The following is a 144,179-nucleotide window of genomic DNA, read 5'->3' as shown; positions in this document are numbered from 1 at the left end:
TTAAATTTACAAGCCAAGACCCGGAAGATGAAGACGTAGTACCACCTGCTTATCTTAGGGTCAAACTCACCGTGAGAAGAGAGCATACTATTGATGCTCTGATTGATGAAGGAGCAGATTTTAACATCTTGACCTATGAATCATGGACCCTACTAGGCCAACCAGAGCTCACATCAACTAGTGCAACTCTTAGCCCTTATGGGGGACACCCACAAGCACTCATAGGGAAGTGCAAAATCCTTGCGACAATTGAAACAGAAAGCTTGCCTATCCTATTTCATGTTCCTCCAAATAGTGCTAGCTGCGGGAAAGAAACCCTCCTAGGTAGACCCTTCAGAAAGGCGACCAAGTGTGAGGCAGACTATGTAGCACAGAGGATACACCTGACACTACCGGGTGTGAGGATAGTCACGACCTTTAGCAAGGGTGACCTCATCGAACCTCGAGGGAAAGGCAAGCAAGGTGCTGACATAACAGTCAAACGTGCGGACGAGAGCAAGGACTTGTTGGAAGAGTTAATACAAGCGCAGGTCGAACAACGAGAACCAATGAGTGAGGCCATGCCGAAACAAGAAGGTCATGAGACAATGCCAAGGACGGCCTTTTGACTTACAAATATCATAGAAGACCCCAAAAGAAGCCCAAGCCTTATAGCCACAAGCATCGATGGAGGGTCAGCACAACGCCGTGATGAATATCCAAAGCACTGCTATGTGCTCAAGGGTACTACGCAAGTAACCGATGGATTTGGGTACCAAAATCCCTTGCTAAACCACTACTATCAGTTGAAGGCCAGAGTGCATCTAAAGCAACGAAGCACATGAGGGAATCTAAGAGAAACTCTAGGTCTCGAGGCAAGAAACCAGACATGATTGTTCAAAAGAAAGAGCCTCAGCCTAGCATACTAAATAGACAGATGTCATATGTAGCCATTGAGCACGCACAAAAATCATTAGTACCCCAAGAGCCTTTGATTTCCCAAGGGGAGAACAAGCATCATACGCACAACATTGCTCATGGCAAGGCTGCTCGCTCAACCAAGCAAATGGCACAATCGTCTAAAAGCCTTGAGCAAATCATTTAGCCAGTGCCAAGTCCACCTAAGAGTCCTAGATCTCCTACATCCTCTTTTTCCAAATGCACACAGGAAGCACAACAGCGGTTGTCGAGGGAAACTGCTCAATTCCAATCTCTATCTCCATCTAAGCTTCCAAATGTCCAAGAGGTGGGACATGATGCCATCTGTAGCTCTCGGCCCAAGGATATGCCTGTGCAACCCAATGTGACCAGATCAACTCATGCCCGATCTACATAGACGAATGCTCAAAGGGCAACAGAGGATGCGACCACTTCTGATCATCCTAAGGACCTGACACTGCAATCCACCAAGGGTAGCCAGCCCAATAAACTAGCTGCTACTACTTCCAATCACGGATCACAACAGTCACAGTCCTTGGCCGTGACAATGCCCTATGGGGAACATGTCCTTAGTAGTTTACCTATGGAGGAGGTGTTGCAACCAACTTCCTCGAAAACTCCAGCACTTTCAGAGTGCCTAAAGCCTAGGCTGGAGGAGTTAAACACAAGGGAGTTGGCTGAAGAGCTAGACTCTCCCAAAAGGGAGACAGTTGTACCCTCACAACCTAGCAAGGCTATTCTGCAGGCCACGGCCATGTCCCATAAGAACACACTAGAGAAAGAGAATGCTGAGGCCCAACCAAGCACATCAATGGTTGACCTAGTCCAGGGTCCTGAGTCATTGAGAGATGCACCTTCACTGACCAAGAAAAAGAGGAGAAAACAACGAAGACAACAATGATCACAGGTGGTTGTGGATCTCAAGAACATTGACACGAAGAGCGTTGGAGAGCTGGGGAATAAAGCATCGAGTCCACCCACTAGTGAGCCCACTGATGCCTCTCCTAATAGTGGTGAAACCTCAGACACATCCATGTGTTCTGAAAAATCAAAGCAGCTATTACCATCAATAGTTGCTTGCAACACTCTATCCACTGACAATAGGACTTACATTGATCAATTAAGAGTGGATACAACGTTGTCGCAACAGGGTGACAAGGTCATACCAGTCATATCCGAGAAGAACCATGACAAAATAGTAGCAAAGCCTCAAGAGAAACATGGAAACCCCAAGGGCATGAGCAATCCCAACGTTGAACAATCTTGCTCATCTAGGCCTGAGCCCCCAGCTATGCTAAAGCCCAAGCAAACTCCTAGAACCTTGTATGAGATGGCAACCGAGCAAGCCCTCGCTGAACATAGAAGTGTCGGAGAATGCTTAACTGAGTTGGATGCTAAGCTCAAAGTGTTCGCATGTATCTATGTCCTTGCGGACATGGGCGCATGCCCTAAGGAGCAGCTTGAAGAATACTTGCCATTCCCCTTATCTTGGGAAGAGCAAGGACATCTTGACGAGCACTATAACAAGCTGTTACATGAACGCATGCAACTCATCTCTGACGAGGAGGCTAACAAACTGTGCTTAACCGTCACGTTCAATGAAGTGCTCTGCCGACCGAATCTCATAGACATAGAGCAACTAAAGCGACTAATAGAGGGCCAAAGTCAATTTGAATAGCGTTGGTGTGAACGCCGCGTTGCAATGGCCGAACTAGGGGCTCAGATCATGACAGTCTTTGAGGAGCGATTGGCGGTCTCAAAGAGACCCAACCTATGTGGCACCAACTTCCCTTCGAGTGCTAACTGACATTCGGGGTACGGACTTAGCTGGAACTAGCCTAGAGAGCCCTTTGATTAATAAGGTTCTCACTGAGGAGGAGTTACACGTTGCTAGTAAACTCGAACAAGGTTCCATGCTGCTCGATGTGGCAAAATATCTATTGGTACTAAGTAAGCTTACCACAAGTGCTGGATGCGTGTGCCACGCTCCAGTACAACCCCGAGTTCTACAATTGGTTCTTATCCTCGTGAAGTGACATTATATATATAAATAAATAGTGATTCTTGTGCCACCTTATATAAACAATATCAACACACACAAGTAATGATAGTCAAGCATAGGGAGAATTGTTGGGTTTGATAGGCTAAGCTCCTCAAGTCCTCCTCTCATCACATATTTAAAAGCCGTGTGACCATCCCCACCTCCAAGTGAAGGGTATGCAACCCACATTACCGCCATAGGAAGCCTTGACCAACAACACTGATGGTGTAGACAGGGTGCAGCCCCTTTCTATACACCTTCTTCCCTTTTTGGTCTATCCTTCTGAGGATGTGCCCTATCCCACTCCATGACAACTAGTCCACACAACTTAGCATAAGGGAATATCTGCTAATGACTGGAGGCAAAACGAACATCATCATGGGGGCCATCCCTCTACGACAAACACTGCATGCCTCACCCCTCCCCTTCTTGTCATATGCGCTTGATAAACCACACTAACATCCCTTCCATGCGAATAGTTGTATCCTGTATCAAGGTCTAACCCTTGGATTGCATCTTGCAAGCTTCCAGACAGAACACATGGAGAACCATGGACATCTGGCATGCAAAGACGCTCTTCACAGACGACGGGAGAATGTGGCATGCGCCCCTCCACCGGAGCGCTATGTGCCCACCCTCAAGAGGTATGCCAAGAAGCGAGGCCCTATGCGACACCGTCCCGGACGAAGGCCAAAGAATCCTCGAGTCAAGAAAGTCGAGACTCAAAGAAACGCGCAGCAGGTGGCAACGCCAGTGGCCCCAACGTACGCTCGGGCACCAGATGCTCAAGGGCAGAAAAGGCGGCCCGGGACAGGGAAGAATTTAATGAACTGTTTAAGGACATTTTGGAAACGGTCGCGGCCCGGGACTACACCATTCATGTCCCAGCCGACATGTTCCCTGCCCAGCCTCATGGGAGCCCCGCACTAACACCGCCCCGGTTGCCTAGCCAACCGAACTCACTCCGCCTCGTACCTATCGACTAAATCCCTATGATGTACAAGTAGCTCGACAAGTCAGCATGCCAGAACATTTTGTTTTTTGATGAGTAAAGGGGCAAGATTCCCACTTGTACACATTCCCGTTACCTCTCGTTAATGTATGTGACCTCAACAAGCAATGAAATAGGCATCCCAATATACATCATAGCATTCTAAAAAATTATGTCTTAACATGATTGCATTGGTCCGATTTTTCCATCAACTTAGCCCCTTGCTACACTAACCCATTGCTATACAAGGAACCAGGCCGACAGTCTTCTAACTAAGTAATATCTAAGTATACACAAGCACTCACATAATACCTGCATCGAAGTATATATAGAGTTTGGGTCCTCAAGTATAGGACAATACTCTTAGCTTGCTTAGAGTTTGACCTGTCTCCCAAACTAATCAAATATGTCTTGTGCACAATAGAGAAGACTAGCACTACCCTTAGGGAGAGACCACATGAGAGGTTTTCAATTGCAGGTGTTGAAGACTCTAACGAAAGTGTCATTCGCTCTTCATCAACACCCAACTCTGAATGCTTATCCCTCACCATCTGACAAGCCCGCAAAGAATCGTCATGTGCAAAATCCCCAACAACCCAACACTTGTGCCGGCCATCAATGCAATCCCCAACACATAATAGCCCTACCCTACCACCAACTCCAACAACCTTCCACCAGCCACCTTGGCCACCAACAGGCCCCTAGGACCTTCTTCCACACCACCACCAACACTCCTCCACGGAAACCACATGCATCCTTGTCACCCACGTCTTCGGTGCATGCTATAGCCTGCTACCTACGGTGGTGAGTGCCATGGGAGTGGCACTCGTCTAGGAGGGGGGTAATGTTAACCCCAACACGAAGAAAGCAAAAGGAAATAAAAAAGACGTAGGGCAAAGGCGGAAAAAAGGTAGCCCGACTGAAGAAAGAATAGGAGAAAAGGCCAAAAGCGCAAGGGAAACCTTAAAAGTCCAAGGCAAATACAAAAGGGGAAAGGCTCATTTTAAAATAAAAAGGCGCACCCTGAAATCTTGTAAAAGAGCGTCGGGCTCTCACCCGTGCAATTTGTAAATGTAGACGGGTGGTGGAAAGGAATCTAGGAAGATAGAAGGACAATGGGAAAAAGGGCCTAGGCTACGACCGGCCATGAAAAAAGGGGATGACCGCCCAAAAGGGATTTAGGGTTTTGTATATAAAGTTGAAAAGTGAATGAGAAGCTCATTCTTGTGTGTGGCCAAAAGTAGCTCTCTTCTTCTTCTTCTTCTTCTTCTTCTTTTTCTTGCTTGCTTGAGCTTGTGCTTGAGAGAGGGAGTGTGAGAGTGTGAGTGTGTGAGGGTGAGGGACCAAGGAGGAGAAGCTCTCCATCTTCTCCTCTCCTCTCTTCTTCTCTTCTCTTCTCTTGTCTTGCTCGCGGCGATGGAGCTTGGAGCTTGGAGCGGGAGGATCAAGCTTGCACTTGGATCGTGAGCTACTAGAGTGCGCAGGTGGGTCTTGGCGGTTGAGTGAAAGCTCCCACAAAGATGAATATTATGTGATTGATTTTCATTCAAAAATGGTGTATTCCTTTGTGTTCTTTGTTCAATTGATGGATTCTATGAAGATGTTGAAGAATATGGTTGATTCTATTAAATCCGTGGGAGATATCTACTATGATGGTGCATGAAGATTTGCTGTTTTCTTTGTTTTGATGATCAAAAGAATGAAATAAAAGCTTGTTGATGTTACAAGATAGATTTTCTTGCAAGAGAATTCCCTCTTTCTTGGTGTTCCTCTTGGGGCTCCATGTTTTTGGTGCGCAGCCGGGGAAACTTGCCATCAACAAGCACCAGAGGAGGCTGAAAATGAAGGAAATGGCATTATCAATAAGAGGAGAATTCAATGGATGTTCACAAAGTTCCTTCTTCCATTGAAGAGTTGGAGATTCTCATTATCAAAGCCACTTTTCACAAGAATTTCATCCCACAATGGTGGAAACATATCACCATCACGATGCATGCTCTATGTGGTGGACTGTTTCCTCTTCCTGTTGAAGCAACAGAAACTTGCATCTTGGTGGCAAACTGTTTGGGAACAAATTGAAGAGCAAAAATAGAGAGAATGACTATCCATGGAAGATTTGGCATTCATTGAGAAGTTTCCAGACATCATCAAGTGGGAGATTGTGAAGAAGCTTCATGAGTCGTGGTCTATGGAGGTTCACGAAAACAAGAAGGAAAAGAGTTGAAATTTGTTCGTGGATGCTCAACAACAAGATACATGGGATGCTTGGTGCATTGACAATCTTCTATTTGTCCAATTAGCAACCCACTGAAAGTTGGTAGACAGAGTGTTTTTCACAACATACACTGTTGAAACCCTCAAAAGCTGGCATTATTATAATGACACAACAACGATCCTAAGAAGAATGAGTTTGATACTTTCAGAACAAAATATCTTCCTCTCTGTAGTGGTTTGAAAGCTGAATTCAGAGATGTTGAAAAGAAGGAAGTAGAGGAGATGTTGGCCAGAGAATCCCTCAGAGATTGAAGCCCTCTCGGATACCATCCTGTTGAGTCCAGACCAATTGGTTGGAGCCAACCCCCTAATGAATGATGCAATAAAGAGGCAAGTGTTAGAATGAGTCCAGAGGTACGTGAGAAGAGAGAATGCAAAAATCAAAGTTGAGAACGAGCTTGCAGCAAAAGCCTCCTTTGACGCCCTAAAATCACTCTTTATAGAAGTCCCCATGGCGACTCAAGGTCCCCTTCCTAGTCAGATTCGTCCTCGAAATATTGATGACAGGCCAACAAATGTAGTCCCATTGCCAATTTTTAAGGGAGAGTACAATGAAGACCCTGATCTTCATGTAGCAGAATTTATGGTAGCATGTGTGGCTAACAATGCCAAAACCCCTGAGCATTGGTTAGCAATATTCCCCGCCACTTTCAAGGGTGTAGCATTTCAGTGGTATGAGAGACAAGCAGCAGGAACTTTTGGCACATGGGATGACCTGAAGTTGGCTTTCCTCACTAAATTCAGACGTGAAGGTTTTGAAGAGCAGATGCGAGAGGAGTTCATGAACCTAAGTCAATCCTTTGGAGAAAGAGTAGAAGCTTATGTCTCGCGAATGGAATCCATCCTGAAGAGATGGACTAACTATCATCTAGATGAAGGCATCCAGAAAGGAGTATTCCTTAGAGGTCTATAACCAGAAGTTTGCAAGTTCGTGGAATTGAGAAGACCAGTCAATTTGCAAGCTGCAGTAGAAGGTGCAAGATTGTATGATGAAGTTGAAGCAAGGCTGTCAATGACTCTACGAAGAGGAATCTTACCTCCTCCCATGCCAAGAATGGTATACCCACCAAATGCAGTCCCAGGGATAGTTCCCTATTCCTATCCCCAGATTTAAACAGTGCCACAGTATAAGGCACCTAATCCACTGTGGTTGCCACAAATGACAGTGCCTCAAATGATGGTTCAACCACAACAACAGTGGCCTCAAACAGTTCCTCCAATGGCGACTCAACAACAGTGGAACCCCACCGATACAAGTACTTCAAGAGGTGAAAATCTGAAGGACTGCTTATCCAACTCAGTTGCAAGTATCAAGAAAGAGCTTCTGGATGTGATTACCGAGCAGCTACAGATGTTGAAGGTGAATACCGCCAATATATCCACTCCTATGGGAGCTGGAAGAGATGTGATGCACTCTAATATATGGTGCAGAAAGTGTCATCAAGCAAGACATTTATCCACTGAATGTACTCGAAAACCAACCATTCCTGGGGCCTTTTGTTCCTACTGTTTGCGGAAGAACCATACAGAGGATATTTTCTCTCTGAAAGAGATGCATGAACGAAGATAGAAGGATGAAAATGCAAGATTCAACTTGCAGGAATCCAAAATGACAACACAGGATATTGGACCAAAGCCTAACGAATTTGGTCCAAATTTTGGTCAAAGGAGGTTTCCCTCTCAAAGTTACAGAGGCTGACAGTCTGGCGGTGGTCAGAGATCAGAGGTGGAATGTTATACGTGTGGAGAAAAGGAACATATCTTCCCGAATTGTCCAAACCCTAGACGATGTGTGGACTACAAACCCTTATGCAGTCGATGCAAAGGTGAAGGCCACACTGCAAAGGACTGTCCAAGTCCAGCCCTTGTAAAGGCCAATGCCACTGATAGCCAACAGAAGGTACAAGAGCCTGCCTCCAATTTAGTAGAGTTAGAAGTTGCCACTATTACATGCACCAAGAAGAAGGAACCAGTCGTTTAGAATGAAAATAACTCTCCTGCCAAAACTGTGAAGTTCAACCTGCCAATAGAGGGACAAAGCAGTATAGAATAGAACAACGCAGTACAGAGCATTGTAGTGCCATAGAGAGTTACAGAGACAGTCCCAGATACAGGACCAGAGGTCTAGGAGATAGATGAGATGGAAGCACTTCTAGAAACAGAGGAAGTGCCGATGTTGCAGTTATTAGAAGAAAAAGGAAAGATGAAAATGGGTGTAGCCCTATTCCCCAGTCGGCTAGAGAAGCCTGTGGATCCTATCAAAGATTATGACTTGGTCAAAGACCTAGACACTTTTAAACCAAACCTAATATTTCGACAGTTGCTGATGTTGTCTCCCAGCTGCTGAAAGAAATTCAAAAGCATCTTGACAAGAAGAGTGGACTAAGGATCGCTCTTTCAACAGCGACCAAGACCAATAAGGCCCCGGATCTTGTAAAGGAAGTTGATGTGGCTAATGCCTTCCTAGATCCTGGAACCCCAGAGATTAATGTATGGATAGAAGGATACTTTATTTCAAATGCATTGATTGATGGAGGCTCATCAGTAAACATAATGACATATGTCACATTGAAGGACTTAGGGTTGCAAGGAATTCAACCTACACAGTGGCTTATCAGATTGGCAGACCAAAGCAGAATTAAACCGTTGGGCATTCTCCCATATATAAAAAAAACCCTTGCAGGAAGAGACTATTGGCTGATATATCTGGTGGTCAAACCAAATTCTTATGGGACCTCGTACCCTCTGCTGTTGGGAAGACCTTGGCTTTTTGAAGTAAGAGGTAGGACGGACTGGTTCAAAGGAACCCTAACCCTAGGCAGAGGACCCAACAAAGTGGTGTTAAATCTATATGGATCACAAAAAGGCAATGGATCCACATCCATCGAAGTCATAACTACTTCCTCCAACGAGGTAACAGATGGTACATCAAGAGATGAAGAGGCTGTTAAGCAGATCTTTCCTAAGAAAACAGAGGCACAGTCCCTAACAGTGGACACTATAAGCCAACTGCCAAGGGAAGTAAAATCCTTGTCCATGGGTGAATACCTCTTGCCTCAACTAGAATTAACTTCTAAAATCACCTCTGACAGTGAAATAGAATTATGGATGTACCGTTCTCCCTGTTACATGATAGTCGCAGAGACAGAGCAGAGACAGTACAGTTACAGAGCAGAGACAGTATAGAGACAGAGCAGATACAGAGCAGATACATGACAAAGACAGAGCGGATACAAAGACAGTCACAGAGACAATAACAGACACAGAGCCAGAGCCAGAGCTAGAGCCAGAAGCAGAGTGAGAAGCTGTGACAGAAGCAGAAGCAGATGCAGAGGCAGAAGATCTGTTCTTCTCCTACAGAGCCTCTACAGAAGCAGAGACAGAGCCCCTAGAGGAAGAGGATGAAAATGATGAGAAAGAAATGAAGCAGGTTATGAAAATGCAGATGAAGAATTTCCTCTGATAGCGGATGATCTTGTTGATGTCCCTACAGAGGCCTCAGAGGCCAAAGATCTCGATGTGTTGGATGGAATGACCATGGTTCCATTTGGGTTGACCAATGGACCACCAAGTATGCAGAATTTGTATAAGCAATGGATTAAAAGCATAAAAATTAAGTTCGTCAGTGGCTCCTATTGCCCTAACTGTTTAGTCCAGAGAAAAGATGATGATGATGCCCCCTGTCACAACAGAAGCCAAAGCCCTCAGAACCCCAGTCTCTAGCAGATTCGTGCTATGTGACATTCTTGGACGCATCCTTTGAAGATGAATCCTTAACTCTAGAGGAAATTACCACTCAAACAGAAGTAAACAAAGCTCTGATACCCTTCCAACGACCTCAACATACGAATGAGTCATCTGTTCAGAAGGAGGACACTGGTTCTTGTGGAACATCAGACGAGGATACTACTCTCTTGAAAGAGTCAGACCTCTATTCAGAAGCGATTCGTGGGACATTTATCCGCGAAGTGGAAGGTGAAAGGCAAGTAACGTTCTTGGATACTGAAGGTACTGAACGTCACCTGGAAGTGGCCCTCAATCTTCCAGAAGAGAACTAGTGGTCCTACGAGACCTACTCAAAGAGAACTTAGATGTGTTTGCTTGGTCATATAAAGACCTAAAGGGGATTGATCCCATAGTATGCCAACATCATATTGACCTAGAGCCTGATGCCAAACCTGTAAAGCAAAGACAAAGGCATATGAATCCTAATTACTATGCTCTGGTGAAGGCTGAATTATTGAAACTTCTTGAAGCAGAGTTCATTTATCCTGTGGCTAACAGTGAATGGGTTTCGCCCATTGTGGTAGTACCCAAGAAGAACGGGAAACTTCAAATATGTGTCGACTTTCAGAAGCTCAATTCGAAGATGAAGAAGGATCATTTTCCTATCCCTTTTACAGACCAACTATTGGACACAGTGGCGGGCCATGAGCTGTATTCCCTCTTGGATGGATTCAGCGGATATAACCAAGTCCAAATTGTAGAAGAGTACCAATCTAGAACAACCTTCACCACAGAATGGGAGACCTATGCCTATAGAGTGATGCCATTTGGGATCTGTAATGCTCCTGCCACCTTCCAACGAGCAATGATGGCTACCTTTCAAAATCATCTACATGATTTCATTGAGGTGTATCTTGATGAATTTTGTGTCTATAGCTTGATTCATGAGCATTGGGAACACCTAGAGCAATGTTTTGATAGATGTCGAGAGTATGGGATTTCTCTCAACCCCGACAAATGTGCCTTTGGCGTCTCATCATGAGTTCTTCTAGGCCATATTGTCTCTGCGTAAGGGATTGCAACAGACCCGACAAAGATTGAGAAGATTGCCGCATTAACAGCACCAACAAACCTCAAGCAATTGAGAGGATTTCTTGGCCATGTGGACTACTACAGAAGATTTATTACACATTTTGCAACCAAGGCAGCCCCTCTGGACAAGCTCCTAAGGAAAGAGGTGGATTTTCTTTGGATTGATGACTGTGAAGAAGCCTTTAATACCCTAAAACAGTGCCTAATCCAAGCACCTATTTTACAACCTCCTGATTGGACGAAGGAGTTCCATGTGCATACAGATGCATCAGTTGAAGGGCTAGGTGCTATCCTATGTCAAAAGGCCCCCTCTAAATTAGATCAACCGATATATTATGCAAGCCGAAAGGTCACTGATAGGGAAGGGAACTACACAGTGACAAAGCTTGAATGCTTGGCACTGGAGAAGTTTAGACACTATCTATTGTCAACACATTTCAAATTTTATGTGGATCATGAAGCCTTGTCCTTCCTAGTGAACAAAGCAGATGTTAAAGGAAGACTAATGAGATGGTTACTCCTATTCCAAGAGTTTGATTTTGAAGTGGTCACTAAGACTAGCCGTTCCCATGTCCTAGCTGATCATCTATCACGGATCCCTCAAACAGAAGAAGAAGAATAGGATGATCTAGACCTTCCTGATGCTTCCTTGTTTCTACTCCCTGGTATGCAAACATAGCCAATCTCCTAGCAACTCAACAATATCCTCCTGGCATCTCAAGCCGTGAGAAGAAGAAGCTTTTGTTAGAATCAGCCTCCTACACCTTGCTAGGCAGTGCACTGTACAAGAAAGGCAAAGATGAAGTGCTGCGAAGATGTGTTGCAGGGGATGAAATCGACATAGTATTGAAAGCATGCCATGATGAACCATGTGGTAGACACTTTGTAGGAGAAGCGACAACCAGGAAGGCTCTATTATTAGCAGGATATTGGTGGCCGACCCTCCACAAGGACGTATATGACTACTGCAAAAGATGTGATGCTTGTCCAAATGGGCAAACCCACCAAAACAAGTGCCATGCCACTACAACCCATTCATCCCCTAAAGCCGTTCGAGAAGTGGGGGATTAATTTCGTGGGTCCCGTTGATCCACCTACCAAACGGAAGCAGAACAGATACATCCTAGTGTGCACAGATTATGTCACAAAGTGGTGTGAAGCTAAAGCTCTGAAGCGGGATGATGGTAACAGTGTAGCCCTATTCATGTACGAGAATATTATCACCCGTTTTGGCAATCCCCTTGAGCTGGTAAGTGACAGAGGTACTCATTTCCTTAACAAAATTATGGAGGAGCTGACAGAGCTGTATAAGATCCGCCATCGCAAGTCCACTCCTTATTACCCTAGAGCCAATGGCTAAGTTGAAGTCACCAATCTCATTCTCTGCTTGATTCTGACAAGAACGATTGTCACACATCATCGCGACTGGGGTGATCGACTTACAGAGGCTCTCTGGGCATATAGAACCACTCATAAGGCAGCTACAGAACAGACCCCTTTCCAGGTAGTGTATGGTACAGAAGCCATCTTCCCTATTGATCTGGAATTGCCCTCTTTACGAGTGGCAGTTAAAGAACATTTGGGAGATAATGAGTCACTGCAATGCTGTCTCCTGCATTTGGAATGCTTGGATGAGATACGGCGGATGGCCCTACAGTGCATGGAAACCACTCAAGCGCGATGCAAGGTCTATCATGACAGTTTCATCAAGCACAAGGAGTTCAAAGAAGGTGATCTTGTTCTAGCCTATGATTCGAGATTCGGCAAGTTTCCTGGCAAGCTTCAACAACGGTGGATGGGCCCATACAAGGTACTTGCTATAAATCCTAACGGCTCTATTCAGGTGCAAACCATTGATGCCTCCGATGATCCTTTCCTCATCAATGGCTAACGCTTGAAAAAGTACTTCCCTCCCTGGGGATCTTGTTCTAACATTGATTCAGGACCACAGAATCAATCAATGAGTACTAAGTATTATAAGGGAAAGTAGCCACTTTTGAGGAGTAACAGTGGAACGTGTCATCTATCTGCAACTCCAAATAGTTGACATACAAAACACCTTGCAAAACCACGTCCCCCACATACCAAGCCATATCTACTTCATCTGGAATCAACAGATCTCCCTGTAGATACATGTAAGACATCAACATGGTATTCGTCGTCACAGAATCTTCAAACACCATACGGACCACTTCTGTTAGTAACTCAGGAGACCAAGACCCACTCTAACCATCCTGTGGAAGAGGAAGATCCATCATTGAAAGCTTCATATAAAAGGCCAACTTTTGCAATTGATAGTGGACAAAGAAAGAATGGTCCGGAGGAACATACTCCTAGAAGTGCTCAAATGTGGACCATAACAAATCCATCTTGGACTGCAATCTTTCCACTTTATCTTGGAACAAAGGACACAATGTGGCCTGTCTCTGGAGAATTGCCAAGTCCTGCTTAGAGATAGAAGGAATCAGAGGAACATTGGGGCTTGGAGAAACAGACCGTGACTATGCCAGTTGGTCTTGCAACTGCTTGATTTGGGAAGCTTGTGATGCCACTGTGTCATGAGCAGTCTGTAAGGCTGAGAGTTTTGCATCTAAAAGAGTCTGAAACTCTTGAGCTTCTTTGGACATTCTCTCCTTCTCCTCTGAGACTTTAGTGACCTCTAATTGAGCTTCTATTAATAACTGAATCTTCAAAGAAGATATCTCTTCTCTCTGAGCCTCAATCATTTGGGTTTGCTGCTCCATCTGCTTAAACAGATCTGCAAGTGTGTCTTTAGCAGAGGCTAACTTTGATGTTGCCTTATGCAACTGGTCTTTGGACTGCATCAGTTCTTCATAAAAAGAAGCATACAGTTGTTGAACACAGGCTGTCACTAAAAGTTCAATCGAACTCTGGATGTATTTACAAAGGAATGGAATGGCATCTCCCGACACTAAACTGTTTAGTGAATGGATTGATATGTCTAAGGAACCCTCTCTATGTGCTCTGACCAAATTATTACATGTGAGGTAAGCAGGGAGGTCACTGCTAGAGGTAGCAGGAATCGTGAGTGAAGGAAGAACTGAAGGAGTTTTATTTGCCATACGCTTCAAGCGTTTTCGCTGAATGACTAGTGGAGGAGGAGAATCAAGATCCTCTATATCAATAGGTTCTGACTCTTCTGAAGGTGGTGGAGGAGATACTAGATCATATGGAGGAGGTGGAAGCACATCCTTCTTTAGGCTTGAGTACATCAAGAAAGCATACAGGTAGGAACCATAGGTAACATTTGTGACATTTCCTTTGGTTACTTTGACAAAATGTTGATCCATCTTTGTAAGCAAGTAAGTACTCCAATCAATAGCCACTGTAAAGAGCTCTTTGGACAAGTAAAGGGATGGTGTTTTGGCAGGCATAAACTTGTCTTGGAGAAACTAGCAGACCAACTTCCAAAGAGGATCAGTGATCATGGAAAAAGATACTCTTGAAGTGTTGATCACTTTCTTGACATCCAAAATTTCCTTGGTCTGCTTCTGTAACAGCTTGAAAATCTCATCGTTGGAGAATAATTGTCTAGCTGTAACAAAGGGCTCTCCTTTGTAGGGAAGAGACAAAGCCTTTCCTAACCCTCGGGGTGTCAATATCATGGAAGCACCATGAACCAGTCCCGACTTCTTGCTGTATGATGCAAGGAACTCATCACATAAGGATGGATCATTTGGAATCAAGGGGAATGAGGCAGCCACGAAAGTCGCAAGTCCTACTTTTGCTATAGGCTCAAAAGCCAATAGGGAAGAATAATCCCTACTGACCAGCGGGACATACTGGATAGGAGGAGGAGCGTGAGGCGCCATTCAAATGGAAAACACACGCAGCACAACACAGACAATCACAAAGAATGCCTACAAAACAACCAAAGGGCTATAAAAAAAGAATCAATCCAAATAAGGACGCACATACATAAACGTAGCTAATGCATTTACCACCCCAAACAATACACATCATAGAAAAAATTTGGCATGATCTCTACACATATGCGACCGAAAACTTCATGCGATGCAATAAACAGGGACCCAAAACCTCGTATTAGGCAAGAAAGAAAGAAAAACTACAAACCGTACCCGTAAGCGTAACACATAAATAAACTATAATACCATAAAAATGTAAATCAAGACCTAATCATAACCTTCACCATCAATTTTAACTAAAAGGACTTTACGCGCCCATCCCACGAAGTGTGTTTATTAAAAAGGGAGAAAAAAGTGTAGTGAGGGAAAATTGTTTTAATGAAGGGTTCATTTTAAGAAATTATTAACAATGGGTGACAATTTATTAGGTTATAAACCTTAATAAGAAAACGGCGGTTCCTTCTTAAAATCTTAATTACAATTTATTAGGGTGAAACTGTGCTTTATCGAAACCCGGACTACGATTCCCAGACTGGGTCTCTAAATGCAAATTCATTGATTAAAAATTAATGGTGATGTGGAGCGCTTTTTTGCCAGCGCGTACTTTTTGTGACGGATGGTTCATTTTTATTAACAATTAAGGTGCTTCTTAAGCGCATGTAGCGTATGCAAAGTGAACGATTGGTTGATTTTAAATTATTAAATTGTGTGTTTAGCGCGAATGCGCGTGAAAAAGTGGGTGAACAAAGTTTATTTTAGCAATTAATTGTGGTTAAGGGGGTAATAAAAATAAATAAAGCTTAAAAAAAAAACCCTGGTAGGGGTGTGTTTACAATGGATTGAAGGCGCACGGAGTAGTCCCCCAAATGCAATGAATCTAGTCAAACAAAAACAAAGACCACTGACTGAAAAAAATAAAGCACCTTAGTGTGCTTGTTTGATTTTTATCTCATTTTTATTTTTTATTTAATTTTTTTATTTATGGTTTTTTTTTTCATTTGTATTTTAGGTGTGTTTGTATTTTATGTATTATTTGGTTTGGTTTATTTGTTTTGTTATTTTTTTAATTTTTTAAAATAATAATTAAATCATGATATATAATACATAAATATTTTATGAAGTGTAAGAGTGAATTTTCAGCCATCTTGCAAGTGTCCAAAATGTATTGTAATTCATCCATGATTTTTTGACTTATTTTTAGAATTTAAAATGAATTTTGATAAAGTGAAGTATTAAAATTAGGAAAATTTGGCTTCAAAGAATATTTTTATCTTTTATGGAAACATTTTTAATTGAGAAATTAGTGGAAAAAAGGGTTGGGGATTTGTGAAATTTGTTGGATTTTTTTTTGAAATTTACTAATTTTCAATGAAATTTGCTCATTTTTAATAAAATTTTGAATGAATTTTCAGATTTTTTTTGCAATTTATTTGTTTGAATTTCCACCTTAGAAATATTCCAAGGAATTTCAATAATATTGGTAAATTTTCAAAAAAAAATCTCAAATTATTTTATTTTTAAATGAATTTTTAGAAATTTTATGTGTTTTCTGTTTATTTTTATGTATTTTTATATATTTGCGGGTTGGAAAATAAAATGCGGTACTTGGGCTGCGTCTGAATAATGAAGGATGACTGCGTGTGAATGACAGACTGCAATACTCCACCGCACGAACAAGTTGGAAGCGCGTCCTCGCGCGTGAACGCCCATTAGCACACTTGTACTCAGCGGGAAAAGAACAGAAGAGAAAAGGTAGGAACGGGGGCTAAATGAGTAGATTAAGTGAACTAGATTAGCTTAGTCTGAGAAAGTTGATTAAGTCAATTTAGTTGAGGAAAGCAATTAAGTTAGGTAGGTTAGCCTGGTTAAGTCTGGTTAAGTCAGGTCAGGCTAGTTAACTAGGTTATGTGTGGGTAAGTCTAGTTAGGTTCAGTAAGTCTAGTTAGGTTAGGTTAGTCCAGCTAGGTCTGGTTAGTCTAGTTAGGTCAGTCTAACTAGGGTAACTAGGTTAGGGTGGGGACTAACCAGAGTTAGTTGAGGGGGGTTAGTTAGGCTAACTAAGGTTAGTGGAGCTAGGTTAATGGAACTAACTAGGGTTAGTTGAGGGGGTTAGTTAGGACTAACTAGGGTTAGTGGATCTAGGAAACTAACTAGTGTTAGGTTAACTAGTAACTAGTGTTAGGTGAATTAGTAACTAATGTTAGGTTAGTTAGTAACTCAGGTTAGGTTAATTAGTAACTCAGGTTAGGTTAATACTAACCACAAGGGTGGTGGTGGTGGTGGTGGAGGTGGAGGTGGAGGAGGAGAAGGAGGAGGAGGAGGAGGAGGAGAAGGATGCAGTGGCTGGAGGAGGAGGAGGAGGAGGTGCTGGTGGCAACGTAGGGCGAGGAGGCCGGGGCGGGTAGACGACATCAGGCGGCTGGAGCCGCTGGCAGGGGCGAAGGGAGGCCGAGGGCTGGAGTCAAGGGAGGAGGTGGTTGCTGCAGAGGACGGCGGGAGGGGAGAAGAGAAGGAGGAGGAGGAAGAAGAAAAGGAGGGAGAGGAGGAAAGAAGAGGAAGGAGAAGGGGAGGAGGAAGGAGGGAGGAAGCGGGCGCACAATGGAAAAACATGTAAGTTTTGTTTTTTTTTAATTTTCTTTTAATTTTCTTTTTTTTGTCTTTTTCTTTGTTTCTTCTCTTTCTCTTTTTTTTTCTCTTTCTTTTTTTTTTTGTTTTTTTCTTTTTAGTGTGGTCTTGCTGGATTTTCTTTCTGTTCTTTTGTGGTTTTTTTTTGTTTAAAAAAAATTATATATTGGTATTTAAGTATTATTAGGAGTATGTATTAGGTTGTGTTTTGTTGTTTTTCCTTTTTTCTTCTTTTGCAAGGTGGGTTTTTTTTCTTTTTTTTTGTTTGTCTTCTTTTTCTCTTTTTTTTTTCTTTTGCTGTGGTTGTTTGCTTGTTTTTTTTAATGGAAAATAAATAAATAATAGAAAAATAGAAAATGGAGGGGCTAGAAACACACCCCCGGCTCGTGCGCATGCACGGGCAGGGGTAAAAAAATTTGCAATGACAGGGTCAAATGGGCAGGGATGGTGATGCGCGAGCCACAGGCACCACGGGGGCGTCTCGAGGCGCATAAAACCAAAAACAGAAGCGTTCACACGCGACATGAGAAACATGGTCACAAGGGAAAAAGGAAGAAAATTTAATAAAATCCAAACCGTTCGTCGGATCAAAAATCTGTAAAAAGGAAAAATGTGCCGGGAGACGAGGGAAAAATGATGGAAACATGCAACACCGGGTCCGGGGAAAAATTAGGGTGTTCACATGGGAAAAACACAAAAAAAAAAACCCGAAGACACATACGGGTATTAATATTGGAAAATCCGCACATCGGAATGAAGTGCGGAAAGAAGGAAAATGGTGCAGAATAAGGTTTCCAACAACCTATCATGATAAAACGCAGTTTCGATTGAGATAGGATGCGTTCATAGGGGAAAAACCCAAAAAATGGGCATGAAAATGGACTCGAAAATTAATATGGGAAGAATCATGCGCCGGAATAGAGGACAATAAAAAGAAAAAATACCCAAAAGAAAGGGATTCATAGGACTGGTGCATCAAAACTCAGTTGGAAGGGAATTAGGAGGGGTTCATATAGAAAAAAATACGAAAAATGCATTTGAAAACACTCGAAAAATTTAATAAATAAAAATATGACAGTCAAAAGAGGGAAAGGAAAAAGGAAAAAGGGAGGGAAAGGCTAGCGAGACATGACTATCAAATTAAACTGGAATTTTGGTAAAAATAGGGCAAGTTCACATGGAAAAATGTGAAAAATAGGCACAAAAAAGGCTCGAAAACCTGCAAAAATTAATAACGGATAAACCGTGCATCAGAAGGACACGAAATAAAAAGGAAAAGTGTCAAGAAAAATGGATAGAATAGGGCTCCCACATCAAACGAGGGTTTTGAAGCAATAAAGATGCATTCACATGGAAAACTGTCCAATTTACGGGAATTGCTTAAAAAATTAATAACTTGAGAATCGTCCGTCGGAACAGGGGTTGGTGAAAAGAAAAAATAGGCAGTTCAAAGGGACCAACATGGCTGTAAAGTTGGATTGGGATTCGGGTGAACATAAGATCCGTTCGTGTGAAAGAAGTGCAAAACCAAGAATAAGGGCAAACGGTCAAGAAACAACCTCGGGGATAGGATAAAATAGAACGGAGGAGTGGGGAAGGACCCCATTAGGGTAAAATGAAGTCACGGTATAGATGCATGATCAGAACAGGGTATATGCATGGGGATATGCATCATCGACGCGTAGGGACGCGTCCCCATACTTAAGACCTTAGCAGGAAGGGTAACCCAAACATCAAGGACCTGGTACCTCACATTAGACCAACCACGAATGTCCCCACACTTAAAACATGACCGTCACTGAGAAACAGAAGGAGAAGGGTTATAAAAATTTGGCCCATATTGCAGAGGAGGAATGTCGACTATCGAGGTTACATCTTGTGTCATTGTCGGCTACAGGAGGTAACAAGGTATCTTCACAACACACGTCCTTCATCCTTTGTGGCAGGGACCATGCAGCAGCACCCAGGGAGGTATCTGGTTGAAGGAATCGCAGGAAATTCGTCGATGGCGAGGGATATGGCACTCAACTCACGAGCACTCAAATGGACTGAAAGAGCAGTCACTCGCCCCATGACTAACATCACTCGAGGAAATAATGATGAAAATCTAGAGCTCACACCTGGTTTAGAAATTGACAAAGGAATGGTGCAGAGAGAGTATGCCAGGGTGCACAATTGAATTAGTGTGTCCAACCCCGTCTGGCATAAGTGCAAGTAGAAAGGCCAGGGAGCCTTGTAGTGCAGTGTATAGAATAGAGTGACGTGTCTTGTGCTGATGGCAGAAACCCAGCTCGTGGGTGCATAGGGAAACGGAAACGTACTTGACTCCAATGGTCAAAACGTCCCTCAATCCTCACCTCTCGATAATTGATTAAAGAAACACCAGTCACACTCAGCCCACCCTTTGTCTCGCGCTCCATTGAAAGATATAGAGGGCAACCCATTCCTGAAACCCATTGATGTAATCCTCATTGTCACTTGTGCAGAGGTTGTATGCATTGTGCACATTTAATGGTGCAACTGTGCATCCTGCCCTCTGTACCAGCATACAGTGCAAGAAGGAAGGCCAGGGAGCCTTATGGTGCAGTGCACATGAACAGATCATGCTTTGTGCATTGAGAGGCCCATCCCATGCATGCAACACGTCGTTCACACATCTCACCTCTCATTTGATTGGAAGGGAAAAACTGGTCACTCACCCCACCCTCTGTCTCACTCGCTGATAGATACAGAGGGCAACCTATACTTACGTCACCATCCTGTTAGGATGAAAACTTGCATCACTCAAGGGGTTGGTGATGAAGATCATGTCAGCTGTTGTTGTCAGGAGCTTAAGGACGAGGTGTACCCAGGGAGGCAGCCTAAAAATCTCATACTTCAATAACTTGTAAGTTGAGTCATCTGTTAAGAAGGACAGACAGACTGATATTGCAGAGATAGCGCACCAAGAGAGGTGGCTTCAATTTACTTTCTGAAGAGGTTCTGTTGGTGAGTCAGCTATCCTAAACTGCAGGGCGTTACTACCTTTTCCACAGTCAGCTTCCCGCACAAGGGTGTTTCCACATTTTCTTGGAACGAGGCTTGTTATGACAGGGAATTTCTTCCTTTTCTCCCACAATAGTTTTGTTTATTTTTTTTGTTTTTATTTTTTTCTCTTTTTTTTTCTTTTTCCTTTTCTTTTTTTTCATTAAGAAAGAGAATGGTAGAAATACCATGTGTCAAGACCAACCTCGCCACCATTGTTGGATCAAACGAGAAGAGAACAAGGTCGGGTTGAGATGTTTCTGCGAGGGGTTAGGAGAACGAGACTGCCTAATGAGGAGAATCATAAGGGCTATCAGAAGCACGACGAGAACGATAGTGAGACGCCCAAAAGGGAAAGGGTAGGTCGACTGTGATTGTCAAGATCCCAAGGAGGGAAGTACTTTTTCAGGCGATAGCCATTGATGAGGAAAGAATCATCGGAGGCATCAATGGTCTGCACCTGAACAGAGCCGTTAGGATTGACAACAAGTACCTTGTACGAGCCAATCCACCATTGTTGAAGCTTGCCAGAAAACTTGCCGAATCTCCAACTCTTCAATGGAAGAAGGAACTTTGCGAACATCCATTGATAATGAGAATCTCCAACTCTTCAATGGAAGAAGGAACTTTGCGAACATCCATTGAATTCTCCTCTTCTTGACAATGCCATTTCCTTCATTTTCAGCCTCTTTTGTTGCTTGTTGATGGCAAGTTTTCTCGGCTGCGCACAAAAAACATGGAGCCCCAATAGGAACACCAAGAAAAAGGGAATTCTCATGCAGGAAAATCTATTTTGTAACATCAACAAGCTTTTATTTCATTCTTTTGATCATCAAAACAAAAAAAACAACAAATCTTCACGCAGCAACATAGTAGATATCTCCCACGGATTTAATAGAATCAACCATATTCTTCAACATCTTCATAGAATCTATCAACTGAACAAATAACAAATTCTCTCTCAATCTCTCATATACAATTACACTGTTTTGATAGAATTGGCTATCTCTGGCTCTCTCTTTCTCTCTCTATCAATAATGCATCATATCCTCACTACAATAATCTCATGATAACTCTCAATAATCCTTCTTAGGTCGTGGATGCACCTCACAAGAGGTATGTCTGATATGAAGAGTTACCGGAGCCACTACAGTATCTTTTCACAGCTCACTACTGTCACTGTCACTCAGTCTTTTCTTTAGTCTTCAGCAGAGCTGCTTCTTCCAGTTGTTTTAGTTCTTTTGAACTTAGATTCATCCTTTTCAAAGTTTAGAAAACTTTCCCAAAGTCACACATACATTCTACAGAACACTTACAAAAGGTCTACAGAACAGTTACAGTATAGTACCAGAGCAGCTACAGTACAGTTACAGTACAGCAGTACAGAGACAGAGGAGAGATAGAGGCTCTACAGAAGGTCTACAGAGGGTTACAGAACCTCATAAATCATACTCAAACCATTCCATACTATAAAGAACTATTCAATAGGTTTCCAAAAGATCTCAATCTTCATCAATCATCAATCCATGCTTCATATAGAAGAAAATCAGAACAAAACAGAAGCTATACAGAGGGTATACAGAACCAATCAGAACCTCAACAGAACATCATAGAGCTTCATATCTCCACTGAGAATCATCATGAACTTCCAAAACATAATCAATATCATCCAAAACACTCTCAAACACTTCCATTAACAACCATACATCACTCTAAATCCATCAAAAATCAATCATTCAGTCCTCAAAAACAACAAAAATTAGTCAAAATTTCAGTCTTTTTCCACTCTCAACATTATTCAAGTCACATACTACTCGCAGGAGGGCATGATGACATTTGTGCTGCTTGATTTATATATAGATTGCAATTTTAGTAGAGAGAGACAATCCTCTAGCTTTGACACCCTTGAACCCTTGTACAAAGGTATACTAGCTTCTTATCTCAACACCTCAAGATTGGGGTTATTGGCTTGAAGCGTGATGATGAGTGTTAAAGGCAATGGTAGTCAATGGCATTTAAGCTAGAGTTTTGAGTGGCACATTAAGAAGTTGATGGGTGAAGATGCAGTAAACGCTATCAAACACAATACATTGGCAAAGAGAATATCCGGCTACTTGACATGGCACATGGGAAGAGAGATTGTCCAGTTGCAAGTAGAGGCCTATATAAAGGAGATAGAAAATTATGGTAGTTGGTTGTTGTTTGAGCATACTCATAGCCATAGAGGTTAAGCAATTGAGGGTCCTCTTGCTCCATGCCATATCCTACTTGACTCTTTCTACTAGTCTTATTTACTTGGCATCCTAGGTGCTCTCTAACAATAGAGCTATATTGTACTATCCACAATTGTTGAATTCAACAATATTACTACCCTAGTCATTGTATCATGCAATTGTTCAGTCCCTTGTATTGTGTTGTGACCGTTTGGTCTGAAATTGATGTATTGATTACTTTGGTAATATATTTTGGATTAATTTTGAGTACACTTTGTGTTTGATCTCTGTCTGCTATGATTATGTCTCGCTCTCCAACCCGGGCACTGTATTTTGAAAGTGATGTTAGTGTCTATATGTGTTGGCTCTGAGTACACCCATGGTCATTTGTGCGGTGGTTGTGCTTGGACATTGATTACACATGGTGACCATGATTACTTTTCCTCCATGCGCTAACCTGAATGCATACACATTTGCAAGGTCCTGAGGTAGTTTTAGTGTCACACCATTCATAGCAGTATCGATCTAGATAGTGCCAGAGTTGGTTGGTCTAATCCCTTGCCATCCACCAGGATGGGCCATCTAGTACTTGCCATTGTACTAGTAGTACTTAGTGTTGTGCATGGCCATGTTGCGAATGTCACATCATCTTTGGTTTAGGCCGCATTCAACCTGGACATGTCTAGGATTGTTACATTGTGTGTATGAGAGGGTTTTGACCTCATTCTTCTTGGTGTTTTCTATTGTTTTCTTCCCTTTGTCTTTTTTCTTGCTCTTTTGTTTCTTTCTTTCTTCCTCCTCCTCGAAATCAAACACTATACTATTGGATTCTATTTCTAGTTTAGAATCAGAAGTTGATTCACTGTTGTCATCATTTTGGTGTTTGGTGGCAGATTTGTCAAACTTCTTCCCTTTTCTTGACTTTTCTTTTGATAGTGACTGCTTTAATATAAGAGCTTTCTTATAAAACGGGTTAATGATGTTACCTTATGGATCATCAAAAGTAAAGGATTTTTGAATAGGTTTATTAAAACCTTGGACATATAGGGTATTCAACATTTCATCTTTCGATTTCCATTAGGATCAATGCGATTGTTTAGGATTGTGAATTTGGTAGTGTTGTATGCCTTAACTGATCTGTCACCTTGCTTTAGATAGCGGAGTCTTTCAAGCTTTTTCACATCCATTCAGTCTAGTTGGAACGGGATATAGAAGGCATTTAGGGCTTCATTCCCTAATATTGACTAGCCATGTTTAGCCACTAGCCATGTTAGATCCTTCTTCTACATCATCGAGGATTCAAATACGATGACTTTATGGGCTTCATTGACATAACTAAGATAGTTGATTGTACCAATGGACAAAACCTTTAGGCCAATCTAGTTCCTACCTAACTATGGCATATACTAATTAGGACTATCGACAACCCGAAAATGGCCATGATGGGCATAATAGAGGTGGAAGAGGCTGATATAATTTTTGGCCCTTTTCTAGACATGTCTTCTTTGGCATGCACCACAAACACTTGCAAGTTGATTGTCCAGATGCCCAAGCATATGATACTCAGAAAAGACAAGCACAAGGACTAGCACATATGCTTGGAGCCAATACATTGGAGATCAAGGAATTGTTCGAACTGAAAGTGCATGTGATTACCTGGTCTAGCAAGACCTACACGGATGATGCACTACCACCCACAAGCACTTCGTGGGCTGAGCAGGAGAAAGTTTGCCACCAAGTGGCAGAATGGCATGCAAGGGCATTGATGGTCGTGAAACATTTGGGCCTAAGTTTGAATATAGAGGATAAAATCAGTAGCAACTCCAAGCAACCATAGTCTACTTAGCATATCGCACCCATTCAGGGATTGCAATAGTCTACAAAGACTCAATGCCACTCTACATGGAAAGACCCAAACCCCTGCTTGAGCATCGGTCTAGATCCTGCAAAGTTTAAAGTGCAGTCCAATTTAACACAAAGAACAATAGATCCACCTCAAGAGAAGAGCAAACAAGTCATGTGAGAAAATCTACAACTGTAGGGGAGCTACGGAGCTCTACCCTGAGACCTACGAACCGCTTATTGAACAAGCATTTCAAGCCGAGCGGCCATGGCTACATCTCACATAGTCGATGCGCAATGCCTACCTTGTGGGTGTAGTGAGCTTACCTTGATGCTAGATTGAGTTCCCTCCTCTCTCTCACACTCCGGTAGCTCCACGATCCTTGTGGCAAGTTCAAGTAACCTCAAGCCCTCTCCGTCAAGCTCCATCCTCCATAGCCGCGCGAGACGAGAGAAGAAAAGAAGGGAAGGAAAGATGAAGAGAGAAGATGGGGAGCTTCTTCTCCACGATCCCTCACTCTCACACACTCACTCCCTCACACTCCCTCAATCCCACACTCAAGCACAAGCAAGAAGGTAAGAAGCAAGAGAAGAGGAAGAAGAAGCTTTAGCCACACCCAAGAATGAGCTTCTTATTCACTTTTGAACTTTATATACATGCCCTGCCTTTTGGGTGGTCATCCACACTTTTTACATGACCGGCCATTAGCTTGCCATTAGCCTAGGCTCTCTTTTCCTATTTCCCACCATTCCAACTTATCCCGTTCCCACTAATGCATACAATTTGCACAGGAGTGAGCCCGGCGCTCTTTTTACAAGGATTCGAGAGCGCCTTCATATTTAATGGCGCACATTTACTCTTTTCTTTTCTCGAGGCGACACCGTCATTCAAATCATTCAAATTTTTAGGCTTCCATTTTTTCTGCACTTCTGCTCCATTTTCCGTTTCTCTGTGCTGCGGTAAACATTACCCCCCTTCTAACAGAGTGCTAGTCCCATGGCACTAGGGTGGGGAGGAGCAACAAAGTTGGGATTGGTGCAATTGGAATTGGTGGGCAGATGGCCATGATTAAAAGGGTGGTGCTGTGAAAGAGGCATGATGGGGTGTTGATTCTTGATTATTGGGAGAGGTTCCGGCTTGCTTTGATCTTCATGGGGGTGCTCGGCCTTGGTTACCCAGTTGGAATTTGTTGTTGGCAATGGTTGTCAAACCGGGGCTCCGTAAGCAGTGGAAGAACACATGGTTCCAAGATTTATGCTAATGGCGGGCCCCGACTGAGTTACGAACAGCCTGCAAGAGAAGGATGTGCACTCCCTAAGGGGTGTGTCTGTCTCCCGGTGAGGTGTAAGTGCATGTGCAGTGGAACTGGGAGATGGGTCTAACCTTGGGAAAGCCCTTGGTAATGTCCCACACTTGAGGACCCAGTTCGTGTATTGTTGGAGGTGCAGTGCAGAGCTTAGGGTGATAGGTCTAGAAGTCCTGCCTTTGATGTGCCCTAAGCATGAAGTGGGGGGAGGGGCTAGGGGTGAACCCTAGGTGCGGTGAGCAAAGTGAGGCTTTGTGCTCTTGTCTTGATTGCTTTTCTTTTCATTCTTTCCTCTCTTTTTTTTTTATAGAGACTGTATACATAGAAGGCGTTTGGCTAGTGCTGATCACCGTCAGCCAAAGCGCAGGGTGGTCATAGGCATTGGGATAAAAAGGCACGGCTTTGGAGGTATTCTTTAATAGCAGCTCGAGCCTTCAAAGGTGTGGATGACAAAAAGGGATGGTTACACCTCGTGAAGCGGATGTCATTCATATTTTCTAAGAGTTCTAGGCAAAAAGAAGAAAGTAGCGTTGCCCTCATCATTAATCTAGTCATAGCTCTACTATCAATTCCTAGATTGAGGTAAAAAAAGAGGGGGGGGGGAGGTGGGATTCCTCAGTGGTAGGCTTCTGCATTAATCGGAATTTGATCAACCTAAGATAATTGCAGGTGGTTAGGAAGGCGGAATCCGGGCAGGAGGAGAAGTCCGCGAGGAAGCAGTTGATGGATGGAAGGATATCCTCTACTCTAAAAACTAAGCATTCCTCAGTAGTTTGGGCATTTACATTATATATTCTAGGAAAATCAAAATCCCCATGAATAGTGCATTCATAATCCACTCCATGCCGACAAGGGTAGGGCATGTAGGTGGGGTCATTTCGTTCCTCGGGGAGTGAGCTGTAGAAGGCAGTCCAGGCATCAAAATTGGCATCCCAAATCCTCCTCCACCACTTCGGTTGCGCCTCGTAGCCTTGGACGGATTTGGGAATTTGGTTTACCTTGTCCTGCTAGTAATCTGCGGGCTCTTGTCTCCGCCTGGTTATAATTAGGCTCCTCTCTTCCATCCATATGTTTGCCAGGTCATTGGCCAGGTCCTTGATCTTGGATAGAATGCTTAGAGGCAACACACAGTCCAGCGAGTATGGATAGGAAAATGACAACTCCAATGGTCTTGTCTTGAACTCACGGTCACGCCACATGATTAACTCCTGAGGCCAATCGATAGGGGTGGGGTCCCCTCGTAGTGGTACCGGCTCGTCAAAGAATTGTTTGGGTAGTGATTGTGCTCTGCGTTGTGCGTCCTCTACCAGCTCCTGCCTCCTTCTTCTGGCTGCCACGATGCACTCAGGCATGTGGATATCTTCAGGCTCGTCTGGCGGGAGGTCTGGTTAGAGGGGGACTGGGCATTTTTTGTTGTTCTTCTTCGGCCTCCTGCTCCAAGTCCAGGCCCTCGTCTATATCTTGTTCGGCCACTACTGGGGTCATTTGTGGTGGTGGTGTGGGCTGCTTCTATTCTTCAAACCCCAGTTCTTTGAGCTCAACGATGCAGAGGCTGACACGATGCAGGTAGTGGAATTGCTGCTCCTTGGTGAGTTCCATGCCAGTGGGGAGCTCCCGTTCCTGAAGGCCATATCTTAGTGCCCGGGTAGTCAACTCCAGTTTCCTTCTCACCCTCTCCACTGAATCATCGCCCTATGCTTGGGTGACATGTGGCACGGTGTTGAGAAAAGATTGCCTCTGTGCATTGGGGCATATATCGGTTGCTTCAGCCCTGGATTCGGCAAGCACTCTCTTGCACTCTGCCCACCGCCAAGTGCTCTGTTAATTGTTTGATTCTTTCAAAGTTGTTCGCTTCCCATGTGTTGGCCCTTTCATCCATCTTTCTTCTTCCTTCTTCCAGCTCACTTGCTAGTGTGTTTACCTTCTATTGTTGTTCATTCGTTAAGGCCCAGAGTTGGTGCCACTCCCTGGACTTCCAAGCCAGCTGTTCTTCAGCTATTTCTTTCGCTTGATTTGTGATACTGAATTTCTGTTCTCCTTCAGCGATTAGTTTTTGACCTTTCTTGCGGTAACTGCTCGTGGCTCTGGATCTCTACAAGGAGCAGTCTTCGTTGCATGAAGGCCATGGCCATGAGGGCCTCTGTGTCTTCCTTGGCAACTTCCAACGCACATTGCAGCCATTGTGCCTCCTGTTGTCGTTGTTGTGCTTCTGCTGCGAGGGTTGCCGGCCATTCCCGAGCTAGGAACTCTATCTCTCTCTCTCCATCCTATTTTGTTCCTCGAGTTCATATTGAAGTTTTGCCATGGTATTCTCCTGCCACCCGCTCGGCTCACGCTCTTCAATTGCCAATGGTCCATACCCCTCAAGTCTGGCCATTCTCTGTTCTAGGTCAGCATATTGCTGCACTAGCAACTTTAAGCTCCGCTGCTTAGCCACCAGATTTTGTTCTTTGTCCTCCAGCCTTTGTCTCAAACGGTTTTTGTTATCCTGGGCCTCTTTCTTTTTTGCCTCCAGCTGATCTTGCAGCACCTTAAGCTCCCTTTACCGATTAGCTCCTTGCCTTGAGACTTTGAGCCTCAGGGCTGCCAAAGTTTCCCTTTCCTTTTCCAGCTCCAATAAGGCCACCTTCTTTTCTTCCTTTGCCTTATCCAACTACGCTAAGAGCTTAGCCACATAGGCGTCATAGTCTATACCAGGTGGCATGGGAATAGGAGTTGTGGTGGTTGATGCTTTGAGCTTTTTCTGTTTTGGGTCTTTCCTGGACTCGGCATCTACAGGGGCAGGTCTTTTCACTCCAGGTTCTGGGACAATCTCAGCCACTTTACTGACGAACATCTGCATCATGCTCATCATCTGGGCCATGTCCAGAGAGGGGGTGGGTTGTGGGGCAGTTGGGGTGTCTGTTGGTGTCGGCACGAAGGAGGGAGGTAGGGGTGTAACAGTGACTTCCCCTTGCCTACGATTATCGGGGCTGCCCTCACGCTGCCACTTGCCTCATCCTCATGGTGAGGACTATAGGGGTTGGTTTCTCCTCTTCCATGAGTTTCTTCAACAGACCTGCAAGTGGCCTCTGCCAACTCATCCAGTTCCTTCATCCTCAGCTCGTGGGCTTCCTCCTCCGCCCTTCTTTACCTGCCCTCTTCTGCCTTTTTTGACTCCTCTTAAACTCTTCCGAGTTCTTACTCCTCCTCCTTCTACTATTGTTCTTCCAACCTACTTGACTCTTTTCGACCCCTCTTCACCTCGGTCCACTCCTCTTTGCTTAGTCTCTTTCCCTTCTTTTGGCTCTTGCCATTCTTCATTTGCTTCTGAGGCTCAGCCATTTGAGTGGGTGGTACTTCCGGCTCTCCTTCATCGGTAGCCGTCCTTTTGCTCGAGCCTTCCTCCTCACGATGTGGTAAGCCTTGGTGCTTAACTTGCTCTCTCTCCATGCCGACATCCTTGATAGCCTCGTCAATGATTGCTATGAGGATACCTATGTACCTGATCGTAGAGGCTTTGATGGCATGTTTCTTCCTTGTGGATCGTGCGGTGGAGGCTGGAGATCCCCCACCGGCTGGTGCTGCAGTTGGAGCTGGAAGGGCGGCTGAACTCTTTATAGTCTTTTGGACAAAGCCATTCTAGTCCACCTCCTCCGAAACTCCTGCCGCAATGCTTTCCAGCAGTGGTATGCTGATTCTATGCATGAGTGCGTTGTATCTATGGCTGGAGAAGAGAGAGTGGATCATCTTAGCCTGCATCCTCGTCGCAGGGTCTGGTGTTAACCCTCAAACAAATGAAGTTGGAAAATCCGAAAAAGCTAAAGCAAAAGACAAAGACAAGGGCCAAGGCAAAGAGAAACGGAAGATGCACAAGGAGAAAAGTCCTAAATAAGGGAGAAAGGCGCACAAGGAAAAGCGCAAGTCAAAACTTTTGTAAAAGAGCGCAAGCGCATCATGGTTTAATTCAAGGAGTGCTCGAGCTCTCATCCGTGCAATTTGTAAATGTAGACGGGCGGTGGAAAGAAAGCTAGGAAGATAGAAGGACAATGGGAAAAAGGGCCTAGGCTACGGCCAGCTATGTAAAAAGGGGATGACCGCCCAAAAGGGATTTAGGGTTTTGTATATAAAGTTGAAAAGTGAATGAGAAGCTCATTCTTGTGTGTGGCAAAAAGTGGCTCTCCTCTTCTTCTTCTTCTTCTTCTTCTTGCTTGCTTGAGCTTGTGCTTGAGAGAGGGAATGTGAGAGTATGAGGGAGTGAGTTTGTGAGGGTGAGGGACCGTGGGGTGGAGAAGCTCTCCATCTTCTCCTCTCTTCTTCTCTTCTCTTCTCTTCTCTTGTCTTGCTCGCGGCAATGGAGCTTGGAGCGTGGAGCTTGAGGATGAAGCTTGCTTGAAGCTTGCACTTGGATCGTGGAGCTACCGGAGTGCGCGGGAGAGGAGGTAACTCGAGCGGCACGGAAGTAAGCTCACTACACCCGTAGATATGGATGGTGCGTCGGTTATGTGAGAGGTAGCCATTAGTGCTCGGCTTGGAACGCTTGAAACAATAAGTGGTCCGTGGGTCTTGGTGGTTGAGCGAAAGCTCCCACATTTTGGTTCTGTTGCCGAGACCAACAGATTCAAGCTTGAGCGCTTCGAATCGAGCATCGAAGTAGGGTTTCCCCCGAATCGGTGCTTGAGATAGGTAGGAAGTGAGGGGGTTTGAAGAGGTATTCGATCTCCTTAGCAAGTAGGTTTTTGGTTTTTGGATTTGGAAAAGCATGTTGGAGTAGTGTAGGTATCGCTTTGTGATTTGTGTACATTTAGGATATGAAAAAACAAAGAAAAAGAAACAAACAGTAGGGTTCTCTGTTGCTGTATAACAGGCTAAAATAGGAAAATAGGGGCATAGATCCTTGGAGTGCTGTTTGATTCGAGCACCACAGTGGTTCCAGGCATGTCTGGCATTCCCTTGTAGTGTCTTGCACCTATCTGGAAGGCGCTGGATGATTCAGTGTCGTAGACGTCAGTCTAGAGGTATCGCGTGCAACTTGCGGGCCGTCGGTCACGTAGTTAGACCACGCCTTTCGAGTACTAGAATCGGACCAGTCCATACTCGGACACTCGGACTCAGACCACTCGGATCACTCGGACCAACCTATTCAATCGGACACCTCGTCCGATCGAGGAAATCGGACCCACCCGAGTCTAAATCGGACCAGTCAGAATCGGACCAGCCAGAATCGGACCACCTTGTCCAATCTGATTCCCAGAATTGGACCACTTTTTCGATCCGACTCCCAGAATCGAACATGACCAAAATCGAACCACTGGTCCGATCGAACCAACCCAAAAATCGGATGTTCGATTCTGATAATTGGACTCCTGAAAATTAGACATCTGAGAATCGGACAGAAAACTGTCAAAATCAGACAGGTACCTAGAACACAAATTTTGACACATCTAAACCCCGAGATTGACCCCAAAGGCTATGTAGAGCTAAAGGCACATCATAGATTCGTCTCACTGGGCTAAAATTTAGAGCACGTAGTTCAAAATTTGGCTATAAATGGTCCTCCAAATTGTGCATGGCTTTTACCGTAATGGCCCTGCAAGCCGGGGGGGACTACCCCCCCTGGATCCCCACAGAGGGGGCTCTGCCCCCTCCGCACCTCCCTCGAGTAGGTTGGGGAGAAAATGCGCGCCACGAAGGTCCTCTAAAACAGACCCTAGTGTAGTAATGGCTCTACACGAGCATGGATTCTCACTTGCAAAAGAGCAACCAAAAGCCCGTACCCGAATAGAGACAAACAGAGACCCTAGAACCTCAATGGGCCCATCTAGCCAACAAGGGCAAAAAGGCCACACTACAAAAACACATACGTGTTGTATTCGGACTGCATCTAGTCAAAGCGGAAAGCAAAAAATCAAGCTACAATAGCGAGAATGACTAGATATGACAGTCCTGACGAGAGATGTATCTTGAGCAACACTCCACAGACAACCTAAGACATTGGTGGAGAATCCACGTCTGGTCATGCATGTGGGGACTCAAGGGTATGTGTCAGAAGGCTTAAATTTACAAGCCAAGACTCGGAGGAACAAGGCGTAGTACTACCTGCTTATCTTAGAGTCAAGCTCACCATGAAAAGAGAGCATACTATCGATGCTCTAATTGATGAAGGAGCAGATTTTAATATCTTGACCTATGATTCATGGACCCTACTAGGCCAACCAGAGATCACACCGACTAGTGCAACTCTTAGCCCTTATGGGGGACATCCACAAGCACTCATAGGGAAGTGCAAAATCCTTGCGACAATTGAAACAGAAAGCTTGCCTATCCTATTTCATGTTCCTCCAAAAAGTGCTAGTTGCAGGAAAGAAACCCTCCTAGGAAGACCCTTCAAAAGGATGACCAAGTGTGAGGCTGACTATGTAGCACAAAGGATACACCTGACACTACCGGGTGTGAGGATAGTCACCACCTTTAGCAAGGGTGACCTCATCGAACCTCAAGGGAAAGGCAAGGAAGGTGATGACATAACAGTTAAGCCTACAAACGAGGGCAAGGACTTGTTGGAAGAGTTGATACAAGCACAAGTCAAACAATGAGAACCAGTGAGTGACGCCATGCTTGAAACAAAAAGGTTAGGAGACAAGGCCAAGGATGGAGTTGGGACTTACAGATATCGTAGAAGACCACAAAAGAAGTCCAAGAATTGTAGACGAAGGCGTTGATGGAGAGCCAACACAACGCCACGATGGATATCCAAGGTGTTGCTTCGGGCTCAAGGGTATTATGCAGGCAACCGATGGATTTGGGTACCAAAACCCCCTGCTAAACCACCTCTGACAGAAGCCCAAATTATGTCAAAACCAAAGAGGCATAGGAGGAACCCTAAACGAAAATCCAAGTCTCGAACCAAAAATATTGGAGTGATTGAGCCCCTCACGATTAGAATCAAGAAACCAAACGTGACCTATAAAAAATTAGATCCTCAGCCTAGATGCTTAGCAAGCAGATATCAAAGGTAATTGTCAAGCGTGCACAAGGACCACTAATGCTCAAGGAGCCTTTGACTGCCCAAAAGGATAATGAGAATCATAGGCACAACATTGCTCAAGGCAAGGCTGATTGCTCAACAGAGCAAATGGCACAATCATCTAATAGCCTCGAGCAAATCATTCAGCCAGTGCCAAGTCCACCTAAGAGTCCTAGATCTCCTAGATCCTCTTTTTCCAAATAGACACAAGAAGCACGACAGCGGTTGTCAAGGGAAACTGCTCAATTCCAATCTCTATCTCCATCTAAGCTTCCAAATGTCCAAGAGGTGGGACGTGACGCCATCTGTAGCTCTCGACCCAAGGATATGCATGAGCAACCTAATGTGACTAGATCAACTCATGCTTGATCTACACAGATGAGTGCTCAAAGGGCAACAAAAAACACGGCCACTTCCAATCGCCCTAGGGACTTGGCACCGCAATCCCCCAAGGATAGCCAGCCCACTAAACTAGCTGCTACTACTTCCAATCAGGGATCACAGTAGTCGCAGCCCTTAGCTGTGACAATGCCCCTTGTGGAACGTGTCCCTAGTAGTCTACCTGTGGAGGAGGTGTCGCAACCAAATCCCTCGACAACTCCAGGACTTTCAAAGTGCCTAAAGCCTAGGCTGGAGGAGTTAAATACAAGGGAGTTGGCTGAAGAGCTAGACTCTCCGAAAAGGGAGGTAGTTGTGCTCTCACAACCTAGCGAGGCTATTCAGCAGGCCACAGCCATGTCCCATAAGGACACACTAGAGAAAGAGAATGCTGAGGCCCAACCAAGCATATCAACGGTTGATCTAGTCCAAGGTCCTGAGTCGTTGAGCGATGCACCTTCACTGACCAGGAAAAAGAGGAGAAAACAACGAAGACAACAGCAATCACAGGTGGTTGTGGACCCCAAGAGTATTGAGACCAAGAGTAATGGAGAGCTGGGGAATAAAGCATCAAGTCCATCCACCAATGAACCCATTGATGTCTCTCCTAATAGCAGTGAAACCTCAATCACATCTGTGTGCTCTGAAAAATCAAAGTAGCCGTTGCCATCAACAGTTGCTTTCAATACTCAATCCACCGACAATAGAACTCACATCAATCAATCAAGAGTGGATACAACGTCGTCACAACAGGGTGACAAATCTATACCAGTCACATCTGAGAAGAACCATGAAAAAATAGCAGCAAAATCTCAGGAAAAACGCACAATCCCTGAGAGCATAAGCAATCCTAGCGTTGACCAATATTGCTCATCTAGGCCTGAACCCCCAGCTATGCTAAAGCCTAAACAAATTCCTAGAATCTTGCATGAGATGGCAACCAAGCAAGCCCTCATTGAACATAGAAGTGTCGCAGAATGCTTAGCTGAGTTGGATGCTAAGCTCACAGTGTTCGCACGAGTCTACATCCTTGCAGACGTGGGCACAATCCCCAAGGAGCAGCTTGGAGATTACTTGCCCTTCCCTCTATCTTGGGAGGAGCAAGAACATCTTAACGAGCACTACGATAGGCTTCTGTATGAACGCATGCGACTCATCTCTGATGAGGAAGCCGACGAACTGTGCTTAACTGTCACATTCAATGAGGTGCTCTACTGATGGAATCTCGTAGACATAGAGCGACTAAAGCGACTAACAAAGGGCCGGAGTCAATTTGAGAAGCATTGGTGTGAAAGCCACATTGTAATGGCCGAACTAGGGGCTCAGATCATGACAGTCTCTGAGGAGTGATTGGCCAAATGGCGATCCCAAAGGGACCCAGCTTATGTGACACCAACTTCCCTTCGAGTGCTGACAGCCATTCGGGGTATGCACTTGGCTGAACCTAGCCAAGAAAACTCTATGTTTGATAAGGTTCTCACTGAAGAGAAGTTACATGTTGCTAGCAGACTCGGACAAGGGTCCATGCTGCTCGATGTGGTAAAATATCTATCGGTACTAAGTAAGCTACCACGAGTGCTGGATGCGTGTGCCATGCTCCAGTACAACCCTGAGTTCTATAATTGGTTCTTATCCTCGTGAAGTGACATGGATTCATAAATATGTATATAAATAAACACTGGTTTTTGTGTCAGCATGTATAAACAATATCAACACACACAAGCAATGATAGTCAAGCGCAGGGAGAAGAGTTGGGTCTTACAGGCTAAGCTCCTCAAGTCTTCCTCTCATCACACATTTAAAAGCCGTATGGCCATCCCCACCTCCAAGGGAAGGGCATGCAACCCACATTACCGCCATAGGAAGCCTTGACTAACGACTCTAATGGTGTAGACAGGGTGCAACCCCTTTTTTATACACCTTCTTCCCTTTTCGATCTATCCTTTCAAGGTTGAACCCTGCCTAAATTCATGACCACTAGCCGACGTAACTCGGCATGGGCCAAGATCTGCTAATGGCAGGAGACTAAATATACATCACGAGGGCCATTCCTATGTAACAAGCACTGCATGCCCCACCCCTCCCCTTCTCGTCCTATGCGCTTGATAATCTGCACTATAATCCCTTACATATGAATGGTCTTATCATGTGACAAATCCTAATCCTTGATTCGCATCTTACAAGCTCCCCGCAAGGAAATTATGGAGAACCAAGGGTAGCTAGCTTGCAAGGACACTCTCTGCAGCTGACGGGAACATGCAGTACACGCCCCTCTGCCAGTGCGCTACGTGCCCACTCTTAAAAGGTACACCAAGAAACGCGGCCCCAAGCGACACCGCCCCGGACGAAGGCTGAAGAATCCGCGGGCCAGGGGAGTGAATGCTCAGGGAGTCACACAAAATGTGGCAATGCGAGTTACATAGACCCCCAACACACGCTCGGGCACCAGGTGTTCACGAAGTGACAAGGCAGCTAGGGATAGGGCAGAATTTAATAAATTGTTTAAAGACATTCTGGAAATGGTAGTGGCCCGGGACTACACCATTCATGTCCTAACTGACATGTTCCATGTCTAGCCTCACGGGAGCCCCGCACTAGCACCGCCCCGGTTGCCTAGCCAACCGGACTCACCCTGCCTCGTACCTATCGACTCAACCCCTCTGATGTACAAGTAGCTTGGCAAGTCATCATGCCATAACTTTTTGTTTTTGATGAGTAAAGGGCAAGATCCCCACTTGTACACACTTCCTTCACCTACCGTTAATGTATGTAACCTTAACAAGTAATGGGATAGACATCATATCATTCTGAAAAATTATGTCTTAACATGATTGCATTGGTCTAATGTACTTAACGCAAGCGAGCATATACTCTCACGAAGTGATAAGTGGATGCAGAATGACACATGTCAATGTCTAGAAGCATTTAATATCCAAGTCACCATAAGACCACCAACCCCACAAAGAACCATTATGGAGGAAGTGACAGGAATACCAAGAAACAAAAGCCATGATGGAAACGCCACTGGATGAGAACCCAGGGACACCTCTGCAGAAAAAGCACATATTGCAACTGAGCATGGTCAAAGCATAATCATCGATTGCCTCCTCCTTCTTGGCCAAACTCTATGTTCGGGCAGGAGCCACACTCTCAACAAGGGCGAACGTCTCTTCATCATCCAGGATTCAATTCGCAAGATGCTCTGCCCTTGTCCATGCACAGCTCACTCCAAGTGCTACCTCAATTGTTCGATGTCTCACATGTTACAAAGAGGTTTACAAAATCTCAAGTGTATCTCTTCATCTCAACAATAGTTCCTCTAGCATCAAGGCTGGTGACACAATCATCTCTGTAATATCAACTCTTCATAGCCTTTGAATCCTAACATTTCTCAATCCAAATGAAAGGCTAACAGTCTCAATGTATGGCATTGATTGCATTCACTTTTCCCACAAGAAAAAAAAGAAAAAAAGGAAAAAAGAAAAGAAAAGAAAAGAAAAGAAAGAAAGAAAGAAAGAAAGAAAGAAAGAAAAAGAAAAAGAAAAAGAAAAACGCACACGATCATAGCACCACACCTAGGGGTCCTCAAATTAGGTATGCCCAGTGACCTTGGTCGGTTGGCTTCGTCCCTAATTCCCTAGCCCTTTGTGCATCCCCCACAATTGTTCAGGGCACCTCAAGGGCAGGACATACCTAGGGAGCTCGCCTCGCCTATGGTTAGACCTGTCACTTTGAACCACTTGCCATTTCTTTTGCACTCCATCTCAATGCCATTACAATCAACAGTGCTAAGCAAGGCATGAAAGACAATGGAAAAGTACACCATACTTTTCAAGCACTACAAGTAGTCACTAGCTACCAAGAGCTAGACATCAAGGAGCTCAATTATGCTACATGGCCTTGACAAGACCATAATGATGTCTCAAGCAATCTTCAAGTGTACTCCTTGTCTTCATCGACAAAATTTTCCATCAACTTAGCCCCTTGCTTCACTGACCCATTGCTATACAAGGAACCAGGCCGATAGTCTTCTAACTAAGTAATATCTAAGTATGCACAAGCACTCACATAATACCTGCACCGAAGTATATACACAGTTTGGGTCCTCAAGTGTAGGACAATACTCTCAACTTGCTTAGAGTTCGACCTGTCTCCCAAACTAATTGCACTATGTCTTGTGCACAATAGAGAAGACTAGCACTACCCTTAGGGAGAGTCCACATGAGAGGTTTTCAATTGCAGGTGTTGAAGACTTCAAGGAAAGTGTCGTTCGCTCTTCATCAACACCCAACTCTGAATGCTTATCCCTTACCATCCGACAAGCCCACAAAGAATCGTCATGTGCAGAATCCCCAACAACCAACACTTGTGCTGGCCATCAATGCAATCCCCAACACAAAATAGCCCTACCACCAACTCCAACAATCTTCCACTAGCCACCTTGGCCACCAATAGGCCCCCATGACCTTCTGCCACACCACCACCAACACTCCTCCATAGAAACCACATGCGTCCTTGTCACCCACGTCTTCGGTGCATGCTACAGCTTGCTACCTATGATGGTGAGTGCCATGGGACTGGCACTCGTCTAGGAGGGGGGTAATGTTAACCCTCAAATGAACGAAGTTGGAAAATCCAGAAAAGCTAAAGCAGAAGACAAAGACAAAGGCCAAGGCAAAGAGAAACGAAAGACCCACAAGGAAAAGAGTCCTAAATAAGGGAGAAAGGCGCACAAGGAAAAGCGCAAGTCAAAACTTTTGTAAAAGAGCGCAAGCACGTCATGGTTTAATTCAAGGAGCGCCGAGCTCTCACCCGTGCAATTTGTAAATGTAGACGGGTGGTGGAAAGAAAGCTAGGAAGATAGAAGGACAATGGGAAAAAGGGCCTAGGCTACGGCCGGCCATGTAAAAAGGGGAAAAGGGGATGACCGCCCAAAAGGGATTTAGGGTTTTGTATATAAAGTTGAAAAGTGAATGAGAAGCTCATTCTTGTGTGTGGCAAAAAGTGGCTCTCCTCCTCTTCTTCTTCTTCTTGTTCTTGCTTGCTTGAGCTTGTGCTTGAGAGAGGGAGTGTGAGATTGTGAGGGAGTGAGTGTGTGAGGGTGAGGGACCGTGGGGTGGAGAAGCTCTCCATCTTCTCCTCTCTTCTTCTCTTCTCTTTCCTTCTCTTGTCTTGCTCGCGGCAATGGAGCTTGGAGCGTGGAGCTTGAGAATGGAGCTTTCTTGAAGCTTGCACTTGGATTGTGGAGCTACTGGAGTGTGCAGGAGAGGAGGTAACTCGAACGGCACGCAGGTAAGCTCATTACACCCGTAGATATGAATGGCACATCAATTATGTGAGAGGTAGCCATTAGTGCTCGGCTTGGAACGCTTGAAACAATAAGTAGTCCATGGGTCTTGGAGATTGAGTGAAAGCTCCCACATCTAGAATGTTAGCTAAACTAATTCCATCGACCGTGTGCACATCCTCTTTTTTGACTCCCAACATAGTATACACATCTCTTTTTGGGCGTCTTTCTTTATTGGGCACGAGTCCCAGGGATCTCTCGACAATGACTGCGTTAAACCTGTACCCTTCTTTTCTGATCACCTGCCCTCACCGTGACTGTGCCACAGCTTTGTCCTTCATCGAAATTCCTTAAGAAATTTGAGCATATGCTATAGTCTACTGCCTGCCCGACCTTCCTCTACGTACTTTTGGAGGCTACATTTGTTCACCAGCTCCCTCACGGTCGGCTCCTCCAAGATGGCTTCATCCAGGTTCATGGTATACTTGAATGTGAATTGGCTGAATCCCCGCGTCTTGATGCTGATTCCATATTTCATCAGCTCCGCTTCCGTAAATGGAAGTCTACCCTATCCTGCCATGGTAGGTGCCTGTCAAGTCAATGTTGAGTTACAACTTGATTCATTCCTAGCAAACCTCAAAAAATATGTGTGATAGTTTGCGGGGTGAATTCAAAGGGATGAAACTTTAGAAATAATTCACAACCAACATCTACTTCCTCCTTGCTTTCTTTCCTATTTGAATTTAGTCGAGCACTTTCAACCTTTATATTTCTTGCTACATCACTTGGTTAGTCCCTTGGTTGTCACTTGCTCTTCCCCCCTTTTTCCTAAGTGATACGGGGATCCTTTTCAAGATTTGCGGGGGAAGGGGGAGGGGTCGCATGGGCTGTGTGGGGCGAGCTACTTGGCGAACAGCCAAATATAAAGGTTAGGGTTGTACTCAAACTGGGCATGATGATCAAGTTCGCATGGCTGTAGGGAAGCTTGAGTGATGTAGGTCAAGATGTCATGAAAGATGTCCCCTGAGTTGAGGCAGCTAGCAATATGCAACTCCTCTTTTGTGAGGAACTGGTCAATGTACAGATGGGCAGCACCTAACCATCAAAGTGTAAGTTGCATATCATGGCCAACACTCTGAATTAAAGAGGTGCCATGTACGTAGGATTGCATTCAATTGTTTTGATTGCCCTCCTTTGCTCAGCATTGGTCATGATCCAGCGGCCTTTTTTCTCCCATTGGAGTCGTAAGGCGTACCACAGTTGCAAGAATGAAAAAGCAGAGCTAGCGAGTTGCGTGAGCTCTTCCAGTTCTCGTTCAGGAGTAGAGCGAGCAGGTTTGCGGTACGAGGTGACTAGTCATCTGAGAACAGCTTGTTCCTTCGAGATTTCTCCATTAGCGATTAGCTCAGCTGCAACTTTGGGAAATTTGATGGTCATAAACTCGTAGTCTTCCCAAGTGCATGGCAACGAGCGAACATCAGAAGCAAGGGGTTAGTCAAGAAGTCCTAGGTCAAGCCTGTCATAGCTTCTAGCAAATGTAGTGAAGGTGTCATCCAACTCCTTGATGCATGTCACTACATCATTCCCTGAGGTCTCAACGAGATCCTTGGCCACTGAAAGGAAGGATCGTCTTTCGTACGAAGACTTAAGACCTGCAGGCAGTGATGGCACAGTTGGGCTAGACAGGGGTGACTCCCTTGCGGGCGCCGTTAGTGGGACTTTGCACTCTGGAGCATTTGGAAATGCTATTGCGAGCTCCTGTGTCATAGGAGGTGTGCTGCATTCTATTCGAGCGGGCATGGGGGTGTCTATCTCCTCTGACATGGATGGTGTTGGGACATCCGGTTTGGGACAATGAATGTGTTGGGTGTCCTTAATCATCACCGTTGCTAGTTCGATGTTCTTTGCGACTTGTGCTTTGCTTGTGCCAGCCTGTCCAGCTGGAGTGGGGTCTACTAGGAGGTGACACTTGCCGTTGTGGCACCCATATGCGCATGGGCTCCCTGGCCATGTGAATGGCTTGGGTGGGTTTGCTTCTGGCGGTTGGAGCACGGGGTAAGATATCCATGCCCTTCTCCTTAGGCTTCATCATGGGGGTCTCTATCAGTGGCTCTGCAGTTGTAGAAGGCGCAAGATGGCCCTTGCTAAAAGTAGTTACTATGCACACATTGCCCACGGTCAGATGGATGCAATCTAGCTTGTAGTCCACATTGCAGTTTGTCTACTTTTTGAAAGTGTGCCCTAGTAGTGATTTATCATCGGCCCCTTTAGTGTTTGGTAACACATAAAAGATGACTGGGACACTTTTAGACTCGACGGAGACAGCCACTTGGCATTTTCCTAAGAGAGGGTAAGTGTTGCCCCCAAATGGGCTAAGTTTCGCATTTGTGGGCTATAATTTAGGCTAACCAATGCATGTCTCATGGTCATGTGTCAAGACATTACAGTCGGGGCCTTCGTCGATCAGGGCATCAAAAGAATATGCCCGTTTTGCAGTGACTGTGATTCGGAGATAGGCAGGTGCTACTGCTTCTTCATCTTGATCGGTTAGTTCGGTAATTGTGGCCACGCAGACGTTGACAGGGGCTTTATGCATTGATGGCTCATGCAAGGGATGGGAAGGAGGATAGTACTTTTTCATGCGACTGCCATTGAAGAAGCCTATTCCTTCCCCTTCGAGCATCTCCAACTCGACATTGCCCGTTCTACTAATTGCACGCACCCAAAAAGATCCTAGTCCTCGAAATGTCACTTTCTGTTTGTGTCCTTTCATCGAGTAGAGTAGGACAAGGTCCCCTTGATCAAAGTTGTGCTGGTTAACATGCTTGTCAAACCATAGCTTTCATCGTGCCTTCTCACAGATTAGAGCGTGGGTGGCTAAAAGTCGAGTCTCTGTGAGACACTCTAGCTCCACTAAGCAGTTAGTCCAAGCCTCTCTTCCCTCCCAATGCTCCTGCACTGATATTCTTAAGCTAGGGACAAAGAACTCTACAGGTAGAATGGCCTCCATTCTGTAGGTCAGCCTAAAGGGCATTTGCCCGATAGCCGTCTTATAAGCCGTCCAATAAGCCCACAAGACCGCCATCAATTTATTGTCCCAGTCTCTTTGTGATGTGGATACTACCTTAGTAAGCACGTTGACTAGGATTTTATTTGTTACTCCGCTTGGCCATTTGCTTGAGGGTAATAGGGAGAGGACCTTCTATGAATGATTAGGAAGGTTGAGAGCAGGTGGGATATTACTTCATTAACGAAGTGCATGCCTTGATCACTCACTAGCTCGATTGGACAACCAAACCGTGAAAAGACCTATTCCCACAGGAACTTCCCAGTGGTCCTAACATCGTTCTTTCTAGTGGCTCTTGCCTTTGCCCACTTCGTCAGATAATCCATTGCCACAATGATGTAGCGTGCCAGGGAGCAGGACTGATAGGTTCGATGAAGGCAATGCTCCATTTTTTGAAGGGCTATCGCGCTATTACAGGGGTTAACTCCATCTTATCTTTGTGCATGGGCACCTTAGTCCTTTGGCACTCATCGCAGTGTTTGACGAACTTAGCGACGTCACGGAATAGGGTGGGCCACCAGAGCTGGGATTGTAGTATCTTACGGGCGGTCGTATCCCCACTAAAGTGCCTTCCAACTATCTTGCAATGCGCCTCTCTCAATACATCCTGCATCTCGTGGTCGCACACACATTTACGCAGCAACCCGTCCTGTCCCAACCTATAGAGTTGGCCATTGATCAGTTGGTATGGCTGGATTTTTAAGATAAGTCTCCTTAGCCTGGCTCTCTCAATAGGCCTCTCAGGTAGACAGTTTCTAACACTTGGACAACATCATCGGCCCAATATGGTGTCAAATCTGCCCTAAACAAGTCCCCTTCGCTAGACAAGCCAAAGAGATCCGGTAAGTCGTCAGGTATGCTTTGTCCAGCAGCCTCCCCTGTGGGTATGCGGGACATGTGATCCACCATGTAGTGCTGCTTTCCTTTACGCACAATCACTGAGAAATCAAACTCCAATAGGAGAAGTAACCATCTTGCTATGCGACCTGTGGCACACAGCTTGTTCACAAGATACAACAAGGCTTGATGGTCAACAAAAAAGACGAAGGGTGTGGCCAACAGATAATGCCTAAATTTCTTTACGGCAAACACCATAGCTAGCCCTTCCCTTTCTGTAGTGGAATAGTTTATCTCTGTTTCGATGAGCTGCCTGCTGGCAAAGCTCATAGGGTAATCAAGACTATGTTCACCAGGCTGGCATAGAACGGCTCCGATAGCAAACTTGGAGGCATCTATGTGTACATGGAATGTTACACTCCAGTCGGGGGCTCGCAAAATTGGTGCAATGGTGAGAGCCTTCTTTAACTATTCATACGCACGTTGTCATTCCTCAGTCCACTCGAATACAATCAGCAGCTTGTACAATTGTCTAGCAATCAATGCGTAGTTCAGTACAAAGTGTCGGTAGTATCCTGTGTGTCCTAAGAAACACTGGAAGCCCTTGTAGTTGATGGGTGGGGGGAGGTCAACAATGGCCCTAACTTTTGAGAAGTCAGTGGCAATGCCATTCCTTGACACTACATGCCCTAGGATGCATCCGTGCTTCACCCAAAACTGGCACTTCAAGGGGTTCAGCGAGATTTTGTATAACCGACATCGTTTGAAGATAGCTCTCAACCTCTCTAAGTGTTCGGTCCAACTAGAGTGTATGCACAAGTCATCTATGAACACCTCTAGCTCGCGTCGTAGCATATCCTTGAAGATCGTGCACATTAATCATTGGAAGGTTGCAGGTGCATTCATTAGCCCAAAGGGCATAACAATGTAGGCGACTACACCCCACTTCGTGGCAAAGGCAATCTTGTGCATGTCGTCAGGGTGCACTTGCATTTGATTATAGCCAGAGAAACCATCCAAGAAGCTATAAGCTTCTTTGCCTGCCACTCTCTCCAGCATGTGCTCGGTATATGGCAAGGGGTAGTTATCCCTCTTCGTAGCGGCATTCACCTTCTTGTAATTCACGCACACCTGAATCTTACTGTTCTGTTTCATAACGATCACTATGGGCGATACCCAATCTGTGTGCTCGATACCATATATAAATCCCGCCTTCATGAGCTTATCGATCCCTTCCTTCACCACATGGGCGTGTTTGGGATTCATAGGGTAAGGTCGCTGCTTTGTTGGCACCGCTTCTGGGACCATTGGAATATTATGGGTCACAACCTTAGGATTGACTTCTCTCAGTTCCTCCAAGGACCAGGCAAACACATCGACATACTCTCGCAGGAGAGCAACCAACCTAGCCTCCTCCTCATTGGTCAGGTCGTCGGCAATGAACACAGGTCAAGGTTTCTTGCCTTCTCCTGCCAGGTTGACTTCCTTGACCCTGGCGGGTCCCTCAATTGGTTCACTAGCTTGCCCTTGTCTCTTTGCTCCTAGCAAAACCACCACTCTATCACCCTTCTTAAACTTCATGAAGCGTTTGGGGAGGTCCTGCAGCTTCTTTTGCCTCTCTGCTTCTGAGTCTCTAGTTTGCTTCCTGGCCTCCTCCTTTATCCGTCTGTGCCTTAAGTGGACTGGCAAGTCCCCTTTGGTGCGTCTAACCTTAGAGGGTTGGGGTATTTCGGGATCACTCTCTGTACTGACTTTAGACTCCGAGTTAAACTCACATCCCTTGCTTGAGGAAGGAGTTTCGCCCCGGGGGTCGTAGTTCAGTAGGTGAGTCCATCTTCAGTATTGGGACTACCAGCGATTACGCCACCGCTACCTGCTCATAATCCATGGCTCCCATTTATGCCAGCCAGGTCCTATCGCACTCCATCCACATGACTCCTTTTCCATTCCTACATTCCCTTTCCCTTTTAGGCCTAGAGTCTACCTCGATCTGTTCGATTGCTCTCCCTTCAGTGTCATATTCTATCGTGCTAAACTCCTCTTCGCTCTCGTCCGTCTCAGAGCAACAGTGCTCGTACCCCTCATCATCGGAATCTTGCCCCTCCGATTGCTCATCATCCCCCAGGTTTTCCTCTCCAATCTCCTCTTTGTCGGTGATTAAAGCCCAGTTGTATAATAGGTTAAGACAGTGAATTTTGGTCCATCTCCATTTAGGCCGAACCAAGAGATCACGTAGGGGTTTTAGATTAGCCACCTTGTTGCCTTTCAATTTATTGGTTAGGCACTCTACAATTTCCTGAAGCTCGAGCTTGTTGGTGGGGATGTGGAATGAGACCGGTCCCTCTGGGTCCCTTGAGCTTCGCACCATCATGCAAAGTGCTACAATGGGCTCCTTTGCTGGCATGCTTGGTGATTTTGTAGCTTGCTTATACAGCTCTTCCTCATATGAGAATGGTAGGTCAATGGTTGCCAAGACATGCATCCAATCCCTCTCGTCCTCAAGGCAGAGGATGCACTTGGCCAGTGTCCCATAGGGCTTGCGTGTCTGGGCATCACCTTTTAGCATGGTCGAGATAGCGTCAAGGGCGGATGAGGTAGTCTTCCAGGTGTCCATCTCAACCCTTATTGCTTTCGTCCTATTCCCCAAGAATATGAGGTTGTTTCCCCAATCTTCAACCAGTCGTGCATTCCTCATTCAGGGATGGCCTAGCAGTATGTCGTAGTCCACACCCTTCATGACAATGAAGTTCACAAAAAACTTCACTCTTGCGACCTTCACGGGCCAGTTTTTTAAGACCCCGAATGGTTTGACCTTCATTCCATTGGCCAATGTAACATTAAACCTAGCTGCTTCCACAGGTGGGCTTCCCTAGGCCTGTCGAATTGCGTGGCTCAAGACATTGACCCTAGCGCCGGTGTCTACAATTCCCTTCCGTGTTGTGTTCCCCAAGGCTAAAATAGGTAGGACTGCATGTGTCTCCGTGCCTTCCTAGAAAGCATTGATGTGCAGTGATCTTGGAGCTGAGTGCAGCGTTAGGCTTGGAATTTGAGTGATTGCATCCTGCTCTTGCAAGTCAATGGCAGCATGCTCCCCCTTTCCCTCCACCCAGTGCCTCAATTCTTGCCATAATGGAGGGTGTTGCCGAAGCAAATCTCCCAGGCTCACAGTCACTGGGGTGGTCACTAAGGTGGTGAGGAGGTTGCTGGGTAGTTGGCCTCCTCCTTGGTCACCATTCTTTGGCCACATGTCCTGGTTAGCTTGTTGACAATCTTCTCCCTGGTCTTGCCTTTGTGGCATCTCTTGTGGTGTGGGCACATTCCCCGATTGAGGTCGTGATGGCAAAGCGGATGTGCTTGCACTCGAAAGGTCCTCCATCGAATCCTCCAGTATGGGTTCTACCTATTTAAGGTGTTATTGGGTGTCCTTGACCCACTCCTTAACTTTTGCTATAGCCTCGAGTTGCCGTCTGGGATGAGAGTATTCCAATACCTTGGCACTACCTAGTTCTGTCATCTTGGGAGCTGAGGTCTCTACATCAGTGACCCCCTTTCCTGCCACTAAGATTGTAGCTTCCTCAGTCTTAAGGGTGATCCTTGCGTCTGTTCTCTTTCTCCTTCTCCTCTGGCTTTTCTTTCCCAACGAGGCTGTATCCAGGTTACTTGGCCCAGGTAGCAAGATGCATGTTCGTCTTCTTTGCGCTCGCATCATGACATGCAGTGGGATGGGTGTGTCCTCCCCGCCAAAGGTCTCCACCCCAAAAAGTCCCAAAGGCATGAAGGGCACGTTGGCAGAATTGGCTGATGGTTTCCATCTAGGGTAGTCAGGAAACAGGTGTGTGATCCCACACTCGGCGCATTGAAGGTCAAACTTGTCCTGGTTTACCTGCTCCCTTTCTGGGCAACGTGATGAGATATGGCCTAGATGACCGCAAGTCCAACATGAGATTGGGTGCTGGCTTGGTCCTCCAAAGCCTCTACCTCTTCCTTTGCCCAGTGCCATCACCGGTACCGGTCGATAGTCCATCAGGGCTGGATTGCCTTTCTCATCATAGGAGATGTATGGGTTTACGTAGCTTTCTTCTTCACTAGGTTCCTCCACATAGTGAATAGGAGCGTCACTCGGTGGTTGGGTTACGTAGGGTCCTGGTGGTCTGGGTATGCCTGTTGCGTTCATCTCTAGCCTAGGGATGGCTTGTCTCACGTCATTTGGTGTTGGAAGTGCCAACTAGGCTCCCCTAACAAGGAAGTTAGATGGCTTGTTGCCTAGGTAAGGAGGGTTGTATTGATGTGCATATGGAAACCTCCTCGGAAATCTACAGTGCAACACGTCATGATTGAACCTACCATAGTTCGAACATGGCCTAGATCTAGGATCTTGACACTCGACTAGGAGATGGTTTTCCCCATAGTGTATACACTGCGCGTGAGTTCATGTAGGCTTCCTTATTTGCTCTTGCAGACGTGCAAGCTCCATTCTCACCTCAGCCAGGTCCTGGCCTTGGTCAACTCCCTTTCCCTTATCCCGTGTGCTAGAGTTCTCTCTCTCTCCCGATGTCATTGCCCACTCTGAAGCCCTCTGGCCTGTACTGTCCCGATTGGTATTCCTCATGCTTCGCTCCCTAAGCTGATCGTCCACCCTTATTGCTTCATCAAAAACCCTAGCTAGCACATCTCTGTGTAGGGTGGAGTTACTAGCCAAGGCCTTGTAGAGTTCCTCGCTTTGGATTCCATTTATAAACACTGTAAACACAGCCTTCTCGTTAGGTCGCTCATTGGCCAGGATCCTCTTAAAGAGGCTACGTACATGTGTGACGTAGTCTCTCACGTCCTCCTTTTCCCTCTGACTGACATTCATCAACTGGACGATGAGGTTGTCAAAGTATCCTGCCTCAGAGAACCTCTTGATAAAATGATCTTTAAGATGGGAAAAGTTCATGCGCTCGGCTGCATCTAGACTAGTGTACCAAACCCTCCCCTTATCGCCTAAGCACAACCCAAAATCTTGGGAGTGTTGTGCAGGGTCTGTGAGGCCGTTTGCTTCACAAACTTGTTCGAACTGCTCCACAAAGCTATATGGGTTGTTGCTAGGTTCATACTTGTCGAGTTGTTTTGCCACTACAGGGATCCTAGATTGCCCCTTTGCCCCGCGTGACCCCTAATCCCGAGAGTAATGTTGTGGCTAAGGCTACTGTGCCCTGCTCAGCGGACATGTCATCCATGAGCCGCCTGGCTACAAGTTCACTTAATGATAAGTCAGCCTATGCTGCCCACTCTCTCTCCACATTTGGTCTTGCTTTGGCTGCTCCCGCCAGGGCTATCACGCGTCGAGCCTCGTATATATCCATGTCTTGTTGGAGTTTCCTAGTGCTCGTGGTTATAGGCGATCATGCTCTCTAGCACCCTTCTAGTCGCCTTTCTTTCCTCTTCTAGGGTTGCTACCACTTCCTCTACTGGCCTACCCTGAACTACTATCCTAGCCAACAAGTAACTCCTACACCATGACTGGGAATTCTCCCAAGTCCTCTCCTTGTCCGCCTTGTGATCCTGACATTGCTCCCACTTCTAGCTCCACAAGGTCATCGATCAACTTGAGTAACTCTGGTAGCATCCGATTCTCTATGTTGTTGCCTTTCGGATCTTTGCGTCCTCTTAGGGCCCTACCGATGGGGTTCTCTAGTAGCCAGCTATGCTTTGGGATCTTCTCCTAGTAGTGGGTTCCTTGATGTTATTATGTTTCCCAATGAGCTCCTTGTTATTGGAAACCGTCGTCAATCTTATCCACAACTTGTGCTTCGTGCTTTCTAGTGCTCAGTGTGAAAACGGGCTTTTCCTTTCCTTATAGTGCACCCTAGGTGATGAAATCAAAAGGTGAGGTGAGGATGCACGAAATGCCCAATGCAGACTCTGCCCTATCATATGTTTGTAGCCTGATGTGGCCCTGGGCGCAGGTTCCGGCCAATCTAAAGTCTTATAGAAAGACCTTGTTGCATTCTCTATTCTGCTTTAGGGTTGGTTAGTCGCCGAACGTCACATCCAATTCCAAATTTGGTATGCCCAGTGTCTAGCTATTTGGGGTGAATCTTTGGTCACCCTGTCTGGTCTCTAGCTTCCAAGGTTAAACTGGGTTCCCTGGGAATCTGAGATGTGACCAAGGTGCCTAGGACTGTGGGCCAGGTAAAATACCTTCTATTCAAACTCTGGTGAACTGGTTCAATTCTGGGAATCGGACTTCTAGGAATCAGACGGGATGGTCTGACTCTGGAAATCAGACGGCTAGTCCGAATATGGTGATCGGATGGGTGGGTCCAATCTTACTCAGGCTGACTTTCCTAGTCAGACGGGGGTGGTCTTACTACTATAACAGGTCGAGTGGTTCAAGTTCGAGGTTAGGACACGTGGCCTGACTTTGATGGGCTGGTCTGATTATGAGAATCGGATCGGACCAACGGTCCATTTTTTCGGCTGGTCCGATTATGGGAGTCGGACTGTCCAACTCTGGGACTCGGACGCACTAGTCCGATGGCGTAGACAACGGCCCGCAAGTTGCACGCAGTGTCTCTAGGTCAACATCTACTCTATCGAATCGTGCCATGACTTCCAAATAGATGCGAGCAACACAGGGAAACGTCTGGCATACCTCGAAGCGATGGGGCGCTCGAATCGGTCAGCACTTTGCGATTTCCCGCAGCTCTCTCTCTCTCTCACTCTCTCCCTGGCTCTTAGGCTCACAATCTTCCCAGAAGGCAAGATGTCAAATGTGGCATCCCCTGGTCCCCTGGGCCCCTTATTACCTCATCTCAGTCTGCTGTAGACTCAAAGATCAATCTCACACACTCTTCCAACCAGATGCCTAAATCTGCACCCCAACTTCCCTATCTCTAGTAGCAGCAAAACCCTTCTTTTTCCTATTCTACACTTAACCTAATGCAATAGAAATCAGAAACAAAAATAAAGACAGATGGTCCTACTCTAACATTCAGCAACAAATCAAAATACTTACTTGCTCCAGGGATTAAAACCTTCTAAATCTCCTAACTATCTTGAGCACTGGTTCAGGCTGCAAACCCTACTGCTACGCTCGATTTGATGCGCATGGCACTCAAGGCTTGATTCCGTTGGTCCCGACAACGGAACCAAAATGTAGGGGAGCTATGGAGCTCTACCGCGAGACCTACGGACCGCTTATTGATCAAGTGTTTCAAGCCGAGCGGCCATGGCTATCTCTCACATAGCAGACGCGCAATGCCTACCTTGTGGGTGTAGTGAGCTTACCTTGATGCTCGATTGAGTTCCCTCCTCTCTCTCACACTCCGATAGCTCCATGATCCTTGTGGCAAGTTCAAGCAACCTCAAGCCCTCTTCGTCAAGCTCCATCCTCCATAGCCGCGCGAGACGAGAGAAGAAAAGAAGGGAAGGAAATATGAAGAGAGAAGATGGGAAGCTTCTTCTCCACGATCCCTCACTCTCACACACTCACTCCCTCACTCCCTCACACTCCCTCAATCCCTCACTCAAGCACAAGCAAGAAGGTAATAAGTAAGAGAAGAGGAAGAAGAAGCTTTAGCCACACCCAAGAATGAGCTTCTTATTCACTTTTGAACTTTACATACATGCCCTACCTTTTGGGCGGTCATCCACACTTTTTACATGGCTAGCCATTAGCCTAGGCCCTCTTTTCCTATTTCCCACCATTCCAACTTATCCCGTTCCTAGTAATGCATACAATTTTCACAGGAGTGAGCTCGGTGCTCTTTTTACAAGGATTCAAGAGCGCCTTCATATTTAATGGCGCGCTTTTACTCTTTTCTTTTCTCGAGGTGACACCGTCATTCAAATCATTCAAATTTTCTCGAGGTGACACCGTCATTCAAATCATTCAAATTTTCAGGCTTCCATTTTTTCCGCACTTCTGCTCCATTTTCTGTTCCTCTATGCTGTGGTAAATAACAACCCAATGGAGACAAGCACAAATGCATTAGTTGTGGAAGTCAGAAAGGGAAGCCGCCATAAGCTCATCATGGCAAGTAGAAAAGTCAGATCCTAAATACCCGCTTTGGCAAAGCCAACAAGAAGAGTCTAGAGGATCAACCTAAATAGAACTAAAACAACACCTTGAATGTTAACCCCAGTGGTAGTGGAAGCTAGAAAAGGGAAGTTCATCCAGCAATAGTGGAAGGGAATATGCCAAGCATTTTGGTTGTTTCGGACTCATCCAAAGCATCAACCAGATGGGGTCATATCAATATTACTATTCCACTAGGTGATTTATTCAATCTAGTCCCAATTTTCAAGGACCGTCTCCTAAAAATGATTCAATCCAAGTACCTAGTATTACCATAACTTGAAGTAGCAGCCATGATGGCCCATGCCTTGAAGGAACAATCAACAAGATCTAGTCCAAGCAAGACCTCTGTTTGATTTGATCATTTTTGGTGATTCATGTTTGGTGTAAGGACCAAATCATCTAGAACATCTTGCTTGACATCGGATGATTAGGGGTGAATGTCATCATAGTGGCAACTTGCAAACAACTAGGATTGATGGAATAGGAACCATCCCCCTTCCTAGTGAGGATGGCCAATCAGCAATTGTGATGAGTAGTGCGATCTTTGGGTATTATTAGGTCTATACTCTTCAAAATTTCCACATTGTAGTTTCTAGTATCCTTAATAGTCTTAAATATGAAGCACCTAGTGAAGATTACCACCTACTATTCGAAAGGCCTTGACTATGCCAAAAGTACGAGTCAATCACAACTGGGATAAGGATAAAACAACTATCCAAAGAAATCAACACAAAATAATGGTCCTCTTGACCAATGTTGCCCCACCCTCCCATGCTACAGACCAGTTGTAGTAACTGAAACAATTAACATTGTCAAGGGACTTAGTGACACAATGAAGAAGAGTTCCTAAAGACTAATGCCAAGACTAATGCCAACCTGCAAGCTTGGTGTCTCATCAATGTTCTCCAAATCAGTGGACAGTACATGTAATCTTAGAGTTTGTAGCCTAAATCCCTAGAAGAGCAAAAACATGACCATAGGCCAAACAATTTCCAAACTCGGAGCTCGGATTGCATAGAAGGCAACATCAACACTGATTGGATTGTTGATGCTAACATAAATGAAATATTGAGTCAAGCATAAATTGTGGGTGGTTTGGTCATACCGCATCTACATGTAGAGCCCCTAGGTGGCTTCCCTATGCTACACCTTATGCAAATCATGGACTCCCATATCCAAGATCACAATAGATGGAAAATCAGAGACCTCAAGTCCCTAACCCATCTAGCATCCCATGGCCTTCGGGCCCAATCATAACTCACCCACCTAGTGATGCCCTAGTCTACTATTCGAAGAGCCCTCTGATGATGGTGATTATACTAACCCGTATGTCTCGTATGATGAAGAAGGAAATTTGGTGCTCATGGACTATATACCAGTGTCCTGATCATGATGCTAGGACGTGGTCAAGGGCGTGGCATGTTGCAACCTCTTGAGATCCTTGCCTCCTACACTTGTGGCCAAGCCGATCACATATCCACATGGTGTCCTTGGAAATAATAACAATTGAAGGAGAATGATGCTAACCAAAGGTTTCATAAATGTGGAATTACTCACATGTATCCCAATTGTCTAAAGCGAAAAGATAGCTTCAAGAAAGCTATAGTACCTACTATTTCCTTGAACCTTTTGCAGTTAGAATTATGAAAAACGAGGATGTGATTCCCATTCCAATTAATGCCATTACTTGAGCGCAAGCCAAGCAAGGTGGAGTTAGTATCCCTAGCCCATCTTTGGCAATTGGCTTTGTTATTAGAAAGAAGAATGCAAAGAAGAGAGCTAAGCATACTACTCTCAAGCTCAAGAGTGATGGGGAGATCTTAGTTCCTACACTTGCTTCCAATGCTGAGAAGCTACATCTACTCCACAAATTGAAATGGTTTCATCAAACATAGTAAGTGAATATCTTGACCTTGAGCATCAACTTAAGTTGATTAGCAAGGTGAAGAATTGGGTGAAGCTAAAGTTAGGGTTGAAGAAGCCAAGGATAATTTGCAGTCACATGGCATCAATAGCACACTTCCCACGGCCTCAACAATTGGACCTCACACTTTTGGAAGATCCAATATTGAACTTGGAGCACCATTGCTTGGCCAAGGTCCCTATGGAAGCTGCAGTATCAAGATGTAGACCTTGGGCTTTAAACTACCCTTAGCCTTTATAAGTGTCTCAATACCATTGGGTATGCTCTTGAAGCACAATCCTGCCATTTAGAAAACTTTCAAAACTTGGATTGATGGAAGTAACGAGCTCCAACCTCTTGAGGTGAATCCTTAACCTCCAATGATGCCTAGCTCCCCACCTACCCCCATCCTTGGTGCCCTCCAAGTTGCCACGTTCTAGGAGGGTGTTGAAAAACATGCCATTCTATTGTGAAATCCCTAGACAGGACTCCACGAGAAGGGGCATTATTGATACGTGAGTTGGTGTTAGCATTGTGAATCAAGTAGTGCTTAAGACATGGGGCAACCCTACAATTGAGCATATCTACTTCAATCTCACTATCCCCAATGGTTCTAAGGTATGCCTCCTAAGTGTGTTGAAGGATAGCTGATGAAGATCACTAGTGTCAAGTTCTTTGTCACATTTGTGATCATGAATAGATTTGACTACGACCTATTGCTCGGCCGACCCTGGATGCAATGCATGACTCATTGAAGATTAGGGCAATGGTCTAGTCTTCTTGGGAAATTGTATTGAAGCTATACACATTGAAATGGATAGTTGGAAGACTACATTAATCAACCTGGATGCTATTTCTATCTTATTGCATGGTGACACCATCAGAACTCCCAACACAAAAGCCCTTGAACAAGTATGTTATATACCCAAAAGATGACTAGGACACTGACTTCATATTCTTGCCATCTTGGAGTTTCCATTCATTGAGAAAGGGGAGTATCAAGAAGCCGCCTATCTTATGAGTCAATATAGACTTAAGGAAGCCCTCATAAATAAGCTTGATATTTCAAATGAACTTCCCTCTATGTCGTTGTTGTTGATGCCTGCTCACCCATCATAGACATCTAAGCCAAAAGGCTTTCGTGCGCCCTAATAGACTGAAACTCCATAAACTCCTCTCATTATGGAGACTAGCCTTCAAGAATGTGGGGAAGGCTAACCTACTTATCTTTGAAGAGCTCTTAACATGTCTTATATGGCACAATAACTTTTTTGTCTTCATGTTGCCCCTTGATGAATCCAATATAGAGGGGGACAATGACTTTGAAGATGAACCGACTGAGTATGAAAGTGACACAAATTTTGATGTAGACTATGACTCTTATGGAAGGATAATTTAGCAAATCACATTTGTCAAAAAACCCTTCAAACATCCCACATTGACCATTTACACAACATGTCTTTAAAGATGGTGTACATCAATCATTGAAAGGTGGTGGGTGCATTGGTTAGCCCAAATGGCATGATAATGTAAGCAAAGACACCCCACTCCATGGCAAAAGCAGGTTAGTTAGGTGAACACGAACCTAATTATATCCAAAGAACCCATCAAGGAAGCTATAAGACTCCTTCCCAACCGCCCTCTCAATCATGTAATCTATATGGCAATGGATAGGGATTATGTTTGGTTGCTGCATTGACCTTCTTATAGTTGATGCATACTCAAATCATACTCAAATTTTGCTATTCTTTTTAAGTACCATGACAATCAATGATACCCAATCAATATGCTCAATCTCATAAATGAATCTTTCTTTTTGCAATTTATCCAATTCCTCCTTCACATGCTAAGCATAGTGAGGATTCTTGGGATAAGGCCTCAGCTTGTGATAGGTTTAGCATCTATCCGCATGGGAATTGTGTGGGTAAGTACTTAAGTTGGCACTCCTTTGAGATCTGTGTAATTCCAGGAAAACACATTCCAAAACTCCTTGAGTAATCAGATGAGACTTAAAGTCTTCATTGACAACCTCTATGTCCATATTAGTTGGAAAGAGCACTTAGCTAAGCTTTGCCTTGTCTTTGAAATATGTCTGCAATATTAGTTCTCCTAAATATGGTGAAATGTTAATTTTGGGTAAAGCATGGCATTATTCTAGGACATGTTGTAGCCAAGAATGGCATTGCCACTGATATAGCTAAGATCAAGGTTATTATGGAGCTTCCACATCCCACCAATCCGAAGGGTATTCAATGCTTTCTTGGGCATACTAGCTATTATAACCACTTTGTTCTAAACTATGCTCCTATTGCTAGGTCACTTTATAAGGTTTTGGTTATATGGGAATGGACTATTGAATGCCAAGATATCTGTGAGGCCCTAAAGAAGGCTCTTGTCTCTATAGCCATTTTATGAATCCTAGATTGGACACTCATATTTCATGTTCATATTGATGCATCCAAAATTACCGATGTTTTATGCCAACCTAGTGAATATAACATGGACTTTTTGGTAAGCTTTGGAAGCAAGAAACTCATAGGTGATTGAGATGAATTATTCCACCAGTGAACATGAAATTTTAGCAATGGTTTATACAATTAAGAAGTTTCGGCATTATTTTCTTGCCACTCCCTTCTTTTTTTTTGTAGATCAATCTTGTGAACAAACCATGTGCTATAGATAGAATTGCTAGATGATTGTTGCTTTTGCTTTAGTTTGATTTCTTTGTGGTTGTGCAAAAAGAAAAGCAAACAAACCATGTGCTATAGATAGAATTGCTAGATGATTGTTGCTTTTGCTTTAGTTTGATTTCTTTGTGGTTGTGCAAAAAGAAAAGCAGATCACATGGCTAATCACATGTCTCGCTTGACTAGTGGAGAAAAGGCAATAGGTGCATTGATGATAATTTACCCGATACCCATTTGTTTTGACTTCAATAAGATGACCACACCTCATTGGACTGATTATATTGTTGCTATTTTAGAGAATGGAATTCCTAAACACCCCATTGAGAAGGCTTGCCTCACCCTCTTGTTGATTAATACTTGATCCTACCAAATGATTGTTGGTCAACTTCATTGACTAGGGTAGGACAGTCTCCTTTGATGATACGTGTGTGAACATGATATGGAGCGTTTTCTCCAAGAAGCCCATGGAGGCATTGCTAGTGGACATTTTGATAGTGAGGCTACAACATGTAAAGTTTTATAAGCCCAATTGTGGTGGCCCACCTTGTTCAAGAATACGGCATTTTTTAAGTATTGTGATGAGTGCCAACGCACCAAATTTCTTGTTCTCAAGGACAAGATGGAGCTATCACATGTCATTGCTATAAAATGTTTTGAAAAATGGGAGATTGACCTAATAGGACCTATCACTCTAGCCCACTATTCTCAAGCATGCTACATCATTGTGGTAGCCGACTATATGACTAAATGAGTTGAGGCACATGCCACCCTACAAGAATGACACCCATATAATAGCTAAGTTCTTGTGGGAAAAAGTGATTTCTCGCTTTGGCTACTTGATTGAGTTGATTAGTGATCAAGGGACTTTCTTTTTGAATGAGATCACTGACCATTTTCTCTCTACCTTTTTAATTATCCATTGCAAGTCATCTCCATATTATTATCAAGACAATGCCTAGGCTGAGTCCACCAACAAGATTTTGCTTAATATTTGACCAAGACTATGTCTGCTTCGCATTTTGATTGGAATAACAAACTTATGGCTATCATTTTGGCTTACCACATAACTTTTAAGACTAGAACTAGCTAGATTCCATTTTGACTCACCTATGGTAGTGATGCTATCGAGTTTCTAATCCCCGGTCTATACATTGTAGTATAGGAGCATTGGGAAGGCACTAGCACTTGGACCAACCACCTTGTGGAGTTGGAACGCCTCACTAAAACTCGTCTTTTTTCCACACATGCCCTCCTTGTTGCTGAAAAGGCATGACGTAAGGCTTAGTTTGATAGACATGCAACAATGTTCCTTTGAGAAAGGTGACCTGGTGCTCTTATATTCTCTTAAAGGCCATAAGCAAAAATTGAAACTTCGAGGCCTGGGACCATATCACGTTCATCAAATTAGTAGGAGGGAAAATGTTGAGCTTGAGACCCTAGAGGAAGAAGGCATTGGACACTTCAATGGTAGCCATATTAAGAAGTATCACCCCTTAGGCCATTACTTACATGAATGCCCCATGCCACCTCTTGATGTTTCTATCAGCATGGTCATGGTGGCTAAACAAACATAGTCTAAGCAACTTGAGCAGAAGGTTGAAGCTCATAAGTTAACTTCACCTAGCCCCACACAGAACTACTTTTCATTTTTCAATGTACATGTTATTTCCATCTCTTTAATTGACCCTGAGGATGACATCATCGTTCCTCTCACCTTTCTTTAGATCCAGTTGACTGTTGGCAAGCAGGTCACTACTGGCACTCTCATTGATGAAGGTTCTAACTTCAACATCCTTCCATATAATCTTTGGATGGATTTGGGGCAACCCACTTTGATACCCATTCACACTAAGCTTAAACCCTTTGGTCGTCAACCCTACTCACTATTGGGTAAATGTAAGCTCTTGCTTACCATGGGGCAATTGAGAGCATCTCTCTTATTTTTTATGTTCTTCCAAATCAAGAAAATGTGGGAAATGAACTTGTATTGGGTCGACCTTTTAAGTATCAGCTTCCCTTCACCATCAAAACTATGTTGATCAATGCAACACACTGCAATTTTGAGGTGCCCATGTTATTTCTACTATCAGTATAAAGGGGATCTTTCTAAGGGGCCAATACTAGCTCCTCATCCCACCCCTTCTCAATCCAGTAGCTCCTTATTTCATCAATTGCACTAAGCCCAACATCACCAAGCTACTCCTATTAGTCGTGCCTCAAAACCCACACTTGAGAAGTCTACTAACTTCATGGGGTGACCTCGCCTCCCATTACCTTCACAACCCTTAAAGACATTGCATAGAAAGCTAATGTGATATCCTAAGACTCCTCCAAAGCCAAAAATTCCTTATGTTGGGTGGCAGGTGCTCTCTTGGAGGCTCAAGTCTATTACAAAGGTAATTCCTAAATTTGGATTCCCAAAATGATCTAAATTTTTATTTTCACCTTTCCTTAGTCTTTATCTGCAATTGCTTCAAGCAGATCCAAATGCCAAACTTCCCATCCACATGCTTCTCCTTCATTCCTAGTCATGTTGTCTCATGTAGAGTTAGATTCTATATCCCCTTCTTGTGCGGCCCCACTTGCACAACCACTTCCTAAGGAGTCACTCATATTGTCTCCCCCTAGCTAACTATCTCCATGTTGAACTCAGAATCCACCTATTGATCCTCTCTCCAACCTCTCTCATGCACCTTCGACTCCTCCTCTTCCACTCTCTCTTAGCCAAGTCCACTAGTTGGATCAGGCAACCCAAGCTAAACTCCACGATGAACACAAGGAATTGGTAGTCACTCATCTTTATATTAGTTCTAGCACTCCAAATCCATATTTTGGTCCAAAAAAATTTCTCATCTATCGCTCTCTTAGTAGAATGGCAATAGGCTTGGCCACCATGAAGGACAACCCCTAAAGCAACTAGTTGGTTGCTCCAATTTGATTCTATGTTTACCACCCACTTTTACCAAATTATTTGCTATGATTGATCTTGGACTTGTCGATAATGAGGAACTTGAAATTACTACTTGATGGAATCCCACTTGGGAGGAGAATGAACATCTATTCCACAAGAGTCTCCTTGTACAAGTTGAGTATACTAAGACTATTCTCAAAAACCGTCTCTAGTCCCGTCTCTAGTCCTCCTGCTTCATCTCTTCTTATGTCCCAGTGACCAAAGATGATGATTCTTGAAATTGAAGATTGTGTTGGACGAATCCTTCTTGAAGAATAGTGGATGGATGGATTCGTTTCTGAAATTGACAATGGTGTTCAATGGATCCTTCTCCTCGCCCTCTGAGGTTGCAACAACGTGAACTTAACAAGGCTTTTCCCTATTCCCTTCAAGTTGCCTTATCACTTCACCTATATCCGTGCACATGATACCACTGGCATAGGAGGAAACCTGACATTCTTATCAAATAAATTACATTGCGCCTCATGCTTTCCTTGTGAGAGCCTTCAGAGGTTCTCCCTCATCCTTGAAAGAGTCTTGCTAGAATATTTGGTGCTTTCCTTCATTCTAGAGAGAGCCTTGCTAGAATATTCGATGCTTTCCTTCATCCTTGAGAGCACTTTGCTAGAATCTTTGGTGCTCTTCATCAGTTTTTCGGAGCTTTCCTTTCCCTCCACTTTTCTTGCCTAGGTAGAATGAGCTTCTTCATTGGCTTCCTTGGTCTTCCTTTGCTTTGTTTCGGCTACATGGTAACATGTCGTGCAATAGCGGTTGTGTAAGTCGATGATGATAGGGTTTTGTGGGGATTGGTCTTGGGGGGCCAAGAAGAGTGAATTGAGTGGATGATGGGGCCTCCAAAGAAGTTGGTGGTTGCAACAATTGTATTTACGTGAAAAGAAGAGAAGAAGCACTATCTGGGGGTGTGTCTACCTTACTGTGTGGTGGACTGTGCTCGTGCTAGTGGGACTGGGAGTTGGGTGGATCTTGGGTGTTGTCCCACACTTGAGGACCCAGTTCATGCATCATTGTAGGTGCAATGTGCAGCTTAGGGAGACAAGTCTGGAAGCCCTAAGAAGTAGGCTTACCACAATACTTTTGGGCTGAAGCAATCACTAATGTAGTTCATTTGATCAATAGATCCCCATGCACTACTCTTGGTGGTTGAGTAGTAGAGGATATATGGTTCGGTAAATCTCCATTGTATGCATACTTATGAGTCTTTGGATGTGAGACGTTTTGTCATATTCCCAAAGACAAATGCAAGAAGCTGGATTCAAAGTCCACTAAATGCATATTCCTTAGATATGGTGATGTAGATGAGATAAGCTATCAACTTTGGGATCCGTAGGCTCAAAAGGTTATCTCCAGCCCCCACCAAGATTTCCTTGACAAATGTAAACATGCATTTACTTCAGAAGGCCTTACTTCAGTAGGCCTTACTTCAGCAGATGGATTTAGACTTACACTATATGAAGGTTAAAATGGCTTTCTTACATGGGGATCTACATGAGGATTTAGATGGATTTACTTCAATAGGCCTTACTTCAGTAGATGGATTTAAACTTACACTATATGAAGGTTAAAATGGCTTTCTTACATGGGGATCTACATGAGGATATCTATATGCTCCAACTAAGGGCTTTGAGGAAAAGGAAAAGGAACACCTAGTGTGCAAGTTGAGGATGAGTCTTTATGAACTTAAGTAGGCACCTAGGAATGGGCATCACAAGCTTGGTGCCTTTATGCATTTATAGGGTTATTCTCATAGTAATATGGATCTGTGTCTTTACACAAAAAAGGCATGTGATGGTAGCATTATCATTTTGGTGCTATATATTGACGATATGCTAATTACTAGGAGTGGTCATGATGAGTTGGATGCTTTGAAGACTTAGCTCAAGAAGAGCTTGGAGATTAAGGACATGGTGTGTGCATATTATGTTCAATCACTCTAAGGGACTCTTCTACTTGTCATAGAAGGAGTGCATTCATAAAGTCATTGAGTGGTTCCATATGCAAGGTGATAAGCCTATTGGTTGTTCATTACCTTCTCATGTGAAGATCAGTCAGGCAGATTATTCCCAATCATGAGAAGGCCGAGATGACCAAGATCTTGTATACATCTACAATAAGTTGTTTGATGTATGCCATGTAATAGCCACTAGACTTGACATAGCATTTGTAGTGGGAGCTATGGCTTGCTATATGGCAACACTTGGCAGGCGACCTTGGGATGTTGTGAAGAGTATCATGAGATATCTTAAGGGCACTGCAAATATGTACATTTGGTATGGTGGCTAGGACATTGAGTCATGGGTTGCATAGACTCCGATTATATAGAACATGTAGACAATAGGTAGCCCACCTCTGGTTATGTCTTCATCTTTTCTAGGGGTGTTATTTCTTGGATGTCTAGGATACAGAAATGCATGGCCTTGTCTACTACCAAGGCCGTCTCGTTGTAGACCTTGGTATGACTATGACTCCTACATTGCATTTAGACTCTATGAGGGCTATTCAATTGGCATGTAATTTGGTCCTTCACGTGAAGACCAAGAATATTGATGTTTTTTAACACTTTATCAGAGATGTGGTTGAGGGCAAGCATATAGAACTTGTCAATATCTCAATTAATGAGTCCTACATATCTACTCATTAAAAGTCTCCCAATGGAATGTTATGCCTTTCTTAGAAAGTTGATGGACGGAGGATGAAATTATGTCTATTACTCATCTTATTGTACTTCTATGTACAGTTTGTACTTTATCACTTTTTTTTGTTTCTCCACACTCCCACACACTCACCTTTAAGTGGGAGGTTGTTGGGGGTTAAAGGTTGCATGTGCCTGTGGCTGCCTACATTTACTTTGTATGCACTTCTCGCACACTTGTACATTGCAAGTGGTGGCCACCCTTCATAGTCACTTTATTCTTCCTATGATAATAGAATAAGAGAAGGTAGGTTAGACATTGTGATTGTTGGAGTTTTCACACACCATCTTACTCTCTCTTGCTTGAACCTCCATAGGTCTTGCTTTTCTTTATTCTTCCTATGATAATAGAATAAGAGAAGGTAGGTTAGACATTGTGATTGTTGGAGTTTTCACACACCATCTTACTCTCTCTTGCTTGAACCTCCATAGGTCTTGCTTTTCTCTTGCTTCCACTCCTATATTTGGCAAATAAAACCTATGCTATAAGCCACATTGCTCTCTCGATGGCTTCTACTTTTGTTGGAATTCAAATTTTTGGTATTCATACATAGGAAGAAGCAACATTTTATTGCAAATCACATGTCATGCATCACTAGTGGTGGTGAGGAAGCAATTGGGATTGATAATCATCTCCCCCTGATGCCCATTTGTTCCACATTCCACAAGAAACCCAACTATTTAAGGGACCATTGGATAGATGATATTGTTCACATTCCAAAAAATGTCTTGCCAAAGTTACCTATTGATAATGCATAGCTCATTTGTCTCTTGATCAAGAGCCAATCCTATCAAATGGTTGCTAGTTATTTATATCAACTAGGGCAAGATGGTCTTCTTCAAAGATGCATATATGATCATGAAATTGATGGTGTGCTACACAAAGTACATGAAGGGAATGCAATAGAATATTTTGATGCAAACATCACATATCAGGGAAAGTCTCCTAGTTGTGGTGGCCAACTCTTTTCAAGGATGTGACTCGTTTCATTAAACATTGTGATGAGTGATAGTAAACCAAACATCCGATAAAGAAGAATATGATGAAACTTTCCCTTGTTATTTCCTACCAATCTTTTGAAAAGTGTGGTACACACTTCATGGGATCCATTAGTCCAATTGCCCAATATTCTCAAGTATACTACATAATAGTGGCTAGCTAATTACATGACAACTAAGTGGATAAAGGATAGGGCCACACAAAATAATGATGCTGAAACCATAATAAAATTCCTATGAAAGCAAGTCATCTTAAGATTTGGCTGCCTCATTGAGATTGTCAGCAAGACGACCAATGAATTGATTTTCTATATGAAGTAATTGAACATTTCCTTTCCATGTTCTTGGTCTTACATTGCAAGTCTAGTCCCTTCCTATACTGACCAAGTAGAGGTAACAAATAAAATCCTCATTAGTGTCCTAACCAATATTGTCTCAACTTCTTCATTGGACTAGGATCATAAGCTCATGGCAACACTCTAGGCTTATCGTACAACTTACAAGGTGGCAAGGGGGAAAACACATTTTAGGCTGGCTTATGGGATCAACGTGGTTATGCCAGTTGAGTTCCTTATCCTAATCTTCTCATTATAGTGCAAGAATGTTGGGAGGGTACTAAAACTTGGGTCGAACACTCTACTAGACTAGAATGCCTTATTGAACCTTGACTACTTACAACCTATGTCCTACTTGCTAAAAAAACCCAATGAAAGGTATGGTTTGATAAACATGTTAAGCAATGATCCTTTGACAAAGGTGACCTAGTGTTGTTTTGTTTGATCAAAGGCCATAAAAAAAAGCAAAAACTTTGGGCATCGAATCATACCGTGTTCATATCATCAACAAAATATGTAACATAATGTTAGAAACCTTAGATGGTGAACTCTTCAATGGCAGTCATATCAAACAATACTACCCTATAGTATAATACTTATATGAATCACCCATGAAAGATCTCAAAGTCCCTATTTGCTCCATCATGGTAACCAAACAAACATTTTATGAACAAATGGAGCAATGCATGCAATATGACAATCAATCTTCAACCAACCTTCTCACTTTAATGTTAGGGTAGTGATTTCTAGTAGCCTAGGATCGAAGGATGATCTCATAGTTCCACCCCTTTACCTCCTCATTTGGTTGACCATGACCAAGGCTGTGATAGATGTTGCACTCATTGATGAAGGTGCTTATTTTAATACTCTTCCTTATTGCTATTGGAGAGAATTGGGTCAACTGCTACTACAACCTACTAATGCCAAGTTGCATGCCTATGAAGGCCAACCATATTCATTGGAAGATGCATACTAAAATTGATGGTGGAGACTAAAACCATTTAAAACCTTCTATGTTCTATCGAATAAAGACATACTACTAGGACACCCATTCAAATACCTCATGGACTGCAACCTCCACTATGTAGATGAGTACATCCACCTAAAGTTCACTGGTGCATGGGTTACCTTAGCATGTAGTCACTCACAGGGATCTAACTGTAGGGCCCACGTAGATTGCTAGCCCACCTCGCCACCTCGACAATCCATTTTCCACAATTGAAAGTACTCTTATTACACAACTTCTGATCACTCAAGCTTAGAATCAACAACCTATGAGCGAGCATATGAGTGTCAATATCCCATCACATCAATTGTAATGGAGGCCAAAATCTAGACCTCACAGGGAATCGAGATCTATGTAGACCACTGCCTCTTCTTGACAAAAAGGCCATAAACATAGACACAACCATTGCATGTTGTATACGATACCTCAATAGATAACCAAGGTCCTTTATGTGCATAAGGGTGCTATCAAAGCCATAAATATCTTTAATTCCCTAAGCAAACCACACCCCTACAATCATACTACTAGGAGCCATTGCCTTATCCTACATTGGTCAACATGAATACTCAAAATGGGAAACATAGCAGCATGAACCATGCATTGCTACTTTATCTAAAGAAAAATCACAAGAAGACCATGCGAAGGCCAAGCCTTAGAGAGCATCCCACTAGATGATGTGAAAGTCTTTCACAATTGTTGACCCTAATAAGAAGTCAAAATCCATGATGGTTTATTGACCCAAACATTGCATCAAGAATCATTTAGTTTCTCCTAAGGTTCTCACCACTAAAATATGCATGCTTAGAAGACCAACTAGCATTGCCAACCAATACTCACATCATCACCACCTTTGACTGGTCAATGCTTCAAAAAAACACTCACACTACACCTTAGGCCTTCAGTACTCTACCTAAAGAGTATGGCATTAGTGTGTCTCTCTTTAAGATTAGAGAGAACTACAAGCCACAATCTCTTGGCCATTTTAAAAAAAAGACATTGCTGATCGATTTATGAAATGGCAAAAGAATTGGCCTAGCAAACCAAATGATTTCTAATAGAATGCTTTTTAGAACTAGACTCAACCTTTTGCACATTCACAAAACTCCTTGCCATGATCAATTACACTTGCATCCCAATGGTACCCCACGTGGAAAGAATGAGCATTTGTATCATAAAAGTATTTCTATCTAACAGCAACTTTCATGCAAAATCTTTGAGAAACAATTGCAAAAATGTTGCTTCCTACCTATGCATTCACTATGAGACTTACAAATCTATCCAAGGTTGAAGCACTCAAGTAGCAATGGACCTTCTCCAATTTCTTTGCATGTAGCTGGTATTGATTGCACTATGACATGGATACTAAATGTAGCTGGCTCATCACCTTGGCCAAACAACGTCACACAATCAATTTGCTAGGATGTGACCCTGAATACCACAAGTTTACTTTCTTATTGTCTATCATTGAAACTTGCAAACTAAACACACTAAAAGAGTTGCTTCATCACCCACTTCCGAATAAGACCTCAACTAAAGACTTGCTTAATGACTTTATGTTTCACCTTTGTGTACTTATAGTTCAACCTACAGACTAGACAGCCTTGCTGAGTATACTGAATACAAGAAAACTAGGCAGAGGGAAGAGACTGAGAACCCTAACCCTACTGATGAGCTGGACAATAGAAAAAAGAAAAAAAGAGAAGAAACAGAGTTGAGCTCATCATCAAGAGACTTTGATGAAGGAGAAACAAGAGAGTAGTAAATGATTATTTGCACTACAAAAAAGAGGTTAACGAAATAATGGAAAATGCCGAAAGGCCTAGGATGAAGCAAAAATGGGAAGAGCATGAGTGAGCACTAAGGGCTTCCATTGACAAGGAAATGTGCAAAACGAATCAGTCTATCTCACAGCAACAAGTAGTTGAGATTCTAATAAAGAAGGGAGAATCCTTTAAAGGGAAGAACAAGGTATCACAATCTTCTAAATGAGCAACCCTTTGTGAGCTAATGACATAGATAGGAGCATGAAGGCATAGATCGATGAACTCACCAAGGCAAAAGAAACCATGACTATGAATCAAGAAAATAGACAACACAATGATGAATCATCCAAGAGTACACACGAACTTCCTATAAGGCAGGACACGATAAGTAGAATAGGAGCTCTAGGGCAACTATTTGTAGAGCTCAAGAGGGATAAAGTAGAAGCAACAAAGGCTAAATATGAACTCTAAGAGACATTGGATAAAACCCCATAAGCCTCCAATAAGTTCCTTATGGAGTTTGATGACCAAGTATAGGAACTCTAAACACAACTACAAGAGAGACTCAAAAACTTCAAGAAAATGCCTTTGCACTTAGAAGAAAATATTAAATATTGAAAGCTAGAGAGAAAGAGGCGGACAAGTTGTGCAAACAATTGTCATAGAAAAATCATCAATAGACTGAGGTCACCCTCTAGCTAGCCCATGAGAAGGAAAAATAACCTTGCATGAGAGAGAAAGCAGGGAGAATCACATAGTACATGGCCAACGAAAGGCTGCATACATAGGTCTACAAGAAACAATACCTACTAGCCTAATAGGGTCCATAAGCCTACTGAAAGGTGAAATCCATAGACTATATGAAATGATACTATTGACGCTATCCAATGACCTACAAGACACACTATACATAGAAAGTTAGCATAAGGCCTCACTAGAAGTCTACAAGTATGTCATGGCTAAGCAACAAAAACCTTTTCAAGAAGCTACAATGTTGGCCTTCACCCCACAAATTGAGCTCCTTGTTGATGAGCTCAAGGCTCAACTAGGATTGATATATGACACCTTGGAAAGCATGGAGTAGGCCCAAGAATTCAATCTAATGTCCCTAGAATAGACCAAGGTAGACTTGATCCGTCATATGAGAAATAAAGATTATGAGAATCATGAACTAAATGCATATTGTCTTTTGCAATCAAAAACACCTCATCCAACATCTCCCATTGCTATACAGCCACTAACAGTCATGACTTCCCCTACTGATCTACCAAAACCACCAAAGCTCAATGTAGGTGAATCAAAAGAGTAGACAATAAAAGAAGAGGATCAAGAGCAAAAGAAGGCATATGCTACCATGGTACAAATATTGAGATTACGATACCTAATGTTGTTGCATATGTGTTCTATCTTGTCAAGGTGCAAGACATTCTCGATACCTATGCTTTGTTGCAATATACTCCAAATTCCTATGAATGGTTCATTCCAAAGTAGAGGGAAAATGTATCATCATCCAATTGACTCTTGTATAAACCTAACTCACTTGTGTGCATCATTGTTTTATGTATTAATTAGCTCAAAGCTTGTATGAGCATGTACAAGTTAACTTGAAACCCCTCAATTTTTGGAACAATGCTAGATCTTACGCGAGGGTACAATACAAGCTAAGAGCTCTAACTTTTTGTTCTAGCTATGATGACAAATCACAACAAAGTTATCATAAACTCTCTGTATCTTTTCACATTGACTCCATGGTACTCTCAAAGTTTCACCATGAAAAATGCAAAATAATAGGTGGCAATAGATGAAAAAGAAGAGCAATGCCAAACTCAAGACCACAACATGACATCAACAAGGGAAGCTTTTTGTGAAGATTTACACTAGGGAAACAACAAGATCATAGGATCATCCTCGAGTCTTGAGAGCTTGACAAAGACATAAGAGAACCATCCACAATGAGGTCTCAATTTCTTCAACCATGATATTGTTGACTACAACGTTCAATGGTCATCCACTCCCTATGGAGGAGTTGCAAATGTTCTTCATCAATAATCTAAATCTTCATTAATTAAAGATCCTTCTTCAACAACCACTTCACCAATAGTAAGGCATTGCACTTTTAATATCCAGGCTCACTATGCAATCTTCATTGTGCACAACTCCATGCGAGCCATGTTTATTATTTGCAATCAGTCTTCAAATCTCTCCTACTTCCACTTCAACTTTGTAAGACTACAATACAAGCTCTATGATATTATTGTTATAGGAAGAGTGAAAAGAGAGAAGGAAAAACAATAATTAAAAATGTGAGAAAAAGAAATAAACACTCACAAATACTACATCACATGTGGGGGTCCTTAAGTTAGATGCATTTGGTGATCTTGGTCAACAACCTTTGTCTCTAATACCCTAGCCTTTTTCCCATTTTTCCTCACATTTTTTGAGGGCACATCAAGGTCCGGATATACCTAGGGAGTCTCAGCTCACCTCAAGGTTAGGATATACCTAGCGAGTCTCATCTCACCTCAAGTAGACTTGTCTTCTTGAGTCACTATCACATTTTCCCTTTCCACTTCATTCATTTCAATGCTAGCAAATCAACTTTGAATCTAGATTGAAAAGCTACGTTAATCGAAGAGGATAGCAATTCCATCAACTAGCACAATTGATTGATTCAGTATAGAGAACCATTTTCTTCAAGAGCTACTGGGATTGGACTCTTGCTTTTGTCCATCCCATATCCATCCCATTTTAGGTGTTCTCCATGTCCTTATACAAAAATAGCATTTTCGCTCATTACCACAATTCTTTCCATCTTCATCACCCCAGGATTCCTTGCTTCATTAGCCATCATCAACAACATAAAAATTGATGATTTACTCTTCCAACTAAATAATAGCCTATGTAACCATGCACATACACAAAGTATTTACACCATAACCTATACATTTTTTTTGTTCCTCAAGTGTGGGACAAAAACTTTAAGCTTGTCTAGAGTTTAACACATCTTCCAAACCAATATTCTTTTGTCCACAAAATATCTTGTAAACTATTAGTCTATTCTTTTTGTTTCAAAGTCATTTTTTCAAAACAAACAAAAATAAATAAGATTTGGTTGATGTGATAATGATATTCACTACTACTTCAAACGCACCAAGCATGCAATGCATGTTGTTATCAACGATAGGCAAAAAAACCACGATATGCATTTACATGTATTGGCTAGTTATTTGTCAGTATAGGTTTAGCCTGTAGAAGGGTCATTGCTCAATAGATAAAAGTTAACTCAATGGATGCGAGGTTTTACTTCGCAAGTATTGTACATTGGTGCTCAATGCCTTTTTCAATTGTAAATATAGGAAACTCCTCATGCATATTGTCTCCCCTATTCTTTTTAGAATTACCAAGAATACATCATGTCTCATTCTTTGCAATAAAGTACAAACTTCCTCAAAACATTGCAATGCCTTTAACATTGGTTTCATAGGGTCAACCACCTGTTGGATTCATTGATGAATGTCACAAAATACAAATACCCACTAATCAAAGCCATCCTCACAAGACCACAAACATTTACATACAATGTATACTACTTGGTTTCCCTCACTAAACTACGCTTTGGAAAATGCAACCCATTAGATTTTTCCAAGTAGGTGCCCCTCACACACATATTTTCAAAAACCTACAAATGTGGAAAATTAGATGTTATATCATGTGTACTAATCAAACACATAAAGAAACCCTATCTTAGATGTCCAACACATGGTTACCATAACTTAGCATCATCTCCATCGAAAAACTTCTAGTAACAACATGTTCATCATGTGCATCTCTCTTGCATTTATCTTGTAAAGTCCAAGACATAAGATCCCTAAGGAAATGATAATGCCACTACTATGTTAGGAACACAAACAGAGCTACAAAGCTGAGGTTTGGAGTTGCAAAATTTGATTAAAAACTCTTCTTTATGGCTGATAGACAAAGAGATAATGAAAGAGTGGGTATACCACCATTTGCTAACATAAGTTACACTTGCATACATCTCAAATAGGATTGAAGTGCTTCTAGCACACTAAATAAAAATTTTTTACAAAGGCATTTCCAAATAGAAACACAACTCCCTGCTAGATAGAATATGCTTACTAGCACCAACTTTAACATAACAAACATCCAAACCAAAACTATGCCATACATAAGCTATGTATGGAACCATCCTACTTGTGGTGAACATTGAATCATGCAAAAAATTTAATAAGAGTACGATAAAGCTAAGGTGTCATTTGAAGCAATTTCCACAACAACAAATCACTATTTGGTATCTTTAATTTTAATACATAAATGTATTGACTCACTCCCATTCACATGCTAAGATTCAACTTGTTTATGCAAGTAAGCTACCTATGTCTCATAACATACCTAATGAATACTAGAAAGTGCAACCCAAGCCTTCTCGTAGTTTGACATGAGTGGATGTGAGATATGATTGCTCTTTTTGTAGATAGACTAGTAATAAATGCCCATGTGCATTCTTTTGATCCCATTTAGATTCTTTCTTGAGTGTACAATACAATAGGCACGTTTGCAACTATAGCTTCACAACTACTTAGGACTTGCCTCGTCCTCTACTATATTGTCAAAGCCAACAGTTGCATGCTTGCATGCACACATACAACCTAGAACTAAATGGAAATAGTGTACGCGTGCACAAGGGAAAAAACTTCATATGGAGGGAAAAAGCCAAGCAATCCTAAGCATTTTCACACATCAATAGTGCCAATACTTGTCATGAAGCATTTTTTACCCTTGTATTAGGCATGTCAATTATACTAAACCATTGTCATGAAGCATCTTTAACCCTTGTATTATGCATATCAATACCACCATAGTAGATGCTATAGTATGCTTAAGTTATAGAACTTTTATGAGATTATCTTGTATAGCTGGATAGGCTTGTAATACAGGAACTTTCATGAGGTCCAATTTATGCTTCATTGTATACCTACCTTATAATCTACTAAAGAACAATTATGAGGGATGAGCAATCCTAGAGACAACTTCCAATAAGGCACCACAACTCACACTAGCTTGAAGGCCCAATTAGATACACACTTGGAGCAAATATTTATCCATCAAAATCATGATCAATATAAAGAAAGCTTTCATCAACAAGAGTTCTCACGATCCTTGGCAAGATTTCTCATGACCTTTCTTGGTGGATTAGGAAATATTATTCACCTGACCTATGGATTCAAAGCAAGTCTAAATCCTCATGTAGGGAGCCCTAAAAATACTTTCCATTAAAGGCTAGGGCATTTAATTTGTTGAGACTAATAAGACCATAACCAACTACTTCCAAACCTCAAGGTAAAACTTAGTCCCTTTAAATAAGAAAATGGAAGATCCATTTTACCTCCAATTAGCTAGTGGAAAAAATCATTTAAAAAATCTCAACAAACAAATGCTAGCCAACACTGATGATACATAAACCTTTTCACTCCTTGCTTATGCACCCTTTGCTCCAAAAATGGGATAGATTCCTTAGTGCTCCAAACAAGATTAGAGAAACCAAGCTTAAGATGAATAGGCTTCTAGTACACCAAAATAAGATGGAAAGCCTATTTGGGAAGGCAAAGAAAAGAAAACATTCCTTGACTAGGATTAACTACTTCCATGCAAAATAGCTCCATGACTTTTAACCTTGTCCAATATCCATTTGACTTGCTACAAGAAGATAGCATTATTTACCACTTGATAACATCATTCTCTAGAGACGCATCCCCCAAGAATAACTTCCATTTTCCAATCCAAACATTGGTCCTAGTTACACACCACTATAGAGTACTTAAAGTGGATGTTTTATTGACACATTCGAGTGGTGGATGGCCATCATGGCCAATAGCCTTTATACACAAGGATAATGAGCAACCTTTTGATATTAGAACAATAGCCAAGTGTATATCCACTAGTAATTATACACCAACTACTACCACAATCATATTCTAAAAAGGAATAGCTTCCATTTTCCAATCCAAACAATTATCCTAATTACACGCCACTATGGGCACTCAAGTGGGTGCTGTTTTATTGACACATTTGGGTGATGGATGGCCATCTTGGCCAATAGCATTTATACACAAGGGTAGTAAACAACCTTTCGATGTTAGACCAATAGCCAAATGTATATCCCCTGGTCAATACACACTACCTACTACCAAAACATATTCTAACAAGGAATAAATTCCATTTTCCAATCCAAACATTGATCCCAATTGCACACCTCTATGGGTAGTTAAGTGTTATTAACACATTTGGGTGGTGAATGGCTAACTTGGCCAAAAAACTTTATACAAGGGTAGTGAACGACCTTTTGATGTTAGACCAATAGGCAAGGATATATCCCCTAGTAATTACCCACCACCTACTACCAAAGCATATAATAACTCTTCTGGTCAGTGAATTCATCCAAGGGCCCTACTAAAAAGTGTGTATAACTTATGGATACAAAGACTCCAAACTTAGTGCATGTAAAACACATAATCCAATCTAATACCCATTTAGCTGAGTATGGCACATAAGACCTTTGAAGAGAGATTTGGTGCAATGTTATTGCATGGTTTAAGTGAATTGCTTGACTTTGAGCCTTGCCAAGAGGGCGCATTGGGGTTGGGGGTGGGTGTGTGGTTGTTGGGTTTGGGTCGTCTTCAACACAATAGCATACAACTCCTACACTATATGAAGCCACCCTACATATCTTTCTTACATGCTAGCAACACAATATTTCCCAATTACTTGGGATCTATGATGCTATTAAGAATCTAGCATTGCTTTAACTAACTTGATTCGCTTTGCTTTGAAAATTTTAAAAAAAGTTATCATAAATACATACCCTCAAATATTTGACTTTGCATAATTAAGTCCAACAATATCATCACGAGCAAGCAACTCCTAATTCCAATACATTTACACAAGCCAGGAGGATCACAAGCACAACATATCTAAGAGATGTTGGAATGGAAGTCAGAACCAGTCTATCAAATGTATGACACTTTTAAAGAAGAAATGGAGCAAAAGTAGATTCTCCCTTCATGCAACTTATGCACCAATGAAAAGTAGAATTTGTACAACCTTGATCTTGTCAAAGTGGCTAGCCCCGACTTTGGTGGTGATGTGATGTTCTTTGTACTGCTTTAGTTAGTCTGACTAGACTTATCTTTAGTTAGTCAGAAATGAAACAGGATGCAGAAATAGAAATCCCCTCTCAGCTCATTGCTTTGCTGACTCGTTTACATCTTGCTTGCAACAATTAGACATTTTTATGCCTGAAGAATCCAACCTTGCAAAAACTATTCATCAAGACAAACATGTTGAACGTATAGTAGCCATGCTTGTAAAAATAGACTTTCCTTCAAACATCTACAAGAGCCTAGATGTATGCATGTCAATAACCAGTAAACATCTTACATGGATTGCCATGCTCTCTTGTACAGCAGATGCTTCCCCTCTCTAACATCAATTGATCCCGTCCCTCCTTACAAGACAAACTCATGTGAAAGAATAAAACAAAATATTTGCTGTGGCACAGGGGTATTCCCAGGTCATGGCATCCTTTTGGGTTCTTAATACACTGGATGGATAAACTTTGGCACAATTTGCTAATTTTGTAGCTGCGAATGCTGACCTGATGGAAGAGCTCAGCCAATTTCCCAATTCTTCTCACTCACAACCACTTAACAAGAGAAAGTGGCATAATACAGAACATGGCAAATGCACCAAAAATAGATACAAATACGTTGCACTACCCCAGTGCCACATGGATTCCACCCAGTTCCATAGCATAGCAGTGCTCAATTCTGGTTTCTTGTCAAAAATACCTCTTGAAAGCACAAATAGAATCGGAAGAGAACTTACAAAAGTAAAAGCAAGGCCAACCACAGCAGCAAGCCAACTTTGCATGCTCCTTTCCTTGCTCAAACGTTTTACAGGGTATACACTCACGGACATTGGAACCAGTAACACAGCACCTGTGAGAGCTGCAGCGAAATTGATTGATGACATGATTCCAATACCTATGGTTGCTGCACCAAGTGTGGCAGCTTTGATAGCTGCCCATTGGCCTCTAACTTTAAAGCAAGGAGTAAAATCTTGGAGTAGACCCATAGATTTCCCTATACAGGGCAAAGAAAGAATCAAGAGTGATAAACTGATAGCAGAGAAGGCAACCCATAGAAGAAATTTACTATCCGAGGTTGCTGCAATGTGATATAGAAGTGGAGGGCAGATTGCTACCAGGAAAGCCCACAACTCAACAAGGCATACAGTTAATACTGCAAAAGTCCATCTGGCAAAGCTCAAACTACTACCCAAAGGGAACCAAGTTACGTCCACCAGATCTGCTGTGCATTTTTCAACCTTTTCCTTGTCATCCAAGCCCTTGGACAAGCTTTTCAAGTTCGAATCACTTGCTTCAGAGCACAGGGCTGCAGCTTTCAGTGGGAGAGTGATAAGCAGAAGCAATAGAGGGACTATGTATATGCCCACCGATACAAATCTGTTTGGACCAGTTAGGAAGTAAAGAAAAAAGGACTGATGGAATTTCTCTAGAAGATTGTTTACTGACCGAACAGTCCCTTCAAGAAGCCTGAAATTTGAAGTAACACAGTTATACATTTAGAATCAACGCTTCGGAAACTGGATGCTTACTATCCTTCTGCCTATACATTATTGCATACCTGCCAAATTTTCTTAACGATCCGGTATGCCCACCTTGGGGCTGAGAAGCAATAGACATCATTATTGTCACTGCATCTATTTGGTAGTCTCGAAATGCACCATGAGCACCTGTTGGGACTCCTTGTGCCTGCATTACAGAAACCCAAGGATTTACGCACACACCAAAATTGATGTAATAGTAAAGACAAAGTTTCAGAAAATGTTGAAGTCTTTCTGGGGCAGACAGCATGCCATTAACCTGAAGAAAAAGAGAACGTGCTAGTGTTGCAGATCCTTGAACGTATTCAAAGGCAGGTAGACCAAACTTCCATCCCGAATTTAGGAAGCCAGCAATTTGTCCCAACTTCTCAAAAAAATGACCAACAGAATGGAGCCATGCCCAGTCCAGCATTATAGCAGCAGTGTCTAGCTGCACATGCAACCCTTCTCTATAGACTGCAAGATTGTTCACTACATTAATGAGATCTAAATTTGGCATTTGACCATTTGGTCCCTCCGTGTATACAGTTAGAGAATCACTCAGCACTCTACCCTGTGTCTGCTGTAAACTGAACACTATGCCTGCTGCAATAACACCGGCTCGCTTAAAATCACCAATGTTTAGATAATCAGAAAGCAAAGATGCATAATCGTTTTCAAAGAAATCATGAAGCTTCTTAGTATTATACAACACAGGTTCATGGTATTCCTTTAACCATGCTGCAACGCCAAAATGAGGACCATAATGCGAATCTGCTGCAAGCCAAATAATATCCTTTGCCAACCATGCTGCTTTGCTGAGAAGATGGAACAATGATAAACCAAGTCCAAGGGCTAAAGTATCAGCATCTGTTAGATTCTCAGCATCAAAGGGAGTCACCAAAACAATTGCTTCATTCCCTTCTCCACGAGGTGCACGAAGTATGCCAGCTATACTCATGCCGAATCTGTCAGATCTGTCTGCCTCATTACTTTCTTTCAATCTCATTGATTCTAACTGTTGAGAGGTGAAAAAGTGCACAGATGAAAAAGGAGGCCTTGGTGGTCGGAAAGGGTGCAGGTAAATGTCAGCATCCATGGCGATTAGATACTTTTGAAGAGAACTCCGTACAGCACTGTCAAAACAAAGCAAGGTACATGTGATCTAATGGAAAAATAAATCCATTAAGTAGGCTATTGAATTTGCAAATGTTCAAATAATTTTCTTAGTTTTATGCTTAACCCAAATTGGAGTAGGTAACACTCATGGAAGAATTTGCAACTCTTTATTTAACTTCAGTTGAAGGAACAAACTTGGCTGGGAACTGCTGCTGCAAACAGGCTCATAAAACTTATTACATTGCACACTACATGGAAAATAAGATGGCTTGTGGAACTATACATGCAGAATTAAGGTAACTTCAAATGATTTTCTTAGTTTTATGCTTAACCCAAAATGGAGTAGGTAACACTCATGGAAGAATTTGCAACTCTTTATTTAACTTCAGTTGAAGGAACAAACTTGGCTGGGAACTGCTGCTGCAAACAGGCTCATAAAACTTATTACATTGCACACTACATGGAAAATAAGATGGCTTGTGGAACTATACATGCAGAATTAAGGTAACTTCTTTCACAAGTTTTCTTTCCACAAGCTTTTAGGGTTGTCAAAACAAACCCTATATTGACTTGGAAGATTTTGGGTGTTGAATACTGATTATCCATCACATTTTAAAATGGGACACTCACTATTTAGAAACCTGAAAGAAGCACTTTCAAGAGCTGTGCATATCCTGAAACAGCACCAAAATACACAATCCAGCACTTACAAGATATGTAAAAGTTATTAGAATCCTCCTTCAAAATATTCTAGTGACTTCAAATGTTTTCTTTGTGATTCTTACTACAAAGGATCAAACACATTCTTGATAGTCCATGTCACACTGATAAATTCTCTCTAATCCATATTACACTTGGTTATTATCTACCTTTGTGTGTAAACACACATTATTGTGTGTAAAAGTGCATGTTTAGGTGTGAACACCTTTTACGCCACTAAGCATTAAATAAGAATTAGTTGTACACCTTAGCCTATATATTCAAGCCCTATCAGTTGTACTTTCATCTCACTTATCAATCAATCTCTCCATTCAGTTTGCATGTATATAAAAGCTTTGTTGGCCTAGGTGTGGAGCAATTGTGCAATTAATTTAATGGAAAATGAATGAGAACGAAAGAATTAATCAATGCATCACGAATGAGTAGTAGTGTATTGATGAGTGAGAGAGAGAGTACAACACTCAAGGCGATCACACTAAATAATGCCACACTTATGTGCTAATGAGGCACAAAGTGTCCATTAATAATAAAATGAAACCCTAATGGCTTAACTGCCATAGGAAACCCAAAAATAAACCCTAAACCTAGTGTCGCTTAGTGCCTATGATACTAGAGGCAACAATTGCATTTAATGACACTTAACATGCCTAGGGAGCCCAGATCATAGATCAAAGGGCATCAATGTGTAGCTTGTGAGATGGCCTACAAACTCCCCTCCATGAAATGGTACTCTAGAATGAGTAGCCTCCCCCATCAAAACGCAGGACAAACAAGTCAGAGTTCCAAAAGTCCTCATCTACTCAAACTGAGGCTCATAAGCAAGAGATGACAAGACATGACAAACATGACTGCTAACGACCCGATCATCATTAACCACACATGGAGGGCCATCAAAGAGGACACGAAAGCCCAAAGTAGCAATGGCTGAGATGGAAAGAAGGTTCTTAATCCCTCGCACATAGAGGACATTTGGTAACGTCATAGAACTACCAAAAAAAGCATTAACTTGAACAATACCAATGCTTTCAATTGTATAAGAGGCATTGTTTGCACACATGACTATGCCCCCCTTAGGTATATGAAAAATGGATGAGCAAGAAGTGATGTGCTTAGAAGCACCACTGTCGAAATACCAAGTAGAAACTGCATCAATGATAAGAGAACAAGTATCATGTATGGAAGTATTATATTGACATTCACTGAAGAAAGTATATTCCTTGTGCTTGGCGAGATTGGCCATCTCATTTGTGACAACGAGACCGGACTCCTTTTTCTTCTCCGATGCAATGTGCTTATGACATTCAGTGATGTCGTGCCCCATCTTTCAATAGTAATTGCACTTCTTTGGTTTGTTAGACGTACCTTTGGAGGGATGGAAAGAGAATGGACCAACAGCATGGGAAGATGTATTGGAGGAATTAATTGATGAAGAAGATGAATGAGCGGCATGGTTATTTGCTGGTTTTTAACCAGCGTGCTTGTACTTCACATGGTTTTGACCTTTTCCACAATGGTGGGTAGAAAAGGCTTGCTTGGTCACCATGGTAGCATTGCAATTGAGACAACTTTGTTTTTCCTACAATAAAAGAGATATAAGCAAGTCGAAACTATAGGTAATTTGGTTGCCCATAGTTACCAACTGCAAGGTGGCAGCAAAACCTTGATACGACTCCAATAGACCATTAAGAGTGATGGAAACAAGTTGATTATTTGGGACTTCATCATTATTTAATAATTGTTCAATTAGATCCTTGATGCTAGTGAGATAGGCATCTATATTACCTCCTCCTTCTAGGGGAACATATTCGAGTTGCTTATGTAGGTACGCAAAGTGCGCTTCATAATTCATTGCACACTTGATATAATGATGCAAGCTTTTGCCACGTATCCTTGGCTGTCTTGCATGATTTGATGTGTGAAATGATATTTCTCTTCACCAATAAAGCAATTAAGGCATGCACTTGGGTGTCACAACCATCCCATTGAATTTGATCTTGAGTAGCAGGCGTTGTGGAAGAGAAAGATGATTTGGCATCATTAGAGCCACCTCGCAATGCAAAGGCGAGAGGTGCTAACGGTGTAGGAGAAACCGGCCTTTGATTGGTGACATTCACAATATGCCATAGATTCTTTGTGACAAAAAAATGTCACATCATGTAAGCTCACATTGAGTAATTGGTGCCGTCAAGCTCGTCGTCAGTGCCAAGCATGCCCAACAAATCATTATAATTTATTGTTGGCCATGAGTGGAAATAAGTAATAAAATAATATTTTCCAAGTGAAAAGAGAGAAAATAGATGCCTAAATAATAATAAGATGTTGACAAAAGAGATGTTGTCCACCTCAATGAAGTCGAATAATATGAGGAATAATAATTTTTTCTTGCTGAGGAGAGAGAAAAATGCTGAAAGTAATTATTTTCAGAAATAAAATGTTACCTAATTGAGGCGGTGATCAGCAATATACTGAAATCAGAAATTAGTGGCAGAGATGCTCTAATAATGCAGCCAACATAATTAACTTGAATAGATTCACTCTATAACTGCACAAAAATAAGATAATTTGTCTTCAATCTTGATGGTGATGGGCACAAACCGTCCCATAAAGGATGTCTTCAATATGCAGTAGCCAAAGAGGATGGTTTGAAGCAAAAGCCCCAAATTTTGGCAGCCCAATGATGAAAAACTGCAAAGATAATGCCAAGAGGGGTAGTTCGTATGCCACAGAAGAAAATTGGACAAAAGCCCCAAAAATTAACTGAAAATTGAAGAGAAACTAAAGAAATTGGATAAAATTATTACCCAATAACTATAGGATGCCGCGCCTCAAGGTGAATTGAGCCTCGATTTCAATAAAATTTCATGAATTTCAAAAATGTCCCAAAATCTTCCAAAGAAATTGGGGTGAAATTGAGCTCAAATGTCAAAAAGCCCCAAATTTTGTCAGGAAATTGAAGAGAAATCTGACAATTTTTGTGAAAGTTTTACCTAAAAGATGCCCGATGTTGTGCCTGGTGATAAATTGTGCCTCAATGCCAATGAAGAATGCCAAAATTTTAAAAGCCCTTAAAATTTTTGGTGAAATTTGGGAATTTAGTGAAAAGCCCCAACTTTGTCGATGATGGATTATAAATTTCTTCAATCTAGTGAAATTTTTGGGAAATTTGATAGAAAGTCCCAAATTTTTGTACATATTGGGCACAAATTGAGTGATTTTTTAGAAAAGTCCCAAACTTTTGCTTAGGAGGGGCAATGTGTGTGAACAAGGGCTTTGTTGGCATATTAGGATTAAAAGCTAATAAGCTTTTGATGAATAGAGCTTTTGAAAAAGGCAAAAAAAAAGTTGTATTTTAAAAGAAGACCAGGTAGCCAATTTGGCGCATTGATGTGGCACAAAAGACGGGTGAATGGTCAACAAGGACACGGTAGGTTACAGTTGTCCAATGTTGGTTCGTCTCACATAGCGTGTGTTGGAAATGTGGTAGTGGGATGCGTTGGCAGAATTGGCGTGTGGACTATCGGCGATTGGGGCCACAACCAAGGGGCGATGTGGCGGATGGCAAGCGTCGAGTACTCAGCATGGCGAAAGCTTTAGCGGCAACATGGGAGCCGGTCGGCGGCTAATCAACAGAAAGCAGGCGACGCACTCGGCGGACAATCGACTACGTGGTGGTCTTGGTCAGCAAGCACGTAGCCCACGGAGAACTAATTGGGGGGACAGGTGGCAAATCAAGCACTACATGTTTGAAGGTGTAGGTGGCTGCAAATGACGATGAGGCAATCTGAAGAAAGATGTCGTAATGATACGAGGGTTGTAGGTCCAAGGCAATGATTAGATTGGCAAGATACCAGACCAATGTGGTGAAGTGTTGAAGATAAGACCAAGTAGTGGCACCAAAGGTTGAAATGGTCGCGTCCAACTGTCGCCCACCACTCGTTAGGGCGACAAAAGCTGGCACGATGGCAATGGCTTTTGGGCGGTAGCCGGCCAAGGTGTGGTGCTCAATGGCAATGGCAGCCAGCCAGGGCGTGTGAGATGGTCTACAAGCTCTCTCTCTCTCTCTCTCTCTCTCTCTCTCTCTCTCTCTCGATAACACTTCAAAGGATGCATAGGGATGCGTGACACATGGAATTGTGTCCTTGTGAAGGTGGTGTTTTGGAATTGTAGAGGGTTTCCATGGCATAAAGGTGAAAGCATTAATGCTATGGTTGGTGATGCTGACATTGTGTTCCTCGCTGAGACATACGAGCGGGAGACGTAGAATTCCGGATATCCCAAGGTACAAAATTCATAGCGCATATCAGCCACATGTAGGAAAAAGAGGGCAAGGAGGAGTTGCATGCATATACAAATGTCATTTGAAAGGAATGATTGATGTATGTAAAGTAGACCGACATAAGCGGTACATATGGATTATGCTCAAGCACATTACACCGATGTACATTGCGGAATGTTACATTCTACATAAGGAGTCCCTCTTCCATACACGACATGAAGTGGATTCGCAATAACCTTTTGAAGATTTGAGTATGGATGCATGTACATATATGCAACAAGGACATGTGATGGTCTTAGGTGACTTAAATGCGCGTATTGGACGTACGCAATTTCAGCTCATAGCCCGTGATGAGCTAGACAAGGAAGAGGTTGTGGAAGTAGATGCACGTTGGTGTAGACAATCTGAGGATACTGACATTAAAGCTCACGGACGTACTTTGATGGATATGGTTAATGCACATGCTGATATTGAATGGTATGAATTGTTTCAGTAGTGTGAAGATAGCGGAGGTAAATGTTGTCACTCATGAGAATGGTAGTGACGTTGATGTACTTCTTGCTTCTTCTTTGAATGCACACGCACTAATTGCAAATTCTGAGGATGACATGCACACTTGGATACTTGATTCAAGTGTGTCTTTTCGTGTTACACCACATTATGAGTAGTTTTCTAACTACAATAGTGGTACCCATGGTGTTGTCCACTTGGGGAATAACTATGCATGTAAAATTGTAGGCATTGGCAATGTGAAATTGGAATTTCAGCATGGCTCCGTGTTTGTTTTGCAAAATGTGAGGCATGTTATCTCAACTCAAAAAGAGATTGATAAGCATAGGGGAGCTAGATGACGAAGGCTATCACACTACCTTTGGGGATAGCAAATGGAAATTTCGTAAGGGCTCTCGCATTGTTGCCAAGGGCTCCAAAAGTGATACTTTGTATCCTTTGCATATATCTAAAGTGTGTGACCATGTAGTTGTCATAACTGAGTAGCTAAGTGTTTCTTTGTGGCATAGCCGGTTGGGACACACGAGTCAAATTGGAATGAAAGTGCTTCTCATTTGGGTTATTTGTTGTCTTTGAGGTATGCTGATTTTAAAGAATGTGATCATTGTATGTATGGTAAGCATGCTCAAAAGTCACATAAAAAATTACACTCTAAAGTCTTCACCTTTAGAGTTGGTACACTCAGATGTATGTCAGATGCCAGCATTATCTCTAGGAGGAAAGAAGTAATTCAATTTCACATTGCCAATGCCTACAATTTTACATGCATAGTTATCACTCTAAAGGTGAAAATTTCAGACACTTGCTAAAAATCAAACTAGCAAGTCATTAAAGTGTCTTTGCTCTAACAATGGTGGGGAATATGTGTCCAAAGCCTTTCAGGACTTTTGTGATAGCAAAGGGATTAAAAGGGAGCTCACTGCCCATCACAATCCACCCCAAAATGGCGTTGCAAAGCGTATGAATAAGACCATTCAAGGCAGGGTTTGTACCACGCTATCATATGTTGCTTTACCTCATGGATTTTGGGTAGAGGTTGTTATAACAATTGTACACCTGATTAATCAGCCAAAGTCCTGTAAATGTATTTTCCTAGGATATGGTAACGAGGGTGAAATGGAGTATCGACTATGGAATCCCAAGATAAGGAAAGTCGTACACAGCAATGATGTTATCTTTCGGAACGATCATATACACAAATAGCCCGAAAAGACAGGGGAGATCAAAAGGGTTGTATTCTGAGAGGATGTACTAATAGGACAGTAAAGAATACTCGCTAGACAATAGCAAAAACCTATTGTAAATGTCCTTGAAAATGTAGAGAATAATGCTGAAAATTATCAACAAGATATTGCTCATAATGTACCACACATTCAATAAGAAGGGATGTCTTTGGAACAACCAGAACCAGCTGTATAGCATGCTGAACCTGCAGAACAGAAAGATGTTAATGCACATTTGCAAGCTGAACCACCAGCAAATCTTGATCAATGGATTCGTAGGTCAACTAGAGCGCAAAGACAGCCAAATAGGTATGTTCTTGGTGACAATTATATGGTTGATTATGTCATGTTAACAGATTGTGGTGAGTTATCATGCTTCCAGGAAGCAATGGATAGAACAAACAAGAAGAATTGCATAAAGCTATGCTGTTAGAGATGGAATCTCTCATGAAAAATGGCACTTGGGATTTGGTGCATTTTCCTAAACAGCATAAAGTACTAAAATCAGCAGCTGATAATTGAAGATTATCAAGGGATTTCAGGAGCCAGCCCATCCCGAATTGATTTGGGGCAGCATTTGGCCAGCCAAGGATCAAATTGGAGAAAAAGTCCTGGGTGAAACAAGGGGCAAATGACCCAAAAGGCTTGCTGGACATTTATGACAGCAAGAGCAATTGGTTAGCAGGAGGAGATTGAAGAATCTCAAGTTGTACTCCTTCCAATTGAATGAAAGCTAAAGAAATACCGCAAGGGGCGCCAATTTTGGGGCCAACAGGGTGTCTACTGTCCAAGAATGTTATGGTAAAGTGTGTATTTCATTTTATGTGCATTTATTTATTGCTGTAATTAACTCTTAAATCAGGTTATCACCACCCATTCCAAGAAGGAAGGCTGGTTTCAGCACCACATTATCCACCAAACACCACACAGGGGGTTCGGTACATTTAGGCATGGCCTTTAGGACCTCTACATACCCGTTTCCGGGTGGTGTACCTATGACAGAGGCTTGACCTCCCACATACATACTTTCGAGTTATCCCTCTAGGATTGCATCTCAAACACGCTCGAGTGTGGATCGTTTAGTATCACAATTTACCTCTATGGCATTACCCAGTGGGCCATTCGATCATTTTCTTGTGTCCCAGCCAACATTTGGACAAGGCTATCATGTCCCACTCCTCCACCTACACCTACGGTATCGTACGAACCCATCACATTGGATATCAACCCATCACATTGGATATCATGTGCCTTGAGATAGAACCCATCACATTAATTTGAATCATGAGCCTAAAAACTTTCAAATCAAAGAAAATGATGACTTGAAAGTCAAGCTGGCTAAGTATCAACATCTCCTCACCAAGTTCTCAACCACTGGGACTCCTAAGTCCTCTAACTATCAAGTTACCCTCTTTCTTAACAAGCTACCAAGAAAAATTCCATTCTGTGCAACAGGTGATTTCACTGCCTCAAATGCCTACATTTTATGAGTTTGAGTGTCAACTGTTGCATTACGTATGGTTGTTTGATCAATTTCATAACATGTCCTTGATAGAGGAAGCTCTCATTGCCTCTTCTCAAAGGGGGCCATAGCGCAAGGACAAACAAAATTCAAATCAAAATCACACTCAAAACAGGGCTAGTGAATCCCAAGGAACTACTCAATCTACTGTTAAACGTGGATGGCAAAATGTATCTAAGAAAAATAGGTATTCTCAACATTGTCAAAAGGTTGGCCATTATGATGATGAGTGTCGATCTAAGCTAAGAAGCTCACAACCAAAATCCAAAAATCAGACCACCGCATCTAATCAGATAATCCCTAACAAGGAAAGTAAGGTCGTGTGGCAACCCCCAGGAAGAGCAATAGCAAGGCCAGACCCACACTGCCACCAATCCGTCATCACAGTTGGCAAACTACTCAACTCCACAGGATTTGTCTAACTGGTCCGCAAAGACCCACATAGTCTCCTTAGAGACATCAAATGCAAGTTTCGTTTACATCTGCGAGTTGCCTCCTAATGAGATGCTTGTAGAGACCCACACATCACAACCGAGCACATCAGCACCTATTTGGCTTGTCAATAGCACAGCTACACATCACATGACTCCTAGAGCGGACATTTTCATTTCTGAAGCCCCTGCAACCGGGAGTATTCGTGTAGGAAACAACTCCTTGATCAAGATTCAAACCCAAGGTCGCATGAGTTTTTTTACTGGCCTGGGCCAAGATCTCACTTCGTTGGATAATGTCTATCATGCCCCCCAACTTGGGGTGAACTTGTTGTCCATTCAGTAACTTTGCCAGTTGGGGCGAGCAGTTTTCTTCACCGCGACCATAGTCAAGATCCTAGACTCTCAAACTAGTTCAGTGATTGCTCAAGGCAAGGCACAACCTAATAGCCTTTAGCACATGACACACTTTCTTACCAAGCTAATTGCCAATGATTCAAAGTTCCATCGCTTTCAGGCTTTGGCTACAACACGAGAGTCCACAAACTCTGAGCATCTTTGGCATTTTCGCTTAGAACATCTTGGCTACGACTCTCTTTATGAGCTGTCGCATCAAGGGATGGTTGAGGGCCTTCTACGCCTAAAACTATCTCAAGAGGTCTGTAAAGCATGTTGGCTAGGTAAACAGCATCATACACCCTTTCCTCAGCAATCTATCACTTGTGTTCCTAAATCCCTTAGGTTCATTCATGTCGATCTTTGTGGTCCCACATCTGTCAGAAGTGGAGCAACGGTGGAAGCATAAACATGTGCTGAAATAAACTGCTGAAACACAAGACAAAAAGAGAAAAGAAAAGAACACGATACAGATGAGAACTCAGATGTATGCACGGGAAATGGAATCCATATATCTGAACACGAGACAGTCACATACAACAGTGAGTCACTGGCTGTGTGGGCACTGGCACTGGCTCCTCTCTCCACAGAGTCTGCAGATGGTGAAGATGATGATGACGATAATGACTGAGGAGGAGCACTGAATATAAATAGGCTGAAAAAGTGGGGAGCAATAAATGCTGGTCGGACAGCATTAATGCTGGCCGACTGGTGCATAAAAATGCCACACCAGAAAAAAACCTAAAATACCTAATAAAAATGCCCAGCCCAGATCAAGCTCAGACTCACACATGAGCTGACAAATACTCTGCTAACACCCTCTCTCAGATCATGGGTGATCTGATACAATACAATAGTACAATGAAAAGGGATCAGAAACTATACAACATAGAACCACCAAGTAGAACCATGAATACCCAAGCAGTGGGTGATCAAGCCACCACCAAGGTGCCTCGGAGAGAACTTGATGTCGATGTCGATCGTACCAAACACCGGAAAATAGGGAAGATCATAGAATGTCTATGTGTCCATCACCAAGATCTCGCAGTAGCATACAAGACCAGCCTGTCAAAAATGCCCCTGAACATAGGTGACCATGGATTCCCCGCCTTTGGTCAGACCGCCAAAGTGTCTCCTTGTGTGAGCTCCAGACGAAAGCCTCCCGCTCTCTGTCAGATAACCAGCTCATCATGAACCTGGATGTCAAGCCCAGCTCCAGGATTTGATTCCGCCAGACTGAAGTCAATGCGTCAGGGACATCTCTCTCCGGAACCTGTGCACCTGTATAAAAGTATAGATGAGGCGCGGCTGCCCCATCTGAACACCCGCTCACACTCCCTCTCTGGCACAAGAGAGTCGTGAGGGATGACCTCATCACCACCACTAGAAAGCAGCCGAGGAAGGGGCCACCAAGTCCTTCCCGCGATCCGAAGAAGAGGATCCCTTCCGCGCCTTGGACTTCACCTTGGTCGGAGGATTGGAGTCGGAGTCTGATGAAGGAGAGGACTCATCGGTAGAGTCAACATCCCGCTTTGTCTTCTGCTGCTCCTTCCTGGAAGCCGCTAACTTCTTGCAGTCCTTCCGCGAATGTCCCTTCTTGCCACAGTGGTAACACTGGGCCTTCGACTTCTTCTTCCCGTCACCCCTCTCTGAAGCTCCATAAGCCTCGCCTCCATAATGTGCCGGAAGCCGCCCCTGTAATCTCAAGGATGTCTCATGCTCAAGAAGCATCGAGGTCATGTGTGTAAAACTGACAGGAGTCGATGATGTCTATGCCCGCAAAGCATTGGCCACTCCATCAAACTCTGGGGGGAGCTTGTAGAGGACCGTCCCGAGGAGATGCGCCTCGAGAAGAGCAGATTGCATGTGCCGAAGCTGGTCCTGTACCTGCGTAACACGAAGAAGAAAAGACTGAATAGTATCTTTCGGCTCAAACTTCATCTGCTGGAGCTGGCCATAAAGTGTGATTGCCCGCATGGTGGAAGGTGCCTCGTACATCTGCTGCAACTTCTGCCATACTTCAGGAGATGTCCTACAGGAGGTAACCGCCGGTAAGACCACTTTAGAAATACACCAAAGCAACGCCGAGTAAGCACGGGCATCGTCCAAGTCCCATGTGAGCACCGCTTCCTCATGGCTGTTGTGGTAATGTCACAGCTATCCTCATCAAAGTCTTCAGGAAGAGAAAAAGGACGGAGAGGTCGAGCAATAGCTCCACAGACGATGTACCATAACCGCTTCTGCACAAACCAAGCTTTCATAACAGCACTCCATGTGAGATAATCAGGTCCATGTAACTTATCATCAGTGGAAGTGCACGGAGGAGCCATATGGAGAGGATAAGAAGAGAAGTAGAGAAGAGATGGAATTTAGAGAGGAAACACAGCCAAAACACAAGCACAGACTGCAGAAAATGAGAGTTCACACGCAATAGAACCCAAAATCTGATCAATAGAAGACAAAATCTGCTGCAGAAAGTCAAAAAATCAGTCAAAAACTGCCAAAAACAGCAAAAACGGCCTGAAGTAACAGTGACCCAGCCATGAGAGACGCTGAATCAGCAAAATGCAGGCTGTAAACTGGAGAAAAATAGGTAGAAAACTGTCGCCAGCAGCTGCAGATGAAAAACGCAGGCAGTAGAGGGTGCGTAGGCAACAGGCGATGGTAAGACTGCAGAAAACGCAGGTGAAACAGGTCACCTATAGGGAGCAGCAGCTGCCTGAGAAGAAATGGGGAAAACAGTCTTGAAATTAGCAATAAAACACAGCAGAAACACAAATCCTGAAAACTGATACCATGTCAGAAGTGGAGCAGCGGTGGAAGCATAAACATGTGCTGAAATAAACTACTGAAACACAAGACAAAAAGAGAAAAGAAAAGAACACGATACAGATGAGAACTCAGATGTATGCACGGGAAATGGAATCCATATATCTGAACACGAGACAGTCGCATACAACAGTGAGTCACTAGCTGCGTGGGCACTGGCACTGGCACTGGCTCCTCTCTCCACAGAGTCTGCAGATGGTGAAGATGATAATGATGATAATGACTGAGGAGGAGCACTGAGTATAAATAGGCTGAAAAAGTGGGGAGCAATAAATGCTGGTCGGATAGCATTAATGCTGGCCGATTGGTGCATAAAAATGCTCCACTGGCATAAAATGCCACACCAGAAAAAAACCTAAAATACCTAATAAAAATGCCCAGCCCAGATCAAGCTCAGACTCACACATGAGCTGACAAATACTCTGCTAACAACATCCATTGCTACCTTGAATGGCTCGATGTATTTCTTTTTTATAGTGGATGATTTCTCCAGATACATGTGGATGTACTTCCTAAGACACAAGTTTTATGCTTTCACTTATTTCTGTGCTTGGGTGTTGCTGGTCCATAACCAGACTGGTCGTCATGTGAATACTATGAGAAGTGATTTTGGTGGTGAGTTTACCTCGCACAAGTTCTCTAAGTTTCTACAGGAGTAGGGCATTGCACGTGTTGTGCTAAGAAATGCACTTAGCCACTTAAACAGCCCCAAAACATGCTTATTTTAGGCTTATTTTAGCCAAAACCCTAAAACGGGGAGCGGATCAAGAAAGTTGAGTGGGAGAGGATCTAGAATCCTAATTTTCTATAAACTGGCAGCCACCCCTCCACTCTTTCACAATCTCGTTTTTGCAGGTTTCAAGTGTTACCAACTTGCTGCCCACACCCCGGTCACGGAGGACATCTCAGCCCTTGCTGTCCATCACTGTTTCCTACAGTTTGGGACCTGTTTCCAGTCCTCCATACGTTGATTGCCGTTGTTTTTGCTTGGCGACTGACTACAGTTCATCTGCACTGCTATCGTACAACCTGCCACGTTAGCAAACTGCTGCGTTTACAGGCTCCAGCTGCCGCCCTGACAGTTTTCTCTCACCTGTCTGCAGTCGCTGCAGTCTTTCTCTCTCTTGCAGGCTGTCCTACCTGCGTTTTCAGTCTTTATCTCTCCTGCAGGCTGTCCTGCCTACGTTTTTAGCCGTTCTCTCTCCTGCAAGCTCTGTTTTTAGTCTTTCTCTCTCCTATAGGCTCCGTTTTTAGTCTTTCTCTCTCCTCACTCCTGTTGCATCAGATCCAACTTCTCACTGCTGCGTTTGCTAGTACTCGACATCCGGAGGCTGCCTTGCTGCGATTCGGGATCCGTTGGGGGTATGAGACACTCTCTAGCTCATTATCCTTGCCCTGATCCTTGAGATACAAGAGTTTGAGGTTCAGTATTCATTCACTGCATAGTGTGTTTGCTGCATGAGCATGGTATTATTAGTAGTCACATCATTTCATTTATTCATTGTATTCATTGTCTCTGAATTACTTTAACCCTAACCCTAACTATGTTCTTTTTATCAGTCTATGCTTTGTGGTACGATTTTTGTTTATGTTTCTGTGTTAGGATATTTTTCTTTACATGGTATTAGAGCCTGGTACTCTCCGAGAAACCTAGGCCTTTGATCTGAAAGCTCTTCGCAAGAAGCAAGAACAACAGTAGATTCAAATGACTTCGAACACATCAACACCGATTCAGTCTCCAAATCAGCCTATACCGAGAACCGAGCGAGAGTGGGCCGATCAGCTTGCTCCACAAAGTTCCGACATGGTGGAAGAAACATCTGAGTACATGGAAGAAAAGATAGGCAAGCTGACAAGGAATATAAACTGATCATACCCTATCGACAAAAGAAGATTGAGGAGCTCAACCGAAGGATTGCCCTTCAAGAAAAGCTTCTAAATGAAGGTATGCATGGATTTCACTCTTCAGATATTGCACCAAAGTCTAATGATGTTGCAGGGCCGTCGAGACCTCCATCAGGGATGAGCCCCCTCTTGGAGAGCAAGATCTGGAGTATGTTCCATTTTTTCAGACTCTTTCGTCCTCTCCAATACAAGATACTTCTGATTCGTCTTTTGTGCCTTCTTCTTTTACCTCTTTTGTTTTACAATATACTAGTAGAGATCATATGGAAGAAAGAGTCCAGTCTGTTGACTACAAAAAAGGTCCTCTAGAGGATCAATTTTTGTATGTTAACACACGTCGCGGGGATTATAAGAAAAAGCCAGGTAACTCTTCTTCTGTCCTTCCTTCTTTTACGTCTACTTCACATAATCAGAATGAATTTGGTGTTCCTTTCACTTCATTACATGGTGTATCATCGTCTTCACAGTTTCATTTTCAATCTTTAAATGATAGAAATGAACAAAAAGAATCTGCATCTCAGACACCTCACTTTCAAAATCCACCCATCCCACTACATTCTTCCGCTGCTTCACCACTTCCATTTACACCATTTACATTTCCATTTTAGACACCTCATGTCGCACCACACATCACACCGGGGGGTTATGGAAACATAGGCACATCCTTTAACCTCATCCTTCCCTCAGCCAAGTGGTGTTCCACCTACCTCATACACACTTTCCGGATCATTGCAGCCTTGGTATCCCACTCAGTCTCTCCCGAGTGTGGATCAGTTGCCTCCACAATTTGCCTCCATGGCATTGCCTAGTCGACCTTCTCGTCATAATGTTGTGTCCCAGTCTTACTTTGGACAAGGCTACTGTGTCCCAGTGCCTCCACCTACACCAGCACCTTATAAAAACATTCATGTTCCAGTGCCTCCGCATCAATCGACACTCATTGGACATTCACAGCCTTCTTCGGTCTACCCACCTCTTCCCCCTCCTTCTTACTCTTATCAGACACTCTCACCTCCACCATCTTTCCCACCCTCATCTTCTCCACCCACCCAACCCCTCATGATTCTAGCTCATCTTCTGCCAAGAATGCATTTAATGACAAGACTCGTTTTAACAGGTCAAACTTTACTACTTGGTCGAATTTGATGAGACATGTCCTTGATTCACAGAACCTATGGGATCTAGTGCAGGGGTTGGAACCCCAACCCGATCCCGCATTTGTTTAATACGAGGTCGTTCGCTCATGAAGGGTAGGAATGCCTCCACTATTGTCGAGCTGATGCAGGGCTTATTGCTAGAGTTTCATTCTCAGCTTCAGCATTTTGACTTAGGGTCAGAGCGATGGGCACACTTGACTGACCGCTATACGGCTCGAGATAGGACCCGTCGTATTAATCTTGACCATGGGCTTCAGCTTTTCAAAATCACTGACCGGGATGACTTGAAAGTCAAGTTGGCTGAGTATCGGCGTCTCCTCGCTGAATTCTCCACTACGGGGACTCCAAAGTCATCTAACAATCAGGTCACATTGTTCCTAAATAAACTCCCCAAGAAATACTTTAATTTTATGGAAGGAATAGTTTCAAATCCTACCATGCCTACATTCTATGAATTTGAGTGTCAATTGTTGCGTTACGCACGGTTGTTCGATCAGTTTCATATGAATTCCTCTTCAGAGAGGGCTCTTCTTGCTCATTCTCAGAAAGGGCAACAAGGAAAGGACAAACCAAACCAAACCTCCACTCAAAATCAAAATCAAACTCAAAAGCTAAATCAATCTGGGGATTCTTAAGAAAACTCCCAGTCACAACTCAAACCTGGGTGGCAAAATGTACCTAAAAAGAATAGGTATTGTCAACATTGTCAAAAGGCTGGCCATTTTGACGACGAGTGTCGATCAAAGGTACGAGGCACAGCACCAAAACCTAAGTCTCAAACCCCCACCCCTCAATCGAGCAACCCCTAGCAAGGGAGGCAGGGTGATAGCAAGGGGCAGTTTAAAGATCAGACTCACACTGCCACCGCACAATCATCTCAGTCGACAATGTTCTCAACTCCAGAGAACTTGTCTGACTGGTCTGCAGCGGCCCATATCGTCTCCATAGAGACATCAAATGCGAGTCTCATCCACATCTGTGAGTTGCCTCCCGACGAGGTTACTGCAGAGGCCCACTCGTCACAGCCGAGAACTTCAGCTCCAGTTTGGATTGTGGACAGTGGAGCTACACATCACATGACTCCTATAGAGGACATTTTCCGTACCCGAGCCCCTGCAGCCGGGCGGGTCCGTGTAGGAAACAACTCCTCGGTCAAGATTCAGGCTCAAGGCTGCATCAGCTTTGCCACTGACAAGGGTCTGGATCTGGCTTCGTTGGACAATGTATATCATGTCCCTCAGCTTGGGGTGAACTTGTTATCTGTTCAGCAGCTTTGCCGGTTGGGGCGAGCAGTTTTCTTTACAGTGACCACAGTCGAGGTCCTTGACTCTCTGACTGGTTTAGTAATTACTCGCGGTGAGGCACAGTCTAATGGCCTATACCACATGACGCACTTTCTGACCGAGCCGACCGCCGAAGGCTCCGTGTTCCATAGCTTCCAAGCCTTAGCCACATCTCGGGAGCCTATGCACAATGAGCGTCTTTGGCATTTTTGCTTAGGGCATCTTGGTTATGACTCACTTTATGAGTTGTCACGCCGTGAGCTGGTTGAGGGCCTTCCACGCTTGAAGCTAGCTCGAGATGTCTGTAAAGCCTGTCAGCTCGGGAAGCAACATCGTACCCCATTTCCTCAACAGTCTACACAGAGCTGAGGAGCCTCTTAGATTGATTCATGTTGATCTTTGTGGGCCGACATCCACTGCTGCTTTGAACGGCGCGATATACTTCTTTTTTATAGTGGATGATCATTCTCGATACATGTGGGTGTACTTCCTCAAGCATAAGTCAGATGCTTTCACATATTTTTCTGCTTGGGTACTGCTGGTTCATAACCATACTGGTCGTTGTGTCGGGTGCATGAGGAATGATAGCGGTGGTGAGTTTATCTCCCACGAGTTTTCCGAGTTTCTACAGAAGCATGGCATTTCTCGCCAGCTCACCTCTACCAACTCTCCCTCTCAGAATGGAGTTGTAGAGCGTAGGAACCGCAAAGTCATGGAAATGGCACGCTCTATGCTATTCGCAACAAAGCTTCCTGAGCGCCTTTGGGTCGCAGCTGTTAACACTTTGGTGTACATCCTCAACCGGTGCCCGACTGCGGCTCTTCCTCAGAAGACCCCGTATGAGGCATTTTTTGGCTCTCAGCCTGTTATTTTCCATTTCAGAGTCTTCGGGTGTCGTGCATACACACACATGCATGATGACAAGATAGGTAAGCTTACCACTTCGGATCAGACATGGCCAGTGGCCACGCCTCTTGTTCCTACTGTCCGCTTGTAGAAGGATACCCTAGGACAGCCCTTCAATGCACACACCTATCGTTCTGTTGTAGGAAAACTTCTTTGGTTAATTCACACTAGGCCACATTTAGCTTACTCAGTTAGCATACTCAATCAGTATTTCACAGCATCTACGATGTCACATTGGATTGCATGTCTTCGTGTGTTGCGTTATTTGCGGTGTACTTTTTCTTATGGCTTGACATATGGTTCTGGTTTATGTTTGCAGGGGTACACTGATTCTGGTTGGGCATGAGATCCTGACACCCGGCATTCCCATGGTGGCTACCTCTTTACCTTGGGCACTGCTCCTATTTCTTGGTCCAGCCATAAGCAAGAGACGGTGGCGGCTTCCACGGCCGAGGCTGAGTACCGAGCTCTCTTCGATGGCACCACCGAGGCCATCTATCTGAGGAGTTTGCTGGCCGTGCTTCATTTTCCATGTGACTCTCCCACAATTGACTGTTGCGACAACCAGAGTGTCATTGCCCTTGCGGGCAATCCGATCATCACACCATGGACACGGCATGTAAGAGTTCACTTCCACTTTTCCAGAGGATTAAGCTAAAGGCCGAGGGTACTTTAGAAAAATACAAGACTCATCTTGTAAGGCAAGGTTTCAAGCAAGAGCAGGCATTGACTATGAAGAAACCTTTGCACCTACCACTCAGTTGACATCATTTCGTTTGTTGATTGCGCTCGCCACTCGCCATAGTTGGGTGATCTATCAAATGGGCAACAAAAGTGCCTTTCTAAACAATTATTTAGAGGAAGTCTATGTGGAGCAATCTCCCAGCTTTTCTTCCATGACCGAACTAACAAGGTGTTTTGCTTATGAAAAGCTCTTTATAGGCTGAAGCAAGCACCGAGGCCTTGGTACTACAGGATGGATGAGTTCTTACCGACTCATGGATACCATTCTAGCCCCTATTATCCAAATCTCCATATGCACACCACTAGCGTGGGAGTTAGCTCTATCTTGCTGTATATTGATGATATACTACTCACTAGCTCAGATTCTATGGCTATCACAGGAATTAAGGCACAGCTTTGCTCTACATTCAAGATGATAAATTTTATTGTCTTATTTCTTGGAGATGGAGATTGTTAAATCCGAGAAAAGTATCTTTTTTGTCGTAGTTGAAGTACTCCCTACATTGCATTGATTATACACGGCCACTAGCCACACCTCTAGCTCCCACTATACATCTGCACAAGGATACCTCGGGGTTAGTCTTTTAATGCTCATACCTATCGTTCTATTGTAGGAAAATTACCTTGGTTGATTCATACTAGGCCAGATCTTACATTCTCAATTAGTTTGCTTAATCAGTATTTTAATGCTCCTAGAATGTCTCATTGGATTGCTTGTCTTAGTGTGTTAAGATATTTAAGGTACACCTATAATTATAGACTAACTTTTGGTCATGGTTTATACTTGTAAGGATATATGATTTTGACTAGTTGGGAGATCCTGGCACCCAACGTTCCCATGGAGGCTACCTCTACACCATGGGCACAGCATCCATATCTTAGGCTAGCCGTAATAGGAGACAGTGGCGGCTTTTACGGCCGAAGCAAAGTATCAAGCTCTCTTCAATGGTACTAAAGAGGCCATCTATCTACGTAACTTGTTGGCCGCACTACAATGTCCTTATGAGTCACCTACAGCTATCTATTGTGACAACCAGAGTGTCATTGCTCTTGCAGGCAATTCTATCATCACACCTCCGAACATGACACATGGTAGTTCACTACTACCTTACCAAAGAGCAGCTTGAACTAGACACCATACGCCTCAAGTTTGTGCCATCCAGTAATAATTTTGCAGATATTTTGACCAAGGCAATCAGCATGTCAATTCTATAGTATCTTCTACCACAGATCGGCTTGGATATATCCTCCTCTACTTCTTCAGATTGATAGGAAGAGGGTGCTTCCCTCTTACTTCTCCTTCCAAATTGAGAGGGAATTGTTTTCTTCTCTTGATAAAAACAGTAATAATGCTTACAGTTTTTCACTTTCTAACATTAATTACTTTGCATTATCTATTATGGACATTTGAAACTTTATCCACACTATCAAGATGACATGATTGTAAAAGGGCGCTTGGACAAGTGAACAATTCCCTTACGAAGGCACTATCCAAGAGGCACCGTTGCATTGCATTCTGCACGAGCATGAATACTTGCATTGTCCTTTGCATTTACTCCAATATTGGCATTCTATTCATGTAAACATGCATCTGTGCACATTTATCCCTTTTCGATCACCCTTGAAGTGGTCGACTCCGGATCCACCATACTCCTAGCATTGCACATGGTAATCTCCAAAGGCATTTTTTTATTATGCTTGTATGCTGGCTTTATCCTTCTTACCTCTCTCCACATACTCTCCATAAGATTGATATGCACACACACACTTTAGGAATCCCTAGTTACCCTAGTAGTCTGCAATTGGAGGGCATATCAAGCTTGTTAGACTCAATTTGGAAAAACGTGCAAATGAAGGAAGAGGAGCAAAAGAGAAAAACGTTTGAAGACGAGCAAGGATATAGGGATTGGCTTATACAACAACAAGAGAAAGAGAAGAGACACAAACTACAAGAGGAGGTAGATAGATTGGCAGATAGGTTAGCTAGGAACAAAACATCTAGGAGATCTCAAGACACCCAAAAAAAAAACAAGGAGAAGAAATCTGAAGTAGGAAACAAGAAGAAAGACAAGAGACAAAGCAACAAGGATGGAGAGGAGAGTGAAAGCTCACACAATGACTATGGCAAGTTCAAGATGCCTCTACCCACCAAGTACAAGGGAGAGAGAGACAGGCTAATTTTGAAGAAATGGATTACAGAGGTAGATAGATACTTGAAGTATGCTAGAATCACTAAAGATAGGAAGAGAGAAGTGACAGCCATCTATCTGGAGGAGGATGCCACTAGTTAGTATCTACTGAAGCAAGAACAAGGGCGCATTGTTTTTTCATGGGAGGAACTACAAGAGAAACTCAAAGATTGCTTCATCCCGAGGATGAAGAAATTCCAAGTTAGAGATGAGTGGAGAAATCTCAAGCAAGCACAAGGGAAGATGAAGAAATATGTTAGCAAGTATAGACAGCTGATGCTGCAACTCCCGAACATGGACATAGATACAAAGTTGTATGGATTCCTATTTGACATGCAAGAATGGGCCAGAAGAGATGTAGAAAGACAAGAACCAACAAGTTTGGCAGAGGCCATGATGATAGCCAAAAGATTAGTAGATTCAAAAGGAGAAGAACAGCCTATGGGAGTCAAGCTAAATTTAGCACTAGTCTCACCACCAACTCTTGGACCCCAAGACCCAACCACCCAAGAGGCCCCATCTCAGAGATTTGGAGTCAAATTTCAATCATTTCGCACTCCGCTCTGGTACCAAGGGAAACAACCACTACAGAGACCAACTGCTAGAACATCTTACGAGTTTGCAAGATCAAACATATCATAGTGGCGACCACAAGGGTTAGATGTTTCAAGTACGGGGAACCACACTAGCAAAATAGATGCCCCATGGAAGACACAACTTCAACAAGTGAATCCAAAGTAACCGTCACAAGTACTTCTAGAGGAGAGGAGCCACAACCCCCCAAATTCAAGAAACCCCGTCCAAAAAACTGTCAAAGAAGTACAAGAATTTCTGGAGTTCACTATCCCACTTGATCAAAGGCGAAGGAAAGTTTACACGAAGAAGTGAGCAACAAACCGCCTTTGATTTGATGAAAGAGTATATGAGTCAAACCCCCATACTCAAAGTGCCACACTTCACCAAGCCCTTCAAAATCTCCACAGACGAAGAAGATGCTAAGGGTAATCCATTGCCTTTGAAAGTGGAACCACTATGTACAAGAAAAGCACACAGTCATGTTCAAGGATAACATCTCACTCAAATACTTCCAATCCCAACCCAAGTTGTTTGCCAAACGAGCCAAATGGCTAGGTTTCCCGGCAGAATTCGACATGGAAATCAAACACAAACCAAGATCCACAAACAAGATACCAGATGCACTAAGTCGCAAGGCCGATTTGAAAGCAACAGGTGTAGCCAATAGCAACTTCCTAGAGTTACTTAAAGAGGCCTTAGAACATGACCAGGAAATACACAAAATAATTAAAGAAGTGCGAGTCAAGAAGACGCCACATGGGATGTATAACTAGAAGAGGAAATCATGTTTGTAGGAAAGAGATTGTACATTCCCAATAATGTGGAGTTAAAGAAAATCATAATACATGAAGTGCATGACGGATGGCAATCTAGGGGGACACAAGGGCTTAAGCAAGACACTCCAAGTCCTAAGGAAACAATTCTTTTGGCCAAGCATGAAGGAGGTCATAGACTATGTCAGAACTTAGTCCCACTTGCCAACTAGTGAAAGCTCCACGCACCAAGCCGACTCGCTTACTTCAACCAATGCCAGTGCCAAGCCGCCCATGGGACGTCATTAGCATGGATTTTATTATGGAACTCCCAAAATCCCATAGCTTTACCATCATCTTCGTAGTGGTGGACTATTTTTCCAAGCAAGCACACTTCTTATCTGCCAAGCCACCATTGACTGCCAAGGAGATAGTCCGCATCTTCTTTACTCATGTCTTTAAGTTACATGAGCTACCATTAGCCATTGTATCCAATCAAGATGGTTACTTTATGAGTGACAGGTGGAAAGAACTCTTTACTATGAAAACACAGCTCGGATTCTCATCATCCTTCCACCCTAAGATAAATGGGCAAACAAAAAGAGTGAACCAAGGCATTGAAGACTATCTCAGAAGCTATGCCTGGGTGGACCAAAAAGATTGGGCCTTGTACCTTGATGTGCTTGAGTTCCACTACAACAATTCAATCCATTCAACAATGGGTTACACCCCCTTTGAGTTAGCCACAAGGAAAGAGTTCATCACACCCTTGGCCTAGCCTCAAGAGCTGCCAAAGCAAATCAAGATGCAAAAGACTTCTTGAAGAAATGGAGAGAGAGAAATGTAGCAGCCAAGCAGAGTTTGGGAAAGAGCAAAATTACCATGACCAACCAAGCCAATAAAAAACACAAGGAAGTACTATTCACCAAAGGCGGCATGGTCCTCGTCAGCTTCAAGCATATGTCCCTGCCAAAGAATATGAGCCCCAAGTTCAACCATCGGTACTATGGACCCTACCGCATCACCCAAGTTTTGAATGACGTCACCTACAAGTTGGACCTGCCAAAAAGCATCTGCGTTCACAATGCATTTCATGCACACCTCCTATGCAAGTTCTATCCCAACACCCAATGGGGGCGGCACATTTCATTGCTTCATTCCAACAGCCCCTTTGCTTCAAAGTAGAAATAATCCTTCGGCACCGGGAGCACAAGGGTTACCTTGAGTAACTCGCCAAGTGAAAAGAACACCCTCTCAAAGAAGCCAATTGGATTTCGGAAGCGCAGGCCTGCGAATGCAAGAAAGAGGCCTTCGCTACCTCGATCAAGGAGAATCCCAACAATACTTCCAATGTTCCTTGAATCATACCTTAGATTAGCATAGGACTTGCAAGCCTCCACTCCTCAAATATAATTAAGTCGAGGGTGGATTGGAATGAAAACAAATAAACACTGAGTCTAGATGAACAAACCCTAGTAATTTCGATAGGAAAAACTATGTTAAGACCCCCAAGTCGTAGTGCAACAAACACTAACCAGCTTGATAGACCCCACTAGTGAGTCAAGTCTTGGACACACTGACCAGCTCGATAGAATGAGCTCTGTTAAGACCCCGGAATGAGTCAAGTTGCCTTGCTTGATTTCCACTCTACATGTGATTCCCTATACCCAGCGGTGGTGAACCCTCACATGTGCGACGTCACGAAGGTGTGGTCCAAGGATGTGCCTATGTTGTACCATTTCTTTCGGTAAATAATACAGAGTTGAGTAGTTATTGGCCCTTAGACTAGCATTAATTGATTAATTAATGCCTAGTCTCTAATGTCACCATTGACATTAGTGGCCAACAAATTGGTCTAGGCCCAAATCTGACACTGAGTACCACCTAGTACCTGTTAGGTATAACTTATTACAACTTTTGTATTTGGCACCAACTGACATCTTGGCATCTTGGGTCCCACATTGTGAAATAATTAACTTGCACCTCACAGGTACAAGTCACATTAGTACATTTGATTAACTTTTAATCAAATGCTAAGCAAAGCAATAAAAGACAGCCCTCGTGTATTGAACAACAACAAATGTGACCAAAAAAGCTGGATCTGATACATACAAGTAGTGAGGAGAGAGAAAGACTAAAAACGCACGTACCTAAGGAGAGAGAAAAACCATGCAATAGCTAGAAGCAATATACGATTGTGCAAAAGAGCCAAGCAACAGCTAGAGGAGAGAGAGACTCAACAAATGCAGACTGTAGATAATGGTGACAATGTCTAGCGAATGGCGACAGGTTCAACTGATGGTGATAGCAATAAACACAATGATGTTGTAATAGGCCATAGCTCCAAGGTACCACGCGAGAGCTACAAGGTGAAGGCGACAGTTGCAAGATGTGGGCGAAGGTTGGAATCAAGCAGCAAATGGTAGAAGATAGCTGAGGGAAGACCGCGATGTCCTTCGTGAACGGGGGTGTAAACAAAAATACAGCTCTTGAAACCTATAAAAACGGGATTGAGGGAGAGTAGTGGACTGTATGCCTATTTATAGAAAGTTCAAGGCACCTAAATTAGGGTTTGGCATGTGAGACACATTAACTCTCTAGGATTGCATTTCTTTTTAAAATAAGAAGGTTTCTTCATTAACTAAGCGTATTTTGGGGCTGTTTAAGTCAAGCTAAAGTATTTTTAGCTCAACAAAGCCAAGCTCAAGGCTCAATGGCAGCTATGGTGGAACGCCAACAGAGTGGCGACTCAAAGGAGGTATGGCTCTGATACCATTGTTAGGTTAGGATTTGCAACACATGCACACTTACACATACTCACAGTGAACAAGTGAACAACAAGAGAGAAGAGAGTGCTGAAAGGTCACATTCACTATGTGAAAATAAATGTAAGTACAATCCCTAAGGTACTAAGTATCACACCCATTGACAGATGTTCACACGGGTAAAAAACCAATTTTCAACTTGAAAAAATGCCTCCGAGATAAGGAAGGACTCACACCAGAAGTTAGAAGGAACACAATAAGTGTAAAAACACTCAACATATCAATCTTGATTTTGAGCTTCCGGAGTTTTGTGTTAAGGAAGGGGATGATCTGAAAGTCAGGTTGGCCAAATATCAGTGGTTCCTCATTGGACAAGTCCCCCCGAAGTTAGACGATCAAGTTAAATTTTCATTTCATTCAGCACATTATCTCGTTGCCCCAATTGCTGACCTTCTATGAGTTTTAGTGTCAATTCTTGTGTTACATGAGGCTACACGATCAAGTCTACAAGAAATCCTCTACATACTCATATTTAGAGAGGGGTTTGGTTGCTTCTTCTTCGCAAGGAAAAACCAGAGGTAGCAAGAACCCACAAGATGCAAGGGCAAGTCAAAACAAGGGTAGCACCCTTCCTCCAACAGAACCAAAGAAAACAAAATCCATCTGGCAACAACTCCCTAAGAAAAATAGGTTTTGCACACACTGCCAGAGATCGGGCCATGTGGACAAAAATTGTCATACCAATGCCCAAGGTCTTCCTCCTAAGAAACCCTAGCAAACCATTGCAACTCCCTCCACTCCTATTGGACAGTCCACAGGCGCTACGCCTCCCGCTGCTGCTCCATATGCTCCATTTGTCTCAACAACTACTATACACATGGTATGCGGACAACCTCATCACCCCATATCTTTCAATACTCCTAAAGGATTAACAGATTGGTCTCCTAGCGCACTCTTTGCATCCATTCCTAGGTCATTCTCTGTATCTTCATCTAAGACTAGTTCTCCACCTCATCAAACGTTTCGTTGGCAAAGACCTATTGATAGACATACACAATGGTGGCCCCATATTTAGTTTTTCCTTCTTAGTCTTCTGTTGCATTTACTCACACGTATACCCTCATTGCATTATTCCTTTATTAACTTTCTTTTTTGTCTTGTTTTGCATTAAAACATTCCACTACTAATCCCAATTTTGCAGTTTTTGATCTCTCTTGCACGGTTTGTATTTCAACGTAGGGCTAACATGCAGGTTTGCACTTGTCCTGTTGCCTAGGCTGGAGACATGGGATGCATACCGTTCCTTTCATGGTTTCATCTTCCTAGGACATTTGCTCTTCTATTAGTACGAAGGCTTCCTCTTCTAAGGTAGATCGCATAGCATCTCTCTTGATTCTATCATGACAATGCCTTCTACTTTGCTCTTTCAATCGAGGTGCTTCATCCTCATGTTAATCTATCATCATGGTTCTCGGCACCACCCAAAGATCAACATCAAGCTCCTCTCCCTCCTTCAGTATCGATATCCAAGCTTGAAAGGGGATTCCTATCTTCTCATGGTATTCTATAGGATTCTACACTTGTCTTCAACATTGGCCTCCCTTCCCTGTTCTACCTTTTCCTTGGCATTGCATAATTTTGTCATCTTTGTAAGGGTGCTTGAACAAGTGAATAATTCCCCCACAAAGGACACTATCCAAGAGACACCTGTTACATGAGCATTCTCAACATGTAGCATACTATGCATCTCATTGCGCAGAGTACCCTTGAGCGGATCTTGAGCTATCTCCACCAATGGTTGTTACACCCCACCACCACTCCTTCATCACCCTTTTCCTCATCATCACCACCCCCAAGTGGTTGGGTAAACTTGTTTGTTTTGAGATGTGTTGGATCTGAGCATCCCTTTTCATTTTCCTATATGGGCATAGTTACTTAATCGATTGCAAACCATATCTAATCACATCTTTCCCACAAAAAAAAGAGGTAACATTCACCTTTGCAAGACTTGGTAGGCTATTGGAAAACCGGCGTGCACCCTTTTTCCAATGCCCTGGCCTCTCTTGGGTGACTACTTGAACTCCCTTGATAAGATAGCCATCACCTTGTAGTCTTGGTAAGCCATTGGGCAGCCAATGTGCACCATTTTTCCCTGGCTGCTTTGGGATGGAATACCTTGGAATAAAGCTGGGTTGACCTTCCTTTCTAGCCCTATTTTGGCCTAAGAGGGGATCTTGAGCTAAAAAATGCATTGCATGTTGATTAGCCTCTTAAACAGCCCCAAAACATGCTTAATTAACGAAAAACCCTAAAACAATGAACGGTTCGAGAGAATTTCTGTGCAAACCCCAATTTAGGAGGATCCATCCGCATCTATAAATAAACACGCTGCCCACCATTCAATCTCATCCTTCTGTGCAAGTTTCTCACTCTACTATGTAAATTTCAGCCATCAAACACCTACCATCTACTGTCCAGTCATCACTAACTCCAACGCATCACCATCCAGCCCTAGGCGGCTTGTTTCCAATCATCACCCTACTATTTGGAGGTCTCCATCTGTTGCATCGTCATAGCATCTGATCAGCCTATGTTTTCAACATCTGGTCTCCTACCATCTCTCTCATTAAGTGGCCGTTGCAATACCTGCGTTTTTGTTATACAACAAGCCACCTACATCAACAAGCACCTCTCATGTTGTCAAATTTCAGCCTCCGACTATTGCATTTTGGTGACCAACCTACTGCCCTTCATTATTCAGCACTCTCTCATCTCCAACTAGTGGTTACAGCACTCGAGGTGTCCGTCTCCAATGGACATGACTCTCCAACACTCATCGCTCTGCCCTTGAGCATCCTGTACTCTTACATTCATTTACTACATTGATTCGTTCACATTAGAGTTCTCTTTTTCTCTCTATTTGTGTTTGTATTTTTGCGTTCTAAGTTTTAAGTTTTGTGTTTTAGGGTTTGAGTTTTGCACATGACTATTGATGTATTTGTGTTTCTGTCGTGGTCATACACTTTGTGTTTTCTCAGTGCGAACCCAGGGTCTGTCTCCGATGGGCGTCACTTTTGGGGTCCATCTCTAATGGACATCACTCTCCGACACTCACAACTCTACCCTTGAGCATTCTATACACTCTTACATTCATTTGCTGCATTGATTCATTCACTTTAGAGTTCTCTTTCTCTCTCTATTTGTGTTTGTGTTTTTGTGTTTTGCATTTTAGGGTGAGTTTTGCACGTCACTGTCTATGTCTTTGTGTTTATGTCATGGTCATACACTTTGTGTTTCCTCAGTGCAAACCCTAGTAGTTTCTTCATACATCTAGCGTTTTAGAAGTAGTAGGAGAGGGTAGGACGAGCACTTGAATAGGCAGTGCCATAATTGCCAATCGTGAACTCGAAGCCATGGAAGGGGAAACGGGGGGGGATGATGTGGAAAAGAGAGAGAGAACGAGAGTGGAAGGTGATTGAGAGGAAACCCAGTCATGGCCCACTTGTCAATTTACATCACAATCTCTATCTTGATCTTGGCGATCTTTTCGGCAATCCTCAGAGTCGTAACAGTCAGAACACTGGTCTTCTCGATCTTGGCCTCGGCCATCACTTTGCCAGTCCTCGCAGTCCAAATCCACGTGATCCTGCTACTCGTAATGATCTGCCATCTATGGCATTCAAGAAAACCTGCAAAACACAAAGAAAAGGGTTGCTACTGATGAACAAGACTGCAAACTGATTATATCAGCCTATTTGGGGCCCACCTGGCTGCTGTATAGTAGAAATTTTATGTCTAGCACATCAATCAGCAAGTATCCAAGGCTCAAAAGTAGAAACACAGATGACTGAGGGCGAAAACCTGCAAAACACAGGTTGGCTTATGTCTGGGACCAAAACGCAGGTTGAAAACAGGCTAAACCTGATCCAGACATTTGAGAAACAAGCCACGCTGATGAAAGCACAGCTCTGCAGCACTCCTTGAACTTTGAACAACTGCTGGAAATGGTTGACTAGTTGACTGAGATGGTCGCCCAGCAAAATGCAGCCTGGAAAGGACTCCTCTTCAATGAACTTTGGCTCCCGCAATTGTGTGTATCCATCTTGGCATAGTAGTGTGCCATTCTCCCCTTCAATTCAGATGTGAATGCTTGCCTCATCATTGTGAGTTGACAGCGAGTGACGGAGTGATAGACAGTTTGTCATGTTCAGTTTTCTTTCAGTTAAAGCATGCAAGAACATATATGTGTATGTGTCATGTTGAAATTTCCAGCTATTCTGATGTCTGACAGTACAAGGATATACATGCGGTAAAGCACATAGATGATCAACAGAAAGGAAAATAATCCCAATTCTTTAACAGTCGCATGACTTACACCCTCATGTATTAGATATTCCATGTAAGGTACTCACAAAAGCCCATTCGTTGTGTTGCGGCTCAACATTCGCAGCTCCTGTGCAATTTGTGTTGCATACACAGCATCTTGAAGAACAAACTTGGGGCTGGCAGAACCTGCAGAAACATACTTTGATGGATTAACCAAAGCATGATATGTTAATTTGTAAGATAAAAAAGATCATCAAAAAACCTAAATTCATACAATTGTTAAATCTTATTATCATGTTAATCACCACTAGAATGTAAATGAGAATGGTAAAAGTTTGATCTTATAATTTTCTTTAGGTGACACAGGAGAGTCGTTTACATAGCAATGCAAACACATGACTATCTGTGCTGCTACAAAACTAAAAGAGATTGGAATAAACATATTTGGAGATCCAGTTTTGAGATGAACAAGTAACATTAAACGCAAAGAGTTAAGAGCAAATTCTTCAGTAACAGCACAAATTCAGTTTAAGGTCCTCTAAAAACCACGATACAATCAATTCACTTTATGCCTTAAATTGGGTCAAGAACTGCATTTTAGGACTTTGATATCAGAACATTTTCACACAACTGCAGTCCTAACACTCACTGAGTTTATTCACATACACAGAAGCATACGTAGATAGCATTCCCCCTTTGGATCTTAGAACCTATGATGCAAGCCAGAGATACAATAGCTATAGGAAGGTCGTCCCTGAAAATCAAGCAGTCTAATCCTAGAAACTAAGACAATGTTAGCAGTCGTGATTTTATTTAGACCTTGTATGTCATCTCTTGATTATGAGCATTGTATAACAGGGACATATAGAGCTCTCACAATGTTACACTTATCATGTTCTTTGTCGTTTTGGTGTGAGCACCCTTATCCACAAGCACTTCTTACCTTCTAGCAAGAGAAGGGTTTTTCCCCATGTGAACACCCACCTTAAGGGTAGTGTTGTAGTACCTTAGGGATTGTACTTTCATTATCATTCTCACATTAGTGGATGTAACAGTCCAGCACTCTCTCTTCTTTTGTTGTTCACTCTTCACTCAAAGAGAGTGTGTACGTGAACGTATGTGTGCAGCTGACTGAGCATGACTTAACAGTGGTATCCAAGCTACCTTCTCCTCTAACACTCAACTTGTGAGCTGTCATTTCCACAGCCACCATTGAGTCTTGACTCGGCGACAAGTCCAAAGCCTGTTATTTGGCCACACGTCCAACCTATCCCGTTTACAAGCAGCCTGTCCCATCACCTCTGTCCATGCCCTGTCCCTTAGCTTGTCCTAGCCAAGTCTGAAACAACATTCAACACACATGTTGCCTGTCCCTAGACACCCCATACTGCACACCTGTCATCACACATGGCCTTGCCTTTTGCCAAATTTTCTGGGCAACAAGACCACGTAGATCTGCTGCTCATTGGCAGCTGCTGGGAAATAAAGATCCCCCTCGGAGTCTGATAGATCTCATGACCTAGAAAGAAGTAAAGAAGTCCATATTTGTCATCTCAAACTTTGCATGAAGTGTTGCCTTCGTCTGCTCGACCATCCGAGTATGGTCACATGTCACAATCAAGTCATCCACATAAAGGACAAACAACACATGACCTCCACTTGAGGTGTGAACATAAAGCTAGGGGTCGGCTTTGGAACACCAATACCCCAATTTCTCCTAGAGGAACAAGTCAACTTCTCATTACAAGCACGAGGAGCCTGATTAAGGCCATAGAGAGCCTTCCTCAACATGTACACCTTACCATCAGAAGAACCGAAGCCTGGAGGCTGCAGAACATAGATCTCCTCCTTCAACTCCCCATTCAAGAAGGCAAACTTCAGATCCAACTGATAGACCGGCCATCTCCTATGGCTAGCCAAGGCAAGAACTACGCGCATAGTAGCCAACCGAGCTGTAGGGGCAAAAGAATCATGGAAATCAAGGCCTGGGCATAGTGTAAAACCTTTAACAACAAGGTAAGCCTTGCGCTTGTCCAACGTGCCATCACTGCGGTACTTGGTCTTGAAGACCCATTTGACTCCAATGATCTTCTTACGAGTCATCAAACAGTAATTAGTGTAAACAAGCTCAGTGTGGTGTGCTTGGTTCCGTCGAGAATGCCACGGGCCATCATGCAATAACCACTCCTCAAGGACCCCCTCAATCCCTGCATCACGAGTATCACAAGCCCAACAAGGAGGTGGCTAGTGTCAGAGTGCAGCGATGCGGAAGCGTAGGACAAGACTGAGAGTGAACACAAAGAGAAGAGAGAGAGAGAGAGAGAGAGAGAGAGAGAGAGAGAGAAGAGACAATGTAAACGCAGAAAATCTGCGGTGTAATATGCTGTATAAAAGTGCAAAAATACACAAGGGGGCAGAGGAAATATCTGCGTATCTCTTCGACTTGATGACCTCAATCTCCGTTAGCCCGAGCACAGTCTGTCTCAGCCAACAGATCTTCAAGATCAGAATCTGAATAATGAATATATAACTGTGCCAAAAAACCGGCTATAAATAGCCGAAAAATAGGAAATAATTGCAGCAGGTCGGCTGCATTAAATGCAGCCGACTGCAGTAAATACTGTCCGACTACAGTAACCTGTCCGACTGCAGGTGCTGACGTGGCACTAACGTCCATACTATCCAAGAAATGACTGGCTAACACCCTCTCTCAGATCCTGGACGGGTCAAAAGACTGAGGGATCTAGAATGCTGCCGAAGAAGAGCTTGGGGAAGCGCCTTCGTGAACAAATCTGCAAGATTATCCTTGGTCTTGCAGTACTCCACATCAATGGTCCCATCCAGAAGCTTCTTCCGAATGAAGTGATACTGGATCTCAATGTGCTTCGTCCTGGCATGGAATACTGGATTCCATACCAAGGCAATGCAACTCTCATTGTCGTACCGCAGAAGAGTAGGATGAGTCTGGGGGCAGCCAAGCTCCTCCAACCATCTCCGAAGCCACACAACCTCACATGTGGTGGAAGACGCAGCCCGATACTCCGCCTCAGTAGAAGAAAGGACTACTGTGGGCTACTTCTTGCTACTCCAAGAGATAACACCCCTACCCAAGATAAAACAGTAGCTTGTAGTAGACCGTCGGTGGTCCACATCACCAGCCCAATCCGAGTCACTCCAACCTACAAGAACCAGATCTGTAGCATTTGTACCTACGGGATAAAAAATCCCTAAGTCAAAGGTCTCCCTCAAATACCGAAGAATCCGCAAGGCAGCCTGCCAATGCACCTGTTTGGCTTCCGTCATGAACCTTGCCAAAAGACCCACAGCAAAACAAAGATCAATACGAGTGTTGAGAAGCCAAATCAAGGATCCAATCAACCGACGGTAGCGTGAAGGATCCATCACGGGAGAATCTGAGTTTGAAGTGGCCTTCCAATTCGGATCCATAGGAGTAGTAATGGGCCGACAAGTCTCCATCTCGAAAGTCACCAAGAGCTCCTGAATGTACCTCTGCTGAGAGATGAAAATCCCCTGCTGAGACTGATAAATCTCGTGACCCAAGAAGAAATGAAGCCCCTGTTAGCCTGCTCTTCTTCAGTCTCAGTCTGTCATCTCCTGGTTGTGAGCTCCTGTCAGAGTCTGACAGGAGACAAAGGAGCTCTGTCAGGACATTTTTGTTCAGCATGCAGTCCTGGGTTTGTTCCAGCCCAAACTGGGCTGTTTTTGCCCTGACTGCCCATTTTTCTGGGCAGTTGGCCAGATCTGGCCATAGTCGGCCAGATCTGGCCATAGTCGGCCAGATCTGGCTGGTCGGCCAAATCTGGCCAGGTCGGCCAGTTTGGCTGGTCGGCTAGTTTGCTGGCCTGGGGGCTATTTATAGCAGCCCCCCCAGTCAGTCCAGGATTGCTCTCTGCAGGTACAGCACTGCTCCCTCCGTCTCCGTCTCCGGCATTGGTGCTGCCACTGCTTCCAGTCTGTCCTGGTTCCCTCACTGACGCTCCGGGCTGCGTGCAAGGACTGTTCTGTCCATTCCAGTGTATTCAGCATTCATCTCAGCCAGTGCAGACTTTCTTCCTTCATTCTCTGCTTTCTCTCTCCTCTCCTCTGTGTTCGTGTTCTTCTTCCGTTGCACACTCTCACATGGTATCATCGCCTGATTGAGAGCACGGAGGACATACCTTCAGGAGAGAAATACCTTACTGCTGCTGCCAACAGATCCACAACAGCCAAGCGACTGCTACAGGAGGCTGTTCAGCCTGCGTTTGCTGTCCACGCTGACTGCAGAGGCTGCCACGTCATCCAGCGACGCAGCAACCCTGCGTTTGCTACCAGGCGGCCTCGCCTGCTGCTGGGCGACCTCCCTACAAGCTGCGTTTTGCTGCTCTGCAGGTCGCTTCCACCCCAGGCGGCTCTTTTCCTGCTGGCGACCTCTGTCCGGGCTATTTCCTGGTGCTGGTGGTCTCTTTTCTGGTGTTCGACATCAAATCTCTTTGCGTTTTGCAGATCCAAGTGTTTGTAGGCACTCTCTACCTGCGTCTTGGTGGTTGGTGACCACATTGCTGGTCCTATTTCGACAGCGGCACAACTTTCTTTGGTATTTTGCAGATTGGAAGATGTCTTACCAGTTTTCAGGCTTTGAAGACTCAGAGGATGAGCTTCTCTCTCATCATTCCTCTGAGCGGAGGCGGGACTATCGTGAAGTTCGACATCGGGAAAACCCTCCTCGCACTCGTCCATCTTCAGTCCATGCATCTCAAAGGGTTCCATCTACTGCGAAGGTCTCTTCAGTGAAGACTGCTTTAGATGTGCGGATGCCTTCCTTGATTCCCTCTATACAGGTGCCGATTCTCCCTTCCTTTCCGAAGGATGATAAGTTGGATGGTTCCAACTGTGAGAGTGCGCAACGGAAGAGGAAATACGAACACGGAGGGAGAGAGAGAGAGAAAGCAGAAAATAAGGAAGAGAAATCTGCACTAACTGAAATGAATGCTGAATACACTGAAATGGACTCATCAGTCCCTGCACGCAGCCCACAGCGTCAGTGAGGGCACCAGATCAGGCTGATGATGATGGCAGCACCACCACGGGGGAGAAGGAGTGTCGGAATCTGCAAGAAGACAACTGACAAAGTGGGGAGGGGGGCTGCCAATAAATAGGCAACGGACAAACCCTAACCCTAACCCTAAAATGGGCGCAAACCCTAAAATGGGCTCAAACCCTAAAAGTGCCCTAAAATGGGCGCCCCACAACAGTCACCAAAAAGTGGCCGGGCAGCCAGTGGCTGCCCACTAAAAGAGGCCAAAAAGAAATACACAACCTAAAACAGCCAGTCGAGAGTGACTAGCCTCCCCCATCATAACACATGACAGACATGTCAGAGCTCCTAATGTCCTCGTCTGACTCAGACTGAGGCTCACAGGCAGGAGATGACAAGGCATGACAAACATGACTGCTAACACCCCCTCTCAAATCCTGGATGTGGCTGAAGGCCGAAGAAGAAATGGATCCGGGGATGGCAAGAGGAATGCCAATGTCGATGAAGTCCGTCAATGTAGACTGCCGCTGAAGGAGCTCCTCACGATCCTGGGAATCCCCCTCTAAAACACTAGGGGTCAGGGAATCCACAGCCGCATCACCGAGATCGTCCCCCTCTGAAAGGGATGGGGGGTACGAGGGAACCACCGGAGGAGAAGGTGGGGGATGGGAAGAAACCTGTGGAATAAAAGGTGCACAAGCGGGAACGGGTGTAGCAATAGACTGTCTCGGAGGACCCTGCATCAAAGAAGGGGAATGGAGCCTGTAAAGCCCGCTCTCCTGCCAACCTGTAGATAAGACAGCTCCTGTAAAAGAATCCTCAATAACAACGGCATGCTCGGTGAAGATCACTCGTGTGCCAAGCCTCGTAAGGCCATAAACTGAGAGGAGGGGAAGGCCCAAGTCCGGAACATGTAGGGCCTGTGAAAGGAAGCTCGTAGGTCGGTCTGTAAACAAAGGCAATGTGCCAACACCACTAATAGGCACTGATAAAATGTCACCAACAGTGACTGAACCCTCTGATGGACGGAGATCCTGTAACAAATCACCTCGGGGAGTCATATGACTCGAAGCACCACTGTCCACTAACCAAGGCTGCACAGAAGACACTGCAGCCACGGAAGAAGGATCCTCCTCCAAAGCATGGATATGAAGGAACACTGACTCATGGGTAACAGCTGGTGTAGAGGTAGAAGAAGGCTCCGATGTAGATCCACCCTTCGCTCCCGGACGAAGGTGAGGGTACTTCTTCCAGCATTTCTCCTCGGGATGTGTCCCTTTCCCATAGTGTGGACACTTCGGTCTCTCTGAATCTGAGTCAGAGCCTGAAGAACTGTCCTTCTTCGTAGCCTTTGACTTCTTCTTCTTCTTCTTCTGTCCTCCCGAACCTGCAACAAAGGCTCTAGTGGAGTCGGATCCACTAGCACTGACCTCTCTGAGTCACTCGTCATGCTCCAAGACAAGCGGGGATAGCTCCTCCCATAGAAGCTTCTCACGGGTCCTCGATGTAAGTAGGCTGGTGTAGAAGACATCAAACCGAGGCGATGGCAGCTGAGTCAAAAGAATCATAGCCATGTCTTCAGAAGATATCGTCCGACCGAGGGATGCAAGCTCATCCCTCATATCCTGTAATCTGTTGATGTGGTCCTTCATGGAAGGACTATCATCAATAGAGAGCATCCGCAACTTCTTTTCAAGAGATATCCGGTGGGCAAACGTCTTCTGCTGATAGAGAGACGCTAGCTTCTGCCACGTCCGCTGCAGTCTTCAACCTGTGAACATGAACAAGGACAGAATCCTGCAAACTCAGAAAGAGGAAAGATCGGGCTCTAGAATTGAGCCGATCCCATAAGGCTGCACGATCCATAGATGTCCCATCTGAGGGATCCACCATAGGCCGGGGAGTAGGAATAGAAACAAGCTCCCAAAGATCGAAGGAGTCCAAGATACACTCCACCTTGCAGGACCATAGAGAAAAGTTGGAGCCATCCAACCGGTCCTCTTTGGGCAGCTGAGGAAGTACGGGTACCTGTACAGGGGGTACCAAAGGCTGCATCTTCGGCCCACTGGAAGGGGATCACCGAGATACATGAATAGAAGGGGGACGGGAACGAGGAAGAGACTCCATATGACGATCCTCGCGATAGAAATCACGCCTCCGTTCAGATGAATGTCGAGACAAAAGCTCATCATCTGAGTCATCAAAACCTGTAAACTGATGAGAAGACATCTTCCAATCTGCAAACACCAAAACACAACAAGGGAAGGTTGCCGGTGCCGAAACACAAACACCAGAAGCTCCTGAGCTGGCCGCCTTGCACAAAACGCAAGGATGATGTCAAACGCAAATGCTGATGATGCAATCACCACAGAAAAACAGCCGCCTGCCTGAAAACGCAGCCTGGGAAGAAGTCGCCAGCAGGAAAAGAGCCGCCGGACGATGGAACAACAGCCAGAACAGCAAGGCGCAGGCTGGAAAGGTGTCGCCCAGCTGGAGGAGGGCCGCCCAGGCTGAAAACGCAGGCAGGAAGAGGGTGATGATGACGTGGCAGCCACTGGAGAAGGCGCCAGCAGCAAACGCAAATTTGTTGACACCAAAACAAGCCGCCCTGATCAAGGAGATGGTGCAGAGGATGACGCCTCAGCTGTTGGAGATGTCTTGACCAGCAAACGCAAAGTTGTGGGTGTTCTCCCGCGTAAAACTCAGCTCCGTGTACTCTCAGTTTGGCGATGATACCATGTGAGAGTGCGCAACGGAAGAGGAAATACGAACACGGAGGGAGAGAGAGAGAGAGAGCAGAAAATAAGGAAGAGAAATCTGCACTGACTGAAATGAATGCTGAATACACTGAAATGGACTCATCAGTCCCTGCACGCAGCCCACAGCGTCAGTGAGGGCACCAGATCAGGCTGATGATGATGGCAGCACCACCATGGGGGAGAAGGAGTGTCGGAATCTGCAAGAAGACAACTGACAAAGTGGGGAGGGGGGCTGCCAATAAATAGACAACGGACAAACCCTAACCCTAACCCTAAAATGGGCGCAAACCCTAAAATGGGCACAAACCCTAAAAGTGCCCTAAAATGGGCGCCCCACAACAGTGACCAAAAAGTGGCCGGGCAGCCAGTGGCTGCCCACTAAAAGAGGCCAAAAAGAAATACACAACCTAAAACAGCCAGTCGAGAGTGACTAGCCTCCCCCATCATAACACATGACAGACATGTCACAGCTCCTAATGTCCTCGTCTGACTCAGACTGAGGCTCACAGGCAGGAGATGACAAGGCATGACAAACATGACTGCTAACACCAACTACTCCCTATGGTCATGCAAGGTGGCTTGCATCCTTGATACCTTTGACCTTTGGGAGCTTGTTTCTTCGCCCATCGACCGACCCCCCGTGGATTCGTCCGATGGCACCTCTATGGACCATGCAGCCTTATGGGATAGGCTCAACTCTCGAGCCCGTTCCTTTCTTTTTATGAGTCTCCATGATTCTGTTCTTGTACATGTTCACAGGTTAAAGACCGCGGCGGAAGTATGGACAAAGCTTGCGTCTTTGTATCAGCACAAGACATTTGCCCACAAGATTTCCCTGGAGAAGAAGTTGTGGATGCTCAGTCTTGATGGTTCTTCTTCCATGAAGGAGCACATCACGAAGATGGAGGATATGCGAGGCGAGCTAGCCTCTCTTGGTCGTCTGATATCGTCTGAGGATATGGCGATGATTCTGTTGACTCAGCTGCCATCACCCCGTTATGATGTCTTCTACACTCCTATGGGAGGAGCTTTCCCCGCTTGTCTTGGAGCATGACGAGCGACTCAAAGAGGTGGGAGTCAGTGGCTCCACCAAGGCATTTACGGCCGGCACAGGTGGCGGCAAGAAGAAGAAAACAAAGAAGGAGAAGGCCAAGGACAAGAAGGAGGAGGACAAGAAGGATGCGAAGGAGAAGAAGCCCAAGTGTCCCCATTGTGGGAAGGGCACTCATCCCGAGGAGAAGTGTTGGCAGAAGTATCCCCATTTGAAGCCTAAGGAGAAGGACTCAAAGGCGGCCCCAGCCACAACAGAATCTGCATTTGTGCATCTCTTTGTTGAGGAAGACACTGCCCTAGCTTCTACCACACAGGAGAAGCCTTGGCTCGTCGACAGTGGAGCATCTTCACATATGACCTTCCGTCAGGATTGGCTTCAGGATCTTCGTTCCAGAGGGGGTACAGTCACCATTGGTGACAATTCTACAGTTCCTGTTCGAGGAGTGAGGACTTTACCTATGTTTTCTGACAGGCGGTCTTCCTCCGCCAAAGTTCTCTATGTCCCTGATTTGGGTTTTAACCTATTATCTGTGCATGGTCTTACTCAGTTGGGTACCCGAGTCATTTTTTCACAGGATGCAGTCACAGTGGAGGATGCTTCTACAGGTGATGCTCTTTGGACAGGTACACAGGAGGGTGGGCTTTATACGCTCACAGCCTTGGCTGCGCGGACTTCCCATGAGCTTGGGCTGCTTTGGCATGCTCGGTATGGTCATTTGAACCTCGATTCTCTTCACCGGGCTTCTAGGAGGAAGATGGTGGAGAGACTTCCTGATTTCCCTCCTCTTCACACTTTGTGCCCTAGCTGCTTGCGGGGCAAGCAGCACCGGCAGCCTCACCCGCAGGTTGCTTCTAGGCGGGCTACTTCTCTGCTTGAGTTGGTTCATACCGACCTTTGTAGACCTATGGGCACGGCCTCCCTTGGGAAGGCCAAGTATTTGATGCTGATTGTGGACGACTTTAGTCGTTATGTGTGGCCTTATTTCTTGGAGTACAAGAGCGAGGCGTACTCCCGTTTCTGTGAGTGGCAGGTGTTTGTGGAGACTCAAACAACTTCCAAGGTTCGTGGTGTTCGAGCTGATCACGGTGGAGAGTTCACTTCTCACCTTTTCTCTCAGTTTTGCAGGGATCATGGCATTCGGGTGGAGTATTCCCATCCGAACACACCATCAGAGAATGGTGTGGTGGAGCGTGCGAATCGGACCATGATTGAGATGGCCCGATCTATGCTGGAGCATAGGAGTCTTCCTCATTTCCTTTGGGGTGAGGCGGTGGCTACAGCGGTGCATATACGCAACCGCTCTCCGACTTCAGCGTTACAGAACATGACTCCGTATGAGGCTTTCTTTGGCAAGAAGCCTTCCGTGTCCTATTTTCGCATCTTTGGGTGCGATGCTTTTGTCCATGTGGACAAGAAGAAGAGGAAGACGAAGTTCGACTCTAAGTCGCGAAAGCTTATCTTCGTTGGTTATAGCACGACCACGAAGGGATATCGGCTCTATGACCCGACGACGCGGACGGTTGAGGTGAGCAAGGATGTGATCTTTGATGAGGCTTCGGCCTCTGAGGATCCAATTGATGGTTCTATTACAGATGTTTCTTCATCATCGACGGACCCCCCCCCCCCCCACCTTCTCTCCCTTCACTTCCTTCCAGGATGCCCCTTAGCACCCCCCCTATTCCTCGTCCTTCGGCTTCCCTTTCCCCTCTGGTGGATGTGCCTTCGTCTACTACGAGCTCTTCTACCGCCCCTTCGGGATCTTCACGGGATTTACTGCCTTCTTCAGATGCGGAGGATCTACCTTCACTCGGTGAGGGGGAGTCCCTCTTCGATTTGGGTGCTTTACAGGTTCCGAAGACCCCCCGGTCTCCCTCACAGCCTCAGGAGTCTCTCAGGATTCCTTTATGGTATCGCCGGCTCATGCAGGATTCGGGTGTTACTCACTTTCCTGCTTCTTCCGCAGGTCCACGTCGATCAACACGTTTACAGGCCCAGCGGGACAGTTCACTATGTGTGAACTATGCTCTTATGTCACAGATTCTTCAGGATTCCAAGCCTTCCACTGTGGAGGAGGCTCTTGCACAGGATATTTGGAGACAGGCTATGCAGGCCGAGCTCGATTCCATCGAGCGAAACCATACGTGGGAGCTTGTTCCGCGTCCCGCGAAACGGAAGGTGATTGGTGTGAAATGGGTCTTTAAGACCAAATATCTTGCAGATGGCTCCTTGGACAAGCATAAAGCTAGGCTTGTTGCCAAGGGTTTTGCTCAGCGTACAGGGTTGGACTACTTTGAGACTTTTGCTCCTACAGCTAGGATGTCCACCATCCGAGTTCTTTTGGCTCTTGCTGCTCACCACCGTTGGCCTGTCTATCAGATGGACGTCAAGTCTGCTTTTCTGAATGGCATTCTTGAGGAGGAGATTTATGTTTCACAGCCTCCTGGTTTTCTTGTGCAGGGGAAGAAGGATCATGTCTACAGGCTGCGGAAGGCTCTTTATGGCCTAAAGCAGGCTCCTCGTGCTTGGTACCAACGGATTGACCGCTTCTTTCTACAAAGTGGCTTTGCACGCTCCGCTTATGATCCCAACCTCTATTTACGGGTTGTGGATTCTCTTTCGGTGTTCCTTATCTTGTATGTGGATGATCTTATCATTACAGGGAGCGACACTCAGCAGGTGGAGCATACACGGTCCATTCTACAGCAGGAGTTTGACATGACGGATCTAGGAATCCTTCACTTCTTTCTAGGACTGGAGATCTATCAGATGGCACAGGGCATTTTTATCTCGCAGCACAGGTACATCTCCGAGCTTCTTTCGGAGTTTGCTATGGCTAATTGTCGGCCTATCTCATGCCCCATGGACCCTGAGTCCAAGCTTTTGACAGTTGGCGTTCCTCTTACCGATCCCACCCGTTACAAGTGCCTTGTCGGCTCTCTTATCTGGCTGCTTCACACTCGGCCGGATATCTCTTTTGTGGTGGCTTTGTCTTCTTTTATGCAGACTCCTACCCAGGATCACTGGCAGGCGGCCTTGCGGGTTCTTCGCTATTTACAGGGGACTCGATCCTTTGGGATCATGTATGGAGATGGGATTACCCTTTCTGGATGGAGTGATTCTGATTGGGCAGGTGATGTGGATTCGAGACGATCCACAACAGGTTATGCTTTCACCCTTGGATCTGGTTCTGTCTCTTGGAGCAGCAAGAAGCAGCCTACTGTGGCACTTTCTTCTACAGAGGCTGAGTATCGGGCCCTATGTTCGACCGCTATGGAGGCAGTTTGGCTCCGTCGCTTACTCGCAGAGATTGGCTTTTCCCAGACCGGACCTACGGAGCTGCGCGTGGATAACCAGAGTGCTCTTGCTCTGGCCAAGAACCCGGTGTTTCATGCTCGTACGAAGCACATTGAGGTTCAGTATCACTATGTTCAAGAGCGGATCGTGGATTCGGAGCTGGTGGTGGTCTATTGTCCTACGGCGGCCAATGCAGCTGATCTCTTCACGAAGCCGTTGCCTCAGGCTTCTTTGCTTCATCACATGCGGTTCTTGGGTCTTCAGACACTCCCAGGAGTTGAGAGGGGGTGTTAGCCTACTCTTCTTCAGTCTCAGTCTGTCATCTCCTGGTTGTGAGCTCCTGTCAGAGTCTGACAGGAGACAGAGGAGCTCTGTCAGGACATTTTTGTTCAGCATGCAGTCCTGGGTTTGTTCCAGCCCAAACTGGGCTGTTTTTGCCCTGACTGCCCATTTTTCTGGGCAGTCGACCAGATCTGGCTGGTCGGCCAAATCTGGCCAGGTCGGCCAGTTTGGCTGGTCGGCCAGTTTGCTGGCCTGGGGGCTATTTATAGCAGCCCCCCCAGTCAGTCCAGGATTGCTCTCTGCAGGTACAGCACTGCTCCCTCCGTCTCCGTCTCCGGCATTGGTGCTGCCACTGCTTCCAGTCTGTCCTGGTTCCCTCACTGACGCTCCGGGCTGCGTGCAGGGACTGTTCTGTCCATTCCAGTGTATTCAGCATTCATCTCAGCCAGTGCAGACTTTCTTCCTTCATTCTCTGCTTTCTCTCTCCTCTCCTCTGTGTTCGTGTTCTTCTTCCGTTGCGCACTCTCACAGCCCCAAATCTGTCATCTCGAATGCCTAATGTAAAGCTGTCTTGGTCTCTCGGACCTTCTGTGCATGATTCCCTATCAAAATCAAATCATCAACATACAACACAAACAACACACGACCAACCTCGGAAGTGTGCACATAAAGCTACGGATCGGCCTTAGAGCGCCGATATCCCAACTTCAACTAAAGAAACGAGTCAATCTTCTCGTTCCATGCACGCGGAGCCTGCTTGAGGCCATACAAGGCCTTCTTCAACCTATAAACTTTCCCATCCGAGGATCCAAAGCCAGGAGGCTGCTCAACATAGATCTCCTCCTACAAGTCACCATTCAGAAAGGCCGACTTCACATCCAACTGATAAACAGGCCATTTCCTATGGCCAACCAAGGCAAGAACAGCTCGAATAGTCGCCATACGAGCAGTGGGGGCAAAAGTATCATGGAAATCAATGCCTGGGCGCTGAGCAAAACTTTTAGCAACAAGGCGAGCCTTGTGCTTGTCCAAAGAACCATCGCTAAGGTACTTGGTCTTGAAGACCCACTTGACACCAATCACCTTCTTGTGAGAGGGACGAGGCACAAGAGACCAAGTGTCATTCCTCTCAATAGCCTCCAACTCGGCTTCCATGGCCTTCCGCCAATGATCAGACAACAAAGCCTCCTTCATTGAAGTGGCCTCTCGATCCTACATAACACAGGTCAGCAAACAATAGTTGGAACAAACAAGCTCCGAAGAATGTGCCTGTTTCCTCCATGACCTCCACGGTCCATTCTACGGTTCCCACTCCTTAGGGACCCCCTCGATCCCTGAATCTCAGAGGGTGTCACAGGCCCAACGAGGAGGAGGACGAACCTCTCCCTGTCGCTCTCCATCTGCTGAAGACTCAGGAATATCCACCGGCGGAAGCTCCTCGAGGGTGGCCGGTGGAAGAGAAGACTCTGAATCCGAAGAAGAATCTCCATCAAGAGGCTCTGGCTCCAAAGAAACTCTCTCAGGAGCCCAACTCTCCCCTGGATCTCCAAGGACGGGGTGCTCCTCACCTCCCTCTGTGGCAGGTACTTCCACCAACTGCACATCTCGGCTCGTGTAGACATCCCGCTTAACGGGATCAAACAAACGATAACCTTGGGATTGGGAGCTATAGCCAACAAAAACCTGTCGTTGGGAAGCCGCCTCGAACTTATCACGCTACGCCTTCGGAATGTGCACATAAATGTCACACCTAAAGATCCTGAAATAAGAGACATCACGCTTAGTCCCGAAGTAAGCCTAAAAGGTATCATCTTGTCAACGGTCGAAGTGGAAGATCGATTAAGGATGTGAACTGCGGTAGCACTGCCTCGACCTACAGAAACTAAGATGTCTATCTGTGCTCCATCATGGTGCATGCCATCTCGATCACACTTCGGTTCTTCTGCTCCAAAATGCCACTCTTGGGGAGTGTTGGTGTTAGCAAACTCCTAGTGAATGCCCCTATCTGCACAAAAACGAGCAAACTCATTAGACATAAATTCGCCTCCCTTGTTTGAACGCAAGGTCTTCAGTCGCCGGTCAGAACGGTTCTCCTCAAAAAGAAGCCAATCCTTGAAATGAGAGAAAGCCTCCGACTTCAAAGTCAAAAAATAGGCCCAAGTCATCCTGTTGTAGTCATCTACAATCAACATGAAGTACAAGCTCCCCTTCAAGGACTCGATCCTCATCGGGCCACAAAGATCCGTAGATACAAGCTCCATGGGTGAAGTAGACCGCCTAGAAGCTTTGTTGGGAATCGCATCTCGATGCAGTTTCCCACGAATGCAAGAGACACATGGCTGATGGCTCACCACTATGTCCGGCAAGCCTCGAACAAAGGACCCTCGCGACGCCTTCCGAAGATACTCATAGTTCAGGTGACCAAACCAAGCATGCCATAGCTCGGACTGTGTCTGAGAAGTAAGAAGAAGAGAAGTAAGAGTTGAAGAAGACTCCAATTTGTAGACTCCATTCTCCTCATACCCTGCAGAGAGAACCCTCCTCGATCCACGCTCAAGGACTCGAACAGTATCACTGTCAAACTCCACCAAGATGCCAAGAGCACAAATCTTATGGACCAAAAGTAAATGATACCCCAATCCTGGCACATGCAACACCTCAGAGGTGTCGGTACCACCACGTCCATCTGGAATAAGCTGCATCTCACCCCGCGCAGCAATAGACACAGAAGAGCTGTCTCCAATGAGAATCTGCCCACGCGAAGGTCGCAAATGGGCAACCCCAACGGAAAAAGGAGTCATGTGCCGTGAGACACCGCTGTCCACAATCCACTCTCGTGCCTAGGGAGCTGTCATCACAGCATCAGAAGTTGTCGGTGTAGAGTCCTCAATGACTGCTAAGTGTAGAAAAGCGGCTGATAAGGGTGCAGCCACCGCTCCAAAGTCCTTCGTGTCCTTCTTCTTGGTATCCTTCTTGTCTTTGTCAGGCCAATCCTTCTCCAATGACCGGTCTTGCCACAAATATGGCAAGTTGATTCCTTCTCCTTGTCCTTCTTGGATTTGTTATCCTCCTTCTTCTTCTTTTGGTCCTTCCCCTTCTTCTGAGAGGCTTGACCAACCAATGCCTCCGATTTGGAAGCATTCTGTCCCTTCAATTGGTCCTCCTAGTCCAAGACCATAGGAACCAACTCTTCCCACCAAAGAGTCGTCTCCTACCCTGAAGCAATAAGAGCGGAATAAAAAGTACCGAATCGCAGTGGCAACTGGGATAGTAAAGTGATCGCCATGTCTTCGGAGGAAATAGGCTTCCCCGCATTTTGAACCTGCATCTGAAGCTACGGAAGCTTGTTGATATGTTCCTGAAGCGAAGAAGACTTATTCACGCAGCCTTGTGTCGCGATGAAATCTCCTCTTCAGATAGGTTCAACCCTCGATCAATCCATATTCACCGCTCTGATACCATGTCAAAGTGCAGCAATGCGGAAGCGTAGGACAAAGACTGAGAGAGAGTGAACACAAAGAGGAGAGAGAGAGAGAGAAAAGAGAGTGTAAACGCAGAAAATCTACAGTGTAATATGTTGTATAAGAGTGCAGAAATACACAAGGGGACAGAGGAAATATCTGCGTATGTCTCCGACCTAATGACCTTGATCTCCGTCAACCCAAGCACAGTCTTTCTCAGCCAACAGATCTTCAAGATCAGAATCTGAATAATGAATACAAAAGTGTGCCAAAAAACCACCTATAAATAGCCGAAAAATAGGAAATAATTGCAGCAGATCGGCTGCATTAAATGCAGCCGACTCCAGTAAATACTGTCCGACTGCAGCCACCTGTCCGACTGCACGTGCTGACGTGGCACCTGCTGACGTTCGTACTATCCAAGAAATGACTGGCTAACACCTAGGTCTCGCCTCGTTGCTCTCCATCTATTGAAGTTTTTGGGAGGTCCACCAATGGCTCGGGAGGAATGAGTGAATCTAGTGGCAACTAAGAGCTAAGCTCCCTGTCCAAGAAGAGCCCTCAAGAGGCACAGGCTCCAGAGGAACAGTCGCAAGTGCCCAGCTATCACCAGGATCTCCAAGAACAGGATGTTCCTCACCCCCCTCTGAGGCTGAAACTTCCACGAACCAAACATCATGGCTTGTGTAGACATCCCACTTAACAGGATCATACAATCGATAGCCTTAAGATTACGAGCTATAGCCCACAAACACCTATCTTTTGGAAGCCACTTCAAATTCGTCACACTATGTCTTTGGGATGTGAACATAGGGATCACACCCAAAAACCCTGAAATAAGAAACATCTAGCTTAGACCCAAAGTATGCCTTATACGGAGTCATACCAACAATAGCGGAAGTAGAGAAACAATTAAGGATGTGAACTGCAATAGCCACAACCTCAACCCATAGACACTGAGGTGTCTAATGATGCTCCATCATGGTATGGGCCATCTTGATCACACTGTTGGGTTTTCACTCACACCTATGCTCATAGAGGAGTGTCGATGATCAATAGGACACCGGGGCACTTTTTACTCTCGACACGAGAGGTTTTTACCCAAGACTTATCGTCTTCTTTCGTATGTGCTTATTTCACACACTTACGAACACTTACCATGTTTGGGTGTAAACAACCCCTACAACCCTAAGGTTTAAGGGTTGTACTTTGTACTTTCAGATTACACTCTCTCAGTCTATTGCATTGGGTGTCATGCTTCACTCTCCACATTGTCTACTGCACTCTTAGCTGAGCTTTGATTCACTCTCTCACACATTTGGTATCAGAGTTGAGGCTCTGCTCAGTTCAACTCTACTCAGCATCCAGGAGTTCCCGCTCAATCCAGCTCTGTCTAGTGGAAGACCGCCAGTGCTGCCTGTCTCCTGCAGTAGCTCATCAACAATGCCCCCTACTGCCATTGCCCAGCGAGTCTACCACAGCGCGCCAGCTCCACTTGCCCACGTTGCCTACGTCCACTTCCTGTAGCAGTCGCCACTGCACAACAGAAGATCGTTCTACACCACCAACGCCCCAGCCCTGTCTGCGCTCACCCGCTTGGACTCTGCCGCCCGCCTATGGCAACGCTCGCCATCGCTGCCCCTGCCACTTCCTACCCTGTGCCACACTCGCCTCCAGCGCTGCCCCTGTAGCTTCCTGCACCTGTGCAACACTGCCTAAGCCTGTACCTGCAACGCCACACCTTGTGGTCTTCACTGAACTTACTGCCACCAGCTCGACTGGTTTTTGAGGTTTTTTTTTAATTACTTTTTTATTCCAAATTCATCTTTGAAAAAGGAGGCTTCTACCCGAACTGGCACAACATTCTGAGTGCGTGTCTAGGACACGATTGATGCAAATTTCTTGGCAAACAAGTAAAAAATTTTGGGACTTTTGAGGTTTTTGAAGACATTAGCACATATACTGTAGTCTCAGTCAGAGATAGATTGCTTTGGACAATTTTGGGGTTTTTTTTTTCTCATACACTGTTGTTGAACATTGAATGCACCTTGGATTGCGTGCATTACAGACAGTTTTGATAGAGTGTACCTCAATGTACTAATTGCAACAAGCTATTTGCTGTAATTTCTGAAAATTTTGGAGATTTCCGGGTTATTCCAGTTTGGACATTGCACTTTTGCCTTCTTTTGGCATTGATTATCATGGCAAATCAGGGAGGAGATGTATTTACCTATGTATCCAAAGAGGACACATTGAATGGTAACAATTACTCACTTTGGTCCTTCATGATGAAGAATATACTTATTGCGAAAAATCTTCGGGACTTCGTCAATGGAGAAGAAATTAGGCACGGAGTTGTGCCTCCTACTACTCCTCCAGGAGGACATGGACAATGAGCACCTCAACTTGTTTAGCCTGCTCCACTTCAGTAACTTTCCAAAAGATCAACAGCTCAAAAAGCATGGGATAGACGGGATACACAAGCTTTGTCATTGATTGCATTGGCAGTTCAATGGTCCATCATCCCTCACATTCGTTCTGCAGCTTCTTCACAAGAAGCTTGGCTAACTTTGGAGCAGATGTTTGTTGGTAAAAATGAGACCCACATCTCTTTCTTAAAGAAAGAGCTTGAGACATTAAAGATGAATGAGGGTGATTCTAGGCAGGATGACTTGAATAAAGTTCAAGACTTACATGAGCAACTTATGAATGTCAACAAGTACTATTCAGATGCACAGTTGATATCTACTACATTCAACTCATTACCTCCTTCGTACTTTGCTTTTCATCCTACCCTAAACCTCACAATGAGGATTTCCCAACAACCTATTTCCTTTCTTCAGTTAGTCAGTTTGCTTCTAAAGGAGGAGCAAACAATAAGAAATAGTGGTGTGGATGTAATAGCCTTTGAGCAAGCTTTTATAGCTAGACAGAAGGGCAAAGGCAGCTGAGTAAGGAATGCTCCGCAGAGCTCTGGGACTTCAGGCACCTCACTGGAAATGAAAAAACAAGGGGGCACGCAAGCCAAAAAGGGAAAATGCCATTATTACAAGAAGCTGGGCCACTACATCGCTGAGTATAGAAAGCGCATCGCCAAAGAGAAGAAAATGAAGACAGAAATGTCTGTTTTTTTATGCTCCTTCCACTGCTACTGAGTCTGCATCCTTTGTTGCAGACAAGGACTATTGCTTTTACACATGCAGTTATGACACTTCTTGGGATGATCAAGCATTTAGCTCTACTGAAGATGCAAGCACTTGGTTTTTTGACAGTGGTACTTCTAGGCACATCACATCTCGCAAAGATTTATTTGCTTCTGTTGATGCAGCTCCAGTTGGCAAGTCTGTACAAATGTGCCAACAATGCATTATACCCTGTAGAGGTATTGGGAAGATTGTGCTCACAGCCATTGATGGCTCTATTCTCCGCCTACAAGATGCTTTGTTTGTGCCACACATAAAGAAGAATCTGCTCTCTATTTCTTCTTTGGCACGTTGTGGATTGCAGGCCACCTTTGATGATGACCGATGCATGGTGAGAGACAAGGAACACATGACTTTGGTCTTGAGTGGCACTTTATGTCATAGGTTATATGAGTTAGATGCTCTTTCAGTTGATCAGTCAGTGTACTTGGTATCCACTCTTACTCCTACTATGATATAGGCAGAGTTGTGGCATGCTCAGATGGGGCATGTGAACTTTGGTAGTTTGATGCTCTTACAGCGTACACAGATGCTAGATGGATTACCTCTTCTGGAGAGACCTCCTAAGCACTTATGCTAAGGATATATTTTGGGAAAAATGATTGGTTTTCGTTTCCCCGTGATGTTGCTTTTAGAGCCACAGCCACGTTACAACTAGTGCATTCAGATGTATGTGGGTCTATGCAAACAAAGTCGTTGGGAGGATGTTACTATTTTGTGACTTTTATGGATGACTTTACTCGATTCTGTTGGATCTATTATTTGGTGAAAAAGTCAGAAATGTATGATACATTCTTGGCTTTTGTAGCACTTGTTGAGAATCAATCTGGCTGTAAAATAAGCTATGCTGAATTCTTTTTTGAAGCAGAAGGGCATTGTTCATCAATTCACTGTTGCTTGTACTACACAGCAGAATGGGGTTGCAAAGAGAGAATTGGTCACTCATGGAGATGGCCAAATGTATGTTGAAAGCAAAGAGCTTGACACACTTTTTGGATGAAAGTCGTAATGTGTGCTTGCCATGTTTTAAATAGATGCCCCACCAAAGCATTAAAGAAAATTACACCTTTTGAGACTTGGAACAACCGGAAACCTTCTGTTGGACACTTTCGTACCTTTGGGTGTCTTACATATGCACACATTTCCTAGGTACTCAAAAAAAAGTTGGATAACAAGCCTGTCAAATGCATTTTTGTAGAATATAGTAGTGAGAGAAAAGGCTACAAACTCTGATCCAATCTCTAAAAAGATGTTTGTCAGTAGAGATGTACTCTTTGATGAAAAATCAGAATTATCCCTTACTGGTTTAGACACATATTAGGTTGCCCGTGATGTATTTGAAGGACTGCTGCCCATTTCATTTGGTGATGCAGCTCGAGTTTCAGCAAGTGAACTTAATGATCAGCCAGCTGCTCCATTGGGAAATGTAGAAAATCAGCCATTGGCTAATCTGAATATTCAGCAAAGTGCTGAACTGAAATTCGGCAAGAGCTTATGCACAGTCAAGAGGCAAGGCAAATGCCTAGATGGTATTTACAAACTATGAAAGATAGTCATCTGAATGCACCCATGGCTAGTCGTACTATAAGGCAAGCTCGTATGCATGATACTGCACATACCATGGAGTTTGTTATGGCAGCAAGCACAATTGATGATAAGAAGCCTGAATGTTTTGAGGATGATCTGAATATTCAGTAAAGTACTGAACTGAAATTCAACAAGAGCTTATGCACAGTCAAGAGGCAAGGCAAATACTTAGATGGTATTTACAAACTATGAAAGATAGTCATCCGAATGCACCCATGGCTAGTCGTACTATAAGGCACGCTCGTATGCATGATACTGCACATACCATGGAGTTTGTTATGGCAGCAAGCACAATTGATGATAAGGAGCCTGAATGTTTTGAGAATGCATAACAAAGTGTGCATTGGATGGCAGCAATGCAAGTTGAATTGGGTTCTATCACTAAGAATCAAACATGGAATTTAGTGTCTTTGCCCTTTAGGAAGAAAGCCATTGGAACAAAATGGGTCTACAAGCTGAAATGGAATGCAGATGGATCCATTGACAAATATAAGGCAAGGCTTGTAGCTAAAGGCTATGCACGGAAGAAAGGCATTGACTATGAGGAGACATTTGCTCCTACCTCCCGAATGATGACCATTAGGTCTATGGTTGCTTTGGCTGCGCATTATGGATGGAATGTGCATCAGTTAGATATTAAAACTGCATTTTTACATAGGGAACTTCATGAGGAAGTATATGTACAGTAGCCCATTGGTTTTATAATTGAGGGATCCAAACACTTGGTTTACAAGATGAGAAAGGCTTTATATGGTTTGAAACAAGCTCCTAGAGCTTGGTATATAAAGATAGATGCCTTTTTGCTCAGCCAAGGTTTTATAAACAGCTCATCTAAGTCTACCCTTTATGTATATAAAGAGGGGGGATCCATGCTGATCATTTATCTATATATTGATGATCTTTTGCTTACAGGGACACATGCTGATCAGATTTCAGCATTCAAACAAAATTTGCAGCAAACTTTTGAAATGTCAAACTTGGGATCTTTGCATTATTACTTGGGCATTCAGTTCATACATGATGCTAGAGGTATTGGTTTATCACAATCAAGATACATTGGTAAACTTCTTGAGAAGTTTGGCTTATAGGATTGCAAGCCAGCCTGTACACCAATGGAACCTGGACTAACGCTGTCATTACATGATGACAGTGATTTGTTTAATATACAAACATATGCTCCAGCAGTTGGATGTCCTATTTACCTATGCAACACTAGGCCAAACATATAGTTTGCAATTTCAGCCCTAAGCACATATATGCATTAGCCACGCATGTCACATTAGCAAGCTGTTAAGCGTGTCTTTTGTTACTTGCACGGTACTAGATCTCTTGGATTGCTTTATGCCAAGGGGGGACCACTGCAGTTTCATGCTTACAATGATTTTGATTAGACTGGTGATTATGATTCACGTCACTCTACTAATGGCAATTGTTTCTTTCTTGGCTCATCTTGTATATCTTGGCTTAGTAAGAAACAATCTATTGTTGCCACATCATCATGTGAAGTTGAATATAAGGCAACTTTCACTACCACAGTTGAATGCGTATGGATTAGACGCTTGCTAGCTGATCTGGATGTATTTGTTACGGAGCCTACTCCTTTGTTCACTGACAATCAGAGTGTCATTGCAAGACATCTTCGCCAAAGCTCTTCCTTGTGACAAATTTGAAGCATTTTGAATGCTTTAAATTTGATCTCCTTTGGTGGCAGATGATCCTTGTACTTTTGATCACTCTTCACTCCAAGGAGGTTTGTTGGGTTTTCACTCTGCCTACACTCACAAAGGAGTCTCAGTGATCAGAAGAACACTGGGGCACTTTTTACTCTCGGTACGAGAGGTTTTTTCCCCCAAACTTATTGTCTTCTTTCATATGCGCACACACTTACAGGCACTTATCGTGTTTAGATGTGAACACCCCCTACAACCCTAAGGTTTAAGGGTTGTAAATTTGCACTTTCAGATTACACTCTTTCAGTCTATTGCATTGGGTGTCGTGCTTTACTCTCCATACTGTCTACCGCACTCAACTGAGCTTCGAATTGCTCTCTCTCTCTCTCACACACTACAATTCTTCCACTCCAATAAGCCATTCTCCTGAGGGGTGTTTGTATTGGCAAACTCCTGGTGAATACCACAATCTGTACAAAAACGAGCAAGCTCATTAGAAACAAATTCTCCGCCCTTATCCGATCATAAGGTCTTCAACTTCCAGCCCGATTGGTTCTTCTCAAAGAGCAACCAATCCTTAAAGTTGGAGAAAGCCGTTGACTTCAGCTTTAGAAAACAAGCCCATATCATCCTCTTGTAATCATCCACAATTAGCATAAAATACAAGCTCCCTCTAAGGGACTCTGTTCTCATCAATCTACAGAGATTGGTAGAAACAAGCTCCAAGGGTACGGAAGACCGTCTCGAAGCCTTCCTAGGAACACATCATGAGTCTGCTTCCCACGAATGCAAGATACACAAGGCTACTACTAGCTCACCACGATATCTGGCAAACCTCAAACAAGTTGGCCCTTTGATGCCTTATGAAGGTAATCATAATTGAGGTAGCCAAAGCATGCCAAAGCTCAGACTGAGTTTGTGAGTTAAGAAGAAGAGAAGTCAAGGCAAAAGAAAACCACAACTTGTAGACTCCATTCTCCTCATAACCTAAAGAAATAACCTATCTCGATCCACGATCAAGAATCCAAAAAGAATCCACATCAAATTCCACACTTGCCTCAACCTTGTTCTAATGTGCAGCCCTCCTACTCATCCTTGAACGCTGAAAACGCACCCTTGTGTTGCGCTGAAATCTCCTCTTCAGATGGGTCCACCCTAGGTCAGTCCTTCAATGCTCTCATACCATGTCAGAGCAGCAATGCGGAAGTGAATGACCAAAACAAAAAGTGAACAAAGAGAGAAGAGAGAGAGAGACAAAGACGCAGAAAATCTGCAATGAAAAATGCTGTATAAGGATGCAGAAATATACACGGGTACAAAGAAAATGTCTGCGTATGTCTCCACCTCAAATATCTCAGTCTCCATCAGCCCCAAGGGCAGTCTCCATGGTCTGCAAGCTGAAAACTGGGAGCACAATTGAGAGAGACTGCAAAAACTAGGGCCAATAAATAGGCCATCAGAAAATGCCAAAAAATACCAGGTCGACTGCATTAAATACAGCCGACTGGTCAGTAATCTGGCCAACCAGCCTGTCCGATCTGAAAACTGCTGGCACCTGACACATCAGCTGCCATGTGGCACTCCTGCTGCACCTGTCGCCTGGCTGTACCTGCTGTACCTGCTGCTCCTGCCTGTCCAAAGAATGTCCAGCTCTAACAGGACCGTTGTGAGGAATTGATGGGCTGGAAAACTATATTTGGGGAAGGGAGGAGCAGCAGCAATGTTGGAGCATTAAGGCATTCGCCAGGGCAGCAATCAGGTCATCAAGGGCAGCAGAGCATTGCCTCCCTTAAATCTCACGGCCGATGACACTGGGATGGTAACAATGGAAGTTGGAGCAATTTGGCAATGTAAGCTTGGTAAAAGAGTCATGCAGAATCACCAAGCTCATGGGTCCCTTTTATAGAGCTTTTTGAGCCACTTGTCCTACCAAAACTTCTCAAGTTCCAATCTTTAAATTCAATATTCAAAATTTTCTTTTGGGGGATGTATGAGAGCCAAATAAATTGGCCAACATTTGAGGAGTTGATTTTGATTTGATGTTTCATAGCTTAATGGAGTAACAACATCAACTCTATATCGCTTGCCAAGTAGATGCAATTGGTGACATGGTAGCAAACATTGGACCAGCAAGTAGGAGGAATCTCTAATGCATAGAAGAAGCTATCATCAAAATTACAATCACCCCACAATTGTACTTATCATTCAGTCCCGTACATAGAATATGTATGAATACTATGTCAACATACAAAAAGCCAGAATTTTGATTCTCAGCCTTCTACTTGGTAGTATACATGTTGATTCCTCAAATACCTATGCCAGAATACTGAATTTTTTTAATGCAATACTTTGTTAGTCACACAAGGGGTTATGAAAAGCAGTTCAGACTGTAGAGAAGTTACGATGAGAAATCACCTGCCTAAAGGAAAGTACAGCATGCATGATCCTAGGCCATAGTAACCAGTAGACCACACAAGAGAACTTGAGTGGCCAGATATGTCCAGCTAAGCCATTTTGACCCATGGCTTGAATTAATGCAAAGTTATAAACGTGGATTACTTACATCGTTTAGGAATGTAATAAGTGTGCCCTTAGCATGGTGCTCATTTGAACTGCACAATATTGATAAGGAAGAGACACTTCTAATGTAGGACTTGCGATGCAGCCATTCTCTGCCAGCAGACAACTAAGGTGTGCTTCGCTACTGTTGTACGCAACATGCTACAGATCCTCATCTGTTAATTCGGGCCTAACGATAAGTGATTTAGGACACTAGAATTGATCCCGTTAACAATGTCTAGTTTTAGCCTTTACCAATGAGTGTTTTGAGATTGAACCTGGGATGAGAGCATTTTCGGAGATATAAGTACTCTTCGCTAGGGCTGGAAGGAGGAGGAACGCGATCAATCCAGCTATGCAGCTTGTAAGACTGCTACCAAAACAGAAATGCAGCAAAGCAGAAATGAGAGCCTGATCCACCGGTGGGGCTGGTAACTAACGATAAACGTCTGTCAGCAGAAACCTTACACGAGCAAGTTTGCGTGGCGGACTGCGAGAGAGGCCAGCTTTGGAAGCAAGCGAGTACCTCGACGTGACCCCTTCTCTTCTGTGCTAGCCATGGCTGGTTACGACGAGGAGAAAACTCCCAGCAGAGTGTCTCTTGCTTATACCGAGTGTTTAAACGGGTGTAACTTTCCACCTGAATTTAACTGGCATGGTCTAAACACATGTTAACTTTTAATCACTTAGCATGAGCCTCTTGTCATGCATGCTAATGGTGCTGCATGTCTTGGTCTTCATCTAGTGGAGAACAACATTATCAACAGAATGCAAACCCTTTCCCACATAATTGACCATTTGAATCCTATCATTGCAAGCTAACTCATATGATACCTCATTATGGATTTCATTTGGGTAAGCCATTCTCAAGCTCTTGATGGTAGATTGTACATGTTTGAGCTTCTCTCCAATCTTACTCCTCAAAAAGAGCTTCAAAAGCTATTAAATTTCTCCCTTATAACATTCTATTCTCACCCTCATTGCATGAGCTAGTGATTGCCACACTCTTATACATATATTTTATGTGTTTCCTCAAGTACTTTAAGCATGCTACTTAGAAATGTAATTTATGTTGATTGAACAAAGCCTTTAGAGCTACATGATCAAGCACAAATGCATCCACATATTGTCCACCATTAAAGTAAAGGAGTCTTTGTCGTCGTTTGAAGCCTCTATCTAATCATCAAAACCAACCACATAGCCAACAACAAAACATGTTGACCACAATCTCATATTTGGGAGATTTGTGTTTGTGGCCGCATAACCTGTTAAGAAGCATGGATCTGGAGCATGGCTATGGAGGATGGAAGATCAAGATAAGACTCATGAAGACATAGATATGACAACTAATTGTTACATAAGTGAATTAGGTTCCAAGATTGAAGCTTGGACTCATAAACATAATCTTGTGTAAGTGGACGATAACACTTGACGAAAAGGACAAAAGTACTATGGCATTGCATTCAAATGATAGGCAAGTACAATGCTTTATCATCTTCTAGGTAGGTAGCACTTTCCATCATTGTGCTTATGGGATTCATCAAACCTGCATATCCTTAGCCCAATTGCTCCATACAAAGAGGCTACACTAGGTGTGATTGCCTAAATTCTCAACATAACCTTTAGCATCAAGCTATGGTATCCAAAGTAGAAGAAATCCAATCTCAAGAATAAGTTGTGAGCAAATAAGCAAAGCTTCAAGTGTTTGTCTCGACTACTGGTCTAACCCTTATGTGTCAACAAGTAGCAAGGTGAAGCACCAATATACATTTTCTCCCTCCTTCTTTGTTGGTGGTAGGAATCCTAGCCCCTTCCTCTCTCCCTCCCCCCTCCTCCATGCTGACTCTATCTAAATTCTAAATGTTGAGTCCCTCTTGATGGAAAATGCACTTCCCAATTTTGCCTCTTTTATAAGTAGTGCTGATTTATACTCGCGGTCATGTCTTAGCTGTCATTTATTGACATGGTGCAGTGATTTGGTCAACAATGGACTCTCACAGTACCCTGCTGTCATTTATTACATCGAGCATATAACTCCGTACTGACATGGATTTTTCATGCTGAAATATTCTAAAATGATGTACTTTCACTAGTACTTGGTGGGCAGCAAGCAGCTTTGGTTACACTTTTCTCACCATTTTCTCTCGATTTTGGTGATTTTTTTGTCACTTACTATAGTAAACAACAAGCAGTTTTGAACTGTCTGCAGTCTTCTAGCCTGCATTATGGCGAGTTCATCCATTGATCATGCTGTTTTCAACATCACTAAGCTTGATGGAATGAATTACTCTTATTGGAAGAGCCAAATTTGGCAGGTGTTGGTGCAGAAATCGCAAATCAAACCATTGAGGTTCAGCGGGCAGCCGCCTGTAACTATGCCAGATGAGGAATGGTTTGAGCTTGATGAGTTATGCAAGGAAGAATAGAGTGCATGGCAGTTGTGAGATAAAATCAAGAATCTCTATGACAAGGAAAGTCCAGCGAGTCAAATGTATTGGCTGAAGCAGCTTATGGATCTGCACATGAAGGAGAATGTGACCATGTCTGCTCACTTGAGCTAGTTCCATGTTATACTCAAGAACTTAACTTCTCATGACATTACTTTTGTAGAGGATGTCACTCTCTTTTCTTGCTTGGTACTCTTAATGAGTCATGGGATGTATTTCGCACTGCATTATGTACCTCTACTGCTACCTTGAAATTATCTGATGTTGAGAGTGCTCTTCTACACGAAGAGGTTAACCGTAAGAATTTGGATGCCTCTCGTGTGTCTCATGCTATGATAATTAGAGGCAGGAATGATGGATATGGAAAGCCTGGCAGTGGTAGTGGCCGTGGATGGGATTCTCTGAAATCTCGGTCCAAGTCTCGTGGGAAGTCACGTAGCAAATCCCGTGACAGGAATGCAGATGTTACTTGTCACCATTGTGGGAAAAAGGGCCATATTAGGCCACAATGCCATGAATTGCGCAATGAAAGGCGCAAAGATAAGGGGAAAGACAAAGTGCAGGATAAGTCTTCTGATTGTAGCATAGTACCTGCAAAGTCCAATGTTAAAATTGAAGAGATCAATGTTATGCACCCTGAGAATGTTGATGATGATGATTATATCCTAGCAGCTTCTTCTAGTGCTTCGCAGATGACAGAGATACACTCTATGTATGCACAATGTTGGCTCTTGGACTCAGGTGCGTCCTTTCATGTGACACCTTGCCGAGAGTGGTTTCATTCATACCATACTGTTTCGGGTTCTATGCGCTTGGGTGATGACAGCTCTCTTGATATTGTGGTCATCGGTGATGTTAGGCTGCAGTTTCCTTTTGGCAGCAGTTTTGTTATGCAGGATGTATGTCATGTACCTGCTTTGACACGCAGTCTCCTGTCAGCTGGATAGCTTGATGACGCAGGTTATCATGTATCTTTTGGAGACTATGCAAGGAAGATCACTCGTGGCAGACTTGTGATTGCGAGAGGTGCCAAGGCTGGCATCCTCTATCCCTTGATTGTATCCGCTTCTTCCCTTGATCATGCTTTGTTTGTGGGTTCTATCCCACATGTATCTCTTTGGCATGCTTGTTTGGGCCATATATCTTTGAAGGGAATGAAAATGCTTTCTCGTTTTGCAGTACTTATCGCCCCTTGATTATGCATGTTTTGATTCATGTGAGCATTGTCTTTATGGCAGACAGACTAGGTCTACGCATAAGAAGTCTGGTAGGCCACGCATGAGTGAGCCCTTGGCATTGATACATTTAGATGTCTGTGGGCCCATGCCTTGTCAGTCTATGGGTGGTGCAAAGTATTTTGTTACTTTCATAGATGATTTTTCACGAAAAGTTTGGGCTTATCCCATTAAGCTGAAATCCGATGTCTTGGCTGTGTTTTAGAGATGGCTTGCATTGGTTGAGAACCAGTCTGGGTATCGGCTAAAATGCCTGAGGACAGATAATGGGGGTGAGTATGTCTCACGTGCTTTTGAGCAATTATGTGATGAGAGGGGTATTAAGCATTAGTTGACCACCCCTACACCCCCCCCCCCCCCCCAAAAAAAAATGGTTTGGCTGAGCGGATGAATCGAACCATCCAGGAGCGTGTACGTAGTATGCTTAGCCATGCAGGCCTACCACAGAGCTTTTGGGTTGAGGTAGTTAGTACAACTATGCATGTCATAAACAGATCACCTTCTAGTGGTTTGGATTTCCAAGTTGCAGAGGAGGTATGGACTGGAAAACCTCCCTCTTATGCACATCTCCGTGTCTTTGGATGTGAGGCATTTTGCCATGTGCCTAGGGACAAGAGAAGTAAGTTGGATCCTAAGAGTGTCAAATGCATTTTCCTTAGTTATGGGAATGCAGGCGAAATGGGTTACCGTCTCAGGCATCTGCAGGCATGGAAAGTCATCTGCAGCCATAATGTAGTCTTCCATGAAGACAAGATACATCGGCAGCCTGAGAGAGCTGTTGAGATCCGCAGGGTCATATTTCAGGAGGAGCCGAGAGCTCCCGCATAGCCAGCTAGACAGCCTACAGTTGTAGCAGATGCTCATGGTCAAGGTGTTGGACAGGCAGCTAGGTAGGCCGCAGAGCTTGTCGTGAGACGGTCTGCTAGAGACAAACGTCCACCTGATAGATTTCAGCCCTCGATGCATTATATCTTGGTTACAGATGCAAGAGAGCCTTTTACTTATGATGAGGCTATGCGCAGGGGTGACAATCACTCCTGGGAGAGGGCTATGCAGTCTGTGATAGACTCCTTGCATAAGAATGAGACTTGGGATTTGGTTTCCTTGCCTGAGGGCAAGAAGGCTTTGCCATGCAAGTGGGTGTACAAGTTGAAAAGTACCCCTGGACACCCCAAGTGGGCATACAAGGCTAGACTGGTAGCCAAGGGTTTTAAGCAGGAGCATGGTGTGGACTTTGATGAGGTCTTTTCTCCTGTGGTTAAGATGACCACCCTGCGCTTAGTCTTGGCTTTGGTTGCTCAGCTTGACTTGGATTTATACCAAATGGATGTTAAGACGGCTTTCTTACATGGGGGCTTGCATGATGAGATTTATATGGAGTAGCCTAAGGGCTTTGCAGAACCTAGCAAGGAGCATCTAGTGTGCAAATTGAAGAAAAGTTTTTATGGCTTGAAGCAGGCACCTAGGGAGTGGTATCATAATTTTGATGCCTTTATGCAGTCACAGGGCTACAGTAGGAGTGCTATGGATCCACGTCTTTACACGAAGAAAGCCCGTGATAGTTCTTTATTGATTTTGGTACTCTATGTGGATGATATGTTGATAGCAGGGAAAGCTCATGATGAACTAGATGCTCTTAAGGCTCAGCTCAAGAAGAGCTTTGAGATGAAAGATCCGGGACAGGCCTCTCACATACTTGGTATGCGCATTAGATGCGACAGGCATTAGGGACGACTCTACTTGTCACGGATGGAGTACATTCATAAAGTCCTTGAGTGCTTCCGCATGCAGGACGTAAAGCCTATTGGCTGTCCATTGCCTTCTTATGTGAAGGTATCATAGGCTGATTGTCTGCAGACAGATGAATAGAGGGCCAAGATGGCCAAGATTCCCTATGTATCCATATTGGGCAATCTTATGTATGCCATGATTGCCACTCATCTAGATATTGCCTTTGCAGTTGGTGTTGTGGCACGCTATATGGCTACACCTGGCAAGAAGCATTGGGATGCCATGAAGGGTATCATGAGGTACCTGAAGGGCACTGCAGATATATGCATATGCTATGGCAGCCAGGATACAGGAGTCATGGGGTACACTGACTCTGATTATGTAGGACATGCACATAGTGGGAAGTCCACTTCCGGCTATGTATTCACCTATGTTGGAGGTGCTGTTTCTTGGATGTCCAAGGTGCAGAAATGCACGGCCCTTTCTACTACAGAGACCAAGTATGTTGTAGCCACTGAGGCTTGCAAGGAGGCCATTTGGTTGGGTCGTTTGGTTGCTGACCTTGGTATTGATGCTATCCCTACACTGCATTCTAATTCTATGAGTGCTATTCAGTTAGCCAAAAATCCGGTCTTCCATGCGAAGACGAAACACATTGAGGTGAGGTATCACTTCATACGTGGGGTCATTGAGGAAAAATCTGTTGACCTTGTCAAGATCTTGACTGACCAAAATCTTGTAGATCTGCTCATGAAAAGCCTCTTTACAGAGCGCTTTGCCTTCCTCAGGAAGTTGATGGGCGTGGGATGAGATGACGTCTTTCCTCATCTTGTTGTACATGTGTACATGTTGTATTGTCCTTTTTCCTTTTTTTCCCCTTTTCACTCCTCACTAGGGCAGATTCGCCTTTAAGTGGGAGGTTGTTGGGGGCAAAGGCGCCTCCGCCTAGCCGCCCGTGTATTACTACACTGACAGTCACTGCCACTGCACACTGCAGGTGGCGAGTGCTCGTCACCGTCACTTTATTCTTTATTCTTTTAGTGAAAGTTTGAATAAAGGAAGGGCCGGTTACATATTGTGACTGTTGTAGTTTCATTTCTTGTCTCTCTCTTTCTTGCTCTTGCTCTCCCGCCATAGCTCTCAAGTACAAGCTTCGATCCTTCTCACCTTTCATAAATCAGACTGCAATCCCATTAATTCTACTGCAAATGTTGTCTTGCCTTCACACACACACACACACACACATACACACACATACACAAATGTACTTAAAATGAGATGTCCAATTTTTGTAGATGATGCAATTTCGATTTTAAAAAAATTGACATTCAAATTGTGTTTGTTATTATCTGTGATAAGCTATATCCATTGAAATGACTTTTCGATGAATAAATCTGATTGTATCCACCCCACCCCCATGGATTTTGCTATTAGAGTTGCAAAGTCGTATATAATCAATAATTTCTTAACTAGAATAACCTAATAGACCTAAGGACAACATGATATTATGTAGGAGTGATAAAAGAATACCTAATGGCATAGGTGGATGGAAATATGATTCTTTGGAACCCAATCTAAAGTATATAACCATTGAAGAATTCAGATCTACCATGAGCGCCATAGAAAACTCTCTTTACGGAGTAGAATAGTATAAATGATGTATCAATTGGACATTATCACTACTACAAAGAGTTAATTCGAATAATATCATATAGTTTGGGCTTCTATATAATGGACATATATATTCTCTTTGCATCCTACCCACTCTCTTCAATCTTTTCTTGTTATTGCAACTACCAATTCATTCAGAAAGAAAACATGCATTGTGATATGATGGGATAACAATTGGTGTTGAATCTTTGATGCCCACAACCCATAGTGGTGCACTGGTTCTTACAAACACATTGTTATGGTTAGTTTGTAGGTAGCAATTTGAAACTTCCTTCTAAGCATCAGAACTTTTTTGTAGATATACTTCCTATTCTATTGATTAAAATTTGTACTTTATAATTTGTTGAAGTGCAATCTTTAATATTGAAAGGGAGTGACAGATCGAAGGTTGGACTCGAGAGCTATGGCGGGAGAGCAAGAGCAAGAAAGGGAGAGACTAGAAATGGGAACTCCAATAGTCACAATGTGTGACCGGGCCTTCCTTTATTCAAACTGTCACTAAAAGAATAAAGAATAAAGTGACGATGACGGGCGCCTGCCACCTGCAGTGTGCAGTGGCGGTGACTATCAGTGTAGTAATACACGGGTGGCTAGGCAGAGGCGCCTTTACCTCCAACAAAGGGAGCGACCGATCGAAGGTTGACTCGAGAGCTATAGCAAGAGAGCAAGAGTAAGAAAGGGAGAGACTAGAAATGAGAACTCCAACAGTCACAATGTGTGATCGGGCCTTCCTTTATTCAAGTTGTCACTAAAAGAATAAAGAATAAACTAACGGTGACAGGCACCCGCCACCTGCAGTGTGCAGTGGCGGTGACTGTCAGTGTAGTAATACACAGGCGGCTAGGCAGAGGCGCCTTTACCCCCAACAACCTCCCACTTAAAGGTGAATCTGCCCCAGTGAGGAGTGAAAAGAAAAAGAAAAAAGACAGTACAACATATACACATATACAACAAGATGAGGAAAGATGTCATCTCATCCCACGCCCATCAACCTCTTGAGTGAGGCAAAGCGCTCTGTAGAGAGGCTTTTCGTGAGCAGATTTGTAGGATTCTGGTCAGTCGAGATCTTGATAAGATCAACAGACTTGTCCTTAACGACCCCACGTATGAAGTGATACCTCATCTCAATGTGTTTCGTCTTTGCATGGAAGACCAGATTCTTGGCTAACTGAATAGAACTCATAGAATCCAAATGCAGTGTAGGGATAGCACCAATACCAAGGTCAGCAAAACTAAACGACCCAACCAAATGGCCTCCTTGCAAGCCTCAGTGGCTGCAACATACTTGACCTTTGTAGTAGAAAGGGCCGTGCATTTCTGCACCCTGGACATCCAAGAAACAGCACCTCCAACATAGGTGAATACATAGCCGGAAGTGGACTTCCTACTATCTGCATGTCCTACATAATCAGAGTCAGTGTACCCCACGACTCCTATATCCTGGATGCCATAGCATATGCATATATCTGCAATGCCCTTCAGGTACCTCATGATACCCTTCACGGCATCCCAATGCTTCTTGCCAGGTGTAGCCATATAGCGTACCACAACACCAACTGCAAAGGCAATATCTGGACGAGCGGCTATCATGGCATACATAAGATTGCCCACTACAGATGCATAGGGAATCTTGGCCATCTCAGCCCTCTGCTCATCTGTTAGCAGACAATCAGTCTGTGATACCTTCACATAAGAAGGCAATGGACAGCCAATAAGCTTTACATCCTGCATGCGGAAGCGCTCAAGGACTTTATGAATGTACTCCATCTGTGACAAGTAGAGTCGTCCCTGATGCCTGTCGCGTCTAATGCGCATACCAAGTATGTGAGCGACCTGTCCCAAATCTTTCATCTCAAAACTCTTCTTGAGCTAAGCCTTAAGAGCATCTAGCTCATCATGAGCTTTCCCTGCTATCAACATATCATCCACATAGAGTACCAAAATCAATAAAGAACTATCACGGGCTTTCTTCTGTAAAGACACGGATCCATAGCACTCTGGTTGTAGCCCTGTGACTGCATAAAGGCATCAAACTTATGATATCACTCCCAAGGGGTTGATCTGGAGGCCGTGGTAGAAATCAGAATATGCAGCAAACTCAAGAAAACTAGTTCTATGAAGGAGAACGTGGTAACTCTAGAGGCAGGGGGAGCCAAAGAGGTCATGGTGGATGGCAAAGAGGCCAAAACGCAAACAACAATGTTGAATGCTACTACTGTGGTAAAATGGGTCATATGGCTAAAGACAGCTATAAAAAGCAGAATGACATCATGAATGGAAAATTGCAACAAGGGAATTATGCATCTTCTAGTAGACAGGGTGATGATAGAAATGAGCATTTGTTTATGGTGCAGCATATGAACAATTCTGTGACAAGTGCAGAAGAAAGCAACGAAGTGTGGTATGTTGACTCAGGTGTGTCAAACCACATGATAGGTCATGCAGAATGGATGCAAGATGCAAGGAAAATGGAAAAACTAGGATTTGTGGAGATTGGTAATGATACTGCACATCCTATTGTGCAGATTGGAAAAATTCCTTTGTCTATGCAAGATGGGAAAAAGAAATACCTGTCAGATGTATTTCATGTCCCAAATATCACCAAGAATCTGGTTTCTGTTGGTCAAATGGTTGAGCAGGGCTTGCACATCAGATTTAATCCTCATGGATGCTTTGTTGAGGATATGAAAAATAAAGGTCGCTTGATAGCAAAAGGAAAGAAGAAGGGCAGAATGTTTACGTTGGATGCAGATATGCCTGAATTGAATGCAACAATGTTTGCACATGGGACCGGTGTAGTTGCAGATATTGATATCTGGCATAAACGCATTGGTCATGTTAATGTACAGCGACTTAAATCAATGCAGGCCCAAAATATTATTGCAGATTGCCTAAATTCAAGGTTGCATAAATGCATAAGGTATGTGAAGCCTGTCAATTTGGAAAACATGCAAGGAAACCATTTCCTAGACATGTTCAAGAGAGTAAGAAGCCATTGGAATTAATCCACTCTGATGTGTGGACTACTAAAGCTGCATCTATTGGAGGCTGTCATTATTTTGTCACTTTTATTGATGACTATGTATTTTATGAAAAAGAAAAGTGAAGTGTTTGGGCATTTCAAAACTCTTAAAGCTATGGTTGAAAAAGAAACAGGCCTGCAAATAAAATGCCTAAGGTCAGATGGAGGGGGAGAGTACCTCTCAAATGAGTTTGCAAGGTTCCTATAGGAGCATGGCATAAAGCAGTAATATTCATGCAGTCATATTCCACAACAAAATGGAATTGCAGAAAGGAAAAACAGGCATATTGGAGAGGTATCTCGTGCCATGCTCAACGAAAAAGACTTGCCATATTTTTACTAGGCTGAAGCAGTTGCTACAGCAGTCTACATAATGAACAGGACTCCCATTGCAGCAATACATGGGATGACTCCAGAGGAGAGGTATACTGGTAGGAAACCAGATATTTCTCATTTGAAAATTTTTGGTTGCATTGCCTATGTTCATGTGCCAGATGAGTTGAGATCCAAGTTGGATCCAAAAGCTAAGAAGTGCATCTTTATTGGTTACTCTCTGCAGAGCAGAAAGGGTATAGATGCTATAACCCTTCTACTCGTAAGTTTATAGTGAGCAAAGATGTTGTCTTTGATGAGATGAGCAGCTGGTATAAACCAATAAATGTGATTGATGATGTAGATGCACAAAATGGTAATGCCGCACAGAATTCACAGCAGCAGTCACAAAATATTAGTGGACCTGGAGTGTCCTCTAGTAGTGGTTCACATTCTTTGCCATGGACAGGTAGATTGAGATCATGAGAATCTCCTCAAAGCAATATAGATAAAGGTATGCAGGTTTCACGAAAAGGAAAAGAGAAGGTAGATCAGCCCATGTTTGATGTGAATGCAGGTCACTCTTATGTGGATGGTGAATCCAGTGGCTCAGAACATAACATTGATGATGAGTTGGGTATTCCTTCTATTGTTACACCTAGAGTAAGGAAGACCAGGGATGTTTTGAGAGCACCTGCGAGTGGACCTATTTTGTGCAGGTCTACCAGAGCTAGGTATCCTGTGGATAGGCTGAAATATGATGGATTTACAGCCATTCACTATGCCTATATGGTCAAAGTGATACAGGAACCAGAACCCACTTCTTTTGAGCAAGCCATGGGAAAAGAAAAATGGGAGAAAGCCATGGATGAAGAAATGGATGCCTTGGAAGCAAATGCTACATGGGAATTGGTACCTTTGCGTAAAGATAAGAATGCAATTGGTTGTAAGTGGGTTTATAAGGTGAAGCACAATGCAGATGGTTCTGTGAACAGATACAAGGCAAGATTAGTAGTTAAGGGGTATGCACAAACATATGGCATTGGTTATGAAGAAACATTCACTCCGGTTTGCAAGTATGGAAACCGTAAGAGCAGTCATTGCTATGGCTATATCAAAGGGATGGTCTTTACATCAGATGGATGTAAAGAATGCCTTCTTGCATGGTGATTTACAAGGAGAGGTCTATATGGAGCAGCCACCAGGTTATGTGCATGCTATTCATCCTGAGTTTGTTTGCAGTTGAAGAAAGCCTTGTATGGCTTGAAGCAAGCACCTAGAGCATGGTCTGACAAGATAGGACAGTATCTTGTCACTATTGGCTTTCAGATTTCCAAGGCAGATTTCTCACTTTATGTGAGAAAAACATAGAAACGTATTATGCTACTTGTCATTTATGTTGATGATTTGATTATGACAGGTGATAGTGATGAAGATATCCTTCATGTGAAAATGCTATTGAAGCAGAAGTTTGAGATGAAGGATTTGGGAGAGCTGCATTATTTCTTGGGCATTGAGGTGATTAGATCACCAAGTGCGATACGGATCTTGCAGAGGCAGTATGGATTGGACATGCTATCCAAATATGGGATGACAGGCTGTAAGCCTATTTCAGTTCCTTTGGAGCAGAATGTGAAGCTGAGCGCAGATGTAGGTGAGCTTCTGGAAGACCCTACTATGTATAGACGCATAGTAGGAAGTTTGATTTATATGACTATTACCAGGCCAGATTTGAGCTATGTTGTTGGATTGCTAAGTCAATTTATGCATACTCCAAGGAAACCGCTAGACGCATACTCAGGGATGTGAAGTCCACATTGCAGTATGGACTATTTTATGAGACTGGGGTTCAGATACAATTGCATGGATACACTGATGCTGATTGGGCTGGTCGTATATCTGATAGACGATCTACCAGTGGATATGTGTTTTCTTTTGGGAGTGTTACAGTCACTTGGAGTAGCAAGAAATAACCTACAGTTGCCTTGTCGAGCAAGAGGCTGAGTATAGGGGTGCAGCAATGGCTGCATATGAGGTAGCTTGGTTGCATAAGCTACTTTATGATATGCATCAGCCTACAGATGGGCCAATTGTCATTTATTGTGACAACATGAGTAGTATATACTTGGCAAATAACCCAGTCTATCATGCTAGAACAAAGCACATTGAGGTGCATTATCACTATGTGCGGGAGAGGGTTTTACTAGGTCTTATTGATCTAGTTTATGTTAGCACAGAGGATCAAGTAGCTGACATATTTACGAAGGCATTGGGCGCAGAGAAGCTACGCAAGTTCAAAGACCTTCTTGGTGTGCAGAAATTGGGATTGAGCTCAAGGGGGAGTGTTGAGATATCGAGCTCCACTCGTGATATGCCAGGGTGACCGTTGTGGATTTATGTCACCGAGTTGTTAGCTGCAGATGCGGTTGGTACACCGCCCATGAATAATAGCTAGATGACAGCTATCCTTATCTACTCTAGTTCGTGGCTCAGTTAGTATGCCACCTTAGTTAGTTGTGTTTGGTTTGAGACCCATATATAGGGTTCTTCTATTTCTCTGTACTTGAGTTATTTTTGGCTTACACAACTAAGAAGAGGAAAATTATTTTCAGCCTCCACCTTTGTGTGTATTCCCCCATTGTGCAAGTGAGAAAGCTACAAGTGAGACTCCTTCCTTCTCTCCCACAATCTTGACACTTCTTGAAGTTGCAGCTTTCCATGACTCTCCTGGCCGCCTCTTCCTTGGCCACTAATCCTTCTACATTGTGAATAGTTCGAAATTTCAATTGATTATAGGCGCGGCTCTCCAAGGTGATGCTGTACCGTGTTCTCTCCTCTTCCGTGAATAGAAGTCGGTGGGCTCGGTCTTGCTGCGACATTTTTCGTTCCTGTAATAAGCCAAAATTTTCATTAGTGCTTTCCACATAGTAAATTATTGATTGCTGAAAAAAAGGAAACTCTATGCTTTTTGAATGAATTCATTAAGAACCACTATAGATTTTCATTTTCAGCCTTTAACTTTTTGCCTGTTTTTCATGATATATGTTTATGTGTTTCGCTAACTCCCCCACTAATTCTCTCTCCCCTTCCAACTTAAGAAGAATCCTTCCTAGGATGTAGAGCTAGAAAGGCGAGGGCATTTGGCATGGCAGCGTAGGATTTACTTGTGAAGGAGCCAATCATAGAATTGGGGGTTGTACTCTAAGTGAGCGTCGTGGTCCAGATTAGAGGGTTTAATCCCCACTTGTGTGATGTATGTGAGAACATCTGTTAGAAAGTCACCAGAGTTGACTCGGCTAGCAATGTGTAACTCTTCCTCAGTCAACAAGCAGTCGAGGTAGGGGTGTCCTTTGATGTATTCTTCTATGGGACGGCCCCACAAAGTGGTTAACACTCGAGATGAGGTTGACGCGACATATGTGGGGTCGTACTCTGCTATTTCGATAGTGCGGCGCTACTTCGCGTTGGTCATTATTTGGCATCCTTCAACTTCCCATTGCAACCTAAGAGCATACCAATGCCTTAAGAATTGGGATTCCATCTCAACAAGTCGTGATAGCTCTGCAACTTCTTGGTCAATGATGACAGAAGTGGTTTGCTGATCATAGGACATGATGAGGCATTGTTTGATTGCCTGCGCTTTGGAGATCTCACTACTGAGCAATTTAGCAGCGGAGGTAGCGACTTTTACAAATGCGAATTCAAACGTTTCCCAAGAACAAGGCATCATTTGAACTTTCGTTGCGAAGGATTCGTCCAATAGGCCTAAGTCCAGGCGATCGTAGCTCATAGCTAGTGACATAAAAGTGGCGTCGAGTCGCTTAATGCTATCCACCACATCATCCCCTGTTTCTTCAGCTAAATCAACAGCTAGTGTGAGAAAGGATTTCCTCTTATAAGAGGGCCTAAGGCCTGCGAGTGGTTGGGGTTTGGTAGGACTTGAGCCTTTGGCAACGACAAGTTGCAGTGGTGAGTGTTCTTGAGCTTGCGATTGGGTCATTGGGACTATGGCTGGTTAGCAGCAGCTTCGAGTGATGGCCTGTTGCTTTCGGGATGGATTGGGAAAGTCAGATCGACTCTGGCGGGTGATGCCTCTTGTGATGCTGGCTGTCGCCTGGGTCGATAGGCTTGGGCCACTCTCTTGGGTTCACGCGTGTGAACTTGATGGTTGCGGGTCAGGGAAGTGCTGCGGCTTGTGGTTTTGAGGTTTTACGATTTTTGGGATGATCAAGCTTGAGGCTGGCGTACGAGTGGTGCCTTTGGCCGTATGGGCCTTAGGTATCTATATCCAAGCATTGCCCTCATAGTAGCCTTGAGCATTCAAGAGGGCTTTGGCGACCCATCTTTGACTGATTACGCATCTATTCCTGTAACTGCGTCTGGGCCTCCTAGGTGTAGAGTTTCTGGTCTTATGAGGGTAGGAGCGTCGACTCCTAGGCAGCTATTGCGACTGTTTGGGCATCCATTGAAGGCAAGGCTGTGGGGCCTTAGTTTTGGTTACTATGGGTTGCGGTCTATGAAATTCGGGGAGTGGCGGCCGCGCACTACCCCCCTCCTTAGACTTAACTACATATGTTTCTATCGGTGGCTTTGTGGCCCGGGATGAGGTCGCGTAGCTCTTGCTGAAAGCTGTAACAATGCGAACGTTGCCTATTGCGAGGTGGATGCGCTGCGACGCGTAATCAACATTGCAATGGGTCTGCTTTTTGAAAGTTTGCCCCAACAGTGACTCTGTGCCTGCGTTTTTAGCATCTGGCAACACGTAAAAAATCATTGGAACAGTCTCAGACTCGATAGAAACGACTGCTTTGCACTTGCCGAGTAGTGCGTAGGAATGGGCCCCATATGGGCTTAATTTGGCAGTGGTGGGTTGAAGTTGTGGTTTGCCAAGTTGAGTTCAATGATCGTGGGTTAAGACATTGAAGTCTGCTCCCTCGTCGATCAAGGCGTTGAAAGCACATGTTTGTTTTGCCGTGACCATGATATGGAGGTATGTGGGTTCTACGGCTTCCTCATCCTCGTCATCGATTTCAGTGATTGTGACTACTCGTACTTTAACAGGCAGTTCTAACATAGGTGGCTCATACAAAGGATGCGTAGGAGGGTAGTACTTCTTGACACGACTGCCATTGAAGAAGTCTATTCCTTCACCGTTTAGGGTCTCAAGTTCGACATTGCCTATTTGGCTGATCGCACGAACTTTAAAAGGTCCAAGACCTCTAAATTTCATTTTTTGCTTATGCCCCTTAACTGAGTAGATGAGCACTAAGTCACCCTGTTCGAACTTGCGCTGCTTGATATGCTGGTCAAACCAGCTCTTGCATCGGGCTTTCTCATAGATTAGCGCATGGGTGGCTATAAGACGAGTCTTTGAGAGGCGTTCGAGCTCAACTAGGCGTTGTGTCCATGCCTCCTTCCCTTCCCATTGTTCTTGAAGAGCTATTCTCAGGCTAGGAATGAAGAATTCTAATGGTAGAATCACTTCTGTTCCATATGTCAGCCTAAAGGGGGTTTGACTGACAGTCATTTTATAAGCTGTTCGGTAAGCCCACAGAGCTGCCATCAGCTTGTTGTCCCAGTCACTGTTGAAGCAGAGACAACCTTGGTTAG

The 144,179-nt window shown here is 44.0% G+C and overlaps 1 protein-coding gene across 2 annotated transcripts; it reads right to left on the bottom strand.

The window, feature by feature from the left end:
• Positions 1 to 72,479: 72,479 nt before the first annotated feature.
• Positions 72,480 to 128,777, bottom strand: LOC148010217 (uncharacterized). Of its 2 annotated transcripts, XM_087672365.1 has the most exons (7): positions 128,620 to 128,777; positions 128,430 to 128,521; positions 103,334 to 103,433; positions 73,899 to 74,754; positions 73,660 to 73,787; positions 73,217 to 73,568; positions 72,854 to 73,095 (listed from the first exon to the last, which is right to left on the bottom strand). In XM_087672365.1, the coding sequence occupies exons 1-7, from the start codon at positions 128,709 to 128,711 to the stop codon at positions 72,997 to 72,999; spliced, it is 1,719 nt and encodes a 572-aa protein (XP_087528491.1). In that variant the 5' UTR covers positions 128,712 to 128,777; the 3' UTR covers positions 72,854 to 72,996. The 2 variants fall into 2 exon arrangements, with proteins under 2 accessions (XP_087528490.1, XP_087528491.1); XM_087672364.1 differs by having other exon boundaries at positions 72,480 to 73,568.
• Positions 128,778 to 144,179: the final 15,402 nt, after the last annotated feature.

This window comes from Lygodium microphyllum, chromosome 30 (genome assembly GCF_053477565.2).
Source record: "Lygodium microphyllum isolate KBCC chromosome 30, Lygodium_microphyllum_v1.1.10, whole genome shotgun sequence".
In the NCBI taxonomy this organism is placed as follows: domain Eukaryota; kingdom Viridiplantae; phylum Streptophyta; class Polypodiopsida; order Schizaeales; family Lygodiaceae; genus Lygodium; species Lygodium microphyllum.
This window is presented reverse-complemented; position numbering and strand designations above follow the sequence as displayed.

What these genes read in the sequence shown, in the direction of transcription:
- LOC148010217 (XM_087672364.1), bottom strand. Translation starts at nt 128,711, where the DNA reads ATGGCTAGCACAGAAGAGAAGGGGTCACGTCGAGGTACTCGCTTGCTT. An exon ending in CACGTTCTCTTTTTCTTCAG is followed by an intron (nt 73,788 to 73,898) that starts GTTAATGGCATG and finishes TCTGTAATGCAG; the next exon opens with GCACAAGGAGTCCCAACAGG. An exon ending in TCGTTAAGAAAATTTGGCAG is followed by an intron (nt 73,569 to 73,659) that starts GTATGCAATAAT and finishes TTCAAATTTCAG; the next exon opens with GCTTCTTGAAGGGACTGTTC.